Source organism: Eulemur rufifrons, chromosome 1 (genome assembly GCF_041146395.1).
Source record: "Eulemur rufifrons isolate Redbay chromosome 1, OSU_ERuf_1, whole genome shotgun sequence".
Taxonomy (NCBI): Eukaryota; Metazoa; Chordata; class Mammalia; order Primates; family Lemuridae; genus Eulemur; species Eulemur rufifrons.
Window position 1 is genome coordinate 52610294 of NC_090983.1, and position 115608 is coordinate 52725901.

Here is a 115608-nt window from a genome sequence, read left to right on the forward strand (position 1 = left end):
TAAAATAAAACCTACAGCCCACGTGAGCTTTCTGAGACACTTATTCTGGACTGGTCTGCCAGCTATGGGTTTAAATCCCTGTACCTTCCTCATTGGCCCAAATGTAAACTCCAGTAGTAGTACCAAGAAGCAATGATTGGATCAAACGCCACTGGAGCTGTGCTCCCTGCTGCCACCCCTCTCTGACCACTATTGTGGGAATTTAGGATTAACTGACTTTCAGTTCTCTTTTATGTGAAGGAATCATGGAGTCATGTCCCCAGCAAAGTCCCAGTAGTGAACAGCAGTGCTGGATATTTTCCACGCACCCCTCCAGGCCTTGGTCACCCTCCTCCACCTGCTCCAGGCCAGGGAGGCAGATCTGTACGGACAGTATAGTGGGCTTCCTTGTCCTCTGGCTCCTGACTGCACTCACGTGACAGGTGATGGGCAGGAGAGGGGTAAAGTCAGGATATTTATCCCTCCAGCTCTCATCCTGCTGGGTCACATGGCTTGTCACCATTTTTCTTCTGAAGGTCACTGCTCTTGGAGCTGCATCTGCATCCTCCAGTTCTGGCTAACATCCCTGTCCTTCAGGCCCAGGGGTAGCAATGCTCCCTGCTGCTCCAGCTCCCTTGCTCCTTTTCCTACACACCTTTGTAAACAATTCCTTTATTAAGTTTTCCTGTATTAATTACTTCGTTTGAGGAGGTTTCTGTTTCCTGATGGGAACTGCCTGCTGCACAATCCAAACAGTAGCTTTGGTTTAAATGCCATTTTTTGGTTTTTAATGTGACACTGAGTCAAACAGGAAAATGAGTGTGAGTAATGGACGACGATGATGATGGTAACAACAAAACAATAACAATAAAAATAATGATGATGATTAACCTTGCTTGAGTGCTTATTAAGGTCGGATCCCCTTTGTATTATTTCACATGCAGTAACTCACTTCAACCCCACAGCCCCTGCATGAGGAGTGTGGAAGGAAGCCTCCAGTTAGCCCCATCACCCGAGCCCGCTGACATTCCTGTCCTGGTGTACCACGCTTACCTTAATTGTGGGCTGTCTTTAGTGACTTGCTTCTGAAGAAGAGAATATGGCACAATGATGCGATGTTACTTTCAAGATTACGTTACAAAAAGACTGTGGCTTCCACCTTGGTGTCCCCTCTTGCTTGCTCACTCTGAGGGAAAACAGCCGCCATGTTGTGAGCTGCCCTGTGGAGACTCCCATGTGGGAAGGAACTGATGTCTCCAGCCGACAGCCGGAGAAGACCTGAATCCTGTCACAGCCGCCTGAGTGAACTTGAACGCAGATCCTCCTCCAGGATGCCTGCAGCCCTGGCTGGCACCCTGATTGGGCCAACAGCAGCCAGCTGAGCTATACCCAGATTCCTAACCCACAGGAACTATGAGACAATTAATGTGTGCTGTTTTAAGTCACAAGTTTTAGAGTAATAGTTTACATAGCAAGATAACTAATACAAAGGGGGCACCATTATCATTCTCATTTTGAAGACTCAGAAACTAAGGCTTGGCCACCTGCTCTAGGTCACACGGTTAGGAAATCAAAGGGGAGCTAAGAGTGAGTAGCCAGACAACCTGACGGAACGCTGATGCATTTAACCATCACACATCCTGATAGAACCATCTATGAAAGGAATCTGTTTATAAGAATTAACTATTTCAGTTCTAATATACTGTCATTGGACGTATAAACTGGTACTAATGTTCTGGACAGCAATTTAGCAGTTATCTATAGAAAGGTGTAAACCCTTCCACCTTGCAATTCCACTTAGCCAGTAGAAGTTAGTTCTGTAAATTAGGATAGTTATAACAGAAGTACATAGATGCATGAGCATTTCAGAGCCTGAATGTTTATTGCGCATTTTAAAAAAGCAAATAACTGAAAGTGACATAAACGTCCACTAGTAGGAGACTTTGGTTGTATTATTATACATCATATAGTGAAAAACTATGTAGCTCTTAAAAAAGAATGAGGTAGATTTATATTTAGGGAAATGGAAAGATATACCTTGATGTCTGTGGTAGGTAGAAATCCAAGATTTCTACACACACTTTCTTCCAGTTGTTCAATCAAGCACTACATGCTGCTATGAAGGGATTTTGCAGCTGTAGTTAAGGTTGAGTTTAAGATAGGGAAATTATCCTAATGAGCCTAATCAGCTGACCCCTTAAATGGCAATAGGCTTTTCCTGGAGAAAGATACTGGAAGTATGAGAAGAATTCAATGGGAGGGAGATTCTCCACTGCTGTCTTTGAAGATGAAGGCCACGTGGCAAGGAATGCAGGTGGCCTCTAAGAGCTGTCAGCTGACAGCCAACAAGGAAAAGGGATCTCAGTCCTACTACCATAGGGAGCTTAATTCCGCCAATGACCTGAATGAGCTTGGAAGTGGATTTTTTCCCCAGCACCTCCACACAAGAACTCAGCCTGGCCTGTGATGTCTTGAACAGAGAAACCAATCACACTATGTCCAGACTTCTACAGAACCATGCAATAACAAATGCATGTTGTTTTGAGCAGCTAAATTTATGGTATTTTGTTACACTGTAACAGGAAATGAATATGATCAATTATTTAGTGGGAAAACAAAATTATAGAGGAAGATGTATGATCCCATTCATCTAGCTTTTGATAAATATTTGTTGATTAAAAAAATAAGGATATATAGAAAAAAAGACATGGGGAAGAATATAAATTAATAGTGTTTATCTCTAGAGAATGAGATTATACGAGACTTTCACTTTCTATATTTTATGCATTTTATGATTATGGAAATTTATTTATTTATTTATTTTTTTTTTTTTTGAGACAGAGTCTTCTTCTGTCACTTGGGCTAGAGCTCACTGGCATCATCATAGCTCACTGCAACCTCCAACTTCTGGGCACAAGTGATCCCACCTCAGTCTCCTGAGTAGCTGGGACTACAGGTGGGTACTATATGCCCAGCTAATTTTTAAATTTTTTGTAGAAACAGGGTCTTGCTATGTTGCTCAGGCTGATCTTGAACTCCTGGCCTCAAGTGATCCTCTCACCTCGGCCTCCCAAAGTGCTAGGTTTACAGGCATGAGCCATGGTGCCTGCCCTGCTTATGGAATATTTGAATTGTTTAGAATGCAAACATGTTTTTAGTAAGGAAAGAAAATGATAAAGTGAAAATATTTACTAAATTTGCTATCCCAGATGAAGGTTTAGATTCTATCATGTTTAATTCTCACTGTCTTAATTCTTTTTTGGAGTAAGGTGTGGTATATATAAGTAAAATATTCAGCTCTCAGGAGCTTGGGCCCTTTCTGTTCTGGATGTGTCTTTCAGATATATGCTGAGCATCCATTAGTTGCAAAGCAGCCGGCAGACTCCTTCCTCCCCCACACCCTGATTCCCGACAGCACCCCCTGGCCTAGCACGGTGCTCTTGTCCCACATAGTGCCCCAGTTCCTCCCCACAGTAATTCAGAAGAGAGAACCCAAGCTAGCACAGACCTTTGACCAGGTCTACCTGAACCCCAACAATTCTTTTTACGAAGACAAATACGGTATTTTCTTCTTTTGCTATGTAGTGCCAAGGAATATGGATTCTGGTCAATTCAGGTCATTCACGCCAGCAAAAACTCAAAGGCAGAATAGACATAGGAAGTAAATACAAGAGACAATAATGACATAGTGGTCAGAACAAGCATGTTAGCATCAAAAATAACCTGGATTCTGAAGGTAATAAGCTGAGTTATCTTGGGAAGGTTACCTAAGCTCTCTGAGTCACAGTTTTGTCATCTGTAAAAGGGGACGAATATCTATTTCACAAAGTTGCTGTGAGAATTCCATGAGGTACTGTATGTAAATGAACCTAACCTAATGCTTTGCATTCATTTACCAAGTGATAAAGAATACTAAGAATGCGCAGGTTCTGGAAAGACTGTGGTGAATTAGGCAGGTAAGTCCCTTTGCCTCCCCCTCAAATTGGGGCTACTGTCTACTGTGGGGACAAGCAATCACAATAAACAAGAAATTATTATAAGAGGAGAAGTTCTAAGGCACCATTGAGCTAGTTTTAGAGATCAGGTGAGTCCCCAAATGGTAGGTATGAAAGGGTAAACAAATATATGTATTTAATAACATTATGCCCCGGTAAATTTGTCTTAGTTTTGCCAGTCTGAACATTCTTCTATCTTCCTCCCTTCTCCCTCTTTCCCAAGATCATTATAACATTTCTGGCCTAGCTTTGTCTTCAAGCAGCATTTAAGACACCATTTTTTCTTATTAACCCATTCATATCAAAGCATACATGACTGCAATCGTTTAGTATAATACCTTTGCCTGCTACTAACTTCAGTATCTTCATTTTAAGCTATAATTTGGCATCACTCAGGGGAACAAGGTATCTGTTGTAGAGTTTTAGGCTTTTATCTTTACTTTTTTAAACTTTTCATCTTAAATAATTTCAGACTTACAATTAACTTGCAAAAATAGTAAAAATGTTTCCATATATGCTTCGCCCAGCTTCCCCAAATGTTCACATTTTGTATAACCTTAGGAAACTTAACTGAAACCAGAAAATTACCATTGATAAAAAGCCATTCAGATTTTGACCTTATTGAGAGAAATGTTGGAGTTTGAAGGGAGAGAACCAGGCGTATTCTAGGCAACTGATCACCGGCCTCATGAGTGATTTAAAACAGTGGACAATTCACAACATCATTTATTTTTTGCCTCCAATGATGAAATGAAGGGAAATGTATTTTACCTTCCTAATTTTCTTTTGCATATATTCATGCTAAAATTCCCAAAGATCCCTGACAGACATAAACTCAAGAGAGTCCTTATCCCAACAAATATTTCCTACAAGGCACTAGGAGTTCTGTTGCACACTGAGGAATCAAAGATAAGTAAAGATTCCTGTTCTACTTGTGTGCCACTACTCTACTCATCTTTAGAGAGACTATCCCATTTAATCCTTACAACAATCATATGAGGTAGGAAATACTGTTATTACTATTGTACTGAAGCAAAAATTGAGGCTAAGAGAACTATTAAGGAAATGAGGCAGTGCCTGGGCTTAACTACTTTGCTACACTGTGGTAAGTGCTATTTGTATGTTTTCAAGTCTGGAGTAATATATTTACATATGAAATCACGTGTCTTCATTTTATATAAAACATACATGTGCATATTACCATAGAAATGGTTTTAAAAAAAGGCAAATATATAATGGACCTTGAAAAGATGGGTACAGTTAGGTGCAAAAATTTGCCAGTGGGAAGAGTTTACCCGTGTTACTGAAAGTCTTTCCCAGAAGGGTGATTGTACCTGTTAAAAGCATGTCAAGATACAAGTGTGCACGTGGCAATGGTGTAAGAGCAGAGGAAGCCTGAAGCTCCTCAACCTAGTACAACAATCCTGAAGTGCATCTATTCTCACCTTTTCTGCTTTTATCCAAAGGGATACACAGCCTTCATATTTTAACAATATGATTCAATGGTTATACAGACTATAGCATTTTGTTGTTCTTTTCAAATGCACACTTTCTAATATCTGTCTCGTCTTAACATTGTCTTAGCAAGTGTTAACTTCTCTTTGGGGCATAGAGGTGGAGGCTCTCAGAGCTGGTCAGAGCCTCCCAGTGTAACGAGTTAGCTCTGGCAATGGAGCAGAACCGCACTTTTTTCCAAATGTTTGCTGTTGAGCCTACTGTATTTAAGGATGTGGTGGCTGATGATAAATCCACTCCTACTAGCAGCAAAACCACTCAATCCCAACCGATTGGTGGGGAGAACTGGCATCTTTCCATGGGGAGAGCGGCACGTTGTCCCCACACAGGCGCGGAATCAGATCCATGTGGACCTTGGGCCTCTGTGGGTTCCACTATAATTTTAAATCCATTTTTAGAATGAATTTGAATTTAAGGTCTCTCAAAGCTGGACCCTCGTTTTTTGAGGAGAGGAAAGCCATGGGACAAGGCGGTCCCTCCGGGTGAGGGAGGGGGGACTCTCCGGCAGCCGCGAGAAGCTGGAGAGGACGCAAGTCTTGGGGGGAAAGGCCTTTGGTTAGACACCCCTTCCAGTTCCCGCTCCTCTGCCAACGCTGGTCCTGGGCCCCCTGGCCTCGTCCCCTCGCTGCGCAGGGGAGGGGGACGGAGGAGAACGCGAACTCCAGCCTCCCACCCTTCCCATCCCCGCCACAGGCCGGGGGCTGTGGGCGCGGAGCCTGCGACCCGCGGGGAGGGCGCGGCAGCCGAGGGAAGGGCACAGGGCCGGCGGCGGCCTCGCGGCGCGTCCACATGTGGCGGGGCCGCAGGGAGGGGACGAGGAGCCGAGGGGGAGGGTTTACATCTCGGCTAAGTTCCCGGATGGTCGCAGCCTCCCGGCGCTGAGCGCTTTTCCTGCCCGCCCGGCTCAGCCCTTCGGACCCAGGGAGAAGTTTCCCAGAAAAAATGCCCCGCGCGCCGCGGGGCCGTGGAGCCGCCCGGAGCCGCTGTGCGGTAAGGGACGCGTCACCGCCGCCGCCTCGGGTGCGATCTGGGTTCCGGGGTCTCGGGGGACGCCAGGAGGGACTGGATTCGACGACCCGGCTCGGAAGTGCCGCTTGGCACGGGCGACGCGGGTGGGGCAGCCGGGGACGTCGAGGCGGCTTCTCCTGCGAGCGGTGGGCGCGGGCGCGCGGCCTCGGGAGGGGCGCGATTCCCGGTCCCGCGGCCCGCGCGTCCTGCCCGGCCGGCCGGTGGCCCGGGGAGGAAGGGGTCGCGTCGGCCGGGGCTCCCCGTCCTGGGCTGGGCGCGCCACCGGGCTCCGCCACCCGGGGCCGCCCCGTGGGGCTCGGGCCCCGCTCCCGCCGCAGTCGCCAGAGCAGGGGCTTCGCGGCGGTGCCCTGGGGCCGTGTCTACACCCCCAGCTCGGGCGGAGGGGGACTTTCGGGCATCCCCTGGGGCCAGTTCCACGCTCTGGCACCGCCTCGCCTGCCTCGCTGTGGGAATCGTGCCCCTCCCGCAACTCGGCTTCCCAAAGTAGCCTCCTTCCCGATGCTCCTAGAGGGTCTGCTCGCTCGATGGTCCGCGTAGACGCAGGCGTTAGATATCTGCGTTGACCTTAGAGACACTTCCAGTTCCAGTCCGTGCTTTTCGCCAGGGTGGGGTTGGGGGGCCTCCCCGAACTCCCCGACAGCTTCACTTCAGTCTCGCGTCCCCTACTTTTTCTGTTAACATACTTTTCTTTTAAAGAAAGAACTGTTGAAGAAAGCTGCGACTGTAAGGGAAACCAGCTGACCCAGTACGAGTGATCCAAATCCTTAACTGGTGGTTGGTTAGACTTTGAACTCTGAGATTAACAAAGGATGCGTCTGTGTGAGGAACCGAGCCTGTCTAGGTCTTCTGGTCCTGCTTAATCCCAACGGAATATTCCTTCCTGGGACGCGGGCTCCTGGGCTTACCTGAGTTCTCCGGGAAGCCTCTCAAGTTGTCAGCAGTGCCTAAGCGGACTTGGTCACTTTTTCTGGAAAGCGAGTGTCGGTTCTGGCCCCTAGGTCTTCACTGGACGCCTCCGTCCCACTGCCCCATCCCTGGCTGCGTGTCGCTTCAGACTCCAGGCGATGCAGCCGCAGAGCCGGTGAACAGATTCCACCCTGGGTGGGTTTTCTTTTGCCAGTTTCCCAAAGCAATTTGAAAACAATAGTGTAGCTTCATTTTGAGTCGTTGGTAGATTTTCTTCATCCTCAAAAATGCCTATTTCTGTAATGGACAAAACAACCCCAAGAAATTTTCTATTTCAGTTTGTAAATTACCTTTTAATTTCTCGAGCTGAGAAAACCCCATATAAGCTATCAGCACTCTGCATCTTAATCCCGCTTTACGGTGCTCACAACACTGCCTTCTGCTGCTGCTGTTTGCCTGCCTGTCCCCACAAGGTTGAGTTCCTCAGGGACCTGGGGATGTTATATTCTACAAATCCCCAGCCCCTTGCCTATGAATGGAAGTGTGCAGATGTTACTAAAACAGTTAAATAACATCATCTTCTTCCCTGGGACCTACCCAACTCCTCCATAAGTTTGGCTCCCTGCCATCATTTTGGCTCCCTGAAAACACATAAAACTCTTTTAGGTTGTGTGTTGTAGAACAAAGAGGTTTGTAAGCAAGGTAAGATCAAATTCTGGGACATTTAGAGAGAATGAGAATATTTCCAGCTGGAGGGATTCATGCTTTCTTTTATTTGACCATTTCACAAATTAAGTGTCTACTGTGTGTTCAACCACTTTCTGGTGCCCTTAGGCATGTCACACAACTTGAGCTTCACTTATCTCATCCAAGAAATGGGGTTGATAACCTTTGTTCTTCATCCATTACAGGGTGTGAGGATCAAGTGAGATAATGGGGTATGAAGCAAAGAGCAGTGTGACACAGGGCCACCCAGACACCATGCACTGCATAGCACCAAGACTCAAAAGTGATAATGATCAGAAAAGCAGGTGGTGAAGAGAGGGTGGTATGCCCTTACCTTTGAAATGTACTATCTCAGGTGCTCTAGCTAGGCATGAACCTCTGTTTGTGGTATTCATTACTGTATCTCTGTCACTGTCTTTGGTATTTCAAGGTGTTCTTAAGTATGGTTGTAATTTTAGAAACATACGTGGTTTCCACAACATACACCAGGAGAATAAAATGCAACAAAAGTGCCTTTTATTTGTTGCTATAACCCTTCCATTTTTAAGCATCAGAGATTTGGGATTCTACCTCCCAGAGCTGTGGTCTTCCTGAAGCCTTCCTTTCCATGTGGTCTACTGAATTTCTGATGATTTCCACACTGAGGTCTCTCTGCTGCCGTTTCTCAGCAATCCACAGTTATGCCATGTTTCTCAAAGGTGTGGTAGGCTTATTTACGCCTTGTGACTAGCCAGGACCCACATATTGATTCAGGTCTCAGTTGGAATCAAGCCAAATGCTCACTGAGCATGGTGGGTCCCTGCTAAAGGTCCTGGCCAGGCTCTGTGCTAGGGGTAGAAAGGGAGACATAGCTTAGAAAGAGAAGTTTGCCCCTGAATGCTTACCTTCTGGTAGAGATGAGACATGGTTTCAAACAGCAGGAATGCAAGGCAGAATGTGGTGAATAAGGTGAAAAAGGTACAGCAAATACAGGGAATTTAGCAGAGAGTGAAGTTTCTTTCAGCTGGAGGAAGACAGTCTTTCATTCATTTGTCCATTTCTAAGTGTTTACCATGGGTCTGGCATGGGAAGATGAATAGGCACATTCACGTTGTGTTCTACCGTCACTGCTCCAATTGAGGAACAGTTCAGGTTTCATCTCCCTGTGACCAAAGAGTACTTCCTCACTTAGCCTGGTTGTATTGCCCAGCCCTGACATTTGTCAGTTATTCCTCATGCTGTATTATGGTCAGGTCAAAATAATTTAACTGTCTCTCGTATAGTTTTGAATGGTAAAAAGTCTGGGCTCACCAAAGCCCGCAGAATATCTTCAGTTGGTTGAGTAACCCTATTCTGCTTAACACACTTGTATTAAGTGAAGTATTGAAGGATGCTGGTCCTTAGCCACGGGTATGACTAGAAGCTTATAGAGGCTTGATTCTGTAAGTCTAGGGGGAGGCCCGGGAATCTATTTTTTGAAAGCCCCCCACCAGGTGATACTGACATGCTGCCGAGTGCAGTTTCCCACTGGGTAAGCAAGTGGGCCAGCAAGTCAGGCAGATCTTGCTTCCAGGCTCGACACTGTCTCTTCCAAGTTTTTATTTCTTTACCTTTAAAATGAATAACAAGCCCTGCCTCAAAGAGTTGTTGTAAGGGTCAGGCGAGGTCATATATGTGGCTCACTTAGCAGAAAATCTGGGACTGTGCTGCTGCTTGGTATTTGTGGGTTATTATAATTAGCATTATTAGTGTTAGTCTGCACAAAACGCTGTTGGTATTCCTCTCTTCATATGTAAATACAAAATGAGCCTAAACATAGGCATTGCCTTTTTTTTTTTTTTTTTTGAGACATGTTCTCTCTCTGTCTCCTGAACTAGACTGTAGTGGCCTCATCATAGCTCACTGCAAACTCAAACTCCTGGGCCCAAGCAGTCCTCCTGCCTCAGCCTCCCAAGTAGCTGGGACTACAGGCTTGTGCTACCACACTCAGCTAATTTTTCTATTTTTGTAGAGATGAGGTCTCACTCTTGCTTAGGCTGGTTTTGAATTCCTGGCCTCAAGTGAACATCCCATCTTGGCCTCCCAAGGAACTGTTTTTTATATAATTTTTTTTCTTGAGCTAGGGTCTCACTCTGTTGCCCAGGCTAGAGTGCAGTAGCATCATTATAGCTCACTGTAACCTCAAACTCCTGAGCTCAAGTGATCCTCCTGCCTCAGCCTCCCAAGTAACTGGGACTACAGGCGTGCACCACCACGCCCAGCTAATTTTTCTTATCTTTTGTAGAAGTGGGATTTCACTGTATTGCCCTGGCTGATCTCAAACTCCTGGCCTCAAGTGATCCTCCCACCTTGGCTTCCCAAAGTGCTAGGATTACAGGTGTGAGCTGCCATGCCGGGCCTCTGTAAATTAATATATAATAATCCCTTGGCTGTCTGTCATTTATTGACTGTTTCACACCAGTCATCTCGTGTATTCTAACAGCCCTGAAAAGGAGACATCTCACTGAGAAGAATCTTAGTATTGAGGGGCTTCCAGCCTGCAGTGTCTGCTTATATAATAAAACCTACTCTGCTGAGGTTATTAGGACAGATAAAGGATGGGGAAGCAAAGACAAGCTGTATCACTTTCCTGGCCCTTTGACACAGGAAATACCAAGTTAACATGTTGTGGGGGTCACACAGTGGCCATGATCATTGTGGAGGTGATCCCTGGATTAGACCACCTGCCCCAGGTGCTTTGGTCACAGGTATAGCACCCCAGCCCATGAGGTTAGGGTACCACTGCTGCTTCTTTGGCCAAGGGTGAGGGAACTTTGAGTCCTGGGAAATACGTTCAGCATTACGGAGTCTGCAGAGTGATCACAGATACTTGAGAATTCAATAATAATAGACTTTGCTAACATTCAATAAAAGAAGAATGTAGCTAAAATAAATAGGAGATACAATTAGCTACAATTTTTGTTAGCTTTGATAAACATGGTTCACATTGTAAGAGTATGTTGCTATGTAACACTTTAGCATTGTTTACTATGACTATATATTTTTTCTCTTCTAATGAGCCATCTTTCCAGTATAACTCAATTTCTTCTTTTAATTTGCTTTTATCTCTCAATTATGTTAATTTAAGTACATGAAATTTTTCAAAGCTTGCTATGGTCTGGCCCAAGCTTTTTTTTTTTTTTTTTTTTTCTGAGACAGTCTCACTTTGTTGCCCAGGCTAGAGTGAGTGCCGTGGCGTCAGCTTAGCTCACAGCAACCTCAGACTCCTGGGCTTAAGTGATCCTACTGCCTCAGCCTCCCGAGTAGCTGGGACTATAGGCATGCGCCACTATGCCCGGCTAATTTTTCTATATATATTTTTAGTTGTCCATATAATTTCTTTCTATTTTTTTTTAGTAGAGACGGGGTCTCGCTCTTGCTCAGGCTGGTCTCGAACTCCTGACCTTGAGCGATCCACCCGCCTCGGCCTCCCAGAGTGCTAGGATTACAGGCGTGAGCCACCGCGCCCGGCCTGGCCCAAGCTTTTAAAAATCTCTCCTTCTTTCCTTTCTTCCTTCCATTCTCCCTCACTCTTTTCCTTCCTTTCTTTCTTTAACATTGCCACTTACTATGTGCCATTTAAGTGAATCATTTAATATTCACCCAACCCCGTGAGGTTGGTTCTATTAACATATGTGGAACCTGAGGCTGGGAGAAGTTAGGTAACTTGCTCAAGGTCACACAGCTAGTGACAGAGCTAGTATTCAAACCTGGAGCAGTCTAATTCCGAACACTGCAGTTTTACCCTTTAATTTCCCCATCAGCCTTATCATACACTACGTTCCATGTACTGGCTCCAGCTAAACCGTGCTTTTCCACTTCTGTCGCAGTGCCTTTGCACTGCCATTCCTCCCCTCCACATGGCCCCTTGTCTTCATTTGTATGTTGGATCCTATAGAATATTCAGATTGGCCACAAATACTTGTTGAGAAGTCAACATTACAGATTTTGCTAATACTCAGTTAATGAAGGATGTAGTTAAAATAAACAGACCCAATTACCTACAGATTTCATTAGTTTAGTATTAATAGCTTTGATAGACATGGTTCACCTTGTAAGAGAATTCTTCTGAAGAGTCAAAGTGCTCTCTCTCCTCCTTTCGGTGACTCCTATCTCTTTAGTCAGTTTCCCTTGCTGTTGGTTCGGGCCTTGCCTGTGGCTTGAATTCCACTCTATCCTGTATTGCAGTCACTTGTATGTGTCCCTTCTCCCTTATTAGAGTATAAGCTCTTTCAAGGCAATCACTCCTTATAAAAAGAAAATCATTTTTGTACTCCCTCAAAATAGTAGATTCTTACATAGTAGGTTGTCAGTTAATATTTGTTAAATGGTGGTTTATTTCTGCCACTTGGTAAGACATGAGGTGAGTGATTTTTTTCACGAAGGCCAACTTTGTTTTGCAGAAGAATATTTGGTTTCTGAAGATGCTAGGAAACAAATTTCATCGTAAGAGTGGTCATTTACCATGGATTAAGATAGATAGACAGATAGTGACATTTTAAAATTCATATACATAATCAGCTCTTTTGTATCTTCCAAATTGAAAAATAACAATGATTCTGATAATAAAGGAATAAGATTTTGTGTTCTTGTGAGGAAGATGAGAATTATTATTGTAGAACCTAAGAAGTGACATTTCCTGGTCTAATACCTGTATCTGGTTCACTTCCGCATAAATTAAAGTTGGTACTCTGTGCCCATGGGTGTTGCACCCTGTGCTTTGGCTGAGAAGAGATGCACAACCCAAGCATAATGAAAGATACTAGCTTCCCCTAGATGGCCACAGAGTCCTTTGTCTTAGGGGGATAAAGAGTTCCCCAAAGTAAGGCGTGTTTGCAGCAGGAAGGAAATGGTCATTAAAATGGAAAATTTAGAACCAAATAGTTTTCTGGGCCAGTGGTACCAATTACAACTTAACGTAAATGTTTGTTTTATATATTTTTAATTTTTCTTACATAGGCAATCCATGCTCCCTTTAAATATATATCTACATATGTTTATATTTATTTACATGTATTCTCTCATAAGCAATACCTGATCACTTTAAATGAGATAAGGTATAGTGTGTACACCTTATTATAACAGCTAAACACAATTTTGTTACATTCCTCCTGTTCTCCCTCCTCCACCCACCCCATCTCCTCACATGTTTGAGATTGGGTTACACAGGTACTGTTTGCATTTTGCTTGCTTTACTTTTTAGCATTTCTTGGACATACTGCTACCATATTATTTTTAACAGCTGCATAGCATTCTGCTATAGAGATATATTTAACAGGTCCACTGTAGATTGTCCACAGTCTCCCATTAGCGTTTACACTGCTAGTTCCGTGACCATCAGTCACCTGTAGCTCCTGCTAATGACGCCCAAGCAACCAACCAATTCAGTTGCAGAATAACTGTAGTCATCTAGCCGGCACTATGCAGACCACATCGGCAGTTGGTTGAATTTCTTGCTTTTTAGCCACTTGTGTGTCACCGCAGCCTGTTTCTGTAGTCTCCCAAGGAGTTTTTATAGACGCATGTGAGAGATTGTGTACATTGACTGGAGAATTTAGGCCTAGAGGGGCGCAAGAGAGAAATCTGACCATTTCTTGGAGGGATGCACTGTTGAACTGTTGAATGTGCTGTCAGGTAAGATTCAGGAAACCCAGAGACTCCCCTCCTCATCCCTGCTGCAGAATAGATTCTGAAAGTAGAGAACCTTCAGACCTTGAAGATGATCTTGAGAAAACATGTACTCTAGCTATTTATTTTCTAAGAATGTAAACAGTGAGATCAGTGTCTTAACCACAATAGTCTTGTGTTATGAGGATGGATAGTTAAATAATGGAGATAGTCAGATCAGCCCTGAGATATGTGAGCAAACAAATGGACTGCCCTTAACAGGCCCGTGTCTCATAGCAGCACATATATGTGCACCACTAGGAATGCTGGGGGTGGGGCTTCCAGGAAGGACCACAGTGATGGAGAAAGAGGAGGGTGTCGGGGGAGAAAAAAAGGCTGAGCCAGTTTTCTTTCCCAGGTTTCAGAAGACAGGCTGAGGGACACTAAGACAAGTTTTCAGATGGTACTGAAATTTCTAATTAGATTTTTGAGGGCCTAGAAAAAGGCAAAGTGGTTGACGTTCTTTTAAAAACCTTTTTAAAGTATAGTAAAGCAGTTTATTTTAAGCAAGAACTATTCTTCTCCATTAGACCCAGAATTTGATTGTCATGCATGGTTTAAGAAAGAACCCAGAATGTCAGTATAAATAATCTCAGATTTTGTGAGTAAAATTTCACACTGTTCTTTTCGCTGGTTTTACCACTGGCAGGGTTTTTTTTGTTGTTTATTTTTGTTTTTTATAGAGACAGTGTCTCACTCTGTTGCCCAGGCTGGAACTCTTGGGCCTCCCACCTCAGCCTCCCAAGTAGCTGGGACTGCAGGTATGCATCCCCCACACTCAGCTAATTTTTTAATTTTTTGTAGAGACAGGATCTCACTATGTTGCCCAGGCTGGTCTTGAACTGGCCTCAAGCAATCCTCCTGCCTTGGCCTCCCAAAGTGCTGGAAGTACAGGCGTGAGCTGCTGTACTCAGGTACACTTTTTTTTTTTTTTAAGCCTCACATTTTGAGAAAAATCTAAAAATTAAACTCTTGCTAAAATTAGGGCTGACTTTGAATATTTTATAAGATTTCAGAGTTAGAACCTCATTTAGACATAATCCCTCCTCTTAACCTTCTCTTTCTGATAAGGAGATGAGAGAAGTAGAAGAGGGAAAAAAAAAAAATCTCAGTTTGTTATGGTATTATTTTAACCATAAAATTCCTTTCTGTACAGAATTCATATATATATATATCATCTCTACTTTGCTATAATAAAACATGTTGTAAATAGCCAAGATATGGAAACAACCTAAGTGCCCATCAACAGATGAATGAATAAAGAAAATATAGTGTGTATACACAATGGAATACTATTTAGCCATAAAAAGAATGAAATTCTGTCATTTGCAGCAACATGGATGAACTTGGACATTGTGTTAAGCCAGGCACAAAAGGATGAATACCACATGTTGTTACTCATACTCAAGCTAAAAACGTTGATCTCATGAAAGCAGAGAGAAGAATAGCGGTCACTAGAGGCTGGGAAGGGCAGTGTGGGGGGTGATAGCCAAAGGTTGGTTAATGGATACAGGTACCGAAATACCACACTATACTGTGTAAATATGTACTATTATTATGTGTCAATTAATAAAAGCAAAAAACCAAAAGGAAATGAGGTAACATCTCTTTCCCACCCCTCCATGCCCAGCCCCTCTCCAACTCTTCCCCTTCCTACACAGAGAAACCAAACAAACAAAAACAACATGTTGTCTCTGAAAATTTGGAAGTGGTTTTGTTAATCACCAGGCCCAGTGCTCAGCATTTGTAATTCATAGTCTCTGCTTCTTTGTTTTTGCTGAAAATGTTACTCCATCACTTTTTAAAAATTATATTATAGTTTTCAATTTGTTCAGACTACAAAAACATTATGAATTTCTATTAAAGGTGACAAAAAAGATAGAAGTATATAAAGGAAAGTTAATAATTTTTTTACTGTCTTCCTCAACTTTTAACTCCTTGAGGTGATCAATATTAGCATTTCCTCAAATTTCTCCTTGCTTACATAACTATGTATAAGTATGTATACCATTTTTATTAAAAATAGAATTAAATTGTACATATTATGCTACTATTTTTTTTAATACAATAAAGCATCACAGACATTCTCTCCAGATTAAAACACTCATTTATGCCATGGCTGCTTAATATTCCATAATTTATTTAACCATTCATATTGTTTCAAGTTTTCTTCTACTACAATGGTTCTTCTTGGAAGATCCCTCTGTGTGTGCGTGTGTGTGTGTGTGTGTGTGTGTGTGTTCAAGCATGCCAACTCACAGAAGCTTTTATTTCTGTCTGTCAGGATCCCCAAAGTGGTATCACTTTCCAAAAGTTGTAGTAATTCACAGTCTCACTGACACTATTTGAAAATGTCTGTTTCCCCATATCCTTGCCAGCATAATTCATTTTACAAGTATAAACTTTCTAATCTCTTTTTCCTGTTTTATTTCAAATGATTTCTTTAGGGAGCACTTGTCACTGTTTCTACCTTTAAAAAAATTTCATTCATTTCAATTTTTCATGCCCTCTCTTTTCCTTAATTTATTGTGCATATGATTTGTCTTCTAGAACTGGAAAAGAAAAACTATAGCTAAACTCACAGAGCTTAATTGTTCTGTATTGAAATGAAACAAAACCCTTGATTTCTATTTATAATGAAGTAAATGTAGATCTTTCAATCCCAATTTTCCTCTTCTAAAAGTATATTATTTAAGAAATTGTCTCAGGAAATATAAATGTTTTAATGGGAAAAACAGAAACTTACCAAGTACAAAGTTGGGAAATTTTAAAGGGATTTTAAGCCTGCAAAGCTAACTGTGCTTCCCTCTTGAATCCAAAAGTCGAAAGACAAAGGTTCTTTGAAAGCATTGGTTATAAATTACGTGGAATTACATAAAGAGGAAAAAGTGAATCATAGCAGATAGGAATTTAAACCTGGTCTGTTATTGAAAGCGCCTGCCCTCGTTGCCCCTGCTTGTTTTTCTGGGAGGTGAGACTAGATTCCACTTCTCATGTCCTTGTAGTTGCTGAGTTCATTATGAAATTATTTGTATATAACTCCAGCAGTACATTAGTTAATCAGAAACAGCTGCACAACTGGATTCGTTTATATGAACAGAATAACTAAATCAATCAGCAAAATTTCTTGTATTCGGGTAGGTTGGGCCAACATTGTGTAGCCCAGAATAATAACAGTGCTTTGTAACTAACCTGACACAGATGGCAAAAAGATTGTGTTTAGACAGAAGTTGGAAGTGAAAATTAAGAAACCCTTTGAGTCCTTGGTATCTGCCATTATAGAGTGTTACTCTTTTTTAATGTTAGTGTTTTAAAGGCTAGGAAGATTCGCAAAAGGAAGTCCTGTTTTTAAAAAGAACAGATCAGTTGTATGTTCCAAGGGCTGCGTCCCGTGAATAAGGCAGAATTATCCATATCAGTGTCTCCTGAAAGATAAGTCCGTGCTTTCTGCCAGACTGCCAGGATTGAAACACCGCAGACTAAGCAGGCACACGGACACACCTTGACTAGAGCAAGCTGTGCTAAATCGGGGAGAAGACACAGGCTCCCAGGGGAGGCTGAGGCTGAAGTCTTGATCCAGCGCAGCCAGGGAAGTTCCCCAGAATGATGTGTCCTTGTGCAGAACCCAGAGGTCCGTGGGGGCTGAGTGAGGTCCCAGAATGTAGCCTGTTCAGATAGCTCTCTGCAGTCTATGTTAATGGAGACTTCGGTGCAATAAGATAGGAAGTCTGATGAAGACAGGAAAATCTCTAGACCCTGAGTCTCCATGTATGACCTATTCCTGAGAGACCCTGAACTCTCTACCACTTAAAAATATAGGTCACTTTCAAGGCCAGAAATCTGCCTGCCCTGACTAGCCAGAATCCTAAACCTGGACTGGATTCCAGGTGCCTGGCAGGCTCTGATGTGGAGCTCACCTTGGTAGGGAGCTGCATTAGGTTTGCAGCCAGAGCTGCCCAGGGGCTGTTGGCAACCTTTCTCTTACTGCGTGCCACAGTTTGGGCACTGGAATTTGTAAAAACTTGCATCTTCCTCTTGAGGCCCCTGTATGCTGATGCCTGAGGTATAGGTCCCTTTCCCTGCCCTCATTCTCTCCCTGGTTTTGGCTGTCCATCAATCCGGAGAGGTAGTGTAGATTCTTGAAAATTAAGTCACTTTCAGGCTAAGGCCTGATACCAACTAGCTCATTTACTTGATTTCTTTTGCATCACATCCTCTGCTAATGGCAGAATGGTAACGAGAAAAGGGCAGTAGAGGAGTTTGCCAGTTGTATTCTAATCCCGGCTTTGTTGCCTAGCAGTCAGGTGGCCTTGGCAACAATAAAACTGTGCAGAGGTAGAGTAGAGGAATCTGCAGGAATAGGGAGGAGATGGAGGCCAGGTCTAGGATATCTGCGATGCCTCGGACGGGACTGGCTGTTAACATCTCCAAATGAGGTGCCATTTAAACAATGCAGTGATTAACGTTGTAACTTGTCAGAGAGCTGAGGAGGCTGAAATCTTACTTTGCCTGTTTTGACTATGTATTTAGTAAATAAGGGAGAGAAGTACATGTTCATCACATTTCTCATTTAGCTAAAATAGTGTTTGTGTAATATATAAAGATCCAATTATATTTTAGCAAACTCATGGAGTTCTTCAATTATACTTGAATCTCATTGTATACTTGTTGAAGAAAGAATATTAGCTGAAACACTAAACTCTTTCTATTACACTTTTTTTTGGTATTAGTATTTGTGGGAATGGGATTTGAGCCAGATGCTGTCCAGGTATGCCTGGCACAGTTTGTTTTAGTTACATCCAATAAAAATCACACTACCTGACTATATGTATACATCCTTATTCTGTATTAGTGCACATAAGTGCACAACCCTGAAACCATCCGTCCTCACCATCTACCACACACGAGTGCGTGTGTGCACATATATACACATACATGCATATGTACATCATTGGCTTACTCCTTTTAAGGAGCTCTTTAGATATAACCAGGAAGGACCAATTCCAAACTTCATTAGAAAAGTCAGTATATTACTGTAGTTTTGGGGTTTGGGGTTTTGTTTTTGTTTTTTGAGACAAGATCTTGCTCTGCTGCCCAGACTAGAATACAGTGGAATCATCATAGCTCACTGCAACCTCAAACTCCTAAGCTCAAGTGATCCTCCTGCCTCAGCCTCCCGAGTAGCTGGGACTACAGGTGCGCACCACCACACCTGACTAATTTTTCTATTTTTTGTAGAGACAAGGTTTCGGTATGTTGCTAGGCTAGCCTCGAATTCCTGGCCTCAAGCGATCTCCGTCTTTGGCCTCTCAAAGTGCTGGGATTATAGGTGTGAGCCACCATACCTGGCCTATACTGCTGTAGTTTTATGTGTGTCAGCCTTTGCAGCTTCTTAGAGGGCAGAGGTCATTGCTTACTAATGAATAGTTTGTACAGACTCATACAAAACATCACATGCAGGTAACTGTAAGTAAGTGGTTTGCAGCAGGTTCACTATGATGGCCGTGATTCCTGGGAGTGGATAAAAATACCCATGCAGGGCATTGCCCTTGAGAGTTCTGACCTAACTGTTTTCAAGGGGAGGGCATTCCTGCTAGAGTGAGCATGAGATGGGCCTCCTCTTATCTGTGTTTCCTAGTGAGTTTTCCCTAAAGGCGGACCACAGCCTAGTCTGGATCCAGCAACCTTATTAGCACAGGGGTTCATAGCACAGGGTTTGTGGCTGTGGCCATTGCTGGTTGAGTGTCCTGTTTATAACTCTTACTCCTGGTGTAAGGAACAACACATTGCTGTTTTGGCTCAGCGGCAGACCATGTGGGATGGCAGCCAGCCAGCAGGAACTGTGCACTGCTCTTGTTTCTCTAACATTACAGGGCCCACAGCTGTACATGGAAAGATCCTGGTCAATGGTGTTCCTAGGGACTTTCTGCCTTACAGAGAGGTTAGACAAACTCGTCTACCTGGGAAGCTGAACCTTAGGACCGGTGCTCTAGAGAGCCCAGTCACCATTTGTAGGTAGGGTTGTGACTAGGGCTTTCTGAGTTTTGGTACAATTCTAGTAGAAGCTTTCCCTGTGCTCCCTGTCAGCTCTGGTCCTAGCAACACAGAAGGGGAGTGGAAAAGGCGGAAGGTTCCTAGTGATGGAGAAAGTGCAGGGGCCAGCAGTGAAGTAAGAAAAAGAATCTGGTGGTTCTGAGCTGCAGAGAGAAGCTCCAGTATTGCACTGGGTATAGGGTGGTGCAGGGAGTGAGAGCTGGGGGTGTGAACACCTGAGCTAACAAGGTTGCTGGTGGGGGTAGGGGGAGGGCCCTGGAAGTGCCAGGAACGTGCTGTGGTCTGCCTTTAGGAAAAACTCACTAGGAAACAAAGAAAAGAGGAGGCTCATCTCATGCCTACTCTAGCCGGAGTGCCCTCCCCTCCTCCCCTTGAAAACGCCTTGTCATCTCTTGCATCTTAGTTCACGCGTCACCTCCTTCAAAACCCTTCCCTACTCCTTTCCAGCATGACAGTTAATTTCTGTAATGGTGTGTTGAGTAGCTGTCTCCCCATTAGATGTGAACTACTTGTTAGCAGAGAATTGCAACTTTTATCCTCTTTATCCCCAGTGCCAAGCACAATGCTTGGCATATATATGGTGCCTAATAAATGCCAGCTGAATGAAATCATGTGTTCTTCTAGAGCAGTTGTCTCAGTTTTGTTTTAACGGCTTATTAACTACTTGACTAAGAACTCTGGGACACTGAAATGTTAGAAACTATTGACAACAACTAAACCTGTCTAGAAATAGAACACTTCTTCCGTTATATTGGAGGTCAATGGAATTATGAAATTAATTTACCAAAATTTTACTTATTTCCCAGGAATGCATTGGTAACATAAAGTGTCTACATCAGGGGCTGTTTCCTAATTGCCCATCTGCCTGGGTACCACTCAACAGTACTTTGCCCAAGTCACAGAAGTCATGGATTTCTGACTTATTCCTGCCTATATTTCCAGTAATCATTTTTGGAGAAGTAATGATAATAAAAACATAGCTTACTATGTACCGGGTAATGTTTTAAATCCTCTAAATTAACTCATTGAACCCACCATATAAGGCAGGCATTATTCTTTCCATTTACAGGTGAGGAATTTGAGGTTAATCAACTCATCCAATTTCACACAGCTAACTTGGCAGGGTTGAGATTCAGTCCAGGTGGGTGGCTTTAGCCCACTCTGAACCATGAGACCCTCCTGCATCTCCAGTAAAGGGTAGTCAGTTTTAAAGGACATAGGTGTCCCCAGCTTTCTTCAAGCAGCCGGCTGACCACTAACACAGTATCCTGGGGCAGTGCCTTGGACTTTCTGTTCCTCTGTTTCCTGCATGCTTCTGGGTTAGGACCACCAACCCACTGTGAAAAGGGCGGCCAGAAGCAATGAAGACCCACTGCTGAGCCATCTGTCCTTGGGGTACGGTGTTTTGGGTCCAGCATTAACTTTGCTCTGAGTCGTCCACTTTAACACCTGATACTTATTACAGACGTACATTCTAAATACCCTCTAAGACCTCAGTGGTCTCTGATGAGGAAGAAAATACTTCTAGAGTGTCACAAATGCTGCCAAAGACTGGTGTCATTGCTTGGTGCCACATTATGTTCTCAAGAATCAATGCATAACATGTTACATTCTGCTGGTGGGGAAGGAATATAATACTTAACTGAAAAATGCAAAATTTTTTTACTAAAAAATGTATCATCCCAGAATGTTAGAGCTGGGAAGCAATGTGAAGATCATTTTGCCCAGCCTCCCATTTTGCAGGTGAAGAAACAGAACCCCAGAGAAGTCAGGTGACCTGCCCAAGGCCAATGGCCAGCTGGTAGCAGAGTTGAGACAAGAATGCAAGCCTGCTGAGTTCCTGTCCAGCTCTTGTCCCCCTGCCTGAGATTGCATAAAATATTTTATAAATGATTTCCTTATTATTATAAATTACAGGCAAGGCTAGTCGTGGTGGCTTACGCCTGTAATCCCAGCACTGTCGGAGGCCAAGGTGGGAGGATCACTTGAGGCCAGGAGTTTGGTGCCAGCCTGGGCAGCATAGTGAGACCCTGTCTCTACAAAAAAGTTTTTTAAAAAATTAGCCAGGTGTGGTGGCATGTGCATGTAGTCCTAGCTACTCAGGAAACTGAGGCAGGAGGATCGCCCAAACCCAGAAGTGCGAGGCTGCAGTGAGCTATGACTGTGCCACTGACTACAGCCTGGGTGATAGAGTGAGACCTGTCTCTCAAAAAAATATATAGGCAAAACACTGAATGGGCAGGATCAAGGTTAACAGTGCCTTAAAGAGGTGAAAGCTGCAGGTGAAAACCTCTTTCAGGTACAGAACACAGTGGGCGAGGGGTTCGAGTGGCAGTTGTCCTGTGGAGTTTGCACTGACCAGCCTCTGCCTTCTAGACAGTCCTAGCTAGGAAGGCAGATACCCTCTGGTTCAAGTCGTTGGTTTGGAGGTGAAGGGATCAAACTGGCTGCACTTAGCAGAGTTGGGGGAGGGGAGGGGCAGGAAGAAGAGGGAAATGTCCACTTCCTTTCCATAAAGAAGAATGTATCTCAAAATCTGGTGCCATGAGCAATTATTAGGCAGCTTGGGCTCAGCCAAGATGTGGCCATATTGGCCTGGGGCCCTTGCTAGGCTGCTGGGATGAAGAGCTTTAAGCCGCTCCTGGAGGCCTCCCCACCCAGTGCCACGTCACTCAGCAACCCTGCCAGGATTGCGTTCCTGGGCTTGGATCACCACAGGTAAACTTTGTACCTGCAGAACAATGGCTGGGATTCTCACAGGCAAGTTTGGAGAGGAAGTCAGCTCTTTCTCAGATAAAGACAGAAATCCAGAGCTGGAAGAGAGTCCAGAGCCGTGTTCCCCACCTCTGAGCTAGATGGCCTTGAAACGACCCGGGCAGGGAGGAGGGGAGGGGAGGGCTGTAAGGTATCATCATCGGCTGTGGTCTGATGGCAGCCCTGGTCTTCCATGATCCCACCCACAGAAACAGCATTTTGGGGGAACTGAAACTGTCAAGAGAAGAACTTGAGGAGAATTCTTCACAACCCCTGCAGAGACCTTGATGAGTCCCCAGAAGAACTTGCCATACTGTGTAGACTGTTCCAGGGTGGGAAATGCTTTATTCCTTCTCTCCCTTCAGGCCCCAGAGCACTGTCAGCCCTAGTGGGGATTTCTCTGCTGGCAGTTTATCTGGTCATTTTTTAAGAACAGGGAAGAGCAAATAAAAAGCTGAGAAGAGAAGATAAAACCAACTGCATTCTTAAGCCCAAGATGATATGGGAATGTGTTCAGAGAGGTCCATGGGACATTGTTCTTGGTAAGAGGACAAAGGGAGCTCTTTGTGTTTTTCTGATGTGACCTCGGACCTCTCTAGAATAAAGCAAGAAACTAGATGCAGAGCTAGGATTCAAATTTAGAGGTTTCTGATTCCCACATCTGTGGTCTTCCTGCCTTGTCCTTGGTTAGAATGACAGTTTTGAGGGCACATCCTGCGGCATCAGCATCAGCCAGCCTCCTGCGAAGCCAGGCCGCTTGGGCCTGTGCAGGCTACTGCCCTAAACCTGAATGGTGCGGAGAGTGGCTTCCAGCTCTCCTGAGTGGACAAGGAGAATGGAGGGCGCTGTGGCGGGCCAGGCTGGGCTGGGTGCAGAATGGGCCCCACCTTCTTCTGAACTTACTGTCCCAGCTCTGGTATAAACTGTTGAACTCTCTCGAAACCTGGACTGGCTTGCGTGCTTGGAGGAACTAGAGGGCAGGGTGTGCTCTAACTGACCCCGTTGCATAAGACGGTCCAGTGAGTTCCTCCTTTTTTTTTTTTCCCCCTGTGAGGTACATCAAAAGGGCCCAAGGTAGAATAACTGTAGAAATAAACTCAGTCCTAATTTAGAAGCCACAGGCACAGAACCACACAGTATACTGTGTAGATTCCAGGGGCTGGAAAAACAGAGGATGATGGGTCCCTTCAACCCTTCCACAAGTCAAAATATTTTTAAGAGAGAAAATTTAAATTTAAGAGGCTACAATTATTTTAGAGTTTAACCAGCAAACAAAAAGAAGCATGCTCAGAGTAGAGCCCCATTTCTCCACTTGATTGACAGACATGAAGTGGGAACAGCGTCTGTGCGGTGTCTGAAAAGGAATCTGTGTGAGCACGGAGTCCAGCATGTAAATATGTGTTGTCTAAACTGGGGCTTTGAAACAGTTTTTGACCATGACCAATAAGAAATTCATTTTTCATCCAGACCCAGTACACATAGATAACAGAAACAAAAACAAAAGTTGTATAAAACAATCCCCAGGTTTACCAAATGCAATATATTTTCTATTCTATTCTATTTTTAAAAAAAGCTGGTTGCAACTCATTAAAGGGATTTGACAGCCAAAGAATGGGCAACAACTTGCAGTTTGAAAAATACTGATTTAAAGAGAAATGTGTCAGGCTTGTAGAAACCAGTCTCATTGTAGCCCCGGCAGATTTGTGCCAAAGGAGACCCGGCAACCCAGGCTTGGTTCCAGAAGGCGTTTTCTTCATTCCCAATCGCTGAAAGTTGGTGAGGTGCTGACGTGGTGGAGGGAGGGAGCGGAGGTGATGGGACTGGGGGGTTAGGAGGCCGAGTCTTAATTCTGCTTGGACCGGAAACAGTTGATGTCTGTGTTGCATCGTCCTGACACAAATAGGACACACACCCTGCTCCTAGTCCATGGTCGCTCATAGTCAAATTGGTGTTTGGTTTATAGTGAGACAGAAGTATAAGCAATGATACGGGGCACCTGAGGCCTCTTCATTCTCAGTTCCCTAAAAGAAGGAGCCATATTATAGGGATATATGCAGTGTTATACTCCTACTTCTATGTCTCATATGTAATAAGTATCCAATAAATGTTTATTGGAAGACCATGTTACCTAATTGATACTTGCAACTGGAATATTATTGTAATAATAATACTCTAGTAATAATAACCTTAATTATGTATGGTGGTATTGTTAATAAAACATTATTTGAAGGGCACATTAACACACTTGACTCATAAATGTAGTGTAGGATAGGGCAGGATAGATAAGAAAGACGCAGAAGTGTTCAGGTTATTTAGCAGAACTGCCAAACCCCATCTGGGTTTCAGATCTTCTGCATAGCAAGCCTTTAAAAAAGTTGAGGTTTGTCTGGTTTGACTTGTAAGTGGGCCCTGGCACAGCTCGCTGTGGCTCTTTGCTGCAAGATGGTGTAGGGGAGCCCGGCGCAGGCCTCCCAGGGGACACAAGCGAGGGGATTCCGACTTCCCACTACTGCTCATTGGAAACTGAGCTGAGTTTTCCCCCTCGGGCCAGCAGTTCAAGATGATGTGATTCAGGCTGAAATCACCCCAAGTTTCTGCGGGGTGGGTTTCTGTAGAGAAGAGGGTGCTGGCAGACCGCTCTCCGTTGGGTCCTAAATGCAGCCTTTGTTTGGAGGGCACCGAGGCCGAGGAGTGGTCTCCGGGCCGTGGAGACCCTGGCGCGGGTCCCGGTGGAGAGTGAGCGGAGCTCCGCGCCCTCCCGGCCGGCCCTCCCACGGGCAAGCTCCGTTCGGTTGTCCTTCCGCAGGGCCTGGCGCTCGGGACACCAGCTTGCTGCGACACTAAATTAGCCACAGACCCTCCTTTCAGGCATTTCTAGTGTGTGTGAAGGGGGAGGGGACAATGGGGACGGAAGCAGGGATTGGCAGGGAGGAGAGGGAAAGACAGTGTCCGACTTGACTTCTGCCACCGCTGCTACTGTCCGTGTGCCCTTTGGCCTCAGTTTCCTCATCTGTAAATTGAGGGTGCTCCCTCTGCTCTCCTTTGGCTCACTCTGTGGCTCTCCTAGGCCTGAGAAACGTTTTCTGGCAGCAAAGACAGGCTGCCCAGAGCTGCCTTCTCAGGCAGCCAGTGAGTACATTCTTTCCTGTGCCCGCATATGGAAGCAATTTCTAGATTATCCCAGGCACTTGTGCTGCTGAGCTCACCCGAAACGGAGGAGCTGGGTGGTGGTAGGAGGAAAAAGGGGAAAAAACCTGCGTGCGTTTCCTTCTGTTTTCCTACCACGATGACTTTCATATCTGGAACCCCTCCTGCGATTTGCTATGTCAGGATCAGGATCGTGCCCCAGGGGTTTAGGATATTTCACAGAAAAATCCTGATTAAAACAAAATGAATGTCCTGCTAACTGCTTCTCCCCTGAGGCCAAAGGAAGCTTTAAGGCTGGAAGTGGGGCATGAGTTCCTGAGTTTTGTTCCCACATTTATTGTAATCTCTCTCTGGTTTGGTAAAATGAAGAGTATTAATGGCTGGCTTCAGAGCTTTGTGTAAAGTTGAATTGTGGGAAACGTCAGCCAAGAGCTTTGGAGGGGAGAATGTTTTATTAGTTCCTTCTCTGCTGAGGGAACTCTTTACTAACCTTCCTCCTCTGCACCCTTGGGGATTTTGGTAGTGGTTGCCTGGTAAGGCTTAGGAACTGGAGGCACCGTTTATTCCTAAATGCAGGTCGGGACAGTGACTTTTTCTAGGGCACAACATTGCCCTCAAAGCCTCAGCTGTGGCCCTGGTACCCATTAATGGTCCTGCAGACCTTATTTCCTCCCACCCTCCCTCCATTCCTGACCTTAATTCTTGGGAAAGGAGATTACTGAAAAGGACATATTTATAGGGAAATATTTTTTGTTCCTCTTTCAGTCAGTTCCTAACTTCTCTACTGCTTACTCCCCCACTAACGTTAACATTTAAAAATTAATTTTGTAAAGCAGATTTTTCCTAGAAATGAAATCTGAGTAATTAGGGATCTATAAATGTTTTACCGACACTTGTTAAAGATGTTGCATTAATGTTCTCATAAAGACCCAGGGTATCCCTTCCAATTACTTTCTGGAAAAACCTCTCAAAATCAAGACAGTAGGCTGATGGATGCCAAAAACCTCTCAGCAGGGACCCCGTTCTTTCTTTGTTTCGTTCCTAGGTCTTCAGTGCAGAGCCTCTGGTCCAAGCAGCCTGCATTGCCTTTCGAGAGCATGTTTGCGACTCTGGTTTGCTTCATCTGAGGTTGCTGCCGTGCAGGGCTGGAAATCAAATGTGACATGAAGATAGAAACTCTTATTGGAACCTCACGTGTCTGGTTGCCCTATTTCAGGACACTCAGATTAGCTCTGCTTGGCTTCAAGTAGTTGTAACTCTATACATAGATTTCTCCCAATCTATAAAAGCATAATCAGAAGTGTATTTTAAGCCCCATCTTTGTAGAGCTCTGTGTTAGATTCTCTTCAGTGCTAATCAAAGAACGTCCAGCCGACCCGCTTTTCCCTCATCTAGAGGCTGAGAGTCTGAAGCCCTAATCCAGAGAAGAGATACGGATTCAGGCCTCTTCCTGCCACTGAGGTGTGGCGTATAGGCGGATCCCCACGACCTCGGGTTCAGCCAAGCGCAGACTGATGATGCAGTTAGGCGAAGACGGTTGCCTCTATACTCAATGTGCAGATAACAACTGTTTACATAGCAGTTACGTTGTGTTAGGTATTATAGGTAATCTAGAGATGATTTAAAGTGTGTGGAAGGCTGTGTATAGGTTATATGCAAATACTATGCCATTTTATATCAGGGACTTGAGCATCTGTGGGTTTTGGAATCCTTAGGAGCCCTGGCACCAGTCCCCTTCCTACACCAAGGGGTGACTGTCTTAACTTGGGGTGAGCGTAGGTGCTCTGCGGCCAGGGTGATACAGCTCCCTGCTCTCCTGAGAAGATGAAGGAAGATTACTTCATCTGTTCTTTCCTTGCAGAGATTTTCCTCCTCTCCAGGGCAAGAGTCATGTCCTGCCTCTGGTCTTTAAGGCAGCCACACCCCCCCAGACCACGCACCCACTGACCTGTGAAGTTGACTCAGCTCTCACAGGCGGTCACCCTTGTGCCTCCTCATGCTTCTGCAACCTGTTTTTGCTTCATCTATTCATTCAACAAACTTTTTAAAGGGCTCACTGTCAAGGCTTGCTTAAGGCAAGGTCCCTGACTCCATGAAGTTTATGTTTTACAGGGGAGAAATGGACAGTGAGCAAGCAAACAAATGCTTACTCGGGTAAATTAGTGATAGGGGCTGTGAAAAAAGCTGACAGGCTGATGGGGTGAAGAATGATGGGGGTGTGCTCGAGGTAGAGCTGTCAAGGGGAAGGACGTGCCTTGAGAGTTGAGCTGAGTAACGAGAGGCCAGACCCGGGCTGTCTAGGGGAGAACGCATGCCAAGTGCAAGGGCTCTGAGGAGAGAACAGGCTGGACAAATCCCAGAAAAAGAAAGAGGAGAAGCGAGGCTTTGGGGCGAGGGGTGGGGGCCAAGCCAGAGGTGTAGGCAAGGGCAGGGGCCCTCTAAGAACTTTAATGTAGTAGGGTTGTGGCCAGTGGGGTGAGATAATCTGATTTATGTCTCAATAAAGTCCCTCTTGCCTCAGTCCTGTCTCCGCCCTGCTCTGAGCTCATGGCCTGCTTGCTCGGTCAGGTTGTCCCCAGCTCTGCCTGCCACGCTCTGGTCCTCCCCTTCCAGCTGCCCTAGTTCAGGTCACTTCTGCAGTCCCGGCACCAATCGATCAGCCATGCCTTGGGCTGCAGAGGGCGGGTGGATCAGTCAGCAAGAGCTGGACTGCAGCACAAGGCAGGACAGCGAGTGAGGTGCCTCCTAGGCTCTGAGACTCTGGACAGGCCCCCAGCCGCTCTGGACTTCAGTTGCAGCCTCCGTTCAGGTGTTTTCCAGCTCTAAGCTTCAGTGATTCTGTGGCATGATCATAACAATAATATTTGTCAAGCACTTGTTCCATCCCGGCCTTTGCATGTATTGCACGCAGTCCTCTTGACACACTGTGAGAGTGGCACTGCTATTATCCCATTTTAGAGTGGAGGAGACCGAGGCACAGAGAGCTTAAGCAACTCTCGAGTTGGCAGCTAGCATGTGGTTGAGCCAGGATTCAAAGCAGACAGTCTGATTCTGTCCACCCCATACTCTCACTCACCCCACTCTACTGTCATCCGTGCAGCGGGAATAGCTTTCGAGTGCATCCCCTGACAGTCCTGAACTAGGTCCCTTTTCCAGATTGCTCAGCCAGCCTGCAGCCCTCCCCAGGGACTTTAGACTCTCCCTGCTGACACACTGTGAGCAGTGAGCAGACAGGGTGGGATGGTTTCCCACGCAGATGGGACACGTTCACCATTAGGATGGCATCTCCAACATCAGCTGAGCCAATGCTCACTGCTCCCCGGGGGAACCCAACAATCCTGTTCTGGTCCAGTTGTAAAAACCTCCACTCTGGGAACAGTCCCTGCCTGCCGAGTAACAGTCAGTAGTAATAGTAGTAGCAAGGGTTTATGGAGCACTGACTACGTACCTGGCTCTCTCTTTATTATTATTTTATAGATGAAGAAACTGAAGCACAAAAACTTAAGCAAACTGCTTATGGTCACAGAGCTAGTAAATGGCAGTACCAGGGTTTGGACCCAGGCAGTCTCGCTCTGGAGACCGTTTAGAGTACACTTCTTTATGTTAAAGAAAAATTCCAGCCCCTATGCTTTCCACATGGTGGTCCATGTTCTAATCCTGGTAAACAGAGTGGTCTAATTTTATTAACATAGGACAGACCTATAAATATTTGAAGACAGTTATCACATCTCTCCTGGTTCCAAACTACCTGATCCCGCTCTCAGGGAACAGCTCTACTCTGGATCTCTCTTCCTCCCAGAAAAACACAAAGAGTACTTTATACCTTACCATCCCCATCCAGGTATTTGTGAGAACACTGTTAGTAATTATGCTGGGACAACAAACATGAATGGGGACCATCCTGGGCAATCCAGGATGTGGTTCACCCTACCCTGGGGCCAGGGTAGAAATGCACCACTTGGAATCATTCTGAAGACTGGGTTCGAGTGGACTGTGGGAAAGCTGAGCTCACTCTGCACAGACACATTATGGATGGGAAATCATTGGGGTTGGGAGTCTGCCGTTAGTCAGACTTAGTACAGAGGACAAGCGCTGGGTGTGTGGTCGGGTCCCACATTACCAATGTGATGTTGGGCGAGTCGCCTCCCACCTGAGTTCTCAGTTTCCTCATCTGCAAAGTAGTGTTGACAATCTGGAAATCCCTTCCAGTTCCCAAACTCTGATCCTCTGTCAGCCTTCCCTGCACAAGCAGCGATCTCCATTCTCACCTGGAAGCCACCAGCATGGAACTGGGAGTTTCTAATCCGTTTTCTTTCAGCTCAGTAGCTCTTCTACCATTACTTGCCAAACCCTAGAGGTAGATTTTTAGAGTGCCAGCAAGGCCCCCCTATCTAGCATGCTTTTGGGATGTCAGTAAAATTGTCCCAGGCACCAACAGAATTATGTCCTTTCAAGATGTCACTTGCCTGCCTTCATCATTCATCCACCCACCCAACAATTATTAAATATCTTCTACATAAAATCATGTAACAAGACTCAAGCTAGTGGCTGGCATGTAAAGGGAATGTGTCTGTCTCCGCTATAGACAAAGCACAGTGCCTCCTTCGTTTTTGTGTGTCTGAGATTATTGGGGTGACCCAGATAATCTCCCAGGTTCCTTCTGTTGCAAAAACCCACTGCTGCTATGCCAGCCTTTTCTCTTCCCTAAAAGGTGAGAATTGAGTGCTTGGCTCCCTTTCCCTGCCTGTGTATTCTGTCCTCTCCCCACTGCCCAATGTCTCCACCAGAAGTTACTCTGCAGAAGAAAAGTTAGAGAATAAGTTTTCCATTCTCTGGAATTTCTAGGTCCCAGGGAACAGCCAAGGTGGCATCTATTCAAAGAACACCCTTATTTAGGGAGAAAAAAAAGAATGGGAAATAGTTCTCATTTTTAAAGTCTAGCTTTTGCTCAGCCGTGTTTAGAAGGCATTCATGCTCAGTCTCAGTAACAGACAGGACATCGACATTTATACTGAAGGTCCTGTTTCTCTCACTTAGTGTCCGGAGCTTTGCAAACACTGGAAATTGAACCTTCCTTTTCTAAACATGCAACAGTCAAGCTGCTAGCTCTTTCCCAAATCCACTTCTTTACTTTAAATCTCCATCACATAAAATTTATTAATTGGAGGTAGTTTTAAGAGACATATTATATTCCAAAAAATACACTGATACTTTTACATATAAGAGATCATTCAGAAAATTCAAAGCGTTAGTCCAATATAAACTGTTAGAAAATATTCTTCGCATTTTGATTTTCGATTTTTTATAAAAGACAGATACTTTGCTTAGGCTATAGTTTTTATATAACAATCCTTTTTCTTTCTGAAAGAACAGCAGTTATTAGAAGTAGCAATCCCAAATTCCACCAAGCCAGTATAAATTTAGCACTCTTTCTCTTCATTCTGCAGATGTGCATGCTAATGTCAATGTCTACTATTTGGGGTTTTAAAAATAGTCTAGCTATATTCTGGATTATGTAACAATGTATATCAGCAGTCTCTATGGGGTATCTATCTATCCAGAGTGTGTGTGTGTTTTTATGTGTAGTAACTGATTGGATACCTGGGTTAAAGGCATTGGGTAATGCTCAATCTCACTCAGTCTCGCTAACAAACAGGACATCAACATTTATACTGAAGGTCCTGTTTCTCTCACTTAGTGTCTGTAGCTTTGCAACTTTCTTTCCATAGGACTTCCTTCCATGAAGTCTGGGCCTGGCTTATGCACCCCTCCTGAAGTGCTCCCTAAATAAAAAAAGGCATTTTATTTTTACTAGTCAACAAGTCTTTAAGCTATGTGCATAAAAGTTGGCCATTCTGTTCTTTGGATGATGATGGATTTTTCACACTGAACTGAACATTTGGCGCCCCGTTCAGCTACGCCAGGAGACCCAGCCTCCTGAGCAGGGCAGCGCCTCTGCCCTCATCCACAGCTGTAAGTCTGCACTACTGGTGCGTGAGAGGAAGTGAACCGCAGGGATGGTTGGTCACGGGATTTTTAAGGGTTTCCATTCATGTGTTAATGTTCACATCCCATCCTTGGTTGGATTCCTTAACTTTAATGTCTGGAATCTCTTCTTTAAAAAAAGAGTAGGAAAATCTTCTCATTGGAAAATGTCTTCAAACCAAAGAAAATGACAGAGGAAAAATGTGATGTATTATAAATGGAAGCCGGTGGATGAGTTCCTCTATTTCCTTTTAGTTCTGTTGCTATTTTCTTGGACCTGCTATTTCTTGGAAATGTTTCTTGGAAACATTTTGTCTTTACATGAAATTTTTTATGAGAAGTAATTCTTTATTCCCTTTTATTCATATGTTTAGTTTATTACCATTACATAATCCTGTGTAACAAACCACCGCAGAATTTAGTGGCTTACAATATCAATCATTTTACTTGCTCATAATTCTACAGTCTGGGCTGGGCTCAGCTGGGCCTGCTGTTCTTGCCTGTGGTCAGTCTTTTGGTGGGTTAGCCGGGGCAGGATTCGGCTGGGAAGCAGGGATGGCTGGGCTTCTCTCTCCATGTCCAGGCAGGACCTCTCCCCCTTCAAGTGGCTGCTGCATGTGGTCTTCCATGTGGTCTCTTCAGGGTCTCAGCAGTGTCACTGGACTTCTTACATAGTGGCTGGGATCACAAAAGCAGCAGTAGCAGGGTGTCACTTCTGCAGCATTCTATTGGTTAAGGCAAGTCATAGGTATAGCTCAAATTCAAGGGGAGGAGACTGCATAAGATGTGGATACCAGAAGGCATGCTTCATTGGAGGCCACCAGTGGAACAGATCACCACTCAGTCGTTCTTCAGTCAGCTGACACTGAGTGCATGTGCCAGGCACTGAGCATGCAGTGTGAACAAGCAAAGCATGGTCCCTGCCCTCATGGAGCTCACAGTCTGTGGGGAGCACCACTGAGTAATCAGGAAAGTACTGTGCAGCATGGTGAGTGCTGGGATGGGAGGACTACCGGTATCCAGGGAACACGTTAGAAGGGGTGTATGACTCAGGCCCAGACTTCATGGAAGGAAGTCCTGTGGAGATGGGTGAAGAAAGTTGCTGGCAGAAGAACAGCATGCTCTCAGGCCAAGAGGCAAGAAAGAACATGGACCTGAAAGAAGTTTTGTGTGGCTAGAGAGTAAATTGTAGGGAGTGGGGCTGTGTGGGTGTGCTTGGTTGGGGGAGAGGGGTTGTCCCAGCTAGGTTGTGCAAAACAAAAGACAGGGGCAGGGGCCTCCTCACATGTTAAGAGTCTGGTATGCCATGTTAGGAACATTAGACTTGATCCCCATCGTGATGGGAAAAGGATTTTAAGCAGCTCTGCCTTTCAGAGAGGTCCCACTGGCTGCAGCAGACTGAGAACGGAATAGGGAACCCTGGGAGTGGGGCAGGATTGGACCCCACGGGCGTGGGCTGGATGTCCCAAGGAGAGCCAGCTCGGACATACCAACTTGAAGCCTTTGAGTGCGGTAGTCCGCTGCAAACCTTTTTCACACTAATACGTCGTAAGCTTCTGAAGTGCTGCTTAACTTCTGCTTAGCTTGCACACTTCCCCCACACACTTTGTTCCTGCTTCTGCCCTGCCCTCCCACAGGGAAGAGGAGAATGACCAAGCATGAGGCGAGAGTATCCAAAGCCGTGAATCAGAGACCCTGGCGATGGAGAGTTCGTGACTGGGGTTGCTGGGTTGCAGAGAGCGGCTCGGGTCACAGTGTTGAGAAGTGCAAAAGTGAGAAAATCTGGGGAGAAATTGGAAGATAGGAAGAGGGAAAAAAAGCCAGTTAGAAGAGAGATAAGAATGGACTGAAGATATAATAAAGACAAAGAAAATGAGTCATCTGAGGAGAGAAAGGAGCAGTACAGAAAAGGCAAAGAGAAAGAGATGGTAACATAAGCTATGACCCGTGTCATGAACAACTCCAGAATCTTTTGTGCCTCCTTTTTACGTTTGCATTCTAAAAATTAGAAAAGCAAAATGAGCCTTTTTTCTGAAGGCCTCGTAAGTAGAAACATAAGCTTTCTTGTTATATAAAAAAGGAAATGAGCAATTAATACACTGAGATAAACTCTTGTCCTTTTGTGGAAGAAAAGGACCTCTAAGAAAAGAAAGGGACATACAAACAGTTAAAATGGATTAGAAAGAAACTGAGTAGAATACTTTGTTGTCTATTCCCAAGTGATCTGACAGAGAAATATCTGTAGCCTCAGAGAACGGAGAGAGAGCATGTCCCCATTATCAATTTTTAATAAACATAAATGGTATAATAAATTATGCATGGAGGAATGATATAAAGCATTAAACAATGAAGGATAAATAATTTAAGTGATTAAAAACTGCCTCTGTCATATGTTTGATGTATGAGAACTCTATTTGAATTTTCAAAGAAATAGAGGAGGATTTTTAAAGGGGACTTTTTCAAAACAGATTTGCTAAAGGGAGAATCATATGGTGGTCTGCTGAGAGAGGTTGCTGAGCACAGAAGTGCCTGACTTCCATGGTCCCTGGCCTGTGTTTTCCCTGATAAACATGTGCGTGGCACCTTGCTGGTCGGTGGTATTCTGTCAGGTGATCAGTGGTGAGACAGTGCCCATCTTCTAAAGACTGAGGCTCAAGTTCTCTTGTCATGTGTCCAGAGAACTTTGTCAGGGGTCAGAAGTACTGTGAACTCTGTTTCTTATATAGTCTTAGACTTCCAGGATTCCTAGGTAAGAGATGCCATCCCTGCATATTCACTGCCTCAGATAAACTTCCACTTCTGTGTCCAAATTAGATTAGCTGGATGGGTTACACACAAAGTGTCAGTAAAAGCGTGACCCCTTCTCACTGGCCACTCACCTTAAGGAAGCCACATTCATCAAAAGCACCATATTATAACACGCAGTGGTTAAGAGCATAGGCGTTGGGGTCAGACATATCTAGGTGTGAACCCAACCTCTGCCACTTAGCGATGTGACCTTTATCAGGTTGATTTAACCTCCCCGAAGCTCAGTTTCCTTATTCGTAAAATGGGTCCAGGATTACGCATCCCAACAGACAAATGTCAATTGTTTAGCTCAGTTCCCGCACGTAGTAAGCTCTCATTAAATGTTCATTATTAGCTACAGAATTGTATATTGAATGTTTATTTTCTAGTCTTTATAGAAGAATACAAAATAGACTAACAGAACCAGGGCAAAACCCCATAAGTCTAGGAAATACCCACGGATCAAGCTGTGGTTCAAAGACCAGCTTTGGAAAATGAAGTGTTTTCATAAAAAACTGAAGTCAAACACCTTAAGGCAAAAGCTTATGCTGCGCAGTGAGGCCCAGAGCCCCATGTTCCCGCTGGCTACCTCAGCCTGCTCGCACCCTCCACCTGCCCGGTTCCGGTGAGGGCTTCAGTCTGCCCCTCAAGCTGAGTAGTTCATTGCATAAAATTAAATCATTTTCCCCTACGTTTCCTAGTTCCTTAAATGCTTTAACTTCACTTGGGGCATCTGATAGCTATATGGGCTTAATGGAGATGGGAAAAATCATTTTTTGCCCAACTGAATAGTTTTGGTAAAATTAAAGGGCCAAAGATGACAGCAGATTTTCCACCAGTTGTTTCCATTGTTATCGTTCCAAATTATCATTTACCTAACACCCTTGTAGGCATTATACTGCCCTGGGACTATGACCTCTCTCAGTTCAGAAGCTGTTTATGTATAACTATAATAGCAGCCATTTTGTGGTTGATATTCTATAAGCATACATGCTTATCAATAAAATTTCAAGTTCAAAAGGTCAGTGCCTCATACAACAGGAAACTGAAGACTCACTGTAGGTGTTTTAAAACCTTACTGTAAATACATTGACCCGCCTTCCAGTGAGAAGTGAGTTTATGTCCCTTTCACTTGAATCTGGTAGGGAAGAGGGTTGTGACTACTTTGACCAATGGAGTATTGCAGTAGTGACCCAGGGTGACTTCCAAGGCTGGGACATAAAAGGCCATATTTCTGCCTTGTTCCCTGGAGCCATCATGTTAGAAGTCCAACTACACGCCAGAAAGGCCCCATGTAAGTGCTCTGGTCGACAGTCTTGGCTGAGCCTGTCGTTTTTCCTTCCCAGCCCTGTGCCAGACATATACATGAAGAAGCCCTCTGGAAGATGGATTCTCCAGTCCCAGTATTCTAGCCCCCCGTGTGTCACGTGATCCCAGCTAAGATCACAGATATATGGGACAGGGAATAGCTGCCTCCACTGTGCTGTTCCTGAATTCCTCACCCTCAGAATCCACGAGGATGATGAAATGGTGGTGGTTTTATGCAGCTACCTTTTAGGGTCATTTGTTATGCAGCAATAGGTAACTGGAACACTCACCCAACAAAGTTGCTGGGCTTGATAGCTTAGGTAGTTACCATATAACACATAATGTGTTTGTAAGATCTTGATGGTAAAAACCATCTGGTTCCATCAAAGTGTGCTATATTGCTGCTAGTTTTCTTCTGTTCAAGATAAACATGAGAGAGTTAGCTAATCGGTTAACAGATATTTATTGAAATATCTGCAAGCTCTTCTGCAGTTTTCTTGCTTGTTTTTCATTTATCTGTAACTCAGTGTCATCACTTCTAAAGTAGAAACAACTTTCCTCAGTGGTGAATTAGACAATGCATAAAAAATCATTTTGGGTTTTCTTTTTTAAAAAAAAAGATAATACTGTTGATGCACATAAACACTTAAAGGAATAATTTAGGTTCATGGATAATACTAGTAGTATGTGCTATTAAGTGCATTTGCAAAGTAATCTGAGCACATACAGGAAGATGAAGCTCTTAGGGCCTGAGGTAGCTGGTGCTTTAGGGTAAGCTGACCTGTAATTGAGTCAGTACTTCCGTTTGGAATCTATTGAGTGGTCTCATTTATGAAGAGACAATTGAGTCAGAAGTTTGAAAGGGCATGGCAGGTCACAGGGCAGATCTCTTCTGCGAGGCTGGTTGGAGAAATCTTTTTTTCTTTCCATTCACTGGCTTTTCAGCCCAATAAGCAGTGCAGAAAGCCAGCTCCCTGTGGGCCACAAGTCACTTCCTAGATCAGGGATAGCAAATCCACAGCACATGTGATGCCAGTCACTAGGGCTGGCTCTGTACATGTAAGTTACCCACGGTGCTGGTCTCATCCAGGCTCACACACAGGTCCTCGTGGCCGGCACCCGCGTGGGAATGCCTCCCTGCCCATCCTTGTGGAGAGGGCCCATGGGCACGTCCAACTGGGACAAAGGGCCCTCACATAGATATGAAGAAATATAGACTGGATGGTTTCTGCTTGTCAGAGACTTTTTATCTCGTTTGGATACCTGTCTCTGTGTTAAAAAAAAATCTTGTCAGGAGGTATACTGTTAGGTTTAATACTAAAAGGTTTAATACTGAACACTACGGAGAGTTCATAGTTTTTGAGAAGAACAGTCAGGATGGCCTTAAAATTCAGTGAAAGCAGAAAGTCTAGGAAACACTTCCATATACAGGAGCCTGTAAAAGGTGGGACAAGGGAAGTTTATATCCTAGGGTCTGTCTCAAGAACTATAAATTACTAAACAGATTAATTTAGATTTTGAATCAGCATTTTTTTACTTTGAAGCTCTTATACTTTGTACATACACAGAGTGGGCCGTTTATAAACCTGGTGAACGAGACTGTGGATTTGAGAATGACTGTGGAGTTGAGGCTCTGTTGCTGGGAGGCAGTAATTTTTCATATATTCAGAAAACACCCGCCAGGTGCCAAACCCTTTCCTCCCAGAAGGAGACAGACACGTGAAGGCGGATGTATGTACAGTAGACTGTGCAGCATCGGTGGAATAGGTCACGGCTCTTCTCGGGAGGGTCCAGACCCCCAGACTCCCCAACTTGGCATGAGGAGAACTGGCACACGGTGGGCCTGCCCAGCGGGAAGGGTGGTTTATGACTTAACGTTAAAGTCACTGCAGCAGCAGAGTTTCTGAGCTGTCACTATCAGGACTGGAGGAACCAAGTAGAGACAAAGACGCCCTGGTCTAGTGCAGTTCAGTGAAGTTAAGATTTACAGGTGTGGGTGAGGTAGAAAGTACATCTATTCAGAATTACTCCCCCCACTTTTTTTTTTTTTTTTTTTTTTTTTGAGACAGGCTCTCTCTGTGTCACCCAGGCTGGAGTGCAATGGCATGATCATAGCTCACTGCAGCCTCAAACTCCTGGGCTCAAGTGATCCTCCTGTCTCAGCTTCCCTAGTAGCTAGGACTGTAGGTGCACACCACCACTTCTGGCTAATTTTTCTATTTCTTTGTGGAGACAGGGTCTCGCCAACTCAGGCTGGTCTCAAACTCCTGACCTTAAGCACTGCTCCAGCCTCTGCCTCCCAAAGTGTTGGGATTACAGGCGTGAGCCACTGCTCTCGGCCAAAAATTACTCTTGATCACTGCTTCCTTGGTTGACCCTACAGATTGTTTTGTATTCTTTTATGTGTTGGTCAGACAAGTGTGTCCCTGAGAGAAGACATGGGAGAGGCTCAGAAAAACAAAAAATTTTTTGTTTGTTTTGAGATAGGGTCTCACTGTGACACACAGGCTGGAGTGCAGTGGCACAATCATAGCTCACTGTAACCTCAAACTCCTGGGCTCAAGCGATCCTCCTGCCTTCAGTCTCCCGAGTAGCTAGGACTACAGGCCACGTACCACCATGCTCCATTAATTTTTCTATTTTTTGTAGAGGCTGGGTCACTCTTGCTCAGGTTGGTCTTGCACTCCTGGCCTCCAGCATCCTCCCACCTCAGACTCCCCAAGTGCTAGGATTACAGGCGTGAGCCACTGCACCTGGCCAGTAAAACAAAGTTTTTTATGCTCTTAGATACAGGAGGCACAGCACACAGAGGGCCACATGGGAACAACACCAGAGTGGTCAGGAGGCTTGGAGACAGGAGTGAGGGGAATATTTAGGCCAGAGTTTTGCTGTTGTTGTTTTGTAGAGATGGGCTCTTACTTGGTCACTCAGGGCTGGAGTGCAGTGGCAGGATCGTGGCTCTCCTCAGCTCCAGTGATCCTCCTGCCCCAACCTCCTGAGTAGCTGGGATTGCAGGTGCACCCATGCTTGGCTTAGGCCAGAACTTTAATTGGGGTTTCTGTGGGACAGGCAAGGCAGGGCAGAGTAAAAACAGTTTAGAATTGGCTAGTTTGAATATTTTCAGCAGGCTCTAAACTAGAGGGGTGATCACTGGTTGCCTGGTACCTGGCCCTGGGATAACCAAGGCAGAGGAATATTGCCTCTTGGGTTGTATGGGCCAGATAGAGGAGGGATGGCCCTGGATTGGTTGGTTTGTGTGTCAAAGGCATGCTCCTGGCTATCTCTTAAGAATTGGCTAGCCCTGGGAGAGGCAATCTCTCCCCAGCCAGGAAGGTTTTTTAAAGATGTCAAAACATCATAATACACAGGAAATACTTGTGTGTGCGTGCGTGTGTGTGTGTGTGTGTGTGTGTGTAATACACAGTTGAAACAGCTAGCTGCCATGAATGGGCTCTGGCATGTAAAAAATATGTATTTTTAAAGACTGGAGTCGCACCCAGTGTGGCATGATGGTGGCAACACTGAGAGCTGTGAAGAGGAAACTGCAGATTCGTGTCTCTCATCTCAGCATACTCTGGGGGTGCACTCACTTGAGGAGTGGTGGGTGAAACGGCCATCACTGTTTAAACTATTTTCTCTCTCTTTCTCCCTCGAGCATGAAAAGTTGGATTTATGTAAGTTAAATGTGCTTGTTATATGCAAATTGCACAAATGAGGAAAGTAATCCCAAGGTGCGTCAGTCTATGGGTTGGTTGGGGGTTCCTGGATTTTTTGTTCGTTTAGAATTTGGATAGTCCAAGGCAGTTTCTCATTAATGACAACCCAGGGTGGTGGTGGTGTTGCTTTGCTTAGTTTTTTCATTTTTGTGACCTTAAAACCTTATCTTTAATCAGGCTAGATGCATGTTTTTTTGAAGCTGAATTCATGCATCTAGTTGTACATTCTGTAGCACACTGGACTTTGTCACCCCCGGAGGGTTTCACACCTATAAAATCTAGTTACTAGGAATCTCAGCATGCTTTGATGAATATTACAGTTCATGGTGGTAATTTTCCAATAATACAGGAAGTAGAGTTTATAAAACAGAAACCATAATCAACGTGTAATATTCCATTACCTCCTACTCTGCCTCCACTTCCATTAGTGTTCTTAATGCTCCATAGTGCCGCTACGGGTAAAATAGTTTATACAAAATGTTCAGGAGACGTATTTCAGTAAACACACTTATGTTATTGGGCACAGAGATCACTGGTCATTTTGTATATAAATTTGTCCTTGGAAGTTAATTGGTGGATACTATGTTGCTGTCAGTATGACGAGTGTCTTCTTCAGAGGAGTGCAGCAGTCATTTAGTAAACAGCACCTTGTTCTGTTTTAGGCACCACCTGGAGCACTAGTTTTATTTCTAGAAGTTGATTGAAGGCAAAGAAGATAATAGATGTCGATATACAAAATGTGGTGCTTCCCATTCATTAAGACTGTCACTGATTAATAAAATCTTGGGAGATGTTTCTGTTTTGTAAGTCTACTTCCTTCACAGAATCATGTAATTCAGCCTGTCTGCGGCCACTTCAAAATCCAGAAAAAATCTGATAAACACATGTGGTTGAGTTTGATGTTGTTCGGCTGCATATGACCACACTCTAATTGTAATCTTACTAACTCCTGAGACCCCCACATGGTCTAGATTCTGCCTAGAGTCTCATTCAAAGAAAACACCTTCCAATACCAGAAACCTTGAAGAATAGCATATCTCTTGAATCTAATTAATAAAATCTTTCAATTTATTAAATAGATTAAAAACCTTTAGTCTAGATTTTTCTAAAAGGCATGGCTTAAGGGTTTTGTACTTCACACCATACAAACAGCTTCTCCAAAATTCTGTGTAGCCACTTGTTCCTCTACCTATACTCATGGCTTCTGCTAAACTTCTTGTTCTCTTCTCACATACCTAGTTTCTCACTAGTCATGAAGCTTTCCTCATTGTTTTATTATGGACATATAACTCACATACCATTTTCCTCCTTATTTCTGACCAGACATAGGTACTTCTCATTCTTCCAAACTTAGGAACATAGGTGTTTCCCACCTCCAGGCTCAAAAGTACCCTTTATGGATTTCCTGGCTGGGCTGTGCCTTTCTGGGATGACCTGTAGCTCTTTTCCCCCAGTTCTCAAAATGCTTCATTTCCTGCATGCCGGCCACCTTCAGAAATGAAATTCTTTGCTTGACGCTGATTGCTTTTCTTGTGAGAAATTCTAATATAGAATTTCCTAAGAATAACATTTTTCACCTACTAACGGTAACAGTAACCACCATTTATGCACTGGACTGGCTAAGCTCTTTGAATGCAGCACATTAAATATACATTTAATAATACTAAAATTATCCCCATGCGACAGATGAGAAAACTGTGACCCCCCCCCCCAATAAAATAATTCATTGCAGCTAGTAAGTAATGGATCTGGTGTTTGGACCCAGGCAGTTTGATTTCAGAATCCTTCCTTTTAGGAGTGATACGAACTAACTTGTTTACCAATTCTGCCCTATTTTGTATGCTCTTAAATATAGAAGAGAGTGATGGATGCCCCTGGGTAGGAAGAATGTACAAATAGATAATTAATTAGCTGTCCTTTTCATCCCATATGTGTCCTTTTGGTTACATATATGTGTTAAGAAAACAGATCCCTTAGTGCTACCCTGGATGGAAAAAAAAAAAAAAAAAGAAAGAAAGAAAACAAATTCTGAATCAGAGCCACAAATTTGCACATGGAGGTGCATCTTACCATTCATGATGGCTCCCAGCACCCTTGGCACAGTGTTGAATTGTTTTCATTACCTGTATTAGTCTCTTCTTTATTCAGCCTAAAAGAAAGGAGCAGCAAATGTATGAGGGTGTCCTGGTCCTTAGGACTGTCTTTCTGCCATCTCTAAAGTTCTGTATTTATGAAGCTTTTAAAACTCATCGTGGATGAATGGGGAGGTTTTCCTATGTGTCCCTAGCTAGTCTTTTTATGAACAAAGAAATTTGCCATTTCCTTCCAATGATCAGCAACAAAGATGAATGAGGGGCCTGGTCATTTGGAATTCAACTGCATGATATTGGAAAGGGCCAGTTTGGTTGTTGGCATCAAGCCCCCTGCGTGGTATGCCGAAGAAGAATGACACCACTGAGTAGGGCTCTAGCTTTGAGGACAGCTGGTCAAAGGGCTTGATAATTTTGGCTAAATTACATTACAATGGCATAGACAATGCACCAGTGTAGTGTACCAGCAAGAGGACTTTCATGACCTTCCAGCCTTCGTTGGCCGTTCCAAGGGCTCAGATAGATGGTGTCTTTCTGCATGATTGGTAATGAGGAAAGTCTTTGCATGACATAATGCTCCCCAAATTTCCCGGGGTCAGTTTGGAAACAATTGCCCTGGGTTCTGGCTGGACTGCTTGACCTACGTATGAAACACTGACCACCAAGGGCAGATCTCACTACAGTTCCCCCTTGTACAACCCACATGTGGTGTGCATGGGTCTAAGTTTCTCTCAGAGGCAGAACAACGAGGAGGCAGTTTTGGTGTGTACCGGAAATGACACTGGACTTGTAGTCAGAAACCTCAGTGCAAATTCCAATGCTATCACTTACTTACTTGTTTGAACAAATCCCTTCGACTCTTAGAACCGTAGTTTCCGCATGTTTAATGTAAGAATAATTGAAAATAATATTTAACTCAAAGTGTTTATGTGGCTAAATTAATTTTTTAAAATATGTTAAAACAGAAACACTCTTTTATGGTATTTTACCAGTTTTTCCTTGTGGTCCACACTAGGATTTCAGTCGAGTAAATAGAGTTATTGACAAGTCTTTAAATAGTTGCTCCACTTTTATCCCTATTCCTTCTTCCCTCCACCCCAGGATTCTCTGTGAAAAATCAAATATGGAATTGTAATGTTAACCTTCATTCAAACACATAAACATGTCAAAAACAGAATTTCCCCCATCCCCTCTGCAGTGATATCAAAGCTTTAAAAAAAACAATGGAAACCACTTCATTTCTAGAAAAGAAGAAAAAAGGTTGCAGACTCTTGTTTATTACTGTGCTTCTTAAGTAGACACTAGGAAACTCAGATTTCTAGCCCCTTAGCAGGTCTAGCAACATTATTTTCTCAATCAAGTTCCTCAGCTCTTTAGAGGGTATGTTTACATTCCTGTGACCTTACTTAAATCTAGAACAGATTCTTCAGTTGATGGTAACTTCTCGTGACTAGAAGTGAGGAGGCAGATAAATATACCCTGACAGCCTCCCTTCTATGGATACTTCTACAGATTTCCAAAGTGCCTATATGTCTCAGAGCCCAGAATTTGCAGAAACATTCCCAGCATGGTTTCATATGAATTTTAGGATTTTTTTTTTTCTATTTCTGTGAAGAATGTCATTGATATTTTGATAGGCATTCCATTAAATCTGTAGATTGCTTTGGGTAGAATGGCCATTTTAACAATATTAATTCTTCCAGTCCATGAACACAGGATATTTTTCCATTTATTTGTGTCCTCTCAATTTCTTTCGTCAAAGTTTTATAGTTTTAATGTAGAGATCTTTCCTCCTTGTTTATTCCTAGGTATCTTTTTTTGTAGTTACTGTAAATGAAATTGTCTTCTTGATTCCTTTTTCGAATAGTTTGCTATTGGCGTATAGAAATGTTACTGATTTTTGTATGTTGACTTTGTATCCTGTAACTTTACTGAATTTGTTAGTTCTAACAGTTTTTGGTGGAGTCCAAAGGAAATGAAGTCCATATGTCAAAGGGATATCTGCCCTCCCGTGTTTATTGCAGTGGTGTCACCATAGCTCACGGCAACTTCAAACTCCTGGGCTCAAGTGGTCCTCTTGCCTCAGCCTCCTGAGTGCTAGGATTACAGGTGTGAGCCACCGTGCCTGGCTAAGACACGATACTAGATAAACATTTTGATTCCAGGAATGTTAAAATATGAAGGAAAAAAACCACTACCAACACAAACACACATCTTGGACTTAAGGAAATGCAGAATTTCACTCAACTGGTTTTTGCTGTTTGCTGCTGATAGGCTAGGGAGGGCTAATTTTATGAAAGCAATTAAACAAACTTTTAAAATTAATATACTTGGGCATAATTAATGAAAATTGAAGGCAAATAGAAGTTTCCTTAGGCCCATAGATTAATTTTCTTTTATTCTCTTTTCAAAACAAAAACAAATTCTTGACAGTTGGGGAAGTACTATACATGGTTAGCACAGAGCATCTTATAGTGCTGGAAATTAAGGAAGTACTCAAAAACAAAAAATAAAAAACATTGCTACAGGTGTATCAAAGGAGCACAGAAACCAATTGAAAGAGTGCCCAGTGGCCAAAGCTAGAACAATTTGAGCAAGAAATTAAAGTAGTATTGAATTAAAATACAAAGCATAAAATAAATATCTATGCAGCCTACTGATATAAATGATTGAATAAATTACTAAATATGTAGAAGAGACATCTGCCATGCAGCAGTATTCCAAATAATTTATATAGATACTCTATTCTCAAGGACTTCCTTCCAGAAAGTATGTAGTACAGGAATGTGGGGCGGAGGGGGAGCAACGTTACAGTGGAGAAACCTGGCAAACACTACTCAGCCAGGTGACAAGGCCAACATCAACAGCATTAAATCATGTTGAGAGAAGTATGTATGCTTGATGTGATGTGATCAGAATGCCACTTTACCCGTGTGGTCCTCTTCCAAATAACCCATAACCCCAGTCTTAAAAAAAGAAGAACATCAGACAAATCCCATCTGTGGCACGTTCTACAAAATACCTGACCAGTACCCCTCAAAACTGTCATGGTCATCAAAAGCAAGGAAAGTCCAGGAAACTGTCACAGCCAAGTGGAGCCTAAGACGATGTGATGACTAAATGTAATGTGGTGTCCTGGACCACATCCTGGAACAGAAAAAGTAGATTATGTAAAAACTAAGGAAACATAAATAAACCATGGATGTCAGTTAATAATCATGCAGCCATAGTGGTTTATTAATTGTTACTTATGTATCATACTAAATGTAAGAAGGTAATCATAGGCAAGATTGGGTGTAGAATACATGTAGAAAATCTTCCATTTTTCTGTAAATCTGTAACTGTTCTGAAAAATGAAGTCAGTTTAAATACCTAAACAGAAAAAATAAAATTCATGGACAGAAAGCCAGGTTAGGGATTTTAAAGGAAAATTATAAAGCATTTTGTTAAGACCTTTCAAAATTTCACACAGATCACAGCTTAAGCAGAACATATGTAACTGTTTAGTTGAAAAATGGAACTGGCAGCTTAACCCAGAATGTGACACTTCTAAATACATTCAAATTGAGTCATTATTATTTTTCATCTATGTAGTATTTTGTTTTTCCAAAATTCTTTGCAATTTCTGACTCCAAGATGGCAAGGTTTTACCGTTATTTTAAAGCTAATGCCATGTCTGTAGTTTGGACAGCCGTCTTGACTCAATTGTCTAATCTAAATGTACAGTTCAATCCGGAAACCAGCCATCAGCTGTCAGAATGGTGAAACAGTTATACCTATTTTTCAAAGCCGGAGATTCAATCATGCAGTGAGACTTCAGAGTTTCACTGTTGTCCACAGTTCTGCCTCTCAGGACTCGTCCCTGACTTGGTATTCTCACATGGAAAGCTTTGTCAGGGAATTATAGGGTAATATTTTCAAGTCTTGGAACTTGTCTACAGTTACCGTTCTAAAACACAAAAAAATCCCTTTAAAAGCATTTTTTAAAAGGAATTATGCAAAGGCTGCCAAACAGAAAGAACTTTGGGGTTTTTGCACTGAGTCGAGTTGTACAAATTGCAGAATATTCCCCTTGGTCCAGGACATCATTTTATTCCCACCCCTCACTTCCTATATCCACAAATTCCAGTTTGTTTGGACCCTCCTGATAGCCAGGGGGATTATAAAAGGAAAGAGGAAGGCACTGACTGCTGGAACAAGCAAGCTAGAAATGGTGCCCTTGGATTTCTTGCTCTCTCCCAGCCTCCCCCCGTCCAGGACAGAGGGGGACACAGCCGGTCACTCTCCCTGGTGCTTTTGCCAGGCCAGCATCGGAGGCCCCCAAGGCCAGGGCTCACATGCGGCCAGGAACCCACCACCTTCCTGCAGGAAGACGATCAGCCTTTTCAGGGGAAACCAAAAGGCTGGCATATTTTGAAAACCGGCAGGGGAAATGTCTGCCGGTTATTTAGCCCTGGGAGTCTGAGAATACGATGGCTTTGTTTTCTGAACCAAGAATTAGGGCATACCGTCTGACAGCATGACCGTATAGACTGCATGTGAACTTAAGACAGCCCCCGGAAATTCAGGGTGAGTGGTCATGGTCGCTGCACGATCCGGAAACATAAGCCAAGACATGGGTTGTGCTGCTTTGATGGTGGTGCCCTCCACAGAGGTGCATGGGGACCTCCTGGGTGCAGCGCCATTGAGGGCCCTTCCTCAGCAGTCTGGAGGGCGGCAGCAGCATGGGGTTGACCTGATGACAGGAGAGCCCCAGGCTGCTGAACCCCAAGTCTAGGATGAGCAACCCTGGGGCTCAAAACTTGTCTCTCCTGTTCCCCCTCTCTTTCCTTGTGGAGTCAAAAGTGCCCAGAGCCCAGACATTACTCCCCCTGGCTTATCTCCTCTTTACCTGTGTCCTAGGAACACCCAAAACAAGTTCGGGGACCCCTGCAGGGAGACAACCATTTCTGTAGACACAGGGTTACCCGTGTGTGAAGCAAGCAGCAAAAGATCTTATCACATGCCTCTGACCGGTTAGAGAGGAGAGGCGAGTCAAAGAAGGTGCAGTGAGGAAGTATAATGTCACATGCAACAGTTACAGGAAGCTGGCTAGAAGACAGCAGGGGAACTTGAGAACTTGGTCGTTTTCTGCCGATTAGAACAACACAGGTTAGTGCTTTTTCCCCCCTGAGAAACCTTTCATAGCCACTCTAAAACACCTGATTTTCTTTCCTTGAACTGTCTTTTACTATTTCTCTAACGTGAAGAACTTGTTTTGGCTCTGAATGGAAGAGCCAGCCCATAGCTGGTAACTGCACATTGTTAGAGGAACAAACATTGAGCCATTATGGTGAAAATGAAATTCTCAGAATCTCTTGCTTCCTTGTTTAGAACTTCTGTGCCTCTGAAGAAACAAACTTCAGATGTGCACTAGATAACTTATTTCATGGACTTCAGCTAGGCCTCTTGTCATTTTTACCTATTAGCATAAATCTGAAATGGTACAGATTGGCTTGCGTTTGCAGACATGTGGGGCGTTCAAAGGGTGTTAGAAAATACAGAAATATTATGCGTAAAAACATCCTGCAAGGCTGTATGCAAAAGTTCGTTGTTTTTATCTACTTTTCATCTTGTAAAACACATCTTTTGGCTTGTATTTTATGTTAAAATAATTTCTCATGTTGTTACAAATTCTTAAGTTTCCTTTATATTTTTGGCTCTCTTCCTTCCCTTTTTCCCCCCTTCCTTCTCTTACTAACATAAAATGGGAGTGGAGTTGGAGAGGCAGGGGCAGCTTGAATATACTCTGCCTGCACTGGAGTTTAAGAACCGCACACAGCCTGAACAGGCCATGAGGTTTGCCTGTCACTAGAGCTTTCTGTCCCCAGCCTACCGCTTCCTGTAGAAAGGAAGATTTGAAGAGTCTACAAAAGAGCCAGAAAGTTGGTTAGAGGTTGGAAATAAGAGCCCAGAAACACGTAAAGGAACCAAGATTATTCCTCCTATGGCCAATGAGGGACAGTTTAATAAAGAACTTCAAGTCATTAAAAGGCTTTTACACAATGACCTGCCTCATTCAGATCTATGTATGCAAAAGGAAAATGTCTCAAATCTGAATTAGAAGAAGGAAGTTACTACATTATTGAACTGCTGTGCTCTTGAACATGTTAGCCATGAGCTTTTACTGGATGTTTTGGAAACATACTAGATTGCTTCTTTGGCTGTGTTAACATGTTAATTGAGGCAGGGAGGATAATGAGAGGAGACCAGGATTAGGATCTTCCTGTGTCATCTCTTCATCACAACCCTCTGGTCTCTAAATGTGTCTGTACCAAAAAACAACGAAGGGTTGAGGGGTTAGCGGACTCACGTGTTGTTTATATCCTAATAATACCAAGTAACCAGAACAGTGATGAAAGAGAAAAATCATTGTTGATTTCCATTCTCAGATTGCCGCATTTTTTTTTTAATTTTTTACTACTATGCTGTTAAAGAAAATGGAGAGGAAGTTGACAGAGTAAGGGAAGATTCTAAGCTGGAGATTTCAGCTCTGGGGGTTTGAGAAACCCTGTGTGGTTCTGACAGAGGCAGCCCATGTCCTCATCAGGTTAGGGGGATGGAGAGGAGATTGGATTTGTTGCTAGTTGGAGCTCTTCACACGAATGCCTGCAGGAGGCACGCAAATGGGAACTGCCCTAGTAAGGTCTCGTACATGGCGCTACCCTCCCGCTCCAGGAGTGGCTCACAGCTTAGTAGTGGCTGGACATCCCTGGAAGGAACTCTTCTTTCGGTTTTGTTTTGCTTTTTTAATTGGTCGTAGAGCTTTGTTGTTCAGGGAGTTTTGTATTCTGCTAATCTTCTGCTCATAGTAGAAATGGGCTTTTTATTTTGTTAAAATACTTTCCAGATGGACCTGATGTCTCTTTTGTAAATGTATCCTTCCAAAAGCAGCTGTTTCCAGTTCTTCGGGGGGGTACCTTCTCTCCCCAACCATTTCTCAGTCCCTTTTCCAGATTTCTGCTTTCCCTGTGTTCCTTGGTGTTTGAGATGCAAGCAAAGGTTTATAAAGTGTCGTCATTAAGCAACACCTCTAATTCCCAGGCCTGGAAGTAGTGCTGGGGGAAAAAAAGGAGGATGCAGACTGGCAGAAGGTGGCAGATCCCGTTGGGTGGGGGAGAGCACCTGGAGTATTAATCTTGCTTGCAGTTTTTAGACTGGAATGACTAATAAGTTGAACACTGAGTTCAGTTTGAAGGTCATAGTGGAAAGAGATGAATGGTCACCTTTAATCTGTAGAGAAAATGGGTGAATTTTTTGGTGAGGAACAGTATGGGCACATTCCTGAATTCTCTAAACAAGAAGAGGAATGGGGCCGACTTCACAAATCTCTCTTCTCCCCCAGACCCTGACACATAGCAGGCATCTTCTCCCCAGAACCCCAGATAATTCCAGAGTTGAGACTGCGAGCGAGCATCCACAGATGGCTTGGGTGGTCTGGGTTTCGGAGGGGTAAAATGGGGATGTATACCAAACATTCATGCTAGTAGGGAAAAAGAAAATAAAAAATAAAACTCTGATGAGGTCAGCCTTTACAACTGAACTCATCCTTGGTCATCATTTTAAGTTGGCATGAGCAAATCTGGAGGCCCAGCTCTCTGGATTTCTCAGAGAGAAGTTCCTGGGCATGTGTAAGGTAATATTGTCACCATCACACTGGAAAATACTAGGAACCATAGGTTTGGGGTTTTTTTTTTTTTTTTTAATTGTGATAAAAGACACATAGCATAAAATTTACCATCTTAACCATTAAGTGTACAGTTCAGTAGTGTTAGATGTATTCACATTGTTGTACAACCAATCTCCAGAACTCTTTTCATCTTGCAAAACTGAAACTCTATACCCATTAAACAACAACTCCCCATTCACTTCCCCCCAACTGCTGGCACCCACCTTGCTATTCTCTGTCTCTATGAATTTGACTTCTCTAGGTACCTCATATAAGTGGAATTATACAGTATTTGTCTTTCTGTGACTGTTTTATTTCACTTAGCATAACGTCTTTAAGATTCATCCATGTTGTAGCATGTGTCAGAATTTCCTTCCTTTCTAGGGCCAAATAATATTTTACTGTCTATATATAGCAGTATATATATTTTTATCTATTCATCCATTGATGGACCTTTGGGTTGCTTCCACTTTTTGGGTATTGTGAATAATGCTGTTGTGAACATGGGTTTGAAAATATCTCTTTGAGAGCCTGCATTCAGTTCCTTTGGTGTATACCCAGAAGTGGTATTGCTGGCTCATATGGTAATTCTATGTTTAGCTTCTGAGAATCATCCAGTAATTGTGTCTTCTTATACCACCCTCCCTCCCCAAACACAGACTTGAAGATAATGCATATTGCAGGATCATTACCATTTTCCATCATGAATGACTCGAACAAAATGTTCATGTTTTGCTTCTGGGCAGTAAGGATCCAGAGGGGACTTGGGCTGTTGTCTCAGGAAAATGAGCAAGACCAGTGGGGTTATTCTGGAAGGGTAGCCATGGTAGGTGTTTAGATTATAGATTTTCTGCAAAGAAATGGTAGGAGAGATGTGAAGGACAGCTTGACTCAGTGCTATGTGGTAATTCTGTTGCTGAAGGTGCTGTCTGCTAACTAAAATATCATGAATGCAGTGCATGCTCAATGACACCACCGGGGGAGGGATTGTCTGTATGCCTGATTGATTTTTTTACTCTGCCATTTCAGTTTCCCTCCATTTCTTCATCAGTTAGAAGGTTGGTGCTGTTTAAAGGAAAAAAATGTCTCTAAGTGTGTCCCCCCCAGAAAACAAGCATAAGATGATGACAAGAATGGTTGCATTTGTTTGCTTGTTTATGAAAATGACAAGAACAGTTGCATTTATTTGTTTATGAAAGGGCGTAGGAAGCTTTTCCTGGAAAATAATAAACTGGGAAAAGGTAAGTCCTTGAAGTAGAACCCTATCATGGTGAAACAAACTGAATTTAAGAGGCACCTATTCCTGGTTTATATGACATCTTGTGCCAGTTTCACCAGGAAGTATTCATGTACCACTAGCATTGTAATTTCTTAGTGCTAATGAGAAGTTACTTCTTTGAGACTAACTAGGTAGACACTCATCAGAGTGTCTGTTTTGCTCTTTTGTGGTGTGAATTAGGCTCCTTTCTATTTGTGTTCAGACCTAGATTTTTAATGACATAGTTTAAGTTAATTCATTGTGTTGATTTGTCATCCTAGTGTGGCTTAAAAACAGAGGATAGTAGGATACGTGTTTGCGTGCGTACACACACGCACAAATATATATATACGTGTATACTATATGGGTGTGTATATTATGTCTACAGTATGTATATTATAATGGGGGAAAATCCTTTAGGGCATATGGTTTCCTCAATTAGAAGTCATTTATTTGGAATATGCTGCTAACTTCAGACAAGGAGCTTATGCATATATTATACTTAGAGAATCATTTGGAGGGTTTGCTAGTGCACTGCCATTCTTTCAGTAAGTCACTGCTTTATTGAACGGTGCCAATTTAGAGCATCTTCTTTGCTTTCCAGGCCAGCAATGGAAAGATTTGGTCTTCCTTAAAGGCTTTATAGGAGACATGTAGAATGATTCTGACTCTTGAAAACTGTGCGTGGGGCCAACAGAGGGGCTGCCCAACACCGCCCCAGCCTGCTATGCAGAAAGCTGCACAGAGGGCGCTGCTAGTGGAAGGGAACTGGTGTCACAACTCCGCCTTCTCACTGCAGTGTGACTGCTTAGGAAAGTCCCAGTTCTAGTCGTTTAGCTAAATGAACATTCTTGATAAACTGCCATGAGGCCTCTGCTATGACCTCTTTCAAAGCAAACAGTGTGTGCCTTCACTATTTCTCGTCTGCCCTCTGCTTTTCCTCTTCTTTCTGCTCCTAATTTTCACCTCCACCATTTCGTGCCCATTACCTTCTGAAAACTCAGACCAGAACTTGCCTGTGTGCACAGCATGCTTCCTCCCCAGGCCCTGTCTCTAAGCTTTTTATTCCTCTTCCCCAGAGCATTTAATAACCTTCCCTGCAAAACAAGGACAAATCAAGGCCAATGAGCATAGTTTCCAGAATAAAAATAAGAGAGGTTTTATATAGGAAAAATAATTTAGAAAATAATGTTGTTATAAGATAGATGATCCTGACGAATCAGGAAGTGCAAAGAATTTACTTTTTTTTTTTTTTGAGACATGGTCTCACTATGTTGCCCAGGTTGGAGTGCAGTGTCTACTCATAGACACAATCATAGCACACTGCAGCCTTGAATGCCATAAGGAAGTAGCAGTAGAGGAAAGGGAATTGAAAAGGCCAGAGGATAATTTGTTCTAAAAGACAAAAATGTTAGGTTATTCAAAATCTAATTTTTTCCTCTACTTCTGTGCTAGGAACATCTGTCTGGCCTTGGGAAAAGTTTAGGAAAGAGGCTTTCAGATGCTGTTGTCATTATTTGAAAATTAAAGAGGTAGGTAAAAAAAATAGAATCTTGGATTTTTCAGAACTCAAAGGGACCTTAGAGAGCTTTATCCCCTTATTTTTAGATTTGCAAACTAAGGCCCAGAAAGGTTAGGTGATTTGTCTGTGGTCAGATTAGCTCCTTAGTGATGGCAGTGAGTGTAGAACAAGGCCCCTGACTCCAGCACTGACCACCACATAGGGAGCAATGTTGAGGAGTCCCAAGGACTTTGGAATCTGAATACAGGTACCCCTCTGGGATCTACAGAGCCACGCCTATACCGAATTGGAATAGATTAAGAGACTGAGGATTTGAGGAGCTCCCAAAACTCCAGCAGAGTGTTAAATTCCTGGGAGACAACACAGCAATAAGGTTGTAATTTTGTAGGTAGAAACCTAACCCATCCTACTGGGAGAAAGTTTGTATGCAATGCACCAGTCCTCACAGAGCAAAGAAGAGGGCAACCCAGAGAGGAAACATTTCAGGGGTTGTCCAGGATTGGCCAGGAAAAGAGATCCTAAATGTTATGGACATGAAAATATGGGTTGAGTAGTATGGATGAATATCAGGTTTGCCATTGCATGGAATAAGCCATCCACAGAAGGCTTAACCATCCTTAGCACTGATTCCAAGATCCTGAACTACCTTCTGAATACTAAATCAGCGTCTTGGGTACCGTTATCTCAGAAGGGTATATTCTGGACAATGGACATGGTCACTGGAAAGAAATGGCATTATTTGTAAATTCTGGTGCATTCAGCAGCCTCTTGTGAATTTTTAACGTGGGTCAAGCATTCTGAGTCTGATCCCTCTGGCTCCCAGCTAAAAAGTAGGTTTGGGGACCCCTGTGACGGTGCTCTGTGCTTGCAGTGATCTACCCCTCCTCCTGCTCTGTGTCAGTCCTACTTCTTTGTTGCTCCTCTTCAAAATGCACAAGCATTCTTAGAAGAAGAAAATGAGATATAATATGTGGGTCCTGCTATTAGAAATCACAAGGCCCTTTTGGGACACGAGATGTTTTTATAGGGTTTTTTCTTTTTGCCTTTTTTTGGTGGGGGGACATTTTCCCTTAATTTAGAAATATCTATTAAGTACCTTCCATGTGGATCTCATTCTAGTTGAGGAATGTGAACAATAAACCTAAAAAATAGTACATGATGTAATATATTAGAAAGTTAAAGGGATAAGCGCTGTGGGAAAGGAAGCGCAGCAGGGTAAGGAGGAGAGCACAGCGTGGGCATGTGGGTGCAGTGGGTGGGGAGGGTGGCTGTCACGGAGAAGAGAGGAGGGAACGGGGAAGCCAAGAGGGTGGCGAGGCAGAGCATGCCTGGTGCCTTCAAGGAATAGTGGGAGCCACGGAGACTTGGGCAGAGTGGATGAAGGTGAGGGAAGTTGGAGGTGAGACCCTGGAGGGCCTTGTAGGCCACCGTAGGACTCTGACATTCACTCAGAGTAGGGAGCGATGGGAGTACAGGTGGTGAGGAGTAATTGGAGACTGGTTATTTTGAAGGCAGAGCCAACGAGATTAACAGCTGGATTGAACAATAATAAGCGGAAGGGAGGAGGTAAGGAAGATTCCAAGGGTTGGGGCCTAAGCGCAGGAAGAATGGAAATGCCATCAAACTGAGATGGGGAGGGCTATAGGTAGAGCAGTTGGTGGTGGAAGGGAGATATTAAGAGTTTAGTTTGGGATATGTTGAGTTTGAAATGTTGGTTAGGTAGAAATCCACGTGGAGATGTGAAGTTGGCAGTTAGATATAGATGTCTGGATATGGGAGTTAAAATTCTGGAAGAAATTCATCTTTCTTAATGGTCTTAGTGGTTTAGTATCACTCTTGAATTCATTTGTAGCTTCTAAAACACCTGTAAAAAACATGGAATGGGGGCTGGGTGTGGTGGCTGACACCTGTAATCCCAGCACTTTCGGAGGCCAAGGCAGGAGGATGGCTTGAGGCCAGGAGTTTGAGGATGCAGTGAGCTGTGATGATGCCACTGCACTCTAGCTACCCTGTCTCGAAAACAAAATGAAACAAAACAAAAACATGGAATGGGACTCTGTACAGTGACTTACTCGTTGAAGAGAGAGAATGTTCTTTTGGATAAACAGGAGTGGAAGAGTCAGGATTCTTATCTCAAACCTTATCTTTTACCGCTCAAGCCCCAGTGATTCCATAATTCTATTTTAAGGAAAAAAACCTTTTTTTTAAGAAAATGGGTAAAAGCAATGCCTAAACAAATCAAGCTTTCCTCTCCTTTTATATACATCAAGGCAATTGAAGGAAATATTGTAAGGTTGTTATAATTTTTATGTGTTTGTAGATTTTATATCTTAAATATAATTCAAGTTCCATTTATTGTCATTGAAACAGATATTATCTAGTTATGCAGATTGAATGAATTAATCTTTGCTGTTTTCCTGTGGCAAAGATGATGCAGTCAGCCCTCCATCTCCGTGAGTTCTGCATCCTTGTATTCAACCAACCACGGATGGAAAATATTCAGAAACAATTTTTTAAAAATAATAACACAACATTGAAAAAACTACAAAAACCAGTACAGTATAGCTATTTACACAGCATTTGGATTGTATTATGAGTAATGTAGAGGAGATGATTTAAAGTACCATATACAGGAGGATGTGCGTAGATTATGCCCAAATACTATGTCATTTTATGTCAGGGATTTGAGCATCTGCCAATTTTGGTATCTACAGGGGTCCTGGAACCAATCCCTCGTGGATATTGAGGGTCAACTGTACATTATCTTTACTCAAAAGGGAGAACTCTGAGGTCTTATGGGTTGGATCTAAGTCTATGCAAGACTATTAATTTATGTTTGACCTCTAAAGTTACTTTTTTGTCTTTGCTTTTTAGTCGGCTTGTAAGAACAAAAAGCATCTATTTTAAAAATACCTAAGTTAGTAAGTACCCTGGAATAACACTGGTGTTTCCTAGCCCAAACTGAGACTAAAAATTTTTAATTCTCAATCTTGCCTTTAGCCTTCAAGAAAGAAGGCCATTGATCAAATTCGTCTTTAAACGATCTCTGTAGACCCTCACCCTGCTTGGAGGTAGGCAGTACTCTGAAACCACTTGAAGAGGTGGAAACTGCCTCTGAGAGGCGAAGTGACTTGACCACCTTCCATGGGGCCAGAGTTCAGACTCGGGTCTGGCTGCATCCAGCCTCCCTGGTCCACTTCCTAGAAGCATGGAGTAAAGTAAAACAAACCAGAGCATCTGTGTAAAATCATGCAGACCAAGAGGTAACGCAGAGTGATTGTCCTGGTGATAAACCTAAAACCCAGGACTCAATTCCAAAATTTCGGGGTGATGGCTAACCCAGTCCTTGAAGTGGGAGGGTCCGTGAACAGTCTTTTGTTTGGCCTCTGCCCTCTACAGTGGTGTGGCTGCCCTGTGGGCTGCGAACTTGCCCCTCCATCAAAGCCACAAGGGAACACCCCGCCCTCTCGTGCACAGAAGCCCGTTGGTGCCAGCCAGCAGCAGCTGTCCCTGGCTGCTCCCACAAGGCGCCTGGTAACTGGGAGACTGCCAGCCAGTCACCCGAGGAGACCTGAGTGAGGGGTTCTGTGAGCCTTGGAAGTGGTCCAGGACCTGGGGGCTCTGGCCTCAGCTCAGGGTTCAGAAAGGGGAGCTGGGCTCTGTTCTCGTAATGCCGGCGTCAGAGCACTGCTGGGTGACCAGGGCAGCTCCCACACCAGTAGCCCTCCATGGGGGCCCTTGGAAGGAGTAGCCCCCTACTCCCTGCAATTGGTAATCAGTTTTGTCTGCACTGGTTATTAAATAACAGACTTACTGGTTATTAAAAAACCGAAATGCTTCAAAATCAGTTAGTGAGTAGTCACCCAAGCACACTCACAGGACCCCTAAGACATCTCCCGCCATTCAGCAACTAAAGGATTGGTGCCTGGCGTAGCACGGGGTGCCCCAGGACCCCACTCTAGCATCGGTCAGTGTCCTGACTGGTTAGTTGTGCTGCTTCATTGGTTGTTAAATATTTTGAATATTGTCCCTGTTCTACCCCAATAAAATGAAACATGGAAGGCATTTCTGTGAACAGGTGATGACAAATTTTGACTGGGGTCCAGGAAGGCAAAACTGAAACCTATAGTTGTGTCCCTAGTTCACTGGTTCTCTGATATGGGCCTGTTGAAAGCATGCCAGGCTATTTTTCACTGTCCAGAAAGAAAATACCTAAGTGGTTATGACTGGAAAGGTAATAAGCAGAGGCCAAGCAGAGACCCTAGAAACAATTTTGATTCATGTTTTCAGAGGGCCCAAGGCTTAAGAAGATTTGAATTTTGCAGGAAGACCTCTTCCCCTCCACTTGCTTTCCTCTCCAGTCCTGCCTGCCATGAGGAAAGTGGTGATTACATCTAACCGTGGCTTGTTTGCTCCCAGAGTTCAGTTGGTGACCACCTGCCCAGAGGAGGTGAAAGGTTCATTATGAGCTGAGCTCCACTAATCCTGATTTATTGGTGCCAAACACTTGCCTTTTGCAGCTGTGAGGGAAGTTCTCAAAGTTGATTTATTTCTGAGCTGCACTAGCAGTACCACATGGCTTTTTTAAAAAAAGAATCTTTCACAAACACAGTAAATGGCCACAGATGGTAGATTCCAGGGGCATGTGAGGAATCCTTGTGCCCATCCACAAAGAACCAGACTGATTTTTAGATGGTGCAAGATACGCCGCATCCTTTAACACACGGGTTTTTAACCTGAAGTCTATGAACTGGATGGGAAAAATAGGATGTCTTTATCTTCACTAACTTCCAACTGAAATTTTGCATTTCCTTTGATTATGAATGTAGCCAGCAAACTGCTGTTGAGTTAGTAGCACTTGTGACATCATCACCAGTAGAAATCATAGGTATTTTATGTCATTAAGCGGTGGACAGTTTATAAGATGTCACCCAATGATCTCCACCTCCTGAAATCCATGCCCTGGTATAAATCCTCCCTACCCCAAGTATGGGCTGGATTTAGTGATTCACTTTTGGTAAATAAAATGTGGCAGAGAGGATGGGATGTCATTCCTGAAATTTGGTGTAAAAAGGCTGTGGCTTCCAACTTGGGGGCTTTCTCTCACTCCCTTGCTCACTGTGAAGGAAGCCAGCTACCATGTTCTGAGCTGCCCTACAGAGAGACGCACCTGGCAAGGAACCGAGGGAGGCCATGACCAGTGGTCGGAGAGGAACTGAATCCTGCCAACAACATGTGAGCAAACCTGGAAGCAGATTCTCCCCCAGTCGAACCTTCAGATGGGACCACAGCCGCAGCTGACAGCTTGCTTGCAGTCTTGTGATAGGCCTTGAGCCAGGGGCATCCGGCTATGCTGTGCCCAAATCTCTAACCCACAGAAACTGTGATACAGTAAATGTTTGTTGGTTTAAGCTACTTAGTTCTGGGATAATTTGTTACATAACAATAGATGAACTAATACACACTGCAATTACAGATATCTTCAAATAGTGTTTATACTCATTACCACTTTGAAATTATAGTAATTATAAGACTGGCCACTAGATCTTGTTCTTTAATGTATAAATAAAGAAGCCCATATATTAATATATAAAAAACTGGTTTTAAACCATTTTGATACTGTGCATCATTGAAATTTTCCAATTCTTATCTCTTAAAGTCTTCAGGCTTTATAGATCATTCTTAATGGTAAATCAACCAGTTATGAACAGGAAATACAGCACCTCTTAGGAGGGCATTATGACAGGTGGTGTAGCTGTCTCTGGTTTGTGATGTGTATAGTTAAAAACTCAAATCCCAAACTTACCAGCTCTGTAACCTCTGGAAAATTGAAATGAAGATGATAATTTCCTTATAAGTAGGGATGATATCTAAAGTGTCCAACAACTGGTAGGTGCACGTGCTGATCAGCCAGAATAAGTACCAGCCTGGAAACAGCCAGTGGGCAGCAGTGAACATCAGCCCGTGTGTAGGAGAGGGGGGTTCCGGTGAGGTGAGCTGTGTGCACCCCACTGAGCACTTCTGGCACAACCGAGGGGTCCGGTAGTGTCACCTCCCTTCCCTGCCTTCAGGACAGAGTTTTCAAAGTTTGATAATCATACCACTGGTGGTCTGTGAGATGATTTTAGGAGACATATGGAGAAACATTTTTTAATTTTATCCTTTATTTATCTCTATTATCTCCTCTTTTATATTTCTTTTCCCTGTCCCTAATTTAGGCCTGCAAACCCTGCAGTCTGGACCAAGGCAGATAAGCCTGCCTTCAGCGTCTCTACTCCTTTCCCACATCACAGTGAGCCTGAAAAAGCACAAATTTGACCATAGCACCACTACTTAAATAGCTTTCGTGGGTCCCCCACACCTCCCGGCAAAAGTCCAAACTTCTGAACGCTGCCTGACCCCAGACCACCGTTGCAGCCTCACCTCCCACCGGAGCCCGCCCCCCAGGCCGCCGTGTCCAGCCATGTCTCACTGCAGCTTTGCCCCCACGGGCCCGCCCTCTCACTCCTGGGATTCTCTTCCCTCTCCCCTTCCCCCATACACTGTGTTCAAGCACAGGCGCAGCTCGTGTGTCTGCTCGCTGTGAAGCCTTCCATGTCCATGGCTGTGCCGCTCCCATGGCATCTTGTGCACCTGTCACTGCCCGGTCACATACGGTATGATTGTTTGTTCCCATGTCTCCCCAAAATGAATCCTCATTTCTTACCTTGATACCTTCCCACCTCCTACCCTAGCACCCTGCACAGGGCGTGGCCACAGTATAGACGTAGTAATTGTTGGCTGGGTGAGAGGATAATGGATAAATGCTGAATATTTTAATGGTTCCAGGAAAAAAAAGCTTCCGTAGCTTTAAGCAGGGGATCTTGAGAATAGAGGACTAGTTAGATGTGAAGTTTTGCTTAAAATAACTTTTTCTGACTTGGTGCCATGAAGATAAAATAGAATTTAGAATAATAATTGTTTCTTTTTCAAATATATTCTTATGCAGTTTTTCCCTTATACTTTCACTCTGGTAACAGTGGTTTGTTACTTCCGTTAGGTTGATGAATCAACCCATTCTAAAGAAATGACTTGCCAGGCAAGACGCCTAGATTCTAGTTAAGTCGAGGTCACTCTCTGAGCTTTGGTTACTTTTTTTTTTTTTTTTTTTGACAGAATCTTGTTCTGTTGCCTGGGCTAGAGTGCTGTGGTGTCAGCCTAGCTCACAGCAACCTCCAACTCCTGGGCTCAAGCGATCCTTCTGCCTCAGCCTCCCGAGTAGCTGGGACTACAGGTGCATGCCACCACGCCCAGCTAATGTTTTCTATTTTTAGTAGAGACTGCAGTCGGGGTTGCGGGACACTGTCTCCTCTTATTCAGGCTGGTCTTGAACTCCTGACCTCAAACGATCCTCCTGCCTCAGCCTCCCAGTAGGATTACAGGTATGAGCCACTGTGCCCAGCCTGGTTTCCTTATTTAAACACTGAAACACTTTACTCAGTGACTTCTCTCTCAGTGATTTCCATTTCTGAAATTCTAAAGCATTTTAAGGCTTTAAGGGTCTTGAATTTGGGGACTGCTGGCCATAGGCTTGTTTTGCTCTTAACAATATATAAGCAACCCTTCTGAAATTTTACTTAGAAGCATAGAGTTTAAATATATGCACTATTCTGACCCATTAAAGAAACCAAATTAAGATAGAGATCTTCTAAAACGACAACATTCAGTGTAGACAGGATATGGTGAAGGGAGCATTCTTTTCTGTGGCCAGAGGGAGTCTAGGCCTTCCCCACAGGCCATTTGCACTGTGTATCAAGTGGGTTTAAATTGTTCAGAGTCTTTGATTCAGTACTTATGTTTCTATCATGTATTCAATAGCATAATCCTAGCAGTGTCCAAGGACTTATGTGTAAGAATACTGATATTAGCACAATTTTAAAAGCAAAGTAAGAAATAACTAAATAACTGGCAATAGGAAAATGTTAAATAAATGAATACCATACAGTCATTAAAAATCATGTTTTCAAAGAATATTTAGTGGCATGAAAGTATAACAAAAACTGGATTCAAAACTACATACAGGCCAGGCACGGTGGCTCACACCTGTAATTCTAGCACTTTGGGAGGCCAAGGCAAGAGGATTGCTTGAACCCAGGCATTGGAGGTTGCAGCGAGCTATGGTGACATTGATGCAGGGGGTGTCCCAATGAAGACAGGAAAGTCTTCTGAACCCACCAAGTAGGTTCTTGGCTTCATGCAGGAAAGAATTCAAGCATGAGCTAACTAGTGACAGAAAGTTTATTGAGAGAGACAGACAACAGATAAGGCTCCACAGACAGAGGAGGGGTCCTCCCCCGAGCAGGAGGGTGACCCCTTATAGGGCAATGGTAATGTTTTTAAATGTTCAAAAACCGCATACACGACCATCATTGTCTTGAGGTCAGGCCATTCTAGTTTAATCATAAGGTTAATCATAAACTGCTGTCAGAGAAAGGTAAGTACAGTTTGTAAGGCATCTAGCTTAGTAATTCATCCATCCTTGGGTGCTCCCAGCCTGGCGACTTGCTGGTGACGTCCTTGTTCAGGGCGGTTAGGCTCTGGTGTTGGCCAAAGTGGCTGCCCTCAGGCTCTCTCAACCTTCCTTTTCTGCCTTATCCCTGCATTAACACCACTGCACTCTAGCCGGGCAACAGAGCAAGACCCTGTCTCAAAAAACAAACAAACAAAACTACATACATTATAATCCTAATTTTAAAATATGTTCAACCTATATAAGGACTGGAAGGAAATATTCGCAAAAGTTAACAATATATATTTCTACCCAATAGGACTGTGGCTAACTTATCTTCCTTAAACTTACTTGTGCTCACCATTTTCCACTGTAGACTCATGCTACCATCATAGTTTAGGGAAAAATTGTTTGAAATGTTTTAAACGACTGCCAAATGCGAAGCAGTGTGCTGGGTGCTGTAGGGGTGGAGAGAGGAAAAGATGCGACACCCGGTGTCTGGGAGCACCAACTCAAGAGTGCTACAGACGAACACAAATACTCGTTTCGGGGCAAAGGGGATCTGTGCGTGTGTGAGTTGCTGACAGTGAGCTGTGGTAGAGAAGAGGAAAGGCCACAGCATCTCGCCTCAGGCGACACTTTGCCAGAACTCACCACTGTTCTGCAGTGCCTGGAGACGGTGCTATCACACCACCTACGGGCACGTGCTCTCTCAGGGCCGTTCCCAGCCAGCGTGACCGTGACTTGTTGCCATCCCCTCAGCCTCCCTCTGACCCTGCATCCTAGGAAGGAAGACCTCCAAGGAGGCCATCCTCACCATGTCTGTTCTTGCTTGGAGGATTTTTAAAAAGTACTCTGTGAGCTCAGAGCACAATATATTATTATGCAAAACTGGGCACAATATGTACAAAGATAAGATGCCGTATATATCATGCATCAGGTCATATAAGTGTGACCTTACAATATAAACACCGGAAGCATTTTCTAGTATGGTCATCATGTGCAGACCAAGTCTTCCCCTACTATTAATAAGTATAAAGTTCCGAGGGTTAGCACAGGGCTGAGTCTCCTTTGTTGCTTCCAAAGCTCCCAGCAGTTCCTGGCACAGACCGCTTAGAGCATGGAGCCAGACCATTTGAGTTTAGATTACACCTCTGCACTTACAAGCTTGGTGGCCTTGGTCAAGTTACTTAACTTCTCTGGGCTTCGGTTCCATCATCATCATCATATGCATCTCATTAAGTTGTAAGAATCGAATGAGTTAATAACACTTGTAAAGGTGCCTAGAATACTTCTTATCACATAGAGCTCAACAAATGTTAGTGGTCACTATGGTTATTATTGGTATTAACACTGTTAGAATGATTAAGACTAGGATGCAGTTCAGGCACCTGAAAAAGCCCCATACACCCTGGTCCCCTCTCCACCCCTGTGTCACTGACTGACTGGCTCAGCTGTTCCTTTTTGCCTCCTCTTGCCTCTCTGGTGCGACCCACTGCCACCCACCCCCACGATTGCCAGTTCACCCTTCTGAGACAAGGAGGGGCTTGAGCTGCCTGGTGTGTCACCTTGTCCTTGTTTGAGCAGAGCTTTCCATGCAGGCCAGCTCTCAGCCTGATCACCGGCCACCCCTGGGCCAGCGGCCTGCTTTCACCCACTTGGCCATGGGTGGGGTGGGCCCAGCTGCAGCTGATCTCAGAGGGGGATGTAGGCACAAAGGAAGCGCTTGTAATTGTGGGGTCTTAAATTATTCTGGAAAGAGACCTTGAAGAGTATAAAAGAAAGGTTAAAAAAAAACCTGCTGAAGAGACAAGATGACCTTTGGCATTTTCCACTAGCATACCGATTGATTTTCCAAGGCCTACTGGTTACTGTTAAAATCCACAAAGGAAATTTTGGGACTAAGAGCTGTGGAAAGAAAGGAAGCCTCAAAGGCCACTACCCACCCTCTGCCTCTCTAGGCCACGCCCTTGCCACCTCTGTGTCCGTCCATGTTGCATCTTGTCTGCTTTCCGGTATCTTTGTTCTGGTCCTTTCCATGCATGGACCAGCCAAGAAAACATAATATGGTGTGTAAGCTACACAGAGAGATGCCACTGGGCCTTCTGGTAATTCCCTACAGCTGAGCGAGTCCTTGGGGCGGCCCTGGTGGGGAACAGCCGCAGCAGCACCTGGTGCGATTCCCCTGGCCACACTTCCTTCTTTCTCCGATGCTGCCATGGAATGTGGCTTTTCACTGCTCCCTGTGTCCTCAGGGTGATCAGAACAATAACATTTCACTCCCTGGAAGTCAACCCATTGCCCCTAAAAGCCACACTAGTATTTGAGCCACGTCTGATAGAATTAGTTTGCTCTGATGCCTGCAGCTCCGTGTGAAGCAGACAGCGGGCAGATGAACATGTAGAAGCAGTCTGTGCTTGCAGACTTTGTGGGATCATCGTTCTTTCTGGGCTGTCTCTCTTTTCCAGATGCCTGTGATTTGGTATTTCTGCTGGCCAGAGAGTAGCTCTGGAAACACTGAACACAAAGTATTCTATCCCTTATTGCTCAATGTGTTTTTTCCAGAGCAGCCCAAAAGGTTATGTTGGGTTTTATGAGCTGCAGAGGATTGCCAACTGGTGTGCCACCTAGAAAGACCCACGGAGAAATCTGCAGAGCTCGGAGTGAGCTGAGACAAAGCCTCTGCTTCCTGTGCCCACCTTCAGTGTTATGGCCAACACTTGAAGAAGGGACAGTGCCATTTAAAACATTTTAATTGTCCCCATATGTGGTCTGGGCCCTAAATGTTTTGAACTAAAAATCTCACCATCCATTTGAAGGTCAATGACACAAGTTTCAAATATTAAAGGTTAATCACTCTTTCTTGTCTTCTTCTAAAGAAATGAAAATAAAATAAGTAAGTCATCAGTTGTGAGATGAAATTTTCTTGAGTGACCAAAACCAGAAAGCTCTTTGGGCTTCCTTAACCTCGCTGGCAGTAAACATCTCAAAATAGCAATACAGAACCAGGATTAAAAATAAATAAATAAATAAATAAAGACTTTTGCTGACAAAGATCTTCTCAAATACAAGTTATTTGAAAATAAGGATCTTTTTGTAATTTCAGGAGCCACCTATTCTCTTGGAAAAGTGACTGTTTTTGCAGAAAATTCTAAATGATTTTCAAAACCAAATAAAACATGATCTTTATTGCCAACGTGTGCATGTAATTTGAGGAATATTTTTAAATGCTAGAAGATGGAAAATTCAATATTGGTCATTTAAAAGATTGTAACAACTATTTTAGGTGTCCTCTCCTCCCTTCTTAGCTCTTTAAGGACTACACAAAGGAGGGAAGACGCCTGGAAGGGGAGAGAGCACATGGGGGAGGCTCAGAAGGAGCCTCTGGTCTCATGGGGGCTCCAGGAGGGATGTCGGACCTGGCATTCCGGCAGGGATCGGGGGCCCCGTCTCATGGAGAGAAGATGCAAAATCCTCCTGTACACATGATGCTATTTCTGAAGCCATGAGGGGTGGGTGTATCTTCCCTTATACCATCTTGACCTCAGGATGGATAATCCTGCCCTTTCATCCCCTTTGGCATGGAACAAAATCACTGGATAAATGCCGACCTTCAATTTTCCTGTATGTGTGTAGTCATGGCCAAGGTAAACTGGTCTCTTGGGTTTATTTTGAGTTGAAATGAGCTGAGCTGTTTGTTTCCTCTGAGCCATAGACAGATGCTTTTTGAACTATCTTTGTGTTTGAGGGATGTTTTTTCATGGTATCAGCACACCATTTCCTCCCCCAAGTCATTACTTTGAAACGGTTTTGCAGAGGGAGATATTCCCGCTGGCCGCCAGCCAAGCCAAGTGATGATTGAGGGATGGCAGTAAAATTTGACTGCCGTATTTCATGTTTTGGGATGAGTTCATGAAATGATTCCTCATCCACCGATTTTGGCAAATAGGGTGGGCTGTTTTCTGAGCTCAGCGGTAGAAAACTGCACTTTGTTAATATCAGGCACTGGCTCCCCTTCTTGAATGATACTCAGAGTTTAAGCTAAAATAATGTCCTCGGATGACCTTTGCCTGCTCTCTCGTTCAGAGAATTCCATGGAACACTTTTAAAAATGGATTTCTACTTAATCTTTGATACTTCCAGCTTCTCTCGTCCTGATAAACTTTAGAAACTGTAAGTTTGAGTAAAGGCAGTCTTTAATTTTCTTTTTATTATGCTTTAAATATTTTTAGCAATGAACGACCTTTGAATATTTTTCATTGGTGATGTACAAACATAAACAGTGCTTTGCTAACATGTTTTATAACTATTATACCATTTCTCATAACTTCATAAATTGTTTTTGTCATGAAGATAGTAATAGTTGATAGTATCTCAAGAGTAAATTCTAAAGCTTTAAGTACCTTAGGCTAAGGAAAATAGAACTAGAACTAGAGAGTTAAAATATAAAACCATAATATGTTTATAGTGATTGTTATGTTCTCAGATTCATTCATTAAAAAACAGATTTGATTACTATCAAAGTCTGACTTTATATATTTTAAAAATATAATTGCTTATTTTGTGTAGGAAGTGGGAGGAGTTGCCCTTAAGGAAAATCACCACTGAGTTGACTCAGTCCTTTCAAGGACTTTATTTTTGTCAAAGCCCAAATTCTAGCAAAGTGGTAATAGTTATCAGTTACTTCTATGACTAATATATTATATAATGTCTTTTATGTGGACTTTGACTAATTTAGCATAAAGTCATATCATAGTTTTAAGATTTGTTTTAAAGCTGCATTTTTAAGACTGATTATATAGAAGTCACAGAATCCAGAGCAGAATGAATCTGCGTTGCCACTATTCTCCATTGCTTGAACTTCTACATGTTGCTTATGCTATAAATATTTTTTGAGATACTCTCATCTATGTGTCTCTCTCCGCATTTCTGAGAAGCAGTCATCTATATTTTCAAGATATTCGGGTGGGTGGAGCAATAGAAGAAAACTTTATCTCAACACTTGTGCAGTTAGGGGTTGCACAGAATGCAGGAGACAGAGCTGGTGAAGAATATTAAACATGTGCCTCCACAGGGTATCTTGCGTTAGGTGGGAGTGAATCTTGGATGAATAGGAAGTTCTGTATACAGAAGCTTTTGTACTTTGGAAAATAAAATTTCACATTGATCTTCCTACTGGTTTTCCATGAATGCCCTGCCAATGAAGGTTGGATACTCTCTTTTCTGTGCGGTGTTCAGTTTTGCCAAAGCTTTCTTTGACTCTTGGCGCTAATACCTTCCACGTCAGAGTACCATCACCTTGTGGTGGCTGAACTTGGGCATAATGATAGGAATTGTGGTTTGTTTTCTCATTTGCTCAGAGAAATCTGATCTTGCCTTAAGGCCTATTTTCTCTCCGCTTGTGAGGTGCCACCTCTGAAAACATTACAGACTATTACTGTTCTCTTTGTTTACTCCTCAGCTACTAGAATAAAGCAGCCTTGAAAATAAACGCTATCTTCCATTCCCTAGTTGGGTGAGACTACCCCAAAGGGCTTTTGTACATTTTCTCAGTGAAGTGAAGAGAAGTTCTGTTCTCTGCATTGGAGGATTTGGGGATAAGTGGCTCCCCATTCTTCCCCCAGAACTTTAAGTTACCTACTAATTGGCAACAGCCCTCTCCAGGTAAAATAAGAACAAGCCACAATTTACTAATCCCTATTTCTTCTCAACTTTGAGGAGAAACTGTATTTTTAGAAATGTTAGGGCATTTTTTTCCTGAATTTGAGTTCATTGAGTCTAGCGATATTTGAAATTGCATCTGAAAACCAGGCATTAGTGAGTGAGATTGGAACTTGCACAGACTGAATGGATCAAGGTCAGCTTTTCAAAATAGAGCTAAGTATATTTGAAAACTAGTTGTGATAAATGATATAAATGGAGATTCTGAAATTATTAGCACCTAGGTTTTTCCAAATATCAGATAGACTAAATTCTTCATTCTTACATTGCATTGAAAAATCCCTCTATAAACAAAAAGAGCCACCTTACCTGCTGGGTTCTCTCCATTGCCTTGTCACTGCTCAATCTTGCCCTCCCTCCACAACCTACCCTTGTTTCCTCCTTTACTAACTGGGGAGGAGTTCAGCCCACTTATAATTAGAATGATGGCTAATGTTGTGGAATATTTAGTATGTGCCAGGCACATCACCTCAAAGGATCTGCTTGTCCAGTTTAGGTATATCAGACATCTTCTAAATGCAGGATGGAGAACTGTGCAAAATGAGGACCATCCTCTCTCAGGTCTTCAGTTGGGAAGAGCCAGATGGAAGGAGACCAGAGGACGTCCTTCTAGCCCAGGTCCTCAGGTCAGCCATCAGGTAGATTGCTAGAGGTGCTTTGAATGACCTATGTTCAGAAAGAGGTTTTTATCTCCAAGTTTTCAATCATTAAAAAAAATTCTGAACTAGATTTTACTTCTTCTAAAATATGTACATAATGGTTAATGAAGATGATAAAGAAAGCTTGGGTGCTCGTTAGGTCAGCCTATAATTACTCCTTAGTTTCCGGGAACTTTGGTTTTCTCAAAGCCAGAAAATGGTGACTCAGGGTCATAATTGTTTTCTGTACCTTAGACTTAAGTTTACAGATGTCTGCGTGGACATAACATAAACCAAGGCAATCCTGCTTTTGCCTTTGAGGCAGGAAGAGAGATGTGGTAAGTTGTGCCTGGAAGTCCTACATTCTCCACCCAACATGGGATAGAAACATTTCTTAGAGTGCTGAAAATTGTCATAGGCTGCACAAACTTAGCCACTGCTGCAAAATAAAGGCAGTCTTTGATTTATGAACATTTGCTTTATAAACACACAGAAATGGTCACTGCTATCTACCCAGTCCTCCAATGGTTAGAACATTTTATTTTGTTTATGAAAAATCATGGAGCTTTTAGTTAATCTTTAGGTTCAAATGGGGAGTAAATAAGGAAAAGACTAAATCCATATGATTAAAAAAAATCCAGATAACAGACTATTGGTGGAAAAAGATATACTAATAATAGAGAAGACAATAAATATATATCTATCAAATTGGCAAAGATTTTGAAAAGTGATCATAGCACATGTTGAAAATAAATGAAATGGGTACTCATGGGAGTATGGAAGCTAAAACTTTGAGGAAAAATAATTTAACAGTATGTATCCAGATTAAAAAAAAAAAACAAAAACCTGTGCATATTTTCTATTCCAGTCATTGTACTCTAATAAATTTATCCTAAGAAAATTATCTGAAATGACTGAAAACACTTAGATTTAAGTATATTAATCATAGTAGGATTTGTAATAGTGAAATTGGATGTAATTGAAAGGTCTAACAATGAAAAATATTTACATAGATAATAGAACATCCATAAAATGAAATATGCAACTATTAAAACTGTGTTAAGAGAATAATAACATGGGGAAATGTGTAAAAGATCACAGTATAATCACATTTTTTAAATATAGAAAGAGGAAAACAGGAAGACTGGAAGTAAAATCTAAAATGTTAACTTGTTTTCTCTGGGTACTAATGAGTGATTTTGAAAAATGTATTATTTGGCCAGGCATGGTGGCAAACACCTATAATCCTAGCACTTTGAGAGGCCAAGGCAGGAGGATTGCTAGAGGCCAGGAGTTCAAGACCAGCCTGAGCAACATAGCAAGACCTCATATCTACAAAAAATAGAAAAATTAGCCAGGTGTGGTGGTGCACACGCCTGTAGTCCCAGCTACTCAGGAGGCTGAGGCAGGAGGATCGTTTTAGCCCAGGAGTTGGAGGTTGTAGTGAACTATGATGATGGCACTGCACTCCAGCCTGGTGATACAGCAAGACCCTGTCTCCAAAAAACAAACAAACAAACAAACAAAATACACACACACACACACATATAAAATTTATATTTTCCAAACTTTGCCATGTGTAACTTTTTAAGGAAAACATTATTTTTATTAAGTGAAAGAAGAAAAGAATAAAAAGTGGGAGGAACGTAAGAAAGTTAACCCCAGACAGTGTGACTGCTATACGGTATCTCCCTCTAACCAAATGTCTTCTTTTATCTCAACAAAATTCAACATCATTTAAATTAATACATCCTCTCTCTTTTAAAAGACAATAGCTTGATTCCCTCCCGATGCCTCAGTGAAGGGAATTACAATCTGGAGTGAGAAATATTTGGGGGACAGGATCCCCCTTAGGGTCCCAAGTGAGGTCAAGGGAAAGTGTAGGGCTGGCCTGAAGGCGGGACAGGGGCCAAGGCTGGGCAGCACCAGAGATGAACAGACCTTCTTCCTCCTCCTCTCCCTCTATTACCTTTAAGTCCTTTCCTTTCAGGACTTGGAACTGAAATTTTTGTTTAGTCACATCATGAATTAAATAGACTTTTGAGGGCTGGCCTAGCAGCGTACCATCAAATATGTTTGTACAGAAATCGTGAGCGCTGTACGTTAACATCCAAGTCACCCTGAATTAGCCGCCCTTCGAGACAGGGTCTCGCTCTGTTGCCCAGGCTGGAGTGCAGTGGCGTCATCATAGCTCACTACAACCTCGGACTCCTGGGCTCAAGTGATCCTCCCGCCTCACCGCCCGCCCCCAGCAGCAGAGACCATAGGTATGCGCCACCACGCCCTAGCCCTTCTGGCAGTGGTCTTGGTGAGGCTATTCTTTGTCACGTGATAGGAGCTGGGCCGAAATGAACACCTACACTGCACAAAACGGGGGGTATATTAATTCACTTTCCTTCCATCACATCATCAACCCAGATATGAATGTAAGCTCCGTGAATGTGGAGAATTTTGTCTGTTTAATCTTTGTACCATCGCCAACCGTGAAGACTGTCCTTGGTCCGTGATAGACCCCGAGTGTCTGTTGAGTGGCTGTTGAGTGGCTGTTGAGTGGCTGCTGTGCGCAGGGTCCCTAGCAGCGCGGCTCCCTGGCTAACGCTGGAGCTAGAGACACAGACAGCGTGAGCAGATGAAAAGATCAGGGAACATACTGCTGCAGCTCTGTGAGCTTTCCCTTTGGCTGGAGAAGAGGACTGAGAGGTGGAGAGAGGGACCAGGCCGGGGGGAGAGGCGGCGATGGCCGGGCCGGAGGCTGGGGAGGCGGGCGTGGAGGGAGGACGCTCTGTGGAAGGGGAGCCCGCTCGCGTGGGCAGGGCTGTTGACCGAGGCGGATGTTGTGTGAGGTTATTCTGACACCTTGACCTCAGCCGTGGTGTGCAGACAGCTCCTTATGTGCCTTGCCAAGACACAAATGCCACCCAGAAGCCAAAGAGTAGCACCCAGGTTGGGCTTTGTTTAACTGTGGTTTCGGTTTTTTTGATGATGGTGGGGTTGGTACAGGAAGAGACCATTTAGGTTTCTTTTTTTTTTTTTTTTAACTCTGTCCATTTATCTTTCTGAGGGTATCCTACAAAATATAAGCCACATGTGGTTTTTATACCTCAAATTTTTGTGGTTTGCTATTCTTGAACTAGTCAATATTTAAATGTAGCCATGGAGCTTTTTACATAAGCCACCAACTGATCATTCTGTTGGGAAGGATCTGAAACAGAATGAAATGGTCCAAACTTTGGATTAAGCGGCTTCCATGTTGCAGGGGAATGAGTCACTTGGTGAGCACGGAGAAAAGAAAAGAAAAAAAAACAAACAAAAAACCCTCCCCTCGAAAAAGTATTGGGGAGCTGTTCACCTTGCGATCTCACCTTTTCTGATCCCACCATGGCCCCTGCATACACATTTGAAGTCAAAGAACCAACGCACATGCATGTGCTCCAGCAGAAAGCGTTTTCCTTCCGTTTGTGGCCTGACAGGGGAGCAATCCCATTAGAGACGACCTGTGTTTTTCCAAAAATCTGTTTTCCCAGTCAGTCCTATGGAGAGTCCAGAGCAGCCAAATGGGAGGGGGAAGTTCTTGGTGGGAATCTGGGGTCATTCCAGTAGAACAAATTCTGTTCCGGCCTAGCCGCCGCCGAGAAAGGCAGGGTCTGCTAAGAAAGGGAGAAAGAAGCACACACACCTCTGTGACACATTCGGGAACAAAGTGTGAAGCCCCTCCCAGGATCGGAGGGGAGCACCTGGGATGGTCTCTACACTCCCCGCCCCGCCCTCTCCACCGCCCAGGCCGCATGAGCAGAGCCATGAAATTGCCTTTAGTGACTTCAAACGGAGCTCAGGGACGTGCACACATCCCCAGAGCCACCAGAAGCAGTGGCTCCCAGCCTGAATCTATAGCTATAGCCCAGAGTTGGCTCTGGGTGGACCAAGACTTTTCCAAGACGACGTTGATTGAAAATCTGTTAAGTGTCATCCAGGCATCCTGCCAGGGAAAGGGATGAGTAAGACAGTTCCTTGCTGTCTGCAGTTGTGTTGCCCAGTGCGGTAGTGGCCTGGAGCACTTGAAATGCCGCCAGCAGTAAAATACATCCCAGTTTCTCATGTGAAAAAAAGAATGCAAAATACCTAATTAACAATTTTTTTAAAAAAATTAGTACATGTTGTAATGATACTATTTTTGAAGTAGTGTGTCAAATAAAATATATTGTTACAATCTCATGTTTCTTTTTACTGTTTTAATGTGGCTAGTAGGAAATACAGAATTGCACATGTGGCTCAAATTATATTTCTGCTGGACAGTGCTAATCTAGAACGAGGGGTGTTTTCCTTTGTTCCTTGGCTGGTTGGTTGGAATTTTTATTTTTGCTTTTTTTGTTGCCACTATTAATGGATCTCAGATTTTAAGAGTTTAATCCTTTTCTGAGAAGAGCTACTTGGACTCTGAACCATTATAGGGGAGCCCTCAGTCTATCCCATTTCATCCAAGAGCAAAAGAGATCATTTTGAGAAGTAAAAAGTAACTTCTATAACTCTATAACTTCTAAAAGCCTGAACATGTTTATAATAGTGAGCAAACCTCTTTAACAGCCTCTAGTGGATGAAGAAGGGAATGAGCCACAAGTCTTTTTTTTTTTTTTTCCAAGCTTTTTATTATGGAAACATTTCAAGTATACATGAAAAGTAGAATGGTATAATAAACTACCATGTACTCCTCACCCAGCTTCAAGAATGGGTAACTCATCACCAATTTTGTTTCATTTGTACCCCAACCCACTGTCCCCTCTTTTCCAAATTACTCTGGAAGCAAACCCAGACATGATAGGTCATCCACAAATATTTCAGTACATGTGTCTAAAAAGTAAAGGTTCTTTGTAAAATGTAACATAACCACAATAACACTATCACACCTAAAAATTAGCCATAATAACTTACTATCATTAAATATCTGGTTAATATCCAAATTTCCAATGGCCTCATGTCTTTTTAGTTTACTTGCATCAGGGTACAAGTAACATCCACATGTTGCATTTCATTGCTGTACCTCTTAAGTTAGGCTCCCTCAAGCTCTTTGGCTGCATTGGCTTCATTCTCAACCTCCTCCTTTGTAATGTGGGTACAATACAACCAGTCCAGCCCCCGACGTCTTAGAGTAAGTCTCACTGGTCTCCTTCGTTCAGAAGCAGTCCCATGTTCATCTCTGAACCAGTCACTGCAGCCTGGGAACCCCAAGGCTCTAGCTGGCCAGGGCTGGTCACTTTACACCCCTGGAGTCAGAGTAGGATTACCCTGGGTTTGCATTATAATCCCAAAAGACACACCAGTCCTAAACGCCATAATCCTAAATGTTGATATCCTAGAAGATCAAAATCCCTAAACTCTAATTCTCTAAATTCTAAAATCTGAAATCCCTAACTTCTAAAATCCTGAAAATCACAATCACAGGATAGCTGCGTCATGTTAGGCCAGCTCCTATGAACTGTTACCGTGCATTGCCCATAATCTCTCCCTGTGATACACTTTTCATATGTCAAATGTTTTAAAGGTGTTTTTTCTTTTTTCTTTTTCTTTTTTTTTAGTTTTTTTCCCACTATTTTAAATTGCCAGAATTATTTTTTATGTTTTGCTATGCTGTGTAGCTTATCTTTGCATCATTTCCAATACTGAATGTATAAATTGTGTAGAGACTTTTAAAGAGTTCTAATTAGTTTTATGCATTTTTTGCAAATTCATCTTCACAAAAATTTATTGTCACAACATTGACTTTGTAAGTACTATGTGTGTATGTAAAAACATTGAAACAGTAAATGAAGGAATGTCTTTTTTTGGACATCTCATTTGTGAAAGAAAATTTCTCAAGATCTCAGCTCTTTGGGCGACTGCATCTGCGGTGGTGACCCATCACGATGTTTGATTGATCTTGTCAAAAGACTTGGTTGTTTGTCACGGTATTTCAGATAAGCAAAGTTATAAAGCCGGGTGCACGTAATTACCAACCATGATGATTTGCATTTATACATTTCCCTTTTTGACCTATTGCTTTATGAATACGGTTTGTATGCTCTCATTACTGTTATACCTGTGCAGCTGTTGCTTAGTGTGCCTGAGTGTTTATGCTTGTAAAAATATGTATGCTGTTATTGCCTATTTTATCATGTAAAGTGGCCTTTGACGTTTTCTGCTGTGTTTTTATGTTTCTCAAATATATCACCGTTTAAAAATGTAAATAAATATCTTCTAAATCAATTTTTATTATTTTTTCCAAAATTCTATTTTCAGGATTTTGATCTTTCAGGATTTCAACATTTGGGATTGTGGCATTTAGGATCGTGTCTTTCATGGTTATATTCAGCTCCGACCCTGCTCGATTTAATGTTAGCATAGAATAGAGAGTTTGGGTTTTCCAACCCCAAGGCTCCAGATTATTTGACTCTCAACCATCTGGGTTGCAGATCACAGGCAAAAAAAAATGCCTTTATTAACAACACCCTATTTTTTCCCTCTGTGCCTCAATTTTCAGCCAAAATTTCTCTCTTTCCTGTGGATATTACTGAAGGACACAAGAAGTAGCCAACACACTCCAACATTCTAAATTTTTTTCCTACTGATTCCTTTAATGGGGTACCATCAGTAGGCTCATGTGTTAGACCCAGGATTCAATAGGTGGCAGCGTAACTAGCAATTCTGCTGTCATATAACAAGGACTGCCAACTTTCCAGCCCAGGCGGGCTGCACAGCCTACACTAGCTGTCCCTGAAGCGTCATCAGCCAGTTGCACATTTTAGGGTTAGTCACATTCAACACTCACTTCTAATACCAACTCCTTTATCACTTAAGATTCTTTGTATTATTGCGAGTGATAGAAAACCTGACCATACTAGCTTAAACAAAAAATAGAGAATTTACTTGTTAATGTTATTTAACAAGTCTCGGGCTTACTTCAGGTATAGAGAGGTTCAGGGCCCTACCAATAACATCGGTATTTGGTTTCTCTCCATCTCCCAGTTTCCCATTTTCTTGGTCTTGGTTTCAGACCCCATGTGGTTGACGGATGCGTGCAGCAGGCCCAGCCCCTGCATCCTCAGAGATCCAGTGCCAGCCTCCTCCCTCAGGAAGAGGACCTGCCTCTGGCACAAATTTTCTTGATTCTGATGATATCATGGGCTGTCACCAAACAATCTCTATGGCCAAATGAATTTAAGGCTCTGATTAGCCATCCCTGAATCATGTTCCTACATCTGGAGTGGAAGTGAACGCCTCTGGATCCACCTGGTCTGAGGGTGAGGGAGGTATAATTCTCCAAACAAAAAACCAGCCAAACAAAAGGCATCATTATTAGTAGGGTGAATGGTTGCTGAGCTGCCAAAACACATATTGCAAAATTTTTCCCAAGTAAGATTATACCGATTTATACTAATAGGGCACGGAGTATGACAAAATTTGTTTTTAATTTCTCTATATTTTTGAGATTATTTTTAAATGATCAATCCTCTGTATAACCATACTGATAATTATGAGGGGTGGAGAGGATTATTCCTTTATTTCTACTCTTTTAAATTATGTAATTCCCATCTTTTAACATTTTGGAAGTAGATTCCTTTCACAGTAGATGCATACATGTAGTCTGGTGTGTTTTTCTTTCCCCCTAAAATGCTATAAGGGGGGAATTCTGCTATTGAAGAAGGCGTTTTAGAATTGGAGAAATACAGTGTTATAAACATCTCTCCACTACTAGGGCAAATACTACAGTATAACAGGTAGTCATGGAAACACAACTTGAAGAAACCAGAATTATTAAAAAATGAATGTTCTTACATTTTATACATGTTGCTGTTGCACTGATTTAGTCTGTGTTGATTTGGGGCCACTGCAGGAGGGTTGTTGGCTGTGATTCTTCAGCATGTTTCTAAGACTGGTGAGACCTATGCTCTTGTTTTATGATCTTCTGTCTGCTCTAGGTTTTTTTCTTTCTATAGATTCATATGGAGATTCTTTATGTGGTTGGTCCAAGAGCTTATTGACTTATTTTGTCCTATCACTAAGCTTGGACTGATCTATGCGTTGAATGGGGGAGAGATACGCATTTAAAATTCTCTTTGAAGTCCAGAATTGTGGTTGTCTTTATTACCACAGGTTCTCGGTCCACTTATCTTGGGCCTTTGGTTATGACATAACAGTCACAACACAAATACTGACCTCAGCTTCTCCCCTCCGTATCGCATTTTCTCTCCACCCCTCTCCCTTCCACCTCTTATAGGAAAGAGTTAGATGGAGTCGCCTTTCTGAACCTAAATTGAAGTTTAGAATGGTGGCTGCACTGGCCCCTGAAGCAGAGCCCCGGCTTCAGACCCAGCTCTGCTGCTGCCAGCTCCGAGACATGGGCAGGCCACGTAAACTCTCTGGATGCTCCTCTCTTGGGGATGGTGTGGACTTTGATCTCTGAAGTCTTCCTCAGCCTTAGAATTCCTTAAGAATGTGGTGGGGAGTGGTGTCTCACGCCTGTAATCCTAGCACTCTGGGAGGCCAAGGTGAGAGGATTGCTTGAGGTCAGGAGTCTGAGAATAGCCCTGAGCAAGACCAAGACCCTGTCTCTACTAAAAATAGAAAAGTATTATCAGGGCATGGTGGTGCACTCCTGTGGTCCCAGCTACTTGGGAGGCTGAGGCAGTAGGATTGCTTGAGCCCAAGAATTTGAGGTTGCGGTGAGCTATGATGCCACGGCACTCTATCCAGGCAACAGAGCGAGACTCTGTCTCAAAAAAAAAAAAAAAGTGGCTGTTGGAAAAGCTGACACTGATCTGGGAATGCTGTTACATCCAACACCTCACCACTGCAGAGGCGGCTGGAATGCTCTCCTGCCCAGCTCGTGTTCTCTCCCTGTCTCCATCTTTTCCTGCCTCATTTCCTTTATCTTTTTATTTCCTCTCCTTCCTTTCTGATTGTTTTTTTTTTTTTAACTTTTTAAACCCATTTTTCTCTTCCCATTGCTCAATGACATAAGCCACCTGCACTGCCTAAGACTCTCATACATTGCTAAGCCCACTGATGAGCTAAAGGTTTTACCCACTGATCTTTCCCTCTGGAAAATTTCGGTTTAACAGCTTTTCCCATGAATGCTTACGTCTAGTTTTGGTATTGGTTATTTACTGATCCAGGGGGAACAATCCTAAGCTTTTAAGGAAATGTTATGTTATGGTAGAATTTGTAAGAGATACTGATTTTCTTTTTCATTTGACAAACACTATTTATTGAGCTGAGCTCAGTGGCTCATGCCTGTAATCCCAGCTATTTGGGAAGCTGAGGTGGGAAGATTGCTTGAGACCAGGAGTTTGAGACCATCCTAGGCAACAGAGCAGAAACCTATCTCCAAAAAACAAAACAAAACGAAACAAAACACTATTTATTAAGCACCTACCAGGTGTCAGATGCTGCATTAGGTGCTGAGGTAACAGCAGGAAAGAAACAGACAAAAGTCTCTGTTCTCATGGAACTTGAATTCCAGTGGGGAGAAACATATAAGTAAATAAACAATTAAATAAAATGCCAATTGGTGATGTGTGCTATGCATAGAAGAAAACAGGAGCAGAATGGGACCTGAGGGAGGGCATTTTTGCTGACATTTGAGGAACCAGGAGATGAATGTGCCAGGCAAGAGGGCTTGCAAGCGTAAGACCCCAAGATGCGAATGAGCTTGGTGCATTTAAGAAACAGAAAGGACTGGCAGGTAAATTAGCAAGAAGGAATGCTATATAAGATGAAGTCAGAGAGCTAGAAAGGGGTCAGATCTTATGGGTTCCTGTGGGCCTAGGCAAAGGATTTGGACTTTTTAAGTGCATTGAGAAACCATTGGAGGGTTTTAAGCAGGGGAGGAACATTATCTGATTTATGTCCTATTGTGCATAGTGGACACCTCATAAATGTGCCCAAAGTTGACTGCAGGAATCGACCCAAACTCTCCAAAGTTGACTGCGGGAATACACCCAAAATCTACACACCTACGCCCTTGCATGTCTTGAGGGGGGCAGCTTTGTAGGTGACATAATGCCTTCTAACTGAGCATTCCCTAATGAGTGGGAGTAGCCATGAACAGTATGTGTGTGAGTGTGTGTGTATCTTGGGGTGTCTTACTTAGAGAACTGAAAAATAATTCTGTAAATACATAGCGAATCATCATATTGCCCATGTTCTGCTTTTAGACCCAACTATAGTTAGACTTCCCCAAAGATCCACTCGGGCATTTACTTGATAGTTGATCAAGTTTTCTGTTTTCCTGAGGGTCTGTAGCAGGAGAAGTGGATGATAGCTGTAGGCCTCCACCTCTGCCCAGCCCTCATGCCTGTATGTGTCTATTCACGTTACTTAGGCCCTGCCTTACACAAGGGGAATGGAGTCCCTGCCTTCTGGCAGCCCTGGGCAAAGTAGAGGGCTCTCAGTCACCAATCCTTGGATACGCACTTCCAGAAATTGTGTCCGTGGCCTGGCATCATGAAACTGCTCATGCCACTAGACTCACACCTTAGAGAATTTTGAGTCTGAAAGGTCCTTATGCATCATCTGTCCCAGTACTCGTCCATAGGAGCACCTCTGGTGTTTTGGGTGGGACTGTCCCAAGCACCATAGGAAATTCCACATCCCTGGTCCCGCCCGTGAGTCCTATAGGCCCCTCGTCCCACTGTTCCCACCCACTGCTCCCCACCTGCAACTGGAAATGCCTCCATGCAGTTCCAGCAGCTACCTGAGCTGAAAACCTCGTGTCTAGCCCCATCCTATCATTGTACAGTTAGACAACTCGCGATCTTTTCATGCTTCCTTCCTCTTCACCCAGCAAAATCAGGACCTGAAGTTCAAATTTTACAGCGAAGCAAGTTTCTGAAATATGCCTCTGTTTTTCATTCTTTCAAAAGATACTTCTTTCTCAGAGTTAACATGGTGTATGTTGCAAATATAAGTCTGAACCTTCCAGTTGGGCCAAGAAAAAATCATGAGTATTTTCAGATCGTTCTATACATAACTCAAGGTTTCCATATAGTGTTTTCTGCACATATTCCATTGCCGTCCACCTCATAGAGTCCCGTAGGAATAGAAAACCTGACTTTCCTTCTTCTGCCTTCATTATCTCTATGCTTTTGTCAGGCATCTTCTGAGAGAGTTATTGTTGCCCCACTAAGTGTGGAGGACAGAAATAAAGCATTTTGGCAGAGAAATGGGTCTGCAGCTGACTTGAGCATATATCATTTATCCTGCATGGGCCCCAAAATCATATTTCAAAGTCATTTGCCTTATACGCCTGACCTGCTCTCTTCACTGGCACTTGTAACTTTCTCCCTACACACTTGAATGCTCTGTAAATGAGAAGAAAAATCACTTAGCCTAATTATCAGTGCAGTTAAGAGCTTTTATCTCTTGAGCAACTCTTTTCCTTATTACTAAATATGCTAGTATTTAGTGATGCTTTCAAACAGAATTTTCCTAAAGGACTCTCAAGTTCCATGAACAATTATTTTTTTGGCGGTGTCTAGAATAAAATTAACTGGATGGAGATGCTGATCTCCACTTGTCACCTTACCAAACAGCTATAGTACACCTTTAGGAAAGAGAAACACTTAATTTTTTTAATTTAGGGTTTTTTCCTTGCTTGCTTCTTAAGCAAAACCAATGTAGTTTCTTTTTCTGCAGCAAAGGAGGAAGGAACAAACAACAAATTAATCAGACAGGAAGCGAATACCCACAGAAGGACGTCTGCCTCTGACTCAGTATGTCACAGTTAACAAGAGGCCAGAGCTTGTCCAAAATGGCTGTCCGAAAACGACCCCACGTTTGCGTTAGAAGATGATGACTTTCTCAGGGACAGTGTTCTCGCTTGGCTCTTGTCTCACTTGCTCTCTGTTGGCCTGTGTCCCCGATCATGGCTTCCTACAGTACCCTTTAACGGTAAGAGAAATGATACTCAAACTAAATGTATTTTCTTTATCAGCTAAATGGCTGGTAATGGGCCATAGCATTTTGAGATAAAACTGTTTAATTTTTCAGTAGAAGATCATGCAGTCTATTCCTGTTGCCCAGAATACTAGTTTTAGCACTAGGGTGATTGTGGGTGATTCATTACTTGGATTTTGAGCCAAAGTGCAAGCAGGATTTTCAGTAGACATTTTCCTGACCGCTAGAAAAGTTAGGATCCACAGGAATCTTTTTCCCCATTTTCCCATTTAATGAATGGGGGTGTCCGTCAGTAAACATGTGCTTTTGCTGTGTGGTACAGTCGTCCACACAACTGTCTCTGAATCTTGGGTTTGGCCAGCAATAGTAAGTGCTTTTAAAGTAAAAGGAACCAGCAGAAGCTTCAAACGAAAATACTGTAGAACTAAGCCATTGCAGTTCTGGTGCTGCAGAACATGTTACTTAAGTTCAGATCCCAAACTAAACCCTTTCTAAGCCGCCTTTTAGAATAATTCTGCTTACATTATAACAGTGCAGTGTACAAACACTATTGCAAATCAAATTCTGTAGCATTTGTTATAACTATATACATTTAATGTCATTAATATTTTGGCATAAAATATTGTGATTTTAAAGTTTCAAGCCATATACTCAGAGACCTACAGAGCAGAATTAGGGAAACTTTTTGAATTAAAAACATTTTTTTCTAGGACGTTATGAAAAAGTAACTTGACATACGTTCCTTTTTCCCCATGGAGAAATAAAATAAAGCTTTCAAAAGTTAAGAAGGCACATACAACTTTATTCAATAAGTACAAGTTCTTTTAAATAATTTAGTGGCTGACTGGGCACAGTGGCTCACGCCTGTAATCCCAGCACTTTGGAAGGCCAAGGTGGAAGGATCACTTGAGGGCAGGAGTTTGAGACCTCGTCTCTACAAAAAAAATAAGATAAAAAATAGCTGGGTGTGGTGGCATGTGCTTATAGTCCTAGCTGCTCAGGATGGAAGGATCGCTTGAGCCCAGGAGGTTGAGGCTGCAGTGAGCTATGATCACACCACTGCTCTCTAGCCCAGGCAACAGAGTGAGACCCTGTCTCAAAAAAAATTTTTTTTTAATTTAAAAAAGAAAATGGAGAAGTGATCAATGAAGAAAAGGCTGCAGAAAGATTTAATTAAGAAAAGTAGGCCGGCTTGGTAGAGAGAAAGATGAAAGGCAGGGGAAAGAATAAGAGAGGATTGTGAGAAAGGAAGATGAGAAGCTAGGGAAAGCTTTTGAGGGGATTAGTGTGGAAGCCGTACTCTCACAATCCACTTGGACTGTGGGTCTTAAGAGTATGATGGGTTAACGTCATAAAGTTGTGTTACTTCTGAACTGAAGCATCATCTAGTCAAAACTCTTTTTTTTGTAGGTCTAAAGAGGTCAAATGATTTACCTAAAATCAGGTTTTCTAAGGCTCTTTGAAAAATTTATTCATGGGTTAATTGTTCACAGCTCCTTACTCCAAAAGCTAGATTTTTAAAAGCTACACATACTCTGGATGAAATGAAATATTCAGAGAACTCCCTGTGGTGAAAATTAGTCCTTGGGGTCCAGCAGCAATTTCACTCTGATCTTTGATGAAATCAAATTGTAGATCTGGCCTATAGGCTGGAAGTTCCCCAACCTATGCTAAAATATAATGTAAGAGGAAATGACCTACCTAATTCCTGGACCCTTCAAGTTTTATGCCCTTTTGAATTCTGTTTAACATTTCACGAACACATCATTTACTTTGGCAGTTTCTGGCTACTTAAATTGTGATACGTTTCTGGTTTAAGGTTTGATTCATTTTGTTTTTCCAAATTGTCATACATGTACTTACTGAAAAGAACATTTCCCCTGGACTGTCATAAATACCTCTGTCTGCATTTTGCAGCCATTGGTCCTAAAAATTAAAAGTGAAAAAAAAAATGCTAGAATAAGGAATATTTTACTCAGTATGCTTTTCTCTGAAATTTAAAATGTCCCTTATATACATCTCCCTTTATCATTTGTCTATAATACAGAGGTTTGCATGGGTGTACACACGTGGGCTAAGGTTTAAATCAGCTCACGGTTTCTTTTTCTTATGGTTAAATGGGAAAGACAGTAACATTTATTGACCACTTACTATGTCTTAGGCTGTTTACTTTTGCTTATTTTATTTTTAAAAAATGGTTAATACTTATTAAATATTGTCTCATGTAACTCTTGAACAACCCTACTAAGTAAGTGCTATTATCCCCATTTTATTTCCGAAACTAGACTTAGAGAGGCTAAGTCATTTGCCCAAGGCCACCTAAAAACTAAGTGTGGAGGAAGTTTTCTGAATGGCAAGAACTTTTTTCACAAGTGCAGTTTGGAGGCAATATGATAAATGGTACGATTTCTTGAGGTTCTTTTCCGGTTCTGGGGATCTGGGATTACAAATACTTTGCTTTAAGTGTCACAGCAACAGTAAATGTCTTTAAAACAAATAATCTCAATTTTCCATTTTAAATCTTTGCCTTTTTCGGAAGGAAATTTGGTGACACTTCTGCTTACATTAAAGGGCTGTTCTTTCAATGATAAAATGAATATAATATGTCCAATGCGTTGATATATATGCCGTGTGTGTGTGTGTGTGTGTGTGTGTGTATGTGTGTGTGTGTTTAGTGGAGAACAATGGCAGATCTTAATTCTCTGGTACAGGTCATTGAACACTGCCTATGAAAAAAAGTTTTTTTAATCCTCTGGTAGAACCAAATGTGTTGCTGACAATTTAGGAAGGCTTTAGCTTTGAGATTTGAGCCCCTTAAAGAAATGGGAAGTAGTGAGAGAAAAACCAACACGTTTTAGCTGTATGGATAAAGTGAAAAAGGCTTTCCTCTCCCTTTCCCTCAGTTAAATGACAGATTAGACATTTAGCTAACCTGCATTTTCACCATTAAAAGGGTCTTGGGTGTGTATGAGTTTGTATTAATTTTTAAATTAAATATGTATAATAGTGGATTAAGAAATAATTTTGCTTTATAGCAACCTTTATTCCCCCAGCAGTTACTCTTACAGTAAAATGGTTTGTGCCCAAGCTCCTAGCCAGCCAATCTTAATGACATTATAGATGCTTCAAAATGTCTTCTTTGAAAAATGCCTTTCCCATCCTCCCAAAATAAATCAACTCTTTATCTGAAAGAACTCTAAAAGAAGCATTTTTTAAATAGCCAAGGACACTCTAAGTACAGCAAAGACTTAAACCTTTACCATTGATTGAGAAGACAACCTAAGCAGAAGTCACTTAAGATCCTGTTTTAAATGATGGTCAACTGAGAAAAGAGCAAGTGTATTTTGAGAACGGAGGGATTCCGTGTTCAGCAAGCGAGTGTTCCACATTCGGCTCCAGTGGAGAATAACGATGAATAATAACGAGTGGGTGAGGCTGTTGATTTGCTTATAAAGGAAAACTTGTTTCTCTTTTCTGCCTCTTGCTTCCTCTGGGGTCCAGCCGCCTTTTCTGTTTCCCCTCTTGTATGGATGGCCTCATTGCTCTGAGGCTCGGCAGCCTGGGGAGAGGAAGAGTAGCAATAATAGAAACAAACCTTTCTGCAAAGGTACTAAAAGTTTCTAAAATGGCCCAACGACATGCTGGGGGGAGGGGCGGGGAGAGGCGGAGATGTTGCACAGTGACTCGCATCATCAAATAGAAACTCCAGGCAACTGCAGCTGTGAAAAGATCGTGTTAAAGAAACAGGATGACTGTGGTTTACTGTGAGCATCAATTTTCCTGTTGAGCATTTTTACAGGAAGTTGCAGAACAAAGCCAAATTCATCTTAATTAGTTGTAATGGTTTTCAGATCTTAAATACATCCAACTAAGTTTGCATCACGGCGGAGTCTCTGAAGAATGGAATCAAGAATAATTAGAAGTAGGAATCCCAAAGCTGCATGCTTTTTAAAATTCAAGATTTTAGCAGCAATTTGAGTTTGCTAAGTGATTTTATTTTTGCAGTGTAACTGTAGTGGATTCATTGCCTTTGCAATGAGTGCCCCTGCAATTATTTTTCATGGTTCTAATAACTCAGTATGAATTTAAGAACCTTTTCACATTAAAACGGTGTTGAGTTACATGTATTATAAATTTTCTTCTGTTAATATTTTTTGGTCAAACAATTGTATGTGCATGTATGTGTGTGATACATGTAAATAGAGAGAGAGATCTCTGTGTGTGTGTGTGTGTGTGTGTGTGTGTGTTATTTGCAAGCTGGAAGGATATATACATAAAAATAATATGAGTCATTAGTAATCCCCAACCGTTTTTCATCTAAAATCTAATTATTATTGAGTACTTCTGTGGTTAAATACAACTTTAGTGTTTTATTTTCATCTTTGTGTATTGTTGTGGTTTCTGTTCTCTACAACTCTCCCTCTGGAAACAAGAGGAAAACAAATCTCAAAAAAAACCCACAAATAAATGTAACCCAAAGAAGCCAAAAGCACATGAGAAATACATACATGAAACTGAGTTAAAACATTATTTATAAAGTAAGATATAAATGAGTGTAAACAAAAATAAGACAAAGAATAGAAAATAACGAGGGCAAGAGAGCAGATGGGTCTCTGAATCTGTCCGGTTTTATTATTTCTGATACCGTCCTCCCACCCTACTCCCACATGTCATCAAATAAAATCCCCCTCTGTTGATTCAACCATTTCAGAAAGAAAAGTTCACTTTGAAAACCCCATTCATTTTAGGTAGGATAGTATTTGAGGATTACTTTTAGCAAAATTTATGTAGAGCAAATTGCTTTATATTTTTGGACAGTCCCAAATCGTGATAAACATAACTGGATCAAGCTGCTCCCGTCTTCTCTGATAGAACCCTCCTCACTCAGGATGAGAGCCTGGCCTTCCGGGGATTGTCAGCTGTGTTCTCTGGGGGTCTGTGGGAAATCACTCTCTTCCTCGTGTCATTCTGTAGTGTGGACCTCACGTGGTGCAATCTAGAATGAATTTTAAGTTGGCCATGAAACTAAGAAACAGCTTATTTAAATAACTAGCCCATATTTTTGATCCCAAGGAGATCGATCATTTTACTTTCAGGGAAAATTCTGCTTTCCTAGATGAGCACATTGAAGAAGAAACTATGCATTTCTGGGACACATCTGGACTGAACCGTGGGCTGGGGTTGAGCCTCTAGCTGGCCATGCCATTAGGGAGAATACGTGCCCTGTACTGGTGGGGAGCGGGCCGAGCAAGTCTCTTTGTCACAGGGTGTCCCCTTGTAACCAATGTTACATGTTTAGCAAATGGGTACAGGCTGCAAGATGCCCTGGTTGGTCTGGGATCAGTGTGTGATCCTTGATGTGAGTGTTAAACCTTGATGTTGAACTAGTAACACTGTAGGAAAACCAACAAAGCCATTCATTCACAGAACTAGGAAATCCAGAGTTTCCAAATATTGATGTATATTTGTGTGTGCGAGTGTATATGTATGTGTGTAGGCAACAAAGAACCAATAATTGAATTTTTAAAGTCACTTATGCAAATTATTCTGCTCTGTTCTCTAAACCCATAAACCCATTTCCTTTACAAAAGATTTATTAGTAGATCTCTCGCCTTACCTCAACTATTTTTCACCTAATATTTGATGGTTTTTGAATGATTCATTCTGTTATTAAATAAAGCATTGGCAATCACTCACATACTCTAGGGTTCAGGCTGATTTTCAAAATTTTTTTAATGTGTGACAGTCTAGAAATATCTTGGGTAAGAAATAAATTGATGGATATTTTATTCAAAAGCCATTATCTTGTCATATCCATAATAGATAATAGATGAACATGGGTTGTTAATAATGTAAATTCATCCACTAGGACTGCCATAACAAAATACTACAGACTGGGCAGATAAATAACAGAAATTTGTTTTCTCCCAGTTCTGAGGGCTAGAAGTCCAAGATGAAGGTGTCAGCAGGTTTGGTTTCTCCTGAGGTCTCTCTCCTTTGCAAAGGCTGCCTTCTCACTGTGTCCTCACATGGTCCTTCTGCCTGTGCACATATCTGATGTCTCTTCCCCTTCTTGTAAGGACTCCAGTCTTATTGGATTAGGGCCTCACCCTAATGACCTCATTTTAACTTAATGACCTCTTTAAAGACCCAATCTCTAAATACAGTTGCATTCTGAGGTCCTGGGGGTTAGGGCTTCAACATATCAATTTGCAGGTACCTAGTTCAGCCCATTACACTGTATATGAAACCATGTGAAACTCAACACACCAGGTGAACATTTTAGAAAGTCCGGCTTTTCTGCCTGTGAAGAACGTTATCTAAACATTGAAATTCATCCTCAGTGCCTGGAATGGGGTCGGGTGGGAGGGCAGGGCTTAGCAGAAGGGTAGATGTGTGACCTGCCAGCTGTCGGGAGCCTGACTAGGGGTGCAGAGTGGGATGCAGCACACAGCTGATTCTGATGCAGGAGATGACAGGCAGCCTCTGGGGAACTGCTGCCCTCCCTCCGCTTGTTCTAGGGCCCCTTCTGGCCCCAGGACAGAGCCTCCCTCCTGCCATGCTGCCATCTCCAAGGGAAGAACCAAATGCAGTCAGGCCCAGTCATCAGTTGACCTCATTCCCACCCTATTCAGCTCTACTCATCTCTACTGGGCAAAGCCCGAGCCCTTCAACTCAGCCCCCAGGTCCATCCCTCCTCTGCCATGCACTTGGCGGCTTACGCACCAGCAGGACCCTCAAGGAGGACAGATCCAAGACCTGTCCACTAATGGTGTGCTCTCCCAAGCGGTACTGAAAGCGTGCCATGTACCATTGCACTTAATCTTCCCAACAACTTTCCACTCATCAGATGGGAAAGAGAGGCCCAGAGAAATTAAATTCTTGTCCCAGGCTTAATAGGTAGCAGAGCAAGGATTCGGAACCAAACTTGCCGGACCCAGATCTCATGTTCTCACTTTTTCATTCCATAAACCACACCAGTAAAGACTCCTGTGACAACTGCTATGACAGTTTTTAAATGCATAAAATAAAATACAGAGAATTTCACAGGAAAATAATTGTACTAAAATATGTACTTCTTTATTAATGGTTTAAACAATAAGATCTGGCGACAGATCTAAACATTGCCAGAATTTTCAAAATTGTTGACCTGCAATTGTAATATGATGTGAAAATATAATATGTGAAAACTACATGGTAAAAGAATCACAGGTATTGTGGTTTCTGACCTATACTCATAATTGAAGGAAATGCTAAATTTCAAGTATCGCTTAGTAGAAATAATAGCTACTTTTTTTCATCCAAGTTCATGACCCCCTGAATTCTGTCCACTGACCCTGCAGGTGGAGGATCCAGGCAGGAATGGCTGGTCCGTGCCCTGGTGCCGAGGCCTTTAGGAAGGTCCAGCTGTGACTCTGATGTGGGCAGTTAACTCCATCAGAGGAGGGAAGCCCCGACTCTCCCAAAGCCTTCGGGTTCTACCTCACTGGGGAAGTTGGAGGCAGTCAGGAAAATAAGTCCTAGTACTTAACGCTGGCAGGGTCCCCTGAACTAGCGCTGATTCTTTTGTTCAAACCTCACGATGTTTTAGGGGTGATGCTGGGGTCCATTCCAATGGCAAGCACTTGGCTAAGTAGCACGAAGATAGCAAAGGCTGGTCTCTGAGTGGACCAAAGATAAGGATTGACCACACACAGCCCCACCCCCACCCCTGCTCATCCATGTGATACCCGGTTCTTTCACTCCACACCCTACTTTGTGCCAGGTATTGGCATAGGTGGAGTCCACAGGCTGGTGGGAAGGCAACCAAGAAGTGGATCTGGCATGGAGCACCATGAGCTTGGTCTCCTTTGATCCATGGGGTGAATGAGGTGGCAGGATCGGAGTCTGGGTTTTCTCACACATTTCCCTAGAGACCCCCAGCCTGTAGAAGTCCAGGATGTGCCCGGAAGCTATTCAGCCGAAAAGGAACAAGGGGTACGTGGTGACCTGTCACCCCCTTTTAGCACTGAAGCGGGAGTGGGCATGGTTCATCTGGAGGGGAGTGAGAGGTGGGGGCAGGGAGACAAGTGTGCAGAAGTGGAGGAGGAGGGTGCTTGGTTCTCTGCACCAGCCTGGGGAAAGTGAGAGCGCTCACCCGCAGATCCTCTCCGGGCTGTTATCTAAGGTAGCCTGGAGGGGAAGGCCACACTTCTTGCAAGACCCTGAAGCGTTTAATAGCTTCTTGCTTCCTGAGCCTTGGTTTTGCCTGTCTGGCCCCGGCCCCTGCCCTGGCCCCAGCCACAGCTGCTGCTATTGCTCTCACACTAGCCCTCTGGACCACAAAGTTAGCACAGTCCCCCCTGGACTTGTGGTCCAGAAGTTTATTTATGTCAGTTACTGCACAGACCGTACTAAAACAGCAACAACAGAGAATTGTAAAATAATTAAGGAGGCCTTTCAGGGTGGCGGTCCCCTGAAAGTGTCCCCATTCCACAGTCTGGCCCTGTCTGTGCAGGACAGAGTTTTAATTTGGAGTCTGTACCCAGAGATAGACACAGGAGAACCAAATCCATAAAAAGTTCCTGTTAGTTGACAAGAAGCCACTCCTTCCTAGGTGTTAGGATGGCAGGATGACAGAAGGTTAGTTGGTGAACATGGATCAGATAAAATAGAGTCTTGAGGGACATTTCATCCACCAGACACATGGATGGACTGTTCCCTGGAGCCCAGCTCTCAGGCCCGCCAGCGGGCAGACCAGGCTGCCCCTCTTCCTTGGCGTAAGCCGCCTTCCCCAGCTCGATTAATAGCTTTGATCTGGCTCCAGCATCCTTCACAGTTAGTTGGCCCCAAATTCAGTTCAAATCCCTGTCCTTCCTCCTGGTCCTCGAAGACGCCTGACTCTGAGGCCTCTGAACGTGCCGTCTGCGGCTGGAGAGCCCCTTTATAGAGGGCCACCTGCCACCGGCCACAGGCACCCAACCTTGCTGGCGGCACCCGCTTGGCTTGTGGAAACAATAGGTCATGCAGAGAAGACCAACTTAAGGAACGCATTTGGAAAGAATCCTGTCTGAGACGGTCTCTTACTGAAAACCAGATTCCAATCTAGTTAGCAGGTGAGCTGTAGCACTAATTAGCCTGCCGAAAAATGCTTATTAGATCATTAAAAGGACATGATTTGAACGAATTGCCACAGGGCTTCTTAGGGAGTGACTTAATTTCTGAGTCTCAGTGTGCTCATCTGTGAAATGACCACCATCAAGCCAGCTTGAGGTGTCATTGCAGGAGTGACAGTGCGAGTGTGGCGCCTGGGTCCAGCTCATTCTCCATAAACCACAGCTGCTGTTGCTGCCGTGGAAGTTTTAAAAATTCCAATTTCCAGACAGCCCACTTGAAACGGAACTGTTCCAAACTGTGTTCTTGTTTCCCAGCCGCCGTGATGAGTCCGGCAGTGCCCTTGTGGCTTTTCCATTCCATTTCTGTTCACAGAAGGCAGACCATCTAGCATTATTTTAATAGAAGGTTATTTGTTTCAAGGTATAAATTTTCCACATTAACTTTTAGTGATTGAACGAAATTAATATTTTCAATTCTAAGAAATTGTTTTCTGCAATTAGACTACTGAGAATTTAAAAAAAAATAATAATTCTGCTGTTTGAAACTTAGGACACATTTTCCATGGAAATAATGTTATTCAGGTGGCCAGTGTCCCAGGCTGCCCACTGTTCAAGGCTCGGACTCTACGATAGAGCTTTAGTGCGCAGGAATCGCCCAGGGATCTTGTCAAAATGCTGAAGCACATTCAGTGAGGGGCGGGAGGGGCTGAGAGTCGATGTTTCTAGCAGCTCCTAGGTCAGGTGCCTATCCGGGACTAGACTTTGCGTAGCAAGGGTGGGGTGGGAGAGGCTGGCGTGACTTAGGGGTGAGAGCAGGGGGTGAGGTGTTGGCTGGGATGAGGGGTTCTACTGAGGCCGAGGGACAGGACTCCAGGGATTGGGGGAAAGAGTTCACGGCTAGTGTAACTCTGTGGGTGCTTTGCTGTCATCTCTCCTGCCCCTTGTGTTTGCCAGGCTGCCCCCTCCACCCTGCTAGCCCCACCCACCCAGCCAGGGTACCTAAACTCTCCCACCCAGCCACAGAGTCTGGCCTTCCCTTTGTTCCCAGAGCAAGCACTCTGCGGACAGAGGTGCGTTTCTGGTGAACAGCCGGAAGTTACAGGCCTGACTCCTCCTCGTTCGCTTAGGTCTGTGAGGAAATGCTTGATGGCACAAGGATAGCAATGGCTGGTCTTCGAGTGCACCAGAGATAATAAGGATCACTGCACACACCCCCATCTCATCTGCCTCACGTTTCCCTTCCCCTTAGTGATCCTGTCTCCCTGCCTGGAGGACTGTGAGAACTGTGAGGGCGGAACAAAGGTAGATGCGTCCGTCCTCGTATTCCCGTAGTGCAGACTCAGACCAGGCTAGTGTCAGCAATCTCCACTAGAGAACCAGAGAAGCAAAACCAACCAGTGTGGCATGCGGTGGGCAGGGCGGGAGAGCAAGAAAGGATTTTGTCCTGGAAATGAGTGAGGAAGAGGAGCCACTCAAGTGGGTTTGTTTTCCATCAAACTTGGCCGGGATACATTTCTACCAGATGCATGAAAACCTTCTTGCTTTGCACAGCTTGGGGCACTAGATGTGGCTTCCGTTCTCGCCAAGCACTCAGAACCATCCCCCCGACGCCCCCACCCAATTAGGGTCCTTCTAGAACAGCAACGTTTTGGCAGTGAGGTAAAGGTAGGCCCATCTCTCCTGAAAGTTGACCTATGTGAAGCTGTCACTTTGGCAGGAAAGGGGGGAGGACGATCAGCGCAGGGAATTACTAAGAAGTCGAATACATGACTGTGCTGTTCCTTTTTGTCTTGTTTTTACAGATTTATCAGCAAGACTGTTGAAAGCGTAACAGTCCAAGATGCCCGTCCCTCCCCCTCCAGCACCCCCACCGCCCCCTACATTTGCACTGGTGAGTATCCTCTCCCCATTCATTTTCTGTGCATACAGAAAACCAAATGAAGTCAAAACCTGGCACACATGTATTTGTTCTAAACGCATTTGCATTCTGGCTTGCATGTGATACGGCAGGCTTTCCCAGTGCCCAGCGTAAGCCAAACCCTGAGACCTAGCGAATGCAAACAACACGAGGGGTTTTGTTTGTGTAAGGTCTCCTGTGATGCATAGGACAAGCATGGAATGTGGGTTATTAGGTTTCCTCTGCCGTGTCCAAGGAAGGAAACGTGCTGTCCTGAGACGGAGGTTCACGGAGCAGTTTTGAAACCAGCATGCACTGTTCCCATTCAAGTGAGCTCAACGTCTAGCCTTTAAACTTCTGGGCAGTGTAGGGGCCAAGGGAAACTTCCCCTTTGCCCTCTGAAGGTTTGCTGAAAAATCAACTCACAAAAGGCAGATTAATTGGAGAAAGGCAGACAAATTTTATTCACATGTACATGGGGAGAACCACAGAGTGATTACCTGCCCCGAAAAGGGGTTCAGAAGCTTACATACCTTCCTGGCAAAACAGGTTATGGGGGGAGGAATTCTATTGATGGGATTACTAGGGAGAATGATTAGGTCAGGGAAGAGGAATTAACTTGTGTACCATCTTGTGAAAGGGTCTGTTCAGGGGTGGTTACCTTCTTGGTATTACAGGGAAGGTAAGAAAACACAATTGTTCCCCTTGGTGGGTGTGGATCTTGGTCAGATAAAGGAACTTCAGCTTCATCCTGTGCTTTGGGGGCAGGAGATGCTCAGAGAGACCTTGAGGTTTCTTCAGTTCAGCATGTCAAAATACAATATTTTGAGGTGTTGGTTTCTGAGCCCCAACAGCAGGAAACCCAAGTCTCTGTCTTCAGTGCATCCATTAAAGTGTCTTCCAGTCTCACTCATTTTGTTTTTTTCTGCCTTTTCCCTCTCCCACTCTGTTTTTTTTTTTTTTTTTTTTTTTTTTTTTTTTGAGACAGAGTCTCACTCTGTTGCCCGGGCTAGAGTGAGTGCCGTGGCGTCAGCCTAGCTCACAGCAACCTCAAACTCCTGAGCTCAAGGGATCCTCCTGTCTCAGCCTCCCGAGTAGCTGGGACTACAGGCATGCACCACCATGCCCGGCTAATGTTTTCTATATATATTTTTAGCTGTCCATATAATTTCTTTCTATTTTTAGTAGAGATGGGGTCTCGCTCTTGCTCAGGCTGGTCTCGAACTCCTGAGCTCAAACGATCCGCCCACCTCGGCCTCCCAGAGTGCTAGGATTACAGGCGTGAGCCACCGCGCCCGGCCTCCCACTCTGTTTTTGACAAATATCATCCCACCACCACCACCTCCACACACACTCACATCCCCTTTTAAATCTACGCTTGCATTTAGATGTCTGCCTCCCAAAAGAATTTCTTCACTGGACTCATCCTGGTCTTTTGGTTGACCTGTCCAGGGAGTTGGTGCACCCTCTTCCAGGAAGTCAGCCGCCCTCAGTGTGGTGACATGGAAAGGTTACAAGATGCATTCCATGTCCAAGGCCTCCCCCAGCTGGTGAGGCCTTTGCCGCTAAGGGGCCTCCTCACACTGATGGTCCCTTCATTTTTCACATGGGGAAACTGACGCTAAGAGAAGAAAAGTCCCTTGTCCCAGGTTACCATGGGACACATTTATATAACTCATCTGAGGTTGGAACCTAGTGGGAAGAACTGACCGTTAATTAGCTCATTGTGACTCGAAGTGTGGTCTTCCAGCTACTTGTTAGGGTCCCCAGGGAGATAAGAACAGACATTGAGAGTAAGCATTTAGAAACATGTATAGCAATTTGATGGGGGTTTTATGTCTGTTTCTAAGATTAAATTTCGTATCTTTTTTAAAACTAACTCATTTTTCTAATAATTAATTGTTAGTTTATAAAAGTGTCAGTTCATGATGAAAAAATTTTTTAAAACTGGTCCTTCACATGGATAAGTTGAGAAGCTCTGATCTGGCTAACATAACAGGATTAGTTTATCTATATCTCCCCAAAAGTGTGGGTTGTAGAACACTGCTGGGTAGTACATGGATTAATTTTTTTAATTTTAATGGTCACATATTTATTGTATTGTGTTCTAAAAATTATAACTAGCACATCTAACCCAGGGTTTAATACTGAGATAATTTAAAAGAAAACATTCATTGAAAAACACTATAGTATGTAACATAGTGAATTGACTTAATGAAAAATATTAAATAAATAATAACATAGGTGACATGAGAAGATGAGACAAATCATGAATGTTGTACCAGAATGATTGAAGTTTGGGAAACCCTTGTTTATCCTCTTAACTCATTTCCAACCATTATTATCTAATTCAAAGCAACGTCCTGGGTAAATAAGCTCTAGAGATGAGAAAAAAGAAAGGTTGGTGGCCATCACAGGACACTGCCCTGGTGGAACAACACAATTAAGGGCCCTGGACACAAAAGAAGTTAGCACCCAAGGAGGTCAGGTGTCAAAATAAATTCTGAGGCAGAACAGGAGGTCACTGAAGCTTGCTGACCCCAAACCGGTAAGAGATCCAATGTGGACACATCACTTAACCTCTCTAGCCCTCAGGATTTTTTCATCCTTAAAATGAAGACAGTAGGTCATTTCAAAAGCTCTTTGCAAGATGTCCAAAGTATGTTGTTAAGTTGAAAAAACAAGTTTCAGAGCAATAAAGAATAATCCTGTTAGCAAAAGCCAACTGTGTTTGCAAAGAACATTTCTGGAGAGACATCCGAGAAACTTTTAACAGTCTCGCTTCAAGGTGTGTTGGGGCTGATGGGGAAGGGGCATTTTAGGACCCACATTTACCCTCCGTCAGATTATAAGGAAGGCTCTGGAATCAGACTGCCAGGGTTTGAACCCCGGCTCCTCCTATACTAACCAGGTGACTGGGACAAATGACTTAACCTCCCTATACCTCAGTTTCCTTGTCTATAAAACAGAAATAATAGCTCACAGGGTTGATGAAGACTAAATGAAGTAATACACATAAAGTGCTGAAAACAGGGCCTAGCCCAGAATAAAAGCTATGTAAATGTTAACAGTTATAAGCAAATAATTCATAATTTAATTATTTCAAGACATTTCCAACTTATAAATTTTTTTTTTTTTTTTTTTTTTAGAAATAGGGTCTCTCTCTGCTGCCCAGGCTGGAGTGCAGTGGCACAATCATAGCTCATTGCAACCTCAAACTCCTGGGCTCAAGCAATCCTCCTGCCTCAGCCTTCTGAATAGCTGGGACTACAGGCATGTGCCATCACACTGGGCTAATGTTTAAATTTTTTATAGAGATGGGGTCTCACTATGTTGTCTAGGCTGGTCTCAAACTCCTGGGTTCAAGTGATCCTCCCACGTCAGCCTCCTAAGTAGCAGGGATTACAGACTTAAGCCACCATACCCAGCTTATATAGTAATTCTATTTAGCCTCCTTCGTGGTTCTCCTGAGCTCTCCCTCTGCCTCTAACTCTGATAACAAAACGCTAGGCACAGTGGTGTGAGTCTGTAATCCCTGCTACTCCAGAGGCCGAGGTGGGAGGATCACTTGAGCCCAGGAGTTCAAGGTTTTAGTGCACCATGACCACGCCTGTGATAGCCACTCCACTGCACTTCAGCCTGAGTGACAGAGTAAGGCCCTGTGTCTAAAAAAAAAAAAAAAAAGAAAAAGAGGAAGAAGAAAAGGGTAGGTGAGGGATCAAGCCCTGCATTTCCCCAACTTTACCTCCTATGGCCCTAACTGGCACGTCTAGAATCACGTCCCTTCATCCGTTTCAGAAAGACTGGGGCCAGCCCAGGACTCTCAGGTCTGCAGGAAGGACCCATGGGTTTGGAGCAGCCACTCTCCGTGGGACCATGCAGTTTCTGAGTATAACAGACACAGGCAGGTGCCTACTTCCAGGTGCATATGCTGGACTCTTAGGGTCCCCACTCCCTAAAGTAACTCTGGAGGAATGAGATCCCAATTTCATAGTAAGGATGTTTCCCTGGAATTCTGGAAATACAAGAAAATACCCAAGCATGTTAAAGCAGCACCTTTGTCCGTATGCAGTTTCCTGTGAACTAAGCTTTCAAAGGAATTAAACATCGGTCATACTTAGGCCAATGGGACATGAAGGAACTTGGGGGGTAATGAAAATGTTCTATGTCTTGATGGTGGTTACATGACTGTATATGTTCTTCAAAACGCAGAACTGTCAACTAAAAGGATCATTTAACTATATATAAATTATATCTCAATAAATCTGACTTAAAAAGAAAAAAAAAGCATCCTTGGCAATGTAGGCAGATGAAGTTACTTTCTAAAACTTTTGTGGGTTTTTGAAAAAAATACAGCTGACCCTTTTAGCTAGAGACAATTTTTCCCTTGCACCAGGTTAATTCTAAAAGATAGGAAAGGGAAACTATTCTTCAGGCACGTTCTGGTGAATGAAGCCCAGCAGTGCCCTGCAGAATCCTCCCAGACTTAAAATTCCCTTCTTGTGTCTATCCCTGTAACCTGGCCCTGTTGGTTATAGCCAGATTGTGGTCTGAATTTTCAGAGAACTTAATCAGGGATTGACTCATCCTGCCTTAAAAATGAATGTAATTTATTGCTGCATCTGCTCCCAAACATCTGGGTCTTAGAAAAAATGATATGGTGTCTAAAACTTGTGGAGAATTTATAACCTATCACCAGAACCTTAATATGAAGCTTCCAATACCCTGCTCGTCCCAGCTGAATGTTAGAATGCATGATTTTAATCTAAAAGATGAATGTAAGTGTGTATGGCTTCCTTTCAGGCCAATACAGAGAAGCCTACCTTGAATAAGACAGAGCAGGCTGGGAGAAATGCTCTCCTCTCTGATATCAACAAAGGGAAGAAACTGAAGAAGACAGTCACCAATGACAGAAGTGCACCGATATTGGACAGTAAGTGAAAAAAGCTATTTTCCATGGAGGTAAATGGCTTATGGTCTAATAATCAACCCTACCCCTCCCAGAAGAAAAAAATTTGGGGGGGGGCTGCCGGTTAACAACAGCTGCAAAGCTGGCAAAATAAAAGACTGTATCACCACGGCTTTGGCTTGGGTTCCCTTGTAATGCTGCAGGAAGCCAATATAATAATTCTTTGTCCAAGACATACACAGCAGTGATTCTCTGCACTATTCACAGCACTTTCTGGAGATTAACCCATTGCTCCTGACACCACAGATCAGGAGACAGCATGAAATATGGAAAGAGCCCTAGCCCTGGAATCACAGGATGTGGGTTCAAGTTCTGGCCCATCCCTCACGTACCATCTCCAAGCCTGATTGTCTTCATTCGTAAAGTGGAGATGATAATACCTGTTCTGCTGACCTCGCAGGTTTCTTATGAGCTTCAAATGAGATAATGCCTGTAAAAGTGTTTTGTTGTCTGGAATATGTAATTCAAGTGTAAGATATGATTATTGGGAGCTTAGATAGAGAGAGGAAATGAGATCACAACTTTGCGTATGTACCCATCTAAATCTGAGATACTTTCAGGAACAAGGCAGGGTATGTATAAACAAGTAAATACCCACAACACAAAGCTACTTATTAACATTTACAACGGGACAAAAAATTATCCGTGACTAGGATCTACTGGTAATTAATATCAGGTCTCAAGACTGTCTCCTCACAGTCCTAGACCTTTCCACTGCCCACCAGATGTCCCCAAGATTTGTCCTAGACTACAGATCCCATGTGGATTCAATAGGAAATACATTGACCTCCCAAAATCACCAGATGGCACTACGTCGTAGACAAGTGAATAATGAGGCAGGATGTTAGCAAAGTGGAGGAATGGAAAAAAGACCATGGTAAGGCGTTTGAACATTGCTCTGTTACCAGGCAAGGTGGTGCAAATGAGAGTGCATCACTTCTCAGGAAGGCACTGTGGGCTTTGTGACTGTTGACTTCACCCAGTCTGACCTCTAGGCCCACAAAACTGATGTGGTTATTGTATAATCCTTTAGTCCTCATGATAAGTGTCACGAGATTCTCCCTGGAGGGGAGCCCAGCAGAGTCACTTATATCTGGGGAGTCTTGGTCCCGCAGCCATCTGAGTTGTGGTCCCTGGTATGGGGCCAGAGGAGCTGCCGCCCTCTGGGACAGAGGCCAGCCTTTCCCTCCACGACAAGAGGGAGCCTAGGGCCCTGTCGAAGGAGACTGGACAGTCTGGACCTATTCCTGAATCCCCTAGTGGAAACATATTGTATTCTTCAAGGTTCACTTCTCTCCCCCCATTAAACGGGAATAATGTTAGTTCTTCTCCCTTCCAGCTAGCTCCATGATGTTTAATAATGTGCTTTATTTGATGGAAACAAGATATAGCCCAATGCATGCCCTTGCAGTCCATGCACTTATTTGGACTCCTAAACTGCTGTCTCGAGCTCTTTGCAAGTGGCAAAGTTCATCACGGTTTTCTATCTGTTGGCATGTGAAATTTCTCTAGGCTCTATGTCAAAATGTTGACCGTGGTTATGCATGATAGCTCTTGACTTCGGCCCTGTCCTGCAGTTTAAATGACCTGGAGCCAGTTAGCTGTCCTCAACTTTAGTTTCTCTGTCTGAAAGATGAACAAATGTTGCAGTAATAAACACTATGGATTATGTCTGATGGTGCAGGAGTTCCTCCAAATTTTCAATACCATGTAAATGTGTCTTATGTAATGTATCATTCATTAACAAATAATGTTTGAATGACAAGGACAATGTCAATATATTGGTACAATTTTTAAATTTTACATGGAAGCCATTTTGCATACACTTCTGAAAATTGTTATTCTAATTTGATTTATATCAGATTATTTCTTCTATCAACAGAGCTACCGTAAGCATCCCAGAAAACTCCACACCTAAAAGAGATGTAGAGCTAACACAAACTTATGATAAATCTAATCCAGAAGAAAACAAAATACAAATGAATAAAATTAGAACCCAGCAGATTAGAGATCTGAAGCAGATTTTCTAAAATTAAGGGTAATATAATGAAGTTATATACAAAAACATTTTAAGATCTTAATTTTCTAAGAGGAGCATAAATTTATTAAAATTCACTCAGGAAGCCTCAGTGAGCAAGGAAAAAGATGAAAACTTTATCAAATTACTTTCTCACCAAAAAGCTTTGGAGCCATAGTAAATGCTTTCAAATTTTAAGAAACAGCTATTTGAAATGCTGTATAAACCATTCCCAAACATAGGAAGAGACAGAAAGCTATCTGATAGCTGTGATGAAGCTGGCATATCCTAAGATCACACTTGACAAAGGCGTTAGACACAAAAGAGAAAGCTGTACATTAGTGGTTTTCAACTAAGGGTGATTTTCGTGGCAATGTCTGAAGACATTTTTAGTTGTCACAACTCGTGAGGGGAGGGGAGGGGTGGGGCGGAGAGAGCTGCTACTGGCATCTAGTGGGCAGAGGCCAGGGGTGCTGCATATATTCCCTAAAGAACAGGACAGCCACCCACAACAAAGAATTATCTGACCCAAAATGTCAGTACTTCCAAGATTGAAAAACCCTGAGATAGACCACTTACCATCATAGGTGAGAGAATACTACATAAAATACCAAAAAATCTAATTCAATAGTATGTTAAAAGAATAATACACCAAAACCAGGGATTATCCAATTTTAGGTGTTAGAAAGTCTATTTATCCATCATATCAAATAAGAAAGACCATCTCAGTAGACCTTGAATAGGCATTTGATAAAATTCCACACTATAAGAAAGTCTTAAAAACCAATTAAAATGGAAGGATTCTTCCTGACCAAATATTTAGAAAGGAAAAAAATCTATTTCAAACCAATAGTCAATATTGAACTTTGAAACATTAGAAGCATCCTCATTAAAATCGAACGTGGTTGCCTTTAGCAACATTAATAATTTACATTGTTATGGAAGTTCAGCCATCAAAGTAATTACTTATATAAAACAGAAATAAGACACACTTAGAAAAGAGGAGGCAGAACCTTTCTTATTTGCAGACCATATGTCTACCAGAAAATGCAACATAAATTTTTTGTAACTTTTCAATCTAGAAAATACAGCAAAGTGGCTTACTAGATATCAAACAAAATTTCCTGATGCCAATGATAACCAATTACAAAATATAACAGGAAAACCATCCCTTTCACAATTTCAACAAATAAAAATGCATTTAAAGTAACCCTAACAAGAAACGTGTATAACCTATCTCATGAAAACTACAAAACTTTACCAGAAGCTCCAGAAAACATGAATAAGAGGGAAAATATACCATATCTCCAAATATGAAGTATAACTACCATAACAGTGTCAGTTTTCCCAGATTAATTTATAGAGTTCATGTAATACTTATCAAAGACTCAACATGGTTTTTGGGAGATAGAACTTCAAATAATGTTTAACCTCATACATACAAACATACATACATACATGCATACATACATTGTCATGAAATAATTTTTTAAGGGGGTTATAATCATGGCTCTAACACAGATATAAAATGAACATGTGTCAAAAATTTTATTTAACTGGTTAATGAAGGAATCAATATGATATTATCAGTTCAAAGAAGAATACAATGTACCTCACATAATATATACACACACGAGTGCTAAAATGAATTTATAATTAAGTGCAAAACAGGTCAATAATCAATTGCATTCCACTGAACACAACCAATTTGCATTTCTTTGGACAAATATCATTTGCATTAGGATCAGTTTTCTGCATCTTACAGTTATAAAATACTGTAGCTCAAAGACAATGGGAAATAACCAAGAAGGCTAGAAAGGATACTTAATAATCTTTTCCTTTCTTCTTTTTTGTTTGTTTCCTATTTCAAAATCTTTAACAATTTTTTGCAAATACATGCAAAATAAAATGAAATCTTCACACCTTCTCAAATTGCAAAGAATTTAAAAATTGTCAAAGCCTACCACTGGCCTTCGACAACTGTAAATCAACCTAAAAGACATCATAGAAGTGGGCAGTTAAATTATAATACATTCATGTTCTAAAATACAATACAAACCTTTAAACTCAAAGTATATTTAGTGACACAGGAAATAATAACAGTGTTAAGTGAAAAAAGCAGGCTAAAAACTGCTTAGTGAATTGGTTCTTAATTTTAAGAAAAACCATAAAATGAAAAAATACAATTCAATGGTAGATATTTACAAGGAGTAAAATTATGATATTTTATTTTCTTCTCTTTATTCCTTTATTATTTCTTTATTCTTTTTTACTATTTCCTTTCTTCTCACCTTTTATTGCATCTCTCCTTCCCTTGGGACCAGCTTTCTTTGAAAATCCTTTTATTTGCCAAAGCTTAGGATACAGAACAAATAGATATTAACCCAATATGGCAGCCAGTGAAGAGCGGGTGAGGTAGGGACAAATTGTCCTCTGTTCTTATTTCTTCCTCCACTGGGCCTGGAACTGCCCTGGAGTGGGAAGAAACCCCTCCAGTTCTGACTAGGGATAAGGGAACCCTTCAAATCCTGCATGTGGATGAAGAAATCCCAGTTGTCCACTGGGGGCCAAGTTCAGCCGGCTCCCTGTTTTACCGTTGTTTTATAGTTTACTTGGGCTAGGACTTGTGCAGTACCCTGATGGGTGTTTTCTTCTTTCTTCTGCAGAACCTAAAGGAGCCGGTGCTGGTGGTGGCGGCGGTGGCTTTGGTGGAGGAGGTGGCAGCTCCAGCGGCGGCGGTGGCGGTGGTGGTGGAAGTTTTGGAGGAGGCGGACCTCCAGGTTTGGGAGGACTGTTCCAGGCCGGAATGCCAAAGCTGAGATCCACGGCCAACAGGGATAATGGTAAGGACAGTTTCCTTCTCTCTCAGTCACTGAAGACCAGACAGAGTTTGGTGGTTTGAAGGCTTGCCATAGCCTCTAAGGCTGTATGCCCTTCAAAACCTTTTACATTGTTCGAAATGTTACCACTGCTTTATAAAAGAGACTCTATTTAGCTTTTTAAATTATTAATCAGGATCAGACAGCTTTATAGAGCTATGAAATAGTTGCCTGGTATCCTTGGGGGTAACCTGGACTAGAGTGGAAAGAAAAGGAAGGACCAAATGGAACTTGCCCCCTGGACACCGCCTGTGACCTAGCAGATTTGGCTTTCTTTGAGAGGTAGCCTCACCCAGCTGTGTAGTATAATAAATACCCGTGAGCTACTTTTCAGACACACTGTAGAGCACATCATATGGAGTATAATTACAAATCTCACTAAATCTGAAAAGGTGCTTTGCAGGACCAGACGTTGGGTATTTAAGTAATCTCTACAGGGAGCCATGAAAATGAATCCTACAGAAAAGTTGAACTTCGTCATGCCTAAATAAAAAACCTTGCAGACCACATGAGGCTCTCTCCTGATTACTACAGAAGCTCAAGAAATTTTAGCGTAAAACTTTTTTTTTGGTAATGTTTATCATGTTAAAAGAATTTTCTTTCTAATTCTTTGATCTTTTAACATGTCCTCTGAGAAAGTGAAATTCTCACATTCGTATGAAGTCACTGACTCCCAGGGTTAACTATTATAGTACTACATAGTCAAAATGTAGAGACTCGGTGACGTGAGAGATTGTATCTTGCCAGACCTGTGTTTAAATTTATATTTATTTACCTAAAACCCACCAAAAAGGATTTGAGGCAGCTGACAAATGTATACATTCAGTATTTTAACAGTAGGTGAGAAAATTAAGGCAAAAGACAAAGAAAAAGAAAATAATAAAATGAAGATGGAATTTAAGTCAGTGTACAAAATGGTGTAGCAGAAGACCCCCTGGACATGTTAAGGTGGACAGTAATTGCGACTTTAATCTGAACTTGGAAGATGTCACAAGTTGGTGACATAGAAATATACCACGTAGTCAAGGAAAATACAGCTTTTTTCTTGTACTGAAGCCAAAATAAAAATTTCTCTCTAGAGTTCATGTTATTCCACTGTATAAATCTGTCCAAATGTTTCTTACTGTGGCTTGGATAAAATTTGAACTCCTTCTAGCCTGCAAGGCTCTTTGTGCCCCAGCCCCTGTTGGCCACTCAGGCTTCATTTGCTCCAGACTTCCCCGAGGCACAGGGATATCTGTTTTTGAACTTAAAGCTCTTTCCCACCTCAGGGCCTTTGCACTTGCCAGCCCTCTGCCTGAAGTGCCTCTCTTCCTCATCTTTCCATTTCTGGCTCCTTCTTGTCAGGCCATAGTTCACATGTCACATCCTCAGAAGAGCTACCCCCAGACACCCCATCTGTCCTGGCCTCTCCAGGTACTCTTGAGCTCATCAGCCTATTTTAGTTTCTTTTTAGTACATATAACTCTCTAAAAATATTTATTTACTGGTTCATGTTTATCTCCCCCACAAGAATGTAAACTACATTAGTGTAGGATCTTTTCCCCTTTGTTTACTCCTCTGTCTCTAACATCTAGAATAATGGCTGGTGCATAGTAGGTGCTCAATAAATATTTGATACAATAATTAGCTCATAATTGAGGTGGTAGATGGTAACTTTTTTTTTTTTTTTTTTTTGAGAATTACCTTGGGTTCCAAGAGATTCTAGGGCGGTGGTTTGAAATTTTCCATATTTTTGGTTTCCCCGGCTCCTCCCTTTGCTGAACCAAAGCAGTCACAATGCTGTTCTGTCCTGCCAACATTGAAGTGACAGTTGACCCAGTAAGTTAAAAGGTTGTGTAGTTGTCTGCTTCTTTACAGATGAATTCCATCCACTGGTGTAGACCCTTTCAGTTAAACTTTTTCCAGCAGTTTTTTTTTCCCCCTTTTTTAGTTTTGTCTTACTGCAGTCAAAACTCTTCAATTATATTTTTCCACTGTTTCTTAGGCATTTCTCTTCAAAGAGACTAGGTAAACCCTCATATATGGAGATTTATATTGGAATAACTAATTTTTTCACCTAAGATGGCTGAATTTTATTTCAAACCAGAGAAGGATAAGGACCAGGGGACATGATGGGGACAAATGAACATCATTAGCAAAACTCCCATCTACCAATGCCATCTTGTTTCTGTCCTCTCATAATGAATAGGGATCTCTCCAGAGCTCTTACCGATTTCATCCTGGTTCTTGTCTGTACACGCTAAGAGATCTTTCCAAAATCCTTTTGAAAGCTGATGGGTTGTAGCCCTGGGACTAGAAGGTAAACAGAGAGCTGTGGTCTATTCCTCTGCCTCCAAGAAAGAGCACACAAAACCCAATTTATATAAATAATAGTCACCTATATTTTATAGCACCCTGAGAAAGAATTTCCAGTAGCTGGGCATATACTCGAGCTCTCCGATTCCTTTAGGGTTCCCAGTGTTCTGACTGGATGTTTGTCTTCCTGTTCTTCAGATTCCGGAGGAAGCCGGCCACCAGTTCTGCCGCCGGGAGGAAGAGCCATGTCTGCCAAACCTTTTTCCCCCCCAGGCGGCCCAGGGAGGTTTCCTGTGCCTTCTCCAGGCCACAGAAGTGGTCCCCCAGAGCCTCAGAGGAACCGAATGCCTCCCCCGAGGCCCGACGTGGGCTCCAAGCCCGATAGCATCCCCCCTCCAGTGCCTAATACGCCAAGACCCAGTCAATCGAGTCTGCACAACCGGGGGTCCCCTCCGGTGCCCGGGGCCCCCCGGCAGCCCAGCCCTGGGCCCACTCCTCCCCCCTTCCCTGGAAACCGAGGTGCTGCTTTCGGAGGAGGCTCCATCCGTCAGACACCCTCGAGCTCCTCCTCGCCCTTCTCCAACAGGCCCCCCCTGCCCCCTACCCCCAGCAGGGCCGTGGATGACAAACCTCCGCCACCGCCGCCTCCGATGGGCAACAGGCCCTCCATCCACAGGGAAGCGGTGCCACCTCCTCCCCCGCAGAACAACAAGCCTCCGGTGCCTTCCACCCCACGGCCTTCCTCCTCCTCGCAGGCCCCACCTCCGCCGCCGCCACCGAGCAGGCCGGGCCCTCCGCCCATGCCTCCGGGTTCCGGTGGCAACGACGAAATCCCAAGACTCCCACAGCGGAATTTGTCCCTCACTTCGCCTGTGCCGCCCTTACCTTCCCCGGGACGCTCCGGTCCTCTTCCTCCCCCGCCCAATGAGAGACCCCCTCCTCCAGTGAGGGACCCGCCAGGCAGATCAGGTATGACCAGGCGTGGGGTGAGTTGTCTCCCTAAAACCCAGCCTGCCCCAATGTCGCTGGTAATCCTATAAGTGCATAGAGTCGAACGCGTACGATTTCATCGTGGCCTCATGTAAATCTCCGAGCAAAGTGGGACCGATATTTCTGTTCTTGTTTTAGAGCTACTTCCTTGTAGCTGAGTATTTGTGCACATCTCTGTGTGTTTCCTTTGGATGAATTCCTAGGAAAGGAATTTCTAGGTCAATGGATGTGCATAGTACACTATGGAGTTCATAGCTCCTGCCAAATTGCCTTCCAGAAAATTCCTACTAATTTACATTCCCGCAAGGAGCATATGAGACATCAAGAGCCATCTATATTTTGAGACGTTTGGTGTCATTGTTAGGGGAGTGGGCTTTAGAATTTGACAGATTTGAAGTCAGATCCCAGCTCTTCCCCTCATTACCCTCCTGACTTGGGCTTTTTAAGCTTCCCGAACCTCTGAGGCCTTCCTTGTCTGCTGTCCCTACACCTCTCAGGGTCGGTATAAGAACTGAATGCAACAAGTGTATATAGTGGTTATCTTACTTCGGGCATGTAGTTATGTTCAATAAATGATCATTTTTATTGCTTTTCTGCCAATGGGAAACAGAAATCTGCTTTCTTTTCTGTTGTGCCTGCCAGGGTCTCGGAGCAGGAGCCACAAAGTTGGAGAGTTAGGAACATGAGCAGAGATGTAATCAAGTTACATTGTACCGGGCCTCACAATATTGGAAGTCTAGTTTGTGTTTAGTGACAGCTATGTGGTGATGTTACCAGTGAAGTTAAACCCACAGCATGTGAGACACTTTTCCTCCAATAAATCAACTCTTGTTGCCAGGGACTCCAGCAATGACAAGCAGATGGGGCAATAAATAAATACTCCAGGGGGAGGCACTGAAGAGTTCCTGAGAGACGGCCCAGGGCTGGGCAGTGCCTCCATCGAGTGTTTGAGGCAAGACTTTCTGCCAGGGTTGTTCATTGTAAGGTTCCTAGCTGGATTCTGTATCTCTAGCTAATGAGATATTTATATTTATAAGACATTGTATTTACGTAAAGTGTCAGCATCTTACAAATCACGCACACTGCTGAAGATCAGGAATACTTACTAAGGCCATTTTGCTTTACACGGGAAGATGCTCATGTGTTTGGCTTTCTTTTGTTGTTGTTGTTGTTGTTGAATTTACTCACTACTCAAATAGCCTCTGCATTTGAATGGAAAAAGCAAGAGTGATTTCTTTTATATTATCGAAAAGAATTTATTTTGGCTTTTCCCCTAGGAACTTGAAAATTTCTAGTTAAACCATACCATAGTTTCTAGTTAAACCATAGTTTCAAATACCTACATAGTACTTTCACTTTCTGTTTGCTTTTTGACTAATTGTTCCTGGCATCAGTGCCATGGGAAAGGTGACTGTCTGGCACTCTATAGACAGGAAACCGAGTTCCACAGGGTACCAGCCTGTTCAGGGTTAGGACCCACACTCGCATTTATAGCCACAGGCATGTTGATTAGCTATTTGTCACTCCCTGTGTTCATCTGCCTCCCCAAAGAGGAGGAACCAAGAAGGAACTCCTACTGCTCTCAGGATGACTGGGATTTGGTTTCCTGATGCCATTGCTGCCTGGAAACAGATCACATGCATCACAGAAACATGCTTGTATAATGAGCAATAATACTGTGCATTTAAAGAACTTAGTTCTTCTGAAGTCCTAAAATAACTTCATAACCATCTTATTCTTTTTTTTAATTCTTTCATCATGTCACAGTAATTAGATCAATAGCTCTTTAAAAAGATTATAAAATGTTTTTTAATTATATAGTTGTCAGTATCAACAGATTATTACCTGTTTTCAATTTTACTGTATCATTTCCAATCTCAATACTAACTCAAAGCCAAAATAGCAATTTAGCTATTAATGTGCACTTGTTTTACATATACGTGTGTACCTGTGTTCCCTTTTGTGTTCATATGTGCTTACTCATTTCTCAGCTAAATCTCCTCCAAAGTCTCCTCCATTTCTCCATACTCCCTAGTTAAAGGGCATGTTAAAGAGCAGGCGCCCGTCCATTGTACACTGATGACGACCGTGGTGATAGCAATGTGGAATACAAGGTGTTGCACTAAGCGTCTTCTTTTCTTTTGTCCCAGGCCCCCTCCCACCGCCTCCTCCAATAAGCAGAAATGGCAGCACGTCTAGGGCGCTGCCTGCCACCCCGCAGTTGCCGTCCAGGAGTGGAGTGGATAGTCCTAGGAGTGGGCCCAGGCCTCCCCTTCCTCCCGACAGGCCTGGTGCTGGGGCACCGCCCCCGCCTCCACCAGCAACATCGATCAGAAATGGCTTCCAAGACTCTCCCTGTGAAGGTGAGGTGTGGTCCCAGCTCCTTGGGCTATACAGGGCAGCAATTGAATGGTCTGTTTTTGTGTGGTGTTTGCTTGTTTGAGTTAACATTTCTTGTTCCATCATTGTTATCACACTACACCGCGCTGATCTATCTAAGCATTTTAGAGCCCACCGTGATTTCAAAATAAAAATAATAATTCCCCTCCCCCACTTCCCCAAAAGGCAGATCATTTTTCTCTGACCTGTTCCTTGTTTGAGTCTCATTTTCCTTAACTTTCCAGAGATTCCAGAATTCTGAAAAGAAACATTTTCGTAGCTTGCTTCCTTCTTATCTACATTTCTGAACAGTTTGCTGTACGTAAGAGGCCCAATGGCCTGTAGATGCTAAGCCACTTGCCCTTCCACTCTTACCAGAGTGATCCTAGTTACTGCTGGACCCACTGGTGGGAAGAAAGGTGTTCCCTACCTTAGTCCCCAGCTCCTGAGAGGGACTGGCTGGGTCCTCATGACTCTAGTTAAACATCACTTTGCTTTCCTTTGCAGGCCAGTTTTATCGATGTGCCCAATCAGTGACATTCGCAGCACTTCCTGCTTTTCTGTAAACTTCTAGGCAAAAAACTAAAACTGATTTCTGCAGTTCTCTCTGTATTTAATTCTGTGCCTTTCATTACATAAGTCTTCACAGCAGATTGTTACTGAAGACACTGTTTGTTTCTCCCCCCAGATGAGTGGGAAAGCAGATTCTACTTCCATCCGATTTCTGATTTGCCACCTCCGGAGCCATATGTACCAACGGCCAAAAGTTATCCCAGTAAATTGGCAAGAAATGAAAGCCGCAGTGAGTATTTCTGCCGGGGCTTTTGAAAGATTCATACTTGAACAGCCTGGGTTACACTCAAGCTATATAGGAAATCCAGGCCTCTTGCGTTAATGGGGTAGAGAACCCCATTTGGAGCCATCTAATAAATTCTGGTAAAAGGCCAGGCACGTTGGCTCACACCTGTAATCCTAGCACTTTGGGAGGCTGAGGCGGGAGAATCGCTTGAGCTCAGGAATTAGAGGCCAGCTTGAGCAAGAGCCAGAGCCTGTCTCTACTAAAAAATAGAATAATTAGTCGGGTGTCGTGGTACACGCCTATAGTCCCAGCTATTGAGGAGGCTGAGGCAGGAGGATCACTTGAGCCCGGGAGTTTGAGGTTGCAGTGAGCAATGATGATGCCACTACACTCTAGCTTGGGTGACAGAGGGAGATGCTGTCTCATAAATAAATAAATAAATTCTGGTAAATTCTCCTTCCACATGCAGAAAGGAAATGGAGATGTCCAGAAGTGTATGAGAAATGATTATTTTAATGTGTCATTACAAGCTCAAAATACCTTTGGTTTGGTAGTATTAAATGTTATTGTTTTGCTGCTTTGGATAATCTTCTCCTATTTTGATCTTCCTAAGAAACCACAAGTAGAGTCATTTTCTGTTCCCACTGGTTTCAAGATTGGCAAAATGTCTTATTAATTATAACAAAAACTCATTGTTACAGCCTTGATCTTTTAAATGTGTTGTAATCATAGCTTTACAGAGCATTCTCTGACAATTTTAAGTATATCTATAATCTCTCCACATAGCATAACAGATATTTTCATTTTACCAGGTTCTCTTCCAATTTTTAAGCGTATAATTCTGAGTTTATATATAGTTATAATGACAGAGTACAGTTTTTTGGTGGTGGGGTTTACATAACATTGCTTAGTAAACACTTCCCCATTTTATTACATGATTTTTATTTCAACATACAATAATTTACCATTACTGGACATTTTGATTATTTTTAGACTTGAAGCAGCCTTAGCCTCAGAGCCAAATTCCCAAACCAGAAATATGTGGAGAGAAAGTATGTGAGCGAGTCAAATAACTACCACAACATCCCTAGCCATGGCCTATTCCCTAGCAGAGCGTCTTATACACATAGCTTACGGCTTCTTTCCTAATGCACAGTTTTTAAATAATTTTAGGTTGGTTGGTTGGTTCCCGACCTTACAGAAGATTAATATCAGCTAAATGTAAGGCCAGTTAGGAGCAAAATCACTGAGCCCAGGGAGACTGACAGATGGCAGTCTCAGGGCAGGGTGGGGGTGGAGGCACAGTTGTGCTATGCAAGATGGCTTGGGATAGTACCACGTGTTTCCACTGGACTAAATCACATTCATTTAATAGACTCAAATTGCACTTTGTGCCTCTGTAGAAAAATTCAAGGACTTGGGAAATATTTGGGGAAAATTTCTATGAACAAATGCTAGATGTAAACAGAATGTTGCTTCTTGAAAGGAAAACTTTAATTCCTGGAAAAATTTATATATGTGGAATACTGCATTCCTGGAGAATACCTAATTATAATAAAAGGTATAACTATAATACTAAAATTGTCATACAAGAATTGGTGGTTGAAATTTTTGGTGAAAAGTCTTCACATGGAACAAAGATCTTTGAGTGTGTGGGATGTATCAGAAGAAGAGCAGAAGAGCTTCTGTCCGATAAGAGTACAGCCTGTTTTTGTTCCCTCTTGGGCATTAATAAACAACTCGCTTTAAGGAGTTGTTCATATGGACTCAAAATGCATACATAGATAATATAATAATATAATATCCTGACTTCTTATAAACATTCTTAATCTACTTTAAATATTATTTGTATTTTTACATCAATAACAGAACCATCTTCCCCATACCTTCCAGATTTTTAATTTAATAGCTGCACATATTCTATCCCCCAACCTCCTTTAAGACTCGGGTAAGCAACTTGAGGGCTAGAACTATGTCCTGCTCACATTGCATCTTCCTTGAGTGGCACAGAGCCTGAAACATAGTGGGTATTTAAAAATATTTCTTAAATTGGTGAATTAATTTCCACTGCCCACCAACCTTTTTTTTGTAGATTTGCTTTAAATATTTCCAGCATTAGGCATGTTTAATATTTGATAATGATAATAGTTCATCTGTCTAACAAAAATAAATAAGGTACTATCAAGTACCAAGTTTTATTCTGTTCCTGTAGCTGCCTCCACCTCCACAGCTTGGGAGGGTACCCAGACAGCCCTGAGCAATGTGGAGCACACGTTGAGTGCCCCCTAATTACAGCTTTGGACGAGGCCAGCCCTCACTTTGCTGACCACTTGTGGCACGTCAGCTGATGGTCACGGCTCCATGAGAGATGGCTGGTTTGCATCCAGATGAGTCTTTGCTCAGATGCCTGCCCAAGAAAATATTTGGTTAGCATGGTGAGAGGAAGAGGCACCTCCTCCAGTGTTTTCCTCGAACTCCGCTCCTTGCTCAGAGATTTGGTTCTGTCTCATAAATCCCTAAGTGGACTACTAGGGTCACTGAGATGCCTACTGAAGAATCCACCAGTGCCAGCCCACTGCATCTCAGAGCAGTGGTCGTAGCAAACCTACATGATTGACATGTGCCCCTGGTAGATGTGCTCACAGCATCTGTGTTGAGCCTAAGAATACTGAGTTATAGAAATGCCCCCTGTATTTCTGGAGACAAGATTTGATTTCAGAAGTCAAATAAGGCTTTGCCTTAAGGAAAAAATAAATGTGTTAGTTCAAAAGCTGCCTCGTCTCAAGAGGGCGTCTTACTAGTCAGTAGAAGCTACATCTCAAGGAGACAGCTATAAACTGGGCTTTTGGTTCTCACCTGTTTTAAAAGACAAGACAGGCCTCCCTTAGGACCAAAGGTTACTGGTGCTGCTGACAGGTGGACCCCCGGAGATGAGAGCTAATCAGATAGATATGCTATTGCCCAAGCCGGGCCCAGATGGAACCGTGCGGTTAAAGTAATTAACACAAAACACAGCCCATGTTGACTTCTGGGATCATCTCTGTCTCCAAGAACACAATCATCAGAGCCAAGATGTCTCTGTTTATTACTAAAGTAATAGCCTTATCATAAAACTTAGAAGTTTGCCCCAAGACGATTTTATAACCCATTATTCCCCTAGTTAGAGTTAGTTAAAGGATCTGTAGTAGCCTTTTAGGAGACTTTGACCCTAAAACAAACTGCCTGTTAGTATGAAAATCCCGTTGCCCTTGGCAACCGGAGCCTATATATACCCTATATAATACCTGTGTGGAGTTTCAGTCGGGGAAATATTTTATGCAGGTAAAATATTTCCATCCGGATACCCTCCTTTATCTATTTTCATAAACTTTTACTTTATAAACTATATCTTTGGCTCTATGTATTATTATTGCCATTACTTTATCTTTTATTTCTGTTTCCTACTATATTTTTCATCCTTTGCGATGACCCCTGCCTGAGAGACCTGATCAGAAGAAAAAACCTCTTTGCAGGGAACATAACTAACTCCCTGCAAACTGACATAGTCAACTTAGAGACCTAATCAGAACAAAGAGAAAAAGACCTCTTTGCGGGGAGCGTAGCTAACTCCCCGCACATCTGAGCACCTGACTGCATGCCTAACACCTGTTACAGCTTCAATAAATGTGTGTGTGAATTTTTTAAAGCTGTGAATGGGTTTTAAACCTGGTTGCTAAGCAATGATAGCCCACAAATATGGATAGCTTTTAAAAGATCACATCAACATCAGAGTGAAAAGGCAACACATGGAATGACAGAAAATATTTGGAAATCATATATCTGATAAGAGATTAATATTCAGAATATATAAAGAATTCCTACAACTCAACAACAAAAAACAACCCAATTAAAAAATGTGTTGAGGCGAGGCCTATAATCCCAGCACTTTGGGAGACCAAGGTGGGAGGATCTCTTGAAGCCAGGAGTTTGAGACCAGCCTGGGCAACACAGTGAGACCCTGCCTCTACTAAAAAAATTTTTTAAATTCGCTAGGCGGGGTGCCATATACCTGTAGTCCCAGCTACTCAGAAGGATCGGTTGAGCCCAGAAGTTTGAGGTTTCAGTGAGCTATGATCTGCACCACTGCACTCCAGCCTGGGCAATAGAGCAAGACCCTGTGTCTAAAAAAAAAAAAAAAAAAAAAAAAAATGGGCGAACACTTGAATAGACATTTCTCTGAAGAAAACATACAGATGGCCAATAATCACATGAAGAGATGCTCAGCATCACTAATTATTAGGGAAATGCAAATAAAATTACAGTGAGATGCAGCTTCACACCCATTAGCATGGCTACTATCAAAAAAGCAGGTTAGAAATTAGAAGATACCTAAATGCCCAAACAAAAGGGGATTGATTAGATAAATAAAATATAGTATACCCAGACATTGGAACGCAATGTGTCATTAATAATTGTATTTGCAAAGTGCAATGACTTTGAAAGATGTTGAAACTGACTATCTGATCCTATTCTTGGAGAAAAAAGGAACTGTTTCTAAATGGAAAATGTACCCATAATGTTATTGGTTATCTCTGGGCACTGCAAGCATGGGTGAATTTTTTGCTTTGTTTTTGCTCATCAATATTTTCTAAATCCAGAATAAACACACAACTATGTGATAATAAGAAAAGCATTTTTTTCTGAGATAGGGTCACGCTCTGTAACCCAGGGTGGAGTGCAGTGGCATCATCGTAGCTCACTGCAACCTTGAACTCCTAGGCTCAGGCAATCCTCCTGCTCAGCCTCCTGAGTAGCTTGGACTGACTACAGGCACATGCCACCACACCTAGATAATTTTTCTATTTTTTGTAGAGACGGGGGTCTCACTATGTTACCCAGGCTGGTCTTGGGGGACTCCTGGCCTCAAGCAATTCTCCCACCTTGGGCTCCCAAAGTGCTGGGATTATGGGTACGAGCCACTGCACCCAGTGAAAAGCATTTTTTTTTTTTTTTTAACTTTGTACAAGTTCTCAGAAGCCAGTGGCGGGTCATCCTCTAGTAATGTTTATTCAGATCGTTACTTGCTTCCTCCCCTCACTTCTCATGTCTCATCCACAGGGCACACAGTTAGCTTACAGCCTGGGCCATGGAGGTGAGGTAGTGAGTACCTTTGCAGCCATCCCTGGGTTCCACGGTGAGCACATAAACTTTCTAATCAAAAGTATATTGTCTGTTTTTTTCCTCAAGGTGGATCCAACCGAAGAGAAAGGGGTGCCCCGCCACTTCCTCCCATCCCGAGGTGATCTCTGCCTGCTCTGCTCTGCGCAAGCTCGAGAGCTGCTCCTGTCGTTGCTATCCGAGAGTTGCACACCCTCCACCCCCTTTCTCCCTTGCCCCCTTTGTATTGGCAGGAGGGAGGAGTGGGGGTGAGTGGGAATATGTGTGTGTGGGGGTGGGAATCCAGTAGAGAAATGCGCCTAGCTTTTTATATTGTGTATATTCCGAGAGCAATTGCTTGCTTCAGCTACAGCCTGCCTGTGCTGGCTGCTGAGGGGTTGATAGGCTTTTGTGGCAAGTAGGCACAGATGAATTGTATCCCAGCTTTCAACCAACCAAATTGGAACATCCACTGCTTATTTGCTATAGACTGCAATTATGAAAGTCTCTGAGAGCTGTCTTCTTCCATGCCTTTTTCGCACGCTTGGCCTCCTGTCTGTTTCCATGAACCAGACCACCTAAGCAAGTTGCTGAACAAAGGCTCACATGAAAACTTTTGCAGTCACAGGATGTCCAAGCTTTGGCAGTCAGAGGTACCTATGCTCTAGGACAGAGCTGTCCAGTAGAAATATAATGTGAGCCCCATATACAACTTTAGAATTTCTGGTAGCCTTGCTTTTTTAAAAAAACGTGAAAAGAAACAGGTGAAATTAGTTGTATTTTATTTAACCCTATGCATCCAAGACATTATCATTTCAACCTATAATCAATATAAAAAATATTAATGAGATATTTACATTCTTTTTTTGGTACTAAATCTTCAAAATCCAATGTGCATTTTACACTTACAGCACATCTCCATGAAAATGTGACTAGTCATGTTTTATATGCTCAGTAGCCACATGTAGCTGGTGGTTACCATATTGGACAGCACAAAAGTTTAATGCAAAAACCTCTTGTTTTTGCATTAAACAGAAAGGGCAAGATGAGCTTGAGCACTTAAAGCAGCCACTAAAAATAAAGTTAGGACCCAACACCTTGTTTGACAGACAGCTTGACCTTAGATTTTGCTCCCATATTTTCCCTCTTCCCTTAATGTCTGTGTACAGGTGTTGCTAATGTCTGTGTACAAGTGTTGCGTCACAGTCCCAAGGTCACAAATTGATCTAGAACAGTTTACAGTCATGTGGAATAAAGCCATTGGAAGGAAACTGAAAGCCTGTTGGGGCTTCCGGGCTCAGAGCCACCTGGTTCGTGTGCTCCCTTGTCAGTTGGACTCCTGCCTCGGGGCCTGGAGGCAGCCTTCGCTTCTGTCCAGCTCAGCAAGCCCCTGGGGCTGGGAGAGGCTAGTAAGGCTTGGCAGGAGGGGAAGAAAGTCAGCGAAAGGTATCAAATCAGAAACACGGAAGAAGGGAACAGACATGAGTTGATGGGCAATCCTCTAAAACTCTAAATCCGATGCTTACAGGGTTGAGTGTGGAATTAGGGAGATTGCTAGTGGACATTGGAGGGAATTTGTTTTGAAGCTATACAGGAGAATCATGTGTCTGGGATCTATGCAAATAAAGTTCTGCTAAAGGACCATAGGGAAGAGCCAGCCTTGCCTTTTTTTATATGATTTTGTTTACAAAATTTTACTGGGACTTTTAAATCTAGCTGTAGAGTTGGGAAAAAATATTTCCACTTAGATGTTTTATGTGGTTGATTATGTTTAAAATTACCATTACTTATTTTTTAAAAGCACATGACCGTATATGTATATGTATATCTACCTAAACTTTGTATCATGGTTTCAGTGTATTATTCATGTATTACTGGGTGATGATAACAAGAAATCAATCCAAAGAAAAATTTGAAAGATGCATTCCTATTTATAGAATAAATGTTTCATTTATATAAAAGCAAATGAACTTAGAGTTCTAATAAATGGGATGTCTAATAAATTATGAAGTTACTGATTTGAATATATTGTATTTTTATAACTTTCCTTACCAAAGTCCTGGGCTTCTTAGTACATTAGAGAACTTGTTGTTTCCCCTCTCCTCTGCCATTCATCTATCTTCTATACAGTCACTTGGGGCTCTTCACCCCAAGAAAATCAAGAAATGTAAAGGTGTAACAAGCTTAGCAAAATATTTTGAAATTTTTTTTTAATCTCTAGCATTTTGGTAATTTAGCAGCATCATTTTATTTTGGATTCTTTGATCTGACATCAACAGTAATAAAAATCCCTATGATCAAGCCTAACGACCCACTTCACAAAAGATGCAGTTTGGCCTTCCTAGGAAATACGATGGAGAAAAAAGTCTGACCCAAAGAAAGGTCTGAATTTTATAAGGGGTAGTAAGAGTTGCACAACTTCCTTCTATATCTCAACTTTGCAGGTACCATTCTAAAGTTTGAAACAGGGTCACAGCTTAAAGTTGCCATTTATCCAGAATAGAGATGTTTTAGAATGTATCTTTTAAGTGAATGTTTCATTAATACACCTACACCCTTTCTCTGAGAGTTAGAAACCTAATTGCATTTTAAACTTTGAATAAGTTCTATGCTAAAATCTTCAACCGTGGCAAATCACAGAAATGAGTGTTTTCTTCCTTGAAATCAGAGCTTACCTGTGTGTTTTTTCCATAAAATTTCCAGATAAATATATTCAAGATGCAATACAGTATTTTAACATTCACATATCATTTTATATTGAAATGTATTACAGTATTAAAATTCAGTGTTCAGTATTTATTTCACTATGCATTTTATTTAGTAAAAGCTAAGAAAAATGTTTAATCCAATGGTGCCTTACTTTGTGATTTGAAAGAAATCAACTTTTTATGTCTAAGTAGCAGATTATTTGCATATTTGTAAAAACTGTTAGGTCTTTATATTTTAACTTGTAATACCAATTTTGTTATCTTAGTAGCAGAAATGGAATGACTGTTAAAGTGCCCAGAAAATTTTGGCATGAAATTAATTTTTTCCCTCTTTATAGTCAGGGACTATAGAGGAAGAAAAAAAAAATTTTCATACCATTGCACTATGTAAACAGACACATTTTGGTATGTATGTCATCAGGATAGTGTAAATGGTAGGGTAGAGTCTACCCTAGACATCCGCGTCTTTGTAAGTTAGCCAGACAATAAATAAAAGCAGAATGATACCGTGTCAACTGGTGGTTTTTCTTTAAGTATTGTTTATGTAAATATAAACAAAAAAGCAAATGTCTGTTTACTGTTTTATACTGTGGGAAAGAAAGGTAAACTAAAAAAAAAAAAAAGGGAAGATTCATGTAAGTAAATATTCATTACACCTACTTGCTAATCCTTTCTTGTTTGTTTTTTCTGAGAACCTGCACCTTAGTCAAAATGTTTGTTTACTTGAGGCAGGTGTTTCTCCTCTGAGGTAAAGATGGCCAGTGGAAGCGATGGGAGGTGAATTTAGAAAGACTAGCATGAACACTGATAAATACAGGAAAGGCCAATGTGAATTTAGGAAGGCTGATCATTTTTTAAATTATCTGCTGCGTATGTGTGTTTCTACCTATCTCAATATGGCACCATGGTTAAGAGCTCGGGAAGAACTGGCTCCAGCCATTACGTGCAAGTTACTTTGCTAAACCTCCTTCCTTATCCATAAAGTAAGGAACTATCTTATAGCATTAATATGTACATTAATTGAGGTAGTGCACTTAGCACTTAAGCCTGACAGTGTAAACACTTAATAAGTGGTATCCACTATGAGTATGAAGTAGGAAACAGGCCGGGCGTGGTGGCTCACGCCTGTAATCCTAGTATTCTGGGAGGCCGAGGCGGGAGGATCGCTCGAGGTCAGGAGTTCGAGATCAGCCTGAGCAAGAGCGAGAACCGCCCCCCCCCCCACCCCTGTCTCTACTAAAAATAGAAATTATTTGGACAGCTAAAAGTATATATAGAAAAAATTAGCCGGGCATGGTGGTGCATGCCTGTAGTCCCAGCTACTTGGGAGGCTGAGGCAGGAGGATCGCTTGAGCCCAGGAGTTCGAGGTTGCTGTGAGCTAGGCTGACGCCATGGCACTCTAGCCCGGGGAACAGAGTGAGACTCTGTCTCAAAAAAAAAAAAAAAAAAGTAGGAAACAAATATTTACATAATGATCCCAGATAGACTGGAGCTAAATTGA

The 115608-nt window shown here is 42.9% G+C and overlaps 1 protein-coding gene across 1 annotated transcript; it reads left to right on the plus strand.

Moving 5' to 3' along the window:
* The first annotated feature begins 6339 nt into the window (after positions 1–6339).
* On the plus strand, positions 6340–114610 carry WIPF1 (WAS/WASL interacting protein family member 1). Its single transcript, XM_069470677.1, has 9 exons — positions 6340–6479; positions 89837–89925; positions 94735–94864; positions 99584–99760; positions 102293–103063; positions 105235–105447; positions 106152–106265; positions 111489–111540; positions 111972–114610. Exons 2-9 carry the CDS (start codon positions 89875–89877, stop codon positions 112006–112008), a joined length of 1545 nt encoding a protein of 514 aa, XP_069326778.1. The 5' UTR covers positions 6340–6479; positions 89837–89874; the 3' UTR covers positions 112009–114610.
* The last annotated feature ends 998 nt before the right edge of the window (positions 114611–115608 follow it).

Coding starts and splice junctions, on each gene's coding strand:
- WIPF1 (XM_069470677.1), top strand. CDS start 89,875: ATGCCCGTCCCTCCCCCTCCAGCACCCCCACCGCCCCCTACATTTGCA. Junction 94,865..99,583: donor AAGTGCACCGATATTGGACA/GTAAGTGAAAAA, acceptor TTTCTTCTGCAG/AACCTAAAGGAGCCGGTGCT. Junction 106,266..111,488: donor GGCAAGAAATGAAAGCCGCA/GTGAGTATTTCT, acceptor TTTTTCCTCAAG/GTGGATCCAACCGAAGAGAA.